The 138,401-nt window shown below is 45.3% G+C and overlaps 7 protein-coding genes, 1 non-coding gene and 3 pseudogenes across 22 annotated transcripts in view; 6 read left to right on the forward strand and 5 right to left on the reverse strand.

The window, feature by feature from the left end:
* RNASE10 (ribonuclease A family member 10 (inactive)) overlaps nucleotides 1–1,694 on the reverse strand; it is a 1,814-nt gene extending 120 nt beyond the window's left edge. Inside the window, exons 1-2 of the mRNA XM_053594955.1 lie at nucleotides 1,507–1,694; nucleotides 1–1,172 (exon numbers count right to left, since the gene is read on the reverse strand). The exon at nucleotides 1–1,172 is cut by the window's left edge and continues 120 nt beyond it. Of these exons, the coding sequence (XP_053450930.1) occupies nucleotides 517–1,167 (651 nt within the window). The 5' untranslated portion in view covers nucleotides 1,168–1,172; nucleotides 1,507–1,694 and the 3' untranslated portion in view covers nucleotides 1–516. The remainder of the gene's footprint in view (nucleotides 1,173–1,506) is intronic.
* A 29,498-nt stretch (nucleotides 1,695–31,192) lies between these two features.
* LOC128589136 (iron-sulfur cluster assembly 1 homolog, mitochondrial-like) lies at nucleotides 31,193–31,861 on the reverse strand (annotated as a pseudogene).
* Nucleotides 31,862–33,823: 1,962 nt separating this feature from the next.
* PNP (purine nucleoside phosphorylase) lies at nucleotides 33,824–42,216 on the reverse strand. Of its 2 annotated transcripts, none has more exons than XM_053594928.1 (6): nucleotides 42,105–42,216; nucleotides 38,705–38,874; nucleotides 35,652–35,755; nucleotides 35,292–35,467; nucleotides 34,990–35,180; nucleotides 33,824–34,500 (listed from the first exon to the last, which is right to left on the reverse strand). In XM_053594928.1, the coding sequence occupies exons 1-6, from the start codon at nucleotides 42,113–42,115 to the stop codon at nucleotides 34,283–34,285; spliced, it is 870 nt and encodes a 289-aa protein (XP_053450903.1). In that variant the 5' UTR covers nucleotides 42,116–42,216; the 3' UTR covers nucleotides 33,824–34,282. The 2 variants fall into 2 exon arrangements, with proteins under 2 accessions (XP_053450903.1, XP_053450901.1); XM_053594926.1 differs by lacking the exon at nucleotides 42,105–42,216 and adding an exon at nucleotides 41,851–42,082.
* Nucleotides 42,217–49,516: 7,300 nt separating this feature from the next.
* PIP4P1 (phosphatidylinositol-4,5-bisphosphate 4-phosphatase 1) lies at nucleotides 49,517–54,595 on the forward strand. 2 transcript variants are annotated; one of them, XM_053596169.1, is made up of 7 exons: nucleotides 49,517–50,143; nucleotides 50,461–50,651; nucleotides 51,037–51,143; nucleotides 52,507–52,612; nucleotides 52,776–52,828; nucleotides 52,918–53,008; nucleotides 53,766–54,595. In XM_053596169.1, exons 1-7 carry the CDS (start codon nucleotides 49,981–49,983, stop codon nucleotides 53,907–53,909), a joined length of 855 nt encoding a protein of 284 aa, XP_053452144.1. In that variant the 5' UTR covers nucleotides 49,517–49,980; the 3' UTR covers nucleotides 53,910–54,595. The 2 variants fall into 2 exon arrangements, with proteins under 2 accessions (XP_053452144.1, XP_053452145.1); XM_053596170.1 differs by having other exon boundaries at nucleotides 49,518–50,122.
* A 90-nt stretch (nucleotides 54,596–54,685) lies between these two features.
* On the reverse strand, nucleotides 54,686–57,716 carry APEX1 (apurinic/apyrimidinic endodeoxyribonuclease 1). Of its 2 annotated transcripts, none has more exons than XM_053596167.1 (5): nucleotides 57,599–57,716; nucleotides 56,822–56,937; nucleotides 56,439–56,626; nucleotides 55,561–55,753; nucleotides 54,686–55,464 (listed from the first exon to the last, which is right to left on the reverse strand). In XM_053596167.1, the coding sequence occupies exons 2-5, from the start codon at nucleotides 56,877–56,879 to the stop codon at nucleotides 54,947–54,949; spliced, it is 957 nt and encodes a 318-aa protein (XP_053452142.1). In that variant the 5' UTR covers nucleotides 56,880–56,937; nucleotides 57,599–57,716; the 3' UTR covers nucleotides 54,686–54,946. The 2 variants fall into 2 exon arrangements, with proteins under 2 accessions (XP_053452142.1, XP_053452141.1); XM_053596166.1 differs by lacking the exon at nucleotides 57,599–57,716 and adding an exon at nucleotides 57,208–57,442.
* An 18-nt stretch (nucleotides 57,717–57,734) lies between these two features.
* On the forward strand, nucleotides 57,735–75,420 carry OSGEP (O-sialoglycoprotein endopeptidase). Its single transcript, XM_053596168.1, has 11 exons — nucleotides 57,735–57,940; nucleotides 65,104–65,223; nucleotides 65,362–65,537; nucleotides 70,601–70,696; nucleotides 70,855–70,904; nucleotides 71,056–71,134; nucleotides 73,666–73,731; nucleotides 73,852–73,942; nucleotides 74,197–74,272; nucleotides 74,373–74,471; nucleotides 74,629–75,420. The coding sequence occupies exons 1-11, from the start codon at nucleotides 57,826–57,828 to the stop codon at nucleotides 74,666–74,668; spliced, it is 1,008 nt and encodes a 335-aa protein (XP_053452143.1). The 5' UTR covers nucleotides 57,735–57,825; the 3' UTR covers nucleotides 74,669–75,420.
* LOC128589221 (glucose-induced degradation protein 8 homolog) lies at nucleotides 57,950–65,224 on the forward strand (annotated as a pseudogene).
* Nucleotides 66,122–69,815, reverse strand: LOC128589222 (FAU ubiquitin-like and ribosomal protein S30; annotated as a pseudogene).
* Nucleotides 74,376–87,724, forward strand: KLHL33 (kelch like family member 33). Of its 5 annotated transcripts, none has more exons than XM_053596164.1 (5): nucleotides 74,376–74,471; nucleotides 78,404–79,183; nucleotides 83,667–84,591; nucleotides 84,716–84,883; nucleotides 85,269–87,724. In XM_053596164.1, exons 2-5 carry the CDS (start codon nucleotides 78,424–78,426, stop codon nucleotides 85,819–85,821), a joined length of 2,406 nt encoding a protein of 801 aa, XP_053452139.1. In that variant the 5' UTR covers nucleotides 74,376–74,471; nucleotides 78,404–78,423; the 3' UTR covers nucleotides 85,822–87,724. The 5 variants fall into 5 exon arrangements, with proteins under 5 accessions (XP_053452139.1, XP_053452138.1, XP_053452140.1 ...); XM_053596163.1 differs by lacking the exon at nucleotides 74,376–74,471 and adding an exon at nucleotides 75,567–78,177; XM_053596165.1 differs by lacking the exon at nucleotides 74,376–74,471 and having other exon boundaries at nucleotides 78,193–79,183; nucleotides 83,667–84,289; nucleotides 84,551–84,591.
* Nucleotides 87,725–99,217: 11,493 nt separating this feature from the next.
* TEP1 (telomerase associated protein 1) overlaps nucleotides 99,218–138,401 on the forward strand; it is a 56,148-nt gene continuing 16,964 nt past the window's right edge. For 3 of the 8 annotated variants that reach the window (XM_053596171.1, XM_053596174.1, XM_053596177.1), the window contains exons 1-26: nucleotides 99,221–99,717; nucleotides 103,325–103,744; nucleotides 105,093–105,281; nucleotides 105,961–106,095; nucleotides 107,577–107,738; nucleotides 108,258–108,419; nucleotides 108,686–108,757; nucleotides 119,634–119,758; nucleotides 119,978–120,135; nucleotides 124,956–125,065; nucleotides 125,896–125,986; nucleotides 126,175–126,364; nucleotides 128,901–129,069; nucleotides 130,779–130,937; nucleotides 131,113–131,190; nucleotides 132,451–132,581; nucleotides 132,867–132,926; nucleotides 134,458–134,616; nucleotides 135,621–135,797; nucleotides 135,958–136,078; nucleotides 136,630–136,754; nucleotides 137,015–137,128; nucleotides 137,223–137,340; nucleotides 137,764–137,958; nucleotides 138,074–138,249; nucleotides 138,347–138,401. The exon at nucleotides 138,347–138,401 is cut by the window's right edge and continues 102 nt beyond it. In XM_053596171.1, the coding sequence (XP_053452146.1) occupies nucleotides 103,349–103,744; nucleotides 105,093–105,281; nucleotides 105,961–106,095; nucleotides 107,577–107,738; nucleotides 108,258–108,419; nucleotides 108,686–108,757; nucleotides 119,634–119,758; nucleotides 119,978–120,135; nucleotides 124,956–125,065; nucleotides 125,896–125,986; nucleotides 126,175–126,364; nucleotides 128,901–129,069; nucleotides 130,779–130,937; nucleotides 131,113–131,190; nucleotides 132,451–132,581; nucleotides 132,867–132,926; nucleotides 134,458–134,616; nucleotides 135,621–135,797; nucleotides 135,958–136,078; nucleotides 136,630–136,754; nucleotides 137,015–137,128; nucleotides 137,223–137,340; nucleotides 137,764–137,958; nucleotides 138,074–138,249; nucleotides 138,347–138,401 (3,627 nt within the window). In that variant the 5' untranslated portion in view covers nucleotides 99,221–99,717; nucleotides 103,325–103,348. Of the gene's footprint in view, nucleotides 99,718–99,737; nucleotides 99,880–103,324; nucleotides 103,745–105,092; nucleotides 105,282–105,960; nucleotides 106,096–107,576; nucleotides 107,739–108,257; nucleotides 108,420–108,685; nucleotides 108,758–119,633; nucleotides 119,759–119,977; nucleotides 120,136–124,955; nucleotides 125,066–125,895; nucleotides 125,987–126,174; nucleotides 126,365–128,900; nucleotides 129,070–130,778; nucleotides 130,938–131,112; nucleotides 131,191–132,450; nucleotides 132,582–132,866; nucleotides 132,927–134,457; nucleotides 134,617–135,620; nucleotides 135,798–135,957; nucleotides 136,079–136,629; nucleotides 136,755–137,014; nucleotides 137,129–137,222; nucleotides 137,341–137,763; nucleotides 137,959–138,073; nucleotides 138,250–138,346 lie in introns of those variants that run through there. The other 5 variants (XM_053596178.1, XM_053596175.1, XM_053596173.1 and 2 more) reach the window with 5 other exon arrangements.
* On the forward strand, nucleotides 123,429–123,530 carry LOC128589416 (U6 spliceosomal RNA). Its single transcript, XR_008381000.1, has one exon. It is a non-coding gene; the product is annotated as a U6 spliceosomal RNA (small nuclear RNA).

A 138,401-nucleotide genomic window follows, 5' to 3' on the forward strand; every position in this document is an offset into this window, starting at 1 on the left:
AGATGCTACGCTTTTCCAGGCTCAGGAACTGACCCACACAATTCTCCAGATGCAGTCACAAAATTGCTTTAATTGCATCCACAGAAGAGAAGTGAAGTTGTGCAAAGCCCAAGAGTCTCATGTTACTGCTGTACAGGCTCAGGGTGGAAATCACGGAAAGACATAGACAAAGGATGCATTAAACTCTTCCAGTCCATACCCAGGTGACCAGGACCACAGTAGGCGCTAGGGCAGCTCTTCACTGATTCCTTTCCAGGCCAGGGAATGGGAGGGGATGTAGGGATCATCACCCTATCCTGCCATCTCTAATCCCAGGAACAAAAGGCAAGTTGGGTGATCCCCATAGGACAAAGGAGAATTCTATTTTCAAGAGAAAAATGACAAAGAATAGCCCATCCTCTCTTCTCAGAACTTTCCCTGCAGAATACCTAAGAGGAGGAAAGCAACATGAAAAAGAAAAAGTAGAAAAGGAAGAGGACGAGGAGAAAGTGAAGAGAAAAAAGAGGATAAATTGTTTCATTGTCCAGTTGCTGACTGGATCTTCATGTCATTACAACTTATAACAATGAACTTTTCCATAATGATAGTTAGGTAATTGCAGTTCGGGGCGATTTGGCCTGGTTTGGACAACTTACAGAATGTCAAATCAAAAGGACGAGAGCTTTTGTGACATTTCCTCCCCTTGAGCATACAGGGAACCACAGGGCTGTTGCAGACAGCTTTGACTGTTTGGGGATCCTCGTGGATGAAAGTATACTCATTTACGCAGCTCTGATTGTGCTCTTTCATCTTGTGTGCCATCAAGGCATTGCACTCCCTCGCTGTCAGGTCAAGCATAAGATAGTCTTTGTCGCTCTGAGAGAGAGAGTCAGCTCTGAGCAGCTCGTTTCCACCAACCTCATCTTCACCAAGGACGGTCTCTTCTGGCCAGTCAGGTGGCACCACTGCTTTGTTGCTAAGCACCAGGGTTTCCATTGTTTGAGTACCCTCTCCCTTCTCAGTCGCCTCAGCTTTGTCCTGTGAGTCACTGGACCAAAACTCGTTCAGCGGCTGATCACTGTCCTCTAGGACTGCTGCAGCCATATGAAGCCCCAGGCCCAGGCCCACCCCCAGACCCAGCAGCAGCAGCAGCAGCATGAAAAAGATCTGCACCAGATTCAGCTTCATTATGCCTGAGAGAGAAGAGGGAAAGAAAAGAACACAACTTAGAGATGAAACTGGCTCCAACAGAGATCGTAGGCTCCCTAAACCCTGCAGCACTGGTCTGTGGGGTCTCCTCTGCCTCCTACACATTATTCCATCCTCTTCAGGGCAGTGATTCTTTTCTTTTCCTATTTATCTTGTGTAATAACTAAGGTACAGCTCTTGAGCAGGTTGATGAGCAGGGCAAGCAGTTCCAAAGTGGCTTACATATGCAGAATCAGTAAGGGAAGTTCATGGCCCTTAAAAAAGAGAGAGAACTTCCCCTGTTGTTCCCTAGGCCACCAAAATACCTCTACGACTTACCTACCAACCTAAGTAGCTTCAAAGATACTTGAGTCCTACCGTTTCCCAAATTCTTCCCTCCCAGGGTTTCCCTTTCTGCCAGCAGTTCTCTGCTGCTGGCCCGCAGAAAAAAGTGGTTGTCTCCTGGCGGTGCTCTTAAACACAGACTTACTTCCTAAACCCACACTCCCACTTTCACTCCCCCCACCCAGCACTGAATAAATTCATTTAGCCATTTCTCCCACAAACACTTTGAAGTAAGGCTATTTGGGCACTGAGACAAATCCAAACACCTATGACAGGAAATGTCTCCAGCCTGGGAAAATGCAAGCAGTTTGATTTCATCCATCAGTTCCACTTCTGAGTTACGCCCACTATCCTGTGGTTTCTAGCAAGCAGCCTGACTTTGTGCATGAATTTCAAATCTGGTCATTTTCTTCTTTTTTCCACAAGTACTTCCTTTGACCCTTTCCTGTAATTTCTAGAATGTCAAAATCTTTGCCCTTTGTTTGGGTCATATATCTCCAACATGCTTATTTTGCTTTTAACATTTTATGACTGTGTCATGATGCCCACACTTACCTATACATTTACCTGGCCCTCAACTCTCTAATCCCTCTTTCCCTCTCCCAGCCAATAACCACATTCTCAAAAGAATATCCAGATTTTGCAAATCAAATCATTTAGTTCAAGATGAAAGATTATCCAAAGCAGGATGGCACCTGTGGCTCAGTGGGTACGGTGCTGGTCCCATATACTGAGGGTGTGGGTTTGAACCCGGCCCCAGGCAAATTGCAACAAAAAAATATCTGGGCGTTCAGCGGCGCCTGTGGCTCAAAGGAGTAGGGCACCAGCCCCATATGCCGGAGGTGGTGGGTTCAAACCCAGCCCCGGCCAAAAAAAAAAAAAAAAAAATAGCCGGGTGTTGTGGTGTTGAGTCTGAGGCAAGAGAATTGCCTAAGCCCAGGAGTTGGAAGTTGCAGTGAGTTGTAATGCCATGGCCCTCTATGGGCGATAAAGTGAGACTCTGGGCAATCAAGGGCGATAAAGTGAGACTCTGTCTCAAAAAAAAAAAATTATCCAAAGCAGCACTATTGATACAGGGTTCCACTCCTCAGAGCAGGACAGGGACCTACCCATTTTCTAGGACTGGGTGAGCTCAGAAATCAGTTTCATCATGACATAATATTTTTTTAAAACACTCTGGAGATTATTAATACACTATAAAAATTTCTGCCCTTTAGAAGGATGTTTTCCTTAGTCATTTGAGCAGGAGTTTTCAAATGGTCTGGGAGCCACTTCTGTGGTCTACAAAGTCTGCTAGGCTGACTATTTGCAGTGCTCAGATACATAATTTGCAATCACCACAACTAACCAGTATCGAGCACTGAATGCATTTTACCCTCACAATTTGCTTGTACTGTCCCTCTTTAGCATCATTCATCCTGGTGAGGTCTAGTCACAATGTGAAGAGGAAATCAAGAATCTTCTGCTGAGCCCAGTAGCAGTCTAGGGTCAGTAAGGATACATACATTCAACTACGGACATGACCTGCTTCTTTATACTTGGAGTGTTTTCTAGAGATCATTGAAAATTAACGTTGATAAAATATAAAGAAAGAAACTCAGTCTGTGGTTTAAGTATAACCTTTAGAGACTCTTTGAGACTTTGTCGCCCTTGGTAGAGTGCCATAGCCTCATTGCTCATAGCAACCTCTAACTTTTGGGCTCAAGCGATTCTCTTGCTTCAGCCTCCCAAGTAGCTGGGACTACAGGTACCACAATGCTCAGCTAGTTTTAGAGATGGGGTCTCGCTCTAGCTCAGGCTGGTCTCAAACTCGGGAGCTCAGGCAATCCACCCATCTCTGCATATTCGCGGGACAGTGATAGGTGGATGAACCCTCTTCGTTTGCTGTGAGCTATGACAGCACTCTACCAAGGTTGACAAAGTGAGATTCTGTGTTACAAATAAATAAATTAATTAAATAAGTAAATGAAAAAACTGTAGCCTAGAAAATGAAAAAACAAAAAGAAAAAAGCTGTCCAGTCTAGGGCCAGGTGCAGTGGCTCACGCCTGTAATCCCAGCACTTTGGGTGGCCGAGCTGGGTGGAAAACGGGCTCGGCATCCATAGCACAGTGGTTACAGTGCCAGCCACATACACTGAGGCTGGCAGGTTCGAACGTGTCTAGGGGCAGCTAACCAACAATGACAACTTCAACAACAACAACAACAAAAAATAGCCAGGCATTGTAGCAGGCGTCTATAGTCCCAGCTACTTGGGAGGCAGAGGCAAGAGACTCACTTAAGGCCAAGAGTTTGAGGTTGCTGTGAGCTGTGACACCACGGCACTCTACCTAGGGTGACATAGTGAGACGCTGTCTCAATAAAAAAAAAGAAAAAAGAAATATAAGGAAAACAACATAGAAAATTTTAACTTTATCTGATAAGAAGTAACATCAAAGTAGTCTCCTTTCTGACAATGCAAAATGTTGAAGGACAGAAAGGTGATTTTCATTTTAACAAAATATCTAAGTTAATCAAAGAAAACATCATAGGATTAAAATAACCTTTACCAATATCACAACACCTATTGTCTATGTGTGACTCTCTCCTTAGAGTCTCCAGAGACAAACGTCCTCACAATCATGTGGAAACTTTAGCTAGATAATCAGGGGCAGAATGGGGGTAGAAAGAATGTGAGCTAAGCCAACTAGGGCAGCTGTACTGCCTTAGCTTAGTTTCTCGGACTCCATCTTGCAGACTGGCTTCATTTTCCTACTCTTGTTATTACATTTCATATCTATGAAATCGTATTTATTTATTTATTTTTTGAGACAGAGCCTCAAGCTGTCACCCTGGGTAGAGTGCTGTGGCATCACAGCTCATAGCAACCTCCAACCCCTGGGCTCAAGTGATTCTCCTGCCTCCACCTCCCAAGCAGCTGGGACCACAGGCGCCCATCACAACACCCAGCTATTTTTTGGTTGCAGCCATCATTGTTGTTTGGCAGGCCTGGGGTGGATTCGAACCCACCAGCTCAGGTGTATGTGGCTGGCACCTTAGCCACTTGAGCCACAGGTGCTGAGCCATATAAAATTATTTTTAAATAGAAATAATTACTATGATTTATTGCTTTTGTCTGGCAGGAATGGGTTTAAAGTTACACTGGGAACTACAGGCAGCACAAAAAACAAGGGGCACACTGAATACAACAATAAGGATGTCTAAAATAGGGCGGCACCTGTGGCTCAGTGAGTAGGGCACCAGCCCCATATACCGAGGGTGGCAGGTTCGAACCTGGTCCCAGCCAAACTGCAACAAAAAATAGCCAGGCATTGTGGTGGGCACCTGTAGTCCCAGCTACTTGGGAGGTGATTCTAAGCCCAAGAGCTGGAGGTTGCTGTAAGCTGTGACGCCACGGCACTCTACCGAGGGCAACAAAGTAAGACTGTCTCTTAAAAAAAAAAAAAGATGTCTAAAAATAACATGCTTTCTATCCTGACAACTAAAGTTTTTAACCATTGTCTGTGCACAGCTCTGCAGTCCACTGGTCGGGCTCAGGTTCATGAGGCTTGATGTGGGAAGGATGTAGTCCAGCCAACTTGATGGGCATAGGGGTGGTGAGCAGGACATTCCAGGTGCCAGCCCACTTTCCCTGGAGTAGTTTATCAGGTCCTTCCCTCCACATCCTGAGGAGAACCTGGTCACCAGCTGGAACACGGGTAGGTTTCACAAAGCAGGACGAGAGGTCTCTCTTTAAGGAATTCACAGTGTGCGGAAGCGTAGCTCAGGAGGTGGCAGGACATGACATGCCATGACAAAAATCAAAGGTCATCTGCTGGAGGTCTTGTAAAAGTTCTTGGGTTGCGGGTCCAAGGCTGATTGAGTAATTTCCTGGATGGGTTCGTTACTGGAATGTAGGATCTGGACGATATGTCGAAAACTACTCCAGGATAAAGAAACAAACAGAGGACTGTATAGACTTCCCCAGTGCAGTCAACAGGAAATCCAGCACTGCCTGTTTATCTAGGAGTGCCTGAGCTAGAGAGTTAAGCATTTTTGTTGAGGCCTAAGGCTTTTGAATTTTCTTCTTTATCAGTCTTAGAGTTGGAGACAAATTTCTAATCATATCTCTTTTGGCATATAGCCTGTAGATTGGGACTAGTGTTTCTAACAAAGTTTTATAACGTTATTTCTGTGGCAGCCAACCCAAAATATGTTTTTAAAAATGTATTTTGGTATAAGTATTTCTAATTTATTTTAGTCTTTAATATGTAAAAACATTTCACATATTAAACCCTAATATGTTACCTCACATATTAAACCCTAATATGTTACCTTAGTAGTAAGAAACAGAAAAGAAGAAAAAAATAAATTACAGTAAATTTGACTACTGTATACAATTCTATATCTTTTGGCTAGTCTCTCAGTCCTGTGAACAGAGCAGTTTAGTTAAACAGCTATGTCTTATTCTATGACCCAGCATTGCAGACAAGGGTAGAAGTTTACAACTATGTTATAAACATAGTTTATATATTTAAAAAAATTTTTTTTGAAACAGTCTCACTAGGTCACCCTCAGTAGAGTACCATGGCATCACAGCTCACTGTAACCTCAAACTCTTGGGCTTAAGCGATTCTCTTGCCTCAGCCTCCCAAGTAGCTGGTACTACACGTGCCCACCACAACACTGGCTATTTTTTTTGTTGTTGCAGTTGTCATTGTTGTTTTAGATGGATTCGAACCCACCAGCCTTGGTGTATGTGGCCAATGCCCTACTCACTGAGCTACAGGCACCGCCCATATAGTTTTTATTTTTGAATCACATTTTTCTCCCTAGTTTCCTACTTCATTAAAGACAAATCACAGCAAGATTAATTTATTTGCCAAAATAAACCATGCTCTCAGTATACTTGGCCTGATTATTTGATAAAGTGTATTAAGAATAATTATTAACTATATAGGCTTTTATTTCTTTTAAAATTGGCTTTGCTGGAACTTTTTCATAAGGAATCTCAGGTTAGACTTAAAAGCCTCTTGAGTCAAACTAAGGATTCATCTGAGCCATTAGATACCCATATGCACTGAACATATTCCTCTTTTTTTCAAGTTCCCAAAGTTACTTGGGGTTCCTGGACCTGTCAGAAAGTGACACTCTTTATTCACCAGATCAGGAAATGTTATTTATGAGGTATGTGGCCAGTTTTTCCAATGGCTTTCTATTGGCCTTATAAAGTCAACCTTAATTCCTTAACACAGCCTGGATGCCTCTGAAAATATGTTATTCTGGTCAAAGGCTTGGTAAAATATCCAGGGTCTTTCATTGTGCTGTATAGAAGAAAACAAATTCTCATTGAACTTATGCAAAGATCTATATTGCCATAAATTAAGAATACTTAAGTGAGCTGTGACGCCACAGCACTCTACCCAGGGCAACAGCTTGAGACTCTGTCTCAAAAAAACAAACAAAAAAACAAAAAAAGCTTTTCAAATTCTGGAGAAATCAAGTAGAGAAAAAAATTAATATTTGAAATTTTATTTACAAATACATACATTGCTGCAGGCTATAAATAGCTGACACGATGGAAAAGAGTTTGTTTTATTTTTTCTTTTAAAGACAAGAGTCTCACTTTGTCACCCTTGATAGAGTGCTGTGGCATCACAGCTCACAGCAACCTCCAGCTCTTGGGCTTAGATAGTCTCTTAACTCAGACTCCCAAGTAGATGGGACTACAGGTGCCCTCCTCAACGCCTGGCTATTTTTTGTTGTTGTTGCGGTTGTCATTGTTGTTTAGGTGGCCCTGGGCTGGGTTAGAACCCACCAGCCTCAGTGCATGTGGCCGGTGCTGTAACCACTATGCTACAGGAGGCATGCCAGGAAAAGAGTTTTTTTAACTTCTGGAAAACAGAACACAGAAGAATCAGCAATGTTTTAATCAAAAAGTCATAAAAATCAGCTCTGTCCCTTGTAATTAATTTCTGTTCTTTTTGAGGTTAAGTTAGTAATACTCATGGAGATGTCAGCTTTTTAAATTAAAATCCTAGAAGTTTGTTTCTAGTTATAATCGCTAAAGTTTTTAGAAATTTGTATTTGAGAGAACCTGTCAGCCTTTCCATTACTTTCCTTGAAGGACAAACTTTGGACTTACTCAATTAAAAAAAAATACTTTCTGAGAGGAATCAAAATAAAATAATTGTCTAAAATATCTATGGTAAAAGACACAATTCACAAAGTTAGTTGTTTTGTGGTGTACAGAAATTTAACATAATAACCACAATTAGTTATGGTTATCTTAGTATACGATAACGTATACTAAGACATATCATTATTTTACAATATTGTAACATATATATAAACAAAATCCAAAACAGGATCACAGATCATAAACACCATTTTATATTCAACAATGTTTCCAATAGTTTTTTTGTTTGTTTGTTTGTCTTTTAGAGACAGAGTCTCACTTTGTTGCCCTCGGTAGAGTGCCGTGGCTTCACAGCTCACAGCAACCTCCAGCTCTTGTGCTTGGGTGATTCTCTTGCCTCAGCCTCCCGAGTACCAGGACTACAGGCGTCTGTTTATTTTTTTGTTGCAGTTTGTCTGGGGTCAGGTTCGAACCCACCACCCTCGGTATATGGGGCTATCCTCTAATAGTTTAATACATCAAATAAGCCTAATATGCTTCTTTCAGACTATCGGTGGTCCTAATATTTTTTCTTTTTTTTTTTTGAGACAGAGTCTCACTATGTTACCCTTGGTAGAGTGCTGTGGCGTCACAGCTCACAGCAACCTCAAACTCTTGGTTTCAAATAATTCTCTTGCCTCAGCCTCCCAAATAGCCTGGACTACAGGTTCCCACCACGACGTCTGGCTATTTTGTTATTACAGTTCTCATCGTTTAGCTGGCCTGAGCTAGGTGGCTGGTGCCGTAACCACTGTGCCACTGGCACCAAGCCAGTGGTCCTCATATTTGAAAAGCTAATTTGGGGTGGCGCCTGTGGCTCAGTGAGTACAGCGCTGGCCCCATATACCAAAGGTGGCAGGTTCAAACCTGCCCTGGCCAAACTGCAACAAACAACAACAAAAAAAAATAGCCTGGCTTTGTGGTGGGTGCCTGTAGTCCCAACTACTTGGGAGGCTGAGGGAAGAGAATCGCCTAAGCCCAAGAGCTGGAGTGTGCTGTGAGCTGTGATGCCACAGTACTCTACCAAGGGCAATGAAGTGAAACTCTGTCTCTAAAAAAAAAAAAAAAAATGCTAATTTGATGTCAAAGAGACCAAATTTAGAATTTTGATTTCAGAAGTCTTGCCAAATATCAAAGGCTTAAAACATTTGTTCAAGTAGGATCAAAAGTCAAAAGATTCTAAAAGCAATGCAATACAGGTAGGTTATATGGGTATAAACCTTAACCCTTTTAAAATTTAGTTTTTTCTAATTAGCCAAAACCCTAATATAGGCAAACCAGAGATTATCTTGATAAGGTATAAAATCTTTGCTTCTTTTAGACCAGTTACTGAAAAGGTGAAAAAAAAAAAAGGTCATAGAATTTCATCAAGAGTGGATTAATATTTCAAGAAAACTTTGTTGTTTTAACCAAATTTCATAAATTATACCTAACTGGATCACATTTAAATTCCTTTATAAATTCCCTCTCATGAGTTCTATTCAACCTGCATAGACAACCTACAAACATGTTAAAAGCCTCTTCTTTTGTCCTTACGTTCCCTTTTCTTACATAACCACTCATTCCATTTTAGGACAAAAGCTTACCACACAAGATCCTTTCTTATGCAATACTATTTTCCTTTCAGTTTAGCCTTCCTCACTCAAAACACTTTTCATAAAACAAGATCACAGTTTATTTTAAAGTTAGTCATTCACTTAAACAAAGTGATAATTAGAAGATTTTAAAAGGCAAAGATCTTATTTTTTTGACAGAGAGAAGAGTCAGTTTCCAAATAATCACAAACAAAAAAAGTATTGCATCTTTCAAGTGACTCGGACATTTTATGATTATCTTTCTAACTTAACATACTGTTAAGGTTTTAAGTTATTGAGAAACTTTTTGAAACCACAACATTGGCACCATCCCTGAGGTCTTCCCTGGTCCTCTTAAGTCTCACATGGCCACCTGGCATCAAAAATGGCTGCAAAGAGAGGCAGCGCCTGTGGCTCAAAGGAGTAGGGTGCCGGCCCCATATGCTGGAGGTGGTGGGTTCAAACCCAGACCCCACCAAAAACTGCAAAAAAAAAAAAAAATGGCTGCAAAGAAATGAAATGAAATAAAATAAAAAGGCTGCAAAGGACAAGACCTATCTGTGTCCTTAATTCATTCACTAGATGCAAAGACAGAAAACAGGATAACTGGAGGATTCGATTTCACCTGGAATAGCCAGGGGAGAGAGCTGGAGCAGGGGAGGAGGGGCCATGTGAGCTAGACTGTACCTTATAGCTGCTAGCTTAAACATGGAGAACATGTCCCTAGGCCTCACCATAGCCACCATTCTAACCTCAAAATTCAGAGGCTCAAAATTAAGAACATAAGCTCACAGTTAAATTCAGCAAAGTTTAGAAATACAGTTTTATAATCTTTAAACATTTGAACTTTAGTAACAGTTTTAAAACTAGTTTTATTTGTCAAAGATTACCAAAGTCATGTGAACCAAAAAACATTTTAGTTTTTTTCTGTCTTCCTGATAAAATATTTGATTCAGCACTTACTTTTTCCTCTTTCTTTAAGCCAATTAATTAGAGCTCCTTTGCACATTTTGGTAGTGAAATATCACAGGAATAATTATATATAAAGACATAGGCTCTGGCTCGGCACCTGTGGCTCAAGCAGCTAAGACACCAGCCACATACACCTGAGCTGGTGGGTTCAAATCCAGCCCGGGCACACAAAACAACAATGATGGCTGCAACCAAAAAATAGCCAGGCGTTGTGGCGGGCACCTGTAATCCCAGCTACTTGGGAGGCAGAAGCAGGAGAATCACTTGAGCCCAGGAGTTGGAGGTTGCTGTGAGCTGTGATGCCACAGCACTCTACCCAGGGTGACAGCTTGAGGCTCTGTCTCAAAAAAAAAAAAAAAAGACACAGGCTCTGCACCCGTGCTCAGTGATTAGGGAACTGGCCACATGCACCAAGGCTGGTGGGTTCAAACCCAGCCCAGGCCAACTAAAACAACAACAACAACAACAACAAAATAGCTGGGCATTGTGGCGGGTGCCTATAGTTCCAGCTACGTGGGATACTGAGGAAAGAGAATCGCTTAAGCCCAAGAGTTTGAGGTTGCTGTGAGCTGTGACACCAGAGCACTCTACAAAGGGCGACATAGTGAGACTCTGTCTCAAAAAATAAGACATACAAACAGACATACAGAAAGAAGCAGAATTTATGTATGTCAGCTTTTAAACATGTATTTTTTACTCAGACTACTAATCTTTTAATTACCTAATTTATCTTAGCAGTTGACCTAGGTTTTAGTTACTATTTTGTGTTTTTTTTCTGTTAACCATTTCTACGTCCTGTAAATTAGATATATAGGGCGTACATAAAGTTCAAGTGCAATTTAAAATAGTTGTAACTTTGTAAACGCACACAAACTGTATGTGCACCCTGTATAACATAGATCAGAAGTTAAAATATAGTTTTAATGCTTACACAATATGGCCCGAGACATTAGCTAGTGCTCACTCTACTCTCTCTAACAGGGAAGCAGCGGACTACAGAGACTGAACTGTACCTGCCTCTATTTCCAACAGACTCACGTTCAACTTTTGCTCACAAAAAGAAGCTGGGAAATTTTCCACCCAAACTTAAGTATTTTAATAAGACTTGTTATTTAAAAAAATGTAACATCATCAGGCATCATGGCTCATGGCTTCTAGCACTCTGGGAGGCTCAAGCAGTTGGATGGCTTGAGCTCATGAATTTAAGACAAGCCTCAGCAAGAATGAGATCCCATCTCTACCAAAAATGAAAAACTGAGGCAGGAGGATCACTTGAGTCCAAAAGTTTGAGGTTGCTGTGAGCTATGATGCCATGGTATTCTACCAACGATGACAAAGTGAGACTCTGTGCTTCAAAAAAAATGTAATATCATTATAACAATTCATGAACTCATTTATCAACTATTTCTCTCTGGAGTCTAGATGGTGCATAGGCCAGGCCATGTTACAAAAAATTTCATCTCTGGGCGGTGCTTGTGGCTCAATGGGCCCCATATACCAAGGGTGGTGGGTTTGAACCAGTCCCAGTCAGCTAAAACAGCAATGACAGCTGCAACAACAACAACAACAAAAAGGCCAGGCATTGTGGCGGGTGCCTGTAGTTCCCAGCTACTCGGGAGGCTAAGGCAAGACAATCACTTATGCCCAAAAGTTGGAGGTTGTGGTGAGCTGTGACACAACAGCACTCTACTGAGGGCAACAAAGTGAAACTTTGTCTCAAACAAAAGGGGGGGTGGAGCAGTACCTGTGGCTCAGTGAGTAGGGTGCTGGCCCCATATAACGAGGGTGGCAGGTTTGAACCTGGCCCCAGCCAAACTGCAACAAAAAGTAGCTGGGCGTTGTGGAGGGTGCCTGTAGTCCCAGCTACTACTCCATTAAGCCACAGGCACCGCCCAGCAACTCAGTGTTTTGTTTTTGTTTTTTTGAGACATAGTCTCAAGCTATCGCCCTGGGTAGAATGCATCACAGCTCACAGCAACCTCAAACTCTTGGGCTTAAGCAATTCTCTTGCCTCAGTATCCCAAGTAGCTGGAACCACAGGTGCTCGCCACAATGCCCAGTTTTTCTTTTTTCTTTTTTTTTTTGCAGTTTTTGGCCGGGGCTGTGTTTGAACCCGCCACCTCCGGCATATGGGGCTGGTGCCCTATTCTGCTGAACCACAGGCACCGCCCCACAATGCCCAGTTTTTTTGTTGTTGTTGCAGTTGTCATTGTTGTTTTAGCTGGCCCAGGCAGGATTCGAACCCGCCAGCCTAGGTGTATGTGGCCGGCGCCCTAACACTGAGCTACGGGCGCTGCCCAGCAACTCAGGTTTAGGGATCCTCTAGGCCAACAGGGGGCTCAATCAGTCAGTTCCTGGAGGGGGGCTTAAGATTTTATTTTAGTTAACAACATAAAATCTGTACAGAAATAAGATGGCAATTTTTGTTTTTAGTTTAGTTTAGTTTAGTTTTGTTGAGACAGAGTCTCACTCTGTCACCCTGGGTAGAGTGCCATGGTGTCATAGCTCAGAGCAACCTCAAACTCAGGGTTCCAGAGATCCTCTTGCCTTAGCCAGGAGTAGCTGGAACTGCAGGCACCTGCCACAGTGCCTTGCTAGTTTTAGAAACAGGGTCTGGCTTTTGCTCAGGCTGGCCTCCAACTTCTGAGCTCAGGTGATCTGCCTGCCTCAGCCTCCAGAGTGCTAGGATTACAGAGATGAGCCATCACATCTGACCTTGTTCATTTTTCATAAGTGACTTCATATGATCCTCACAACTTCTCCCCTAGGTAAGAAGGTCTAGAATTATTTCTCTTATCTTACAAAATTGAGGCCACATGGATAGCGGGTGAAAAACAGGAAGGACACCCTGATCTGCTGACTTCCACCCATTGTTTCTCCCTTTAGATCCTGATAAGGCGTTCCAGACAAAGTTATTTCCTCATGGATCTGGAGAACAGTTGGTTATCAGTGATGCCAGAAATAAGTTTATAATAGAGACTTTCAATTATTATTAAGGGTCACAACTCACATTTGTGAAATGAACTTATAAAAACCTGCTCCCAATCCATAGAATGCAAACTTTCTTGCTTCTGTCTGCTCTTTTATTTTTATTTTACTTATTTATTTATTTATTTATTTATTTTTACGGAGACAGAGTTTCACTTTGTCACCCTCGGTAGAGTGCCGTTGGGTCATAGCTTGCAGCAACCTCAAACTCTTGGGCTCAGGTGATTCACTTGCCTCAGCCTCCCAAGTAGCTAGGACTGCAGGCATCCACCACAATGCCTGGCTAGTTTTTTTTGTTTAGCAGGCCTGGGCTGGGTTTGAACCCACCAGCCCCAGTGCATGTGGCTGGCCCCCTAACCACTGAGTTACGGGCGCCGCCTGTTCTTTTATTCTTCAAATCATTTTACCCCTCTGTAATCTACCCCACTATAGTTCCTTTGGCTGAGACTTTTATCTGCTCAGGCCCTGAATAGTCATGGGCTCATTTGATGGACTCCGGGGGAGTTATCACACCATGTCTTGTTCTTTCTAATTGAGTGGTTTTTGTAGCTTCTGTAATCACGGAGGAGTTTGCTAATAACATATGAACCACGAAACAGCCCACAGCCACCCCATTCTGGAGCAATAAGAACTTTCAGAACCAACAAAATCTACACAAAGAGCTCCCCAAAATCACATCTAACCTATGAATCCCTTTTGCCAAGAAGTTCTTTGTCTTCTCACAGCCCACACCTCTACAAGGAAAGAGGCTGGCTGGATGACATTCTGGGTTGCAACCTCTATAAAAATTATGTTCAAACTTTTTTTGTTTTTTTTTTTGAGACTGAGCCTCGCTGTGTCTCCTTTGGTAGAGTGTCGTGGCATCAGAGCTCACAGCAACCTCAAACTCTCAGGCTTAAGCAATTCTCTTGCCTCAGCTTCCCTAGTAGCTGAGACTACAGGCACCTGCCACAGCGCCCTGCTATTTTTTGGTTGCAGTTGTCATTGTTGTTTTAGCTGGCCTGGGCTGGTTTTGAACTCATCGGCCTCAGTGTGTATGGCTGGCACCGTAACTATCGTGCTACGGGCGCCGAGCCAGGCAAACATTTTTTTTTTTGTTATTGTTTGTTTTTTTATTAAATCCATAGCTGTGATTAATGCAATCATGGGACACCATACACTGGTCAATTCCTTGTTTTGTTATTTTTCTGAATGATTCTTTTGTTTTCAGTTTCATTGATCTCTGATTTAATTTTGGATATTTCTTTTTTTCTGCTGGGTTTAGGCTTAGAATGTTCTTCCTTTTCCAAATCCATAAGATGGCTTGTGAGTTTGTTGATGCGCTCTCTTTCTGTTTTTTGGATGTAGGCATCTAAAACGATAAATTTTCCTCTCAAGACTGCTTTTGATATATCCCACAGGTTTTGGTAGCTTGTGTCTTCATTGTTGTTATGCTCAAGGAAGTTAATAATTTCCTCTTTTATTTCTTCCTGCACCCAACTGTCATTCAGCACAAGGTTGTTTAATTTCCATGCCTTTGTGGGGGGGTTGAACGTTTTTGCTGGAGTTGAGTTCCACCTTTAATGCCTTGTGGTCCATTAAAAGTCCATAGCTGAGCTCACAGGCAGGGTGCAAGGTTTACTGGCATCTAAAACAGCTGAGATGCAACCATTGCAGGCCACGTGGGGCTAATAATATTCCAGGCAAACATTTTTATCAATCAGTGTAAGTAACCTTTACTGCATTCTTTGAAATAGACTTAATCATTATCTTTAGAGATATTTTCTCTAAAAATTTTTGGAAATATGGCTGGATAGAGTGGCTCACAGCTATAATCCTAACACTCTGAGAGCCCAAGCCAGGTAGATTGCTTCAGCTCATGAGTTTGAAACTAGCCTGAGCAAGAATGAGACCTTGTCTCTAAAAAAAAAAAAAAAAAAAAAAAATAGCTGGGCATAGTTGTGGGTACTATAGTCCCAGCTACTAGGGAGGCTGAGGCAAGAGAATCACCTGAGCCCAAGAGTTAGAGGTTGCTATAAGCTATGATGCCACAGGACTCGATGTATGGTGACAAAGTGAGATTCTGTCTCAAAAAGTAAATAAATAAAATAAAATAAAATAGGGGTGGCGCCTATGGCTCAAAGGAGTAGGGCGCTGGCCCCATATACCGGAGGTGGCAGGTTCAAACCTGGCCCTGGCCAAAAAAAAAAAAAAAACTTAAAAAATAATAATAAAATAAATGGCTTTACTATCTGGTTTTGTGTGCTAAAGAAATAACCACATTTCTGGCTGGGCGCAGTGGCTCAGGCCTGTAATCTTAGCACTTTGGGAGGCTGATGCAGGAGGATTGCCTGAGCTCAGGAGTTTGAGACCAGCCCAAGCAAGAGAAAGACCCCATCTCTACTGAAAATAGAAAAACTAGCCAGGCATTGTGGTGGGTACATGTAGTCCTGGAGTCTGAGGCAGGAGGATCACCTGTCCAGGAGTTTGAGGATGCTGTAAGCTATGGCAACAGGGCAGTCTACCAAGAGTGACAAAGTAAGACTCTGTCTCAAAAATAAATAAATGAATAAATAAATAGATAGATAAATGTCAATATTAATTTTCTTATGAAAACTTCCAGAAAGAAATTCATTGTGTTGCCTTGCCAATAGTATTGAGAGGGAGAGGGTCTGCAAGAAAGGAATGGAGGACAGTCCAGTGACAATGTAAGACTTTAACAGAGAAGAAAAAAAGAATGGAGACTGACCAAGAGTCAGCTCAGTTCCCACACAGTTGCAAAAGTCTTTTCTTAGCCTCATCAGTATAGCTGGAATGGAGAAGTGAGCCGATCATACTGCCTGGGCCTCTTCTCTAGTTCCCGTCAGCATTAGGAGAGCATGTGGGTAATGTTTCCCAGACACTCTGTCCTTAAAGCACTCCAGGAGACTGGGAAGAGGGGCTGCTGGTTTCTGACCTGTGTTTCTAACACAGCACACTTCTGCCAGAGTTATGAGAATTCCTTTCTCACAGTATATGGCTCTGTATTTACAAAGAAAACTTAAAGACACCTGTAGGGCCAGTTAAAACTCCTGCTCCCCCTATAGAAATAATCAGGCCAAACTATTAGAATTGCTACTTTACTTTTTTCCTTTCCCGCCAAACTCAGTTTCTTATCCTATCTCTCTTCTTGTTCCTTTTGCCTAGCACAGTGTCTGGAATAAAGAAAGTATTCAAAAGTATTTATTAGATGAATTAATATCAGGTTATGAGATAGCATTTGCACCTGATTCTAACCAGAGGCTGTGATGGAGTGCTGGGGGCGCAGGGTGAGAGGCTGAACTCAGTGAGGCTTGGTTTCCTCTGCCCAACCTCCAACTGCAGCACAGGGCAGAGAGAATCCATTAAAAAACATACCCATGTTCCAGCAATAAACAAATAAAAATAATAAAATTGAGAGGTTTAGGAATAGAGTCCGGGCCAGGGTCCATAAGAAGAGGACAGTCCAGGGAATAATAATAGGCTTTATTTTAAAGGAGCAGAGCACAGTCTAACCAGAAGTCAGTCCCCATCAGAGTTTCAAGGGATTTTTATTTAGTGTAGTTGGAATCTGGGAGGGGGTCATGAGAGACCAGAGAAGTGTCTGCAGAAGGTGTTAATCTTGCACATGGGCCTTATCTATCTCTACTGACAGCCAGGACGGGTAGGAGATTCTGATATTTCCCAGGAAAACCAGCCTTGAAGCATTCCAAAAGGGTGGGAAGGAGGTTGCTGTGACCATGCCGTTTGCTCCCTGACCTGCTTTTTATCACTATACTCCTGTCAGGGTCATGAGGAGTGAGGATTTACAGGATTGGGGGAAGGAGGTTGCTATAATCATGCGATTTGGTTTCTGGCCTACTTTCTTTCCCTACCTGTCTCCCAAATAGCTGTATGTTTGTCAGGGGCCATGAGGATATCTTCCCCACAAAGGTAGGGAGATGAGATGAAACAATATGGCAAAATGTTGATCATAGTTGAAGTTGCATGTGATAGGCAATGGGGGATTAATAGACTCTTCTCAGTGCCATGGCTCACACCTATAATCCTAGCACTCTGGGAGGCCGCAGCAGGTGGATTGCCTGAGCTCAGGAATTCAAGACCAGCCTGAACAAGAGTGAGACCACATCTCTAAAAATACTCAGGCAATTGTGGCCGATGCCTGTAATCCCAGCTACTTGGGAGGCTGAGGCAAGAAAATGGCTAAAACCCCAGAGTTTGAGGTTGCTGTGAGCTGTGCTGCCATGGCACTCTACCGAGGGTGAGATAGCAAGACTGTGTCTCAAAAAAAAACAAAAAGAAAAAATACATGTGAAATAAATTCAGTATTTTAATAAAGTTTTAAAAAAAGAAAAGAAGGCCTTAAAGGAGAAAGAAATTGAAAAAAGGAAGTCCAATGGCATTGTGAAGAAGGGAATGATGAATGAGTGAGTTCAGGCAGTCTTGATTCATTATGAATTTTTGCACCCAGTAGTTTGAAACACTCCCTGCCCCACTGATTTCCTCTGATTCCCTCTTCTCTTTTGGGAAAAAATCTGGAAAACATTAGTGGTTTCAAGGAAGAGTGAGCCCAGAGAAGGGAAGTGTTCACGTGGCTCTGGTCAGCTCTGAGTGTTGGGAAGTCAGCCTCACTGCATACACTGGCTCTATAGTGGAGTCCTATTAGGTCTGAGAAGCAGGCCAGATCTTGCCATGAGTAGAGATGGGAATGGAATGCTCTAAGAGCTGAAAAGAAGGCAGGCCAGGGGTGTATATGTACATGCATAGAATCAGTGGGGTATGTAGGATAAGATTTAGAAATAAACGAACAGGCCAATATCAAGTTCTGAAATAGCATCAACCATACGAGATCTCCCTAAAAAGAAAAGCCCAGGGCCAGATGGCTTCACGTCAGAATTCTACCAAACCTTTAAAGAGGAACTAGTACCTATATTACTCAACCTGTGCCTTTTCATTTTTTAACAATGTCTTTTGAGGAGTAAAAGTTTTAAAATTTAAAAAAAAAAAAAAAGATTTAGAAATAAACATATCCTACAATCAAGCACACAAAGTGAGCTCAATGTGAGTTTAAAATGACTTGCTTTTCTGGGAGAGGCACCAGGAAGGTGGGAAGCCCTGAGTTCTCTACGTGTTGTCCCCTATCCACGAGAGTGATAGTCACTCTGTCCTTGAGAGAGAGGAAGTGGGGGGGAGAGAATGGACGTTGCTCATTTGCAATGGGTTACAAATGCTCCTTCAGGTCATCTTCTGATCTCCATGGTTGCACACAATGTCAGCCTGGTTGGTAAACACAAAATTAAAATCATCTGCGTGGGCTGATTGTGGTAACATGCCAGTAATGCCTGTAATCTTAGCACTTTGGGAGGCCAAAGTGGGAAGATTGCTTGAGCTCAGGAGTTAGAGACCAGCCTGAGGAAGAGTAAGACCCTGTCTCTACAAAAAAGTAGAAAAATTAGCTAGGTATGGTGGTAGTCATCAATAATCCCAGCTACTTGGAAGGCTCAGGCAAAAGGATTGCTTAAGCCCAGGAGTTTGAGGTTGCAGTGAGCTATGATTATACCCTTGAAATTTAGCTATAATGACTTAAGATTCCTGAAGTTTCTTCCCATCATACACCAAGAAAATTCTTTCTCACAAGCTGGTCACACCATGTAAGATTCCACTGTTTTCTTTGTTGCCAACACTGGGCCCAAACTCCAGGGCTCAAGCAATCTTCCTGCCTCAGCCTGTCAAGTAGCTGGGAATACAGGCACACACCCCTGCATCCAGATCAAGATTCCACAACTTGAGGCTTGGCGCCTGTAGCTCAGTCATTAGGGCACCACGGGTTCAAACCTGGCCCAGGCCTGCTAAACGACAATGACAACTACAACAAAAAAATAGCCAGGTGTTATGGCAGGCGCCTGTAATTCCAGCTACTTGGGAGACTAAGGCAAGAGAATCACTTAAGCCCAAGAGTTTGAGGTTGCTGTGAGCTGTGATGCCATAGCACTCTACTAAGGGCAACATAGTGAGACTCTGTCTCAAAAAAAAAAAAAAAAAGATTCCACCACTTGAGATATTACATTAATATTCATCTTCGTCTCTCACTTGTTTTTTTCTTTTGTTTTAAATTAAATTACCCCTGAAAGCATTGACATATTATGCTTGTGAATTGCCATTAGTCAATCTCAATTTAGTATGATTTAACAGAATTGTTGTCCCCAGGAAATGAAAAAAGATAATAGCTAGCATTTATAAAGTGCTGATTAGCCAGGCACAGTGGCTCACACCTGTAATCCCAGCAATTTGGGAGGCCGAGGCAGGTAGATTGCTTGAGCTCACAGGTTCCAGACCAGCCTGAGCAAGAGTGAGAAGCCGTCTCTAAAAGTAGCTGGGAGTTGTGGTGAGCACCTGTAGTCTTACCTACTTGGGAAGCAGAGGCAAGAGAATTGCTTGAGCCCAAGAGTTTGAGGTTGATGTGAGCTATAACGCCATGGCACTCTACTGAGAGCAACAAAGTGAGACTCTGTAAGAAAGAAAGAAGGAAGGAAGGGAGGGAGGGAAGGAAAGAAAAGAAAGAGAGAGAGAGGGGGAAAGGAAGAAAGGAAGGAAGGAAGGAGCTGATTAAATGCCAGGAAATTATGTTAATCATGTTATATTATCTCATCTAATCCTAACACTGTGTGGTAATTGGTGCTATATCCTCATTTTATTAATGCGGAAACAGACCATTAAGAACTGTAAGAAAAACTCCCAACATCATACAACTAGTGAATGACAGAGTCAGCATTTGAACTCAGTTCCAATGTCGACAGTATAACAATGGCGTCCAGGAAGACCAGGGGGCCACCCAGAAAGGGTTTCAGGAAATAGAGACTGCACAATTACTCTAGGCACGTTGGGTCCTAAACCCAAATCAGTGCAGACTTGATTTTGTCTAAGTTCTTTAGTTTTATGAGATTGACTCATATCAGTCAATCCCCAAATACAACAATGAACAAGAGCTACAGTGAAAAATATATGCAGTAAGAAATAAACCTGTGCCACACATTCTGTCTGTGACTCAAGTGGGAAAACAAATCATGAAGAGATGTTTGATGTTTGCTTAGCAAACAGCAGAGGTTTGTAGTGCCATGTTTTTTTTTCAGGCCATGATGAGTTTGGTAACACATTTGATTGAAATTAAGAACTGAACTGGTTCACAGTATTAAAGAACATTCTGTTTTAAAAAAAAGGGGGGGTGCTGAGCATGATGGCTCATGCCTGTAATCCTAGCACTCTTGGGAGGCTAAGGTGGGTGGATTGCCTGAGCTCACAGGTTCTAGACCAGCCTGAGCCAGAGCAAGATCTTGTCTCTAAAAATAGCTGGGAGTTATGGCGGGTGCCTGTAGTCCTAGCTATGTGGGAGGCTGAGGCAAGAGAATCACTTAAGCCCAAAAGTTTGAGGTTGCTGTGAGCTATGACGCCTTAGCACTGTACTGAGGGCAACAAAGTGAGACTCTGTCAAAAAAAAGAAAGAAAGAAAGAACTGATCTAGTGTCTTACTCCTGAACAGTGTTAGTTGGTTTACTAGAAAGCAAGTCTCAAAAGAAACGAGAAAAAAAAAAAAAAAAAAGAAATCAAGTCTCAAAATTTACATTTTCCTTTTCTAATTTCTAAGCTCTCCATCTCCTTCCTAAAATATATTAGCATACTTGCTGGTTGGTATTCTTTTATACTCTGACTTGTTCCAAGATGCAATTAAAGCCAGCTTTCAAAACTGTCTACAATAAATAATACTACAAACCAATTTAGATAAGAAAAAAGAAGCAGGGGCTCGGTGCCTGTAGCTCAGCAGCTAGGGCACCAGCCACATACACCAGTTCGAATCCAGCCCGGGCCTGCCAAACAACAATGACAACTAAAACCAAAAAATAGACACGCATTGTGGTTGGCGCCTGTAGTCCCAGCTACCTGGGAGGCTGAGGCAAGAGACTTGCTTAAGCCAGGAGTTGGAGGTTGCTGTGAGCTGTGATGCCATGGCACTCTACCCAGGGCGACAGCTTGAGGATCTGTCTCAAAAAAAAAAAAAAAAAAAGAAAAGAAAAAGAAAGAGGAAAAAGAAGCAGGATTCAACCTGACAGATTATGCTTTGTTTGCGTGGAAGCTAAGATTGCTTGATTTCTCAAAACCTGCACCCCAGATCTGAAGCTTGTATATTCTTTTTTTTTTGCAGTTTTTTGGCCGGGGCTGGGTTTGAACCCACCACCTCTGGCATATGGGGCCAGTGCCCTACTCCTTCGAGTCACAGGCGCCGCCCTGAAGCTTGTATATTCTTAGCCCTCTCGTTGATAGGAGTTTAGATGGTTTAATTTTACAAATGGTGGCTATTGTTTATCAAATGCTGATGTGACCTAATTTAATTCTCTGATGGTACCAATAATTTCAAGTTTTGAAGCAATTTTGCTATTATACTTATGAATCACAACTTCATTTCCCCATTTGTATTAATAAAAATAAATAAATAAACACTTATCAAAATCGTTTTTGATAAGAATGAGATGATCACATGGGTTGGACATTTAAATAAATTTAATTTTAATTAGCTTTAGTATGAGGCTAGGGTGTAGCCTTAGGGTAATGTGTGGTTTCCATTAATATGTCTGAAATGTTAAAATTAGCTGGACATGGGTGGCACCTGTGGCTCAAGGAGTAAGCGCCAGCCCCATATATAGGAGGTGGTGGGTTCAAACCCGGCCCTGGGCAAAAACTACAAAAAAAAAAGAAAGAAAAGAAAGAAAATTAGCTGGACAGACTTTCATTTTTATATTTTGACACCTAAGAACAATCTTAGTGGACAACCAAAATCATTACCCCCCCCCAAAAAAATAAAACCTGAGTCAAGAAGGTAGGCTGGGTGTGGTGGCTCATATCTGTAATCCCAGCACTCTGGGAGGCAGAGGCAGGTGGATTGCTTTGAGCTCAGGAGTTTGAGATCAGCCTGAGCAAGAGCAAGACCCCATCTATTAAAATAGAAATACTAGCCGGATGTAATGGCAGGTGCCTGTAGTCCCAGCTACTACGGAGGCTGAGGCAAGAGGATCACTAGAGCCCAGGAGTTTGAGGTTGCTATGAGCTATCATGCTATGAAACTCTACCCAGGGCCACCAAGTCAAAAAAAAAAAATAAATAAAGGGAGGAAAGGGAAAGAGGAAGGCAAGGAAGGTGAGGAGAAGGGAGGAGGGAGGGGAGGGGGTGAGGAGGCGGAGGGGAGGAGAACGGTAAGGAAGGGAAGGGAAAGGAAAGGGCTTGGCACCTGTGGCTCAGCGGCTAGAGCACCAGCCACATACACAGGGGCTGGCAGGTTCCAACCCTCCCTGGTCTGCCAAAAAACAATGACAACTACAACAAAAAAAGATAGCCCCAGTTACTTGGGAGGCTGAGGCAAGAGAATCGCTTCAGTCCAGGAGTTTGAGGTTTCTGTGAGCTGTGACGCCATAGCACTCTACCGAGGGTGACATCACAAGGCTCTGTCTCAAAAAAAAAGGAAAGAAAGAAGGTAGACACATATGCCCCTCAATTTATAAATCAGATCCTTTTCTCTACTCAAAAAATTATCCCACAGGAAGAACAGCTAAGTTAAAATTTCAGGATGGGGGCCCTGCATGATGGCTCACGCCTATAATCCTAGCACTCTGGGAGGCCAAGGTGGATGGATTACCTGAGCTCACAGGTTCCAAACCAACCTTAGCCAGAGCAACCAGACCTGGTCTGTAAAAATAGCTGGCATTGTGGCAGCACCTGTAGTCTCAGCTACTTGGGAAGCTGAGGCAAGAGAATTTGCCTAAGCACAAGAGCTGGAGGCTGCTGTGAGCTGTGATGCCAAGGCACTCTACCGAGGGCAACAAAATGAAACTCTGTCTCCAAAATAAACAAATAAATAAATAAACAAATAAACAAAATAAAAAATAAAATAAAATTTCAGGATGTAAGGGCTTGCTGTCATAAAAACTGTGTCTACTTCTCTGGACACGTAATGATGATAGTCAAGGCAACTAGTGGTCCAAGGAGCAGAGGCCTTTTCCATATGAAGCCCAAATACCCTGCCTGGTAAGGCACCCAATCAACAAGCCAGCCCTGTAGGCCTGATGCTCCTGCAGGGCAGCTCACAGAGCCAAGGAAAGGACTACTCTCCCAGGAGAAACTTTGCCTTTTCTGAACTTCCTTGAAATCTGAGACCAAGTTCAGTTGGCTCGGCAGACATTGGTACAGAAGTTAGCCTAGAGCAGTGCCCAGTAAAGTTTGGTGAAGGACAGAGGGAAGGAAGGGAAGGAAATAGGACGAAAGCAGGGAGCCCTGAGCAAGGAGTGGAGGAGCGCAGCTAAGATGTGCTCAGGTGGGCGGCGCCGGTAGCTCAGTCGGTAGGGCGCCGGCCACATACACTGAGGCTGGCGGTTCAAACCCAGCCCAGGCCTGCTAAAACAACAATGACAACTGCAACAACAACAAAAAAGATGTGCTCAAGTGGCCTCCGGGTGGTCTGGTCTGGTCTGCTGTGCGCGGAGTCTCTCCGCTTTTCCCAGGGCTGCTGGCACCTGTGGCTGGGCGGGGCTGTGGGGCAGCCAGCGGCACCTCCTGGAGGCGGGGCCCAGGTGGGCTTGGAGAGACTGTCTCCCCGTCCTGGGTGCCCTCTGCAGGTCCGAGAGCAGGGAGGGCATTGCCTGTAGTGACTGTACGGGGGTCCCATCCTCTTTGCCTAATCCATGCTTGACGCCGGAGCTCACCGGGAACCGTGTGCCCGGGCAATTGGCACTCGGAATACGGAGTTGGCTCTGAGGGAGTATGAAAGGATTCCTTTTGGAAGCAGGAACTTTAAAACAATGTTGCATCTGCAACGCTGCTTAGGATTTCATATGCTCTCGGGAGGGACAATGACTTTCTGTTTCTCTGAACAAAGTGGTAAACCCAGTCCTAAGCTCAGTTATGATAATTGCTCCACACCTTAAAACTTTTCTGCTGACATTATAAAAACCTTTAGATAGAAATGTTTACAAAACCAGAGCACATTCTTTTCCCAGCTGAGCATAAAAGTCTTTTGAAGGCTCAGTATTACTATCAAAATTAATTAAATTCTGTTTTAGAGGCTCAGCGCTTATAACTTAGGAGCTAGGGCGCCAGCCACATACACAGGAGCTGGCGGGTTGGAATCCAGTCCGGGCCTGCCAAACAACAATGACAACTACAAAAAAAAAAAAAGTAGCTGGGCTTTGTGGTGGACATCTGTAGTCTCAGTTACTTAGGAGGCTGAGGCAAGAGAATCACTGAAGCCCAAGAGTTTGAGGTTGCTGTCAGCTGTGATGCCATGACACTCTACCAAGAGCAGCAAAGTGAGACTCTGTCTCAAAAATAAATAAATAAATAAATAAATTCTGTTTTAGAGATGTTTAGATCCCTTTGCAATACAAACAGTGACACTCAGGTTTGGCTTTTATTTTTTAAATTGCTTTCTAAAAGTCTTGTCTAATTTCACTTCTTTTTTTTCTGGTTCTAATAAACTTTAAAGGTTCTTAATTGGTTGCTAGCCTGGCCTAGGAAAGCAAGTAATCTAAGGAGCATAGCAGTGCATTGGTTTCTATACCATCCCAGGCTTATCAGCTCCAGGAAAGGCATATTTCTGGGTTTTACTGCAAATTTAATCAGTAATCTAATTTAACAAGCCTTCCAGTTGGTCCTAATGAAACTGAGTGCTAACCTGTGAGACTTATTGGCATAGTGATAAAGAACAGATAATGGAATTCGAATGAGGTGATGTATTTCCTGGATGTGGAGCCTTGGACCAGGTACAGGGCCGAGGTATTTCATGTGAAAATGCAGAAAGAGTGTTTAATGCTAGCATACATACTATATGTTCAAAGATAAGATGATATTAAGGAACTTGTTAGAACTGCATAAAATAACTATATAGGTTCTTCTAAAAAGGATTTTTTTCTGGGGGGCATATATGTGTAAGTTGTAGTGCATAAAATGGATATTGTGACCTCTGCTTAGAGGGCATCTTGTTTGTTTACTGCTGGATCCTAGATTCTATATAGTCAGGATATTCAGTTGAAAGTTATAGCAATATGTACTGAGACCGTTGTGATTGTGTTTGTAGTACTTTTAAGAATAGCATCAGTAATTGTGTTAAATTGTTTGGCCTTCTGATCTCTTCAGCTTACTCTTTTGACCCAGACTTTGCTAAAGATCAGAGGCGAACACTAGTTTTAGAGTTGAGAGGTATTGCAAACAAAAGCTAAGACTGAAGATGTTTTGTCCTTATATTTATTTCCCATAAACCATACAGCTCCATGATAGCAAAGGTGGCCTCATATCTACTCTTCATACCTCTATTTTCTGGAAGGGTAACAGAAATGCCTTTAACCTCTCTTTTTTTTTCAGATGTGGTATTTTTTTCATGCATTGTGTTCTTACAACTTTTTCTTTCCCTTTTCAAGGGACCACCATAGGAGTGTTACCAGCCATTGTTAACATGAATGGCTATTTCATTTGGAGCATTGCTGGTCAGGCCCTAACAGAGCCAGATGAACCTATATGCTAACATCTGAAAATTATTTATTCACTTCCAAAGCCTACTGCCATAGACAAGTTGGGGAACTAGACTCCATAACACTGGTCAAAAGCCCAGGCACTCTGTGCACCCAAAAATACTAACTATAAATTTAATCTAAAATAAAAAGACTTTAAAAACAGAACCATTTTAAAATGGGAAGATTTTTTTTTTTTTTTGGCCTGGGCCAGCTTTGAATCCACCACCTCCAGTATATGGGGCCGGTGCCCTACTCCTTTGAGCCACAGGCACCGCCCAAGAAATCTATTTAAAGATGAGCTTAGGGGAAAGGAAGAGGCTTTGGTTCCTCTTGGAGATGCCCTTTGGCAAGCTCCTAGGTTCCCACGCTCTTGGAGAGTCTTTTACTTATCTCCCCCGGTAGACACATGCTTTGGTCTTCCTGGCCAGATATACAATTGAGATTCTACCCTCAAAGATGAGTGCTAGAAGCCAGTGCGGTGGCTCACACCTGTAATCCTTGTACTCTGGGAGTCTGAAGCTGGTGAATTGCTTGAGCTCAGGAGTTTCAAGACCAGATTGAGCAAGAGCAAGATGCCATCTCTAAAAATAGCTGGGTGTTGTGGCATGTGCCTGTAGTCCCTGCTATCCAGGAGGCTGAAGCAAGAGAATCGCATGAGCCCAAGAGTTTGAGGTTGCTGTAAGCTATGATGCCAGGGCACTCTACCAAAGGCAACAAAGTGAAATTTTGTAGCAAAAATAAATAAATAAATAAAGCTAGAGAAATAAGAAAATGGAAAGCATATACAATTCATAGTAAAAGACATACACAGATCTTAATGAATTAATACTGATCTTAGATGAGATTATGAAATGTGTTATATAAGAGAATGCCCTTACTCTTAGAGAAATGTGATGATGTATTCAAAGTGGACCAACAGGATGTCTGCAACTTATTTTCAGATGACTTGGGGAAAAAATGTGTGTGTAGCAAACCATTAACTCTTGATGGACTGGTGAAAAGTACACTAATATTTGTTACATGATCCTTCCAACTTTTCTATAAGCTTAAAGATTTTCCAAGTAAAACACTGGAGACAAATGAAGATTTTAAAAATGGCTGGGCGGCACCTGTGGCTCAGTCGGTAAGGTGCTGGCCACATATACCGAGGGTGGCAGGTTCAAACCCGGCCCTGGCTGAACTGCAACCAAAAAATAGCTGGGCATTGTGGTGGGCGCCTGTAGTCCCAGCTACTCGGGAGGCTGAGGCAAGAGAATCGCTTAAGCCCAGGAGTTGGAGGTTGCTGTGAGCTGTGTGATGCCATGGCACTCTACCGAGGGCCATAAAGTGAGACTCTGTCTCTACAAAAAAAAATAAAAAAATAAATATAAAAATGGCTAGACTGGGCACAGTAGCTCACACCTAGAATCCTAGCACTCTGGGAGGCTGAGGCAGATAGATTGCCTGAGCTCAGGAGTTCAAGATCAGCTTGAGCAAGAGCAAGACCCCAAAATAGCCAGGTGTTGTAGTGGGTCCCGGTAGTCCCAGCTACCCAGGAGGCTGAGGCAAGAGAATCACTTGAGCCCAAGAGTTTGAGGTTGCTATAAGCTATGATGCATGGCACTTTAGCCTGGGTGACAGAGTGAGACTCTGTCTCAAAAAAAAGTCTCCAAATATATAAAATCCATAGTAAGCCCACCAAACTGATAACAATGTTTATCCTGCTGAGGGGATAATGGGTTTTTCTTGTTTTTTTGTTTTACTGTCCAATTGTTCCACACTCATATGTGTTGCTTTTGTTCTCTTACAATATTTTTTAAAATGTAAAACAGGCTGGGCAAGGTGACTCAATCCTGTAATCCTAGCACTTTTAGAGGCCAAGATAGGAGGAACACTTGAAGTCAGGAATTCAAGTCCAGCCTAAGCAAGAGAAAGACCCCATCTCTACTAAAAACAGAAATATTAGCAGGAGAATCACTTGAACCCAGGAGTTTGAGGTTTATTGTCAGCTAAGCTGAGGCCTTGGTACTCCAGAGTAAGAGTCTATTTAAAATATAAAATAAAATAAAGTAAAATAGTAAAATTAAATTAAAATAAATGTAAAACATATATATGTGTATATATATATATTTATATATATATATATATATAGAGAGAGAGAGAGAGAGAGTGTTCATGAGTATATGAGGACTGTCCAGAAAGTATCCAGCCATATATGCATCTCTTTTTCACATTGCTATTTCCTGGACAGCCTGTGTGGCTATAGCAAAGACTCTTCTCCTAGCCCCTCTGGTTGCCTCTCACTGCACAGAACCTCCTGCTGCTCCCAAAGCCCACCTAAGCAGTTCTACAAGCCACATTTCTCAACACGTTTTTCCACACCTACCACTAGCCTCAGAAGCACTTTCCTCATAAACTATTGGCTACACAAAATACACCCTATTACTTCTCTTAAACTGCTTTCTTGGAACAAATTACTTTCTTCACCACTGAGTGCCCTTGGGGCAGGGCTTCAACTCACAAACAACTCCTCCAGAGTTCTTGGTAACCCTACTCCACCCATGCTCTCTGAGTCATTGCCTCTGTCCTCTGAGACTGGCCTGGCAGCAGGATGAATTCCTGCCGGTATGAGGCTGAATATTTCTCAATTGCTAAACCAAAACTTTGCCCTTTCACTAACTGTTGAAGCAGAATTATTTCCACTCATGTCTGGGGTCAGGCACTGTCTCGGCACTAGATCCCCAACTCCTCAGATCCCACACTGCATAGGGTCAAGCAGAAATGGACATGTGTGGATACGTAATTACTGTAATTTGAAAGTATAGTGTAATATCCCACTCTCCTTCTATATAATGGAGAACTGTACCATTGATAGTCAGGCTTTTGCAAACAAATCCTAATGGTTCAGATTTTTTCTTTTTTTTTTTTTGAGATAGAGTCTCACTATGCTGCCTTCAGTAGAGTGCTGTGGCATCATAGCTCACAGCAACCTCAAACTGTTGGGCTCAAGCTATCCTCTTGCCTCAGCCTTCCAAGTAGTGGAGACTACAGGCACCTGCCACAATACCCGGCTATGTTTTACAGAAGGGGTCTCACTCCTGCTCAAGCTGCTCTGGAACTCCTGAGCTCAAGCAATCCACCTGCCTTGGCCTCCCAGAGTGCTAGGATTATAGGTGTGAGCCACTGCGCCCAGCTCAGATTTACTTTCCTTAACTTTGTGCTGTACCCTCTTGCTCTCCTAAGGTAATACATTCAGTTTTGACTGGATTGGTTGACACTTGTAAATTGAAGACACTTGATAAATATAATGTGGTATCTCCATACAATGGGATATTATTTGGCCATTAAAAAGAAGGAAATCAGTCCCAGAAGCCCAATTCCATTCATACAAAAGTACAAAATAACTAAATCTAAAAAGCAGAAAGTAGATTAGTGGTTGTTTGGGACTAGGGCAGGGGAGCAAATAAGGTTTTCCCTGAAGTGATGAAATGATCTAAAATTGACTGTTGTGATAATTGCACTTATCTACTAAGAAACTGAAGACATTTTGTCTTCATACAAGTAATTGTGAATTTAGGAAATCCACTTACTATTTCTAAAAAGTTAAAAATGTTTCTGGAGACAGGCAGCACCTATGGCTCAGTGGGTAGGGTGCCAGTCCCATATACCGAGGGTGGCGGGTTCAAACCCAGCCCCAGCCAAATTGCAACAAAAAAATAGCCCGGTGTTGTGGCAGGTGCCTATAGTTTCAGCTACTTGGGAGGCTGAGGCAAGGGAATTGTCTAAGCCCAGAAGTTGGAGGTTGCTGTGAGCTGTGACGCCACGGCACTCTACCCAGGGTGATATAGTAAGACTCTGTCTCAAAAAAAAAAAAAAAGTATTGAGCAGAAAATATTGGGCAGAAAAAAAAAAAGAAAAAGCTAAAAATGTCCTTAAATAATCTACTCAAGGAAAAAAAATTCTATGCAAGTAACTCCAGGGCATGTTTTTCAGATGGCACCATTCCAGTTTGTGGTCAATCTGACCAACAGGCAGATGGAGGTAGAAAAGTCAAGCATCAAATACAGCATTCCTCTAACCAATTACCTTCTGCTTGCCTTATAAACCAGTTGTGACAATTACCCATGAACATCTCCAGTACTTTCCATAGCTCTATGTGTTAGCTTATCTTAATGTGAAAGCTTTTTCCTCAAGACTAAGTTCAGTTTACTATGAAACTAACCAACCCAATCCTCACTGTACAATCAGTTCCTCCTTCAGGCTCCAATATGTGACTTGTACCTATTTCTTTCTTTCTTTTTTTTTAGAGATAGAGTCTCACTTTGTCGCCCTTGGTAGAGTGCTATGGTGTCCCAGCTCACAGCAACCTCCAGTTCTTGGGCTTAGGCCATTCTCTTGCCTCAGTCTCCCGAGTAGCTGTGACCACAGGCGCCCTCTACAATGGCCAGCTATTTTTTGTTGCAGTTTGGCCCAGGCTGGGTTTGAACCTGCCACCCTCAGTATATGGGGCCAGCGCCCTACTCACTGAGCCACAAGCGCTGCCCAGACTTGTACCTATTTTTATACTAGCTTTTTCCCAACAGTGACTTTACAAATGTTATCTTTTGTGTGTGTGTGTGTGTGTGTAGAGACCGAGTCTCACTTTATGGCCCTCGGTAGAGTGCCGTGGCTTCACACAGCTCACAGCAACCTCCAACTCCTGGGCCTAAGCGATTCTCTTGCCTCAGCCTCCCGAGTAGCTGGGACTACAGGCGCCCGCCACAACACCCAGCTATTTTTTGGTTGCAGTTCAGCCAGGGCCGGGTTTGAACCCGCCACCCTCGGTTTATGTGGCCGGCGCCTTACCGACTGAGCCACAGGTGCCGCCCTACAAATGTTATCTTAAGATTATAGGGCACACTGGCTTGGCACCCATAGTACAGTGGTTATGGCACCAGCCACATACACCAAATGTGGCAGGTTCAAAACTTGGCTGGGGCCAGCTAAACTGGAACAACAACAAAAAAATAGCCGGGCGTTGTGGCAGGCACTTGTAGTTCTAGCTAGTCGGGAGGCTGAGGCAAGAGAATTGTTTAAGCCCAAGAGTTCCAGGTTGCTGTGAGCTGTGACACCATGGCACTCTACCCAGTGTGACATAGTAAGACTCTGTCTCAAAAAAAAAAAGAGAGAGAGTTCTTCTGTTCTTTCCCCCTTCCAGAAGCTCTAGTGCTTTTCTGTATTCCTTTCTAACTTTTAATAAAAGTCCTATCTTACCACTAAAAAAAAAAAGAAGAAAGAAAAGATTATAGGGCACATAAGGTCCATTTATATATATATATTTTTTTTTTTTCATTTTCAAAATTCATCACTTTATTTTCCTTACAAGCCAGCCACACATTAAGCAGGTGACAGTCACATGATTTCTTCGGTGAGCCCCAAGGCATCCATGAGTGTTGCTGGAGCTCATAGCCAAAGGAGTCCTGAGGTTTCAGATATTAAAGCTTTCCCCACAGCCACAAGTTCCTTTGATGTTTGGGTTATTAAACACAAACTCACTGGATAATTTGTCTTCCACATAGTCCATTTCTGTTACTAGAAGTGTTAGCTGTGCTTTCTTTTCAATGAATACCACTCCGTCTTGACCAACTTCTTCATCAGAATCTCCTTTTTTTTTTTGTATAAGAGTGTAAGAAAGGCCATTACACCTTCTGGTTCAGACACTGACTTTCACGCCTACGTGTTCAGGCTTATTTTTTTTTTTTGTAGAGACAGAGTCTCACTTTATGGCCCTCGGTAGAGTGCCGTGGCCTCACACAGCTCACAGCAACCTCCAACTCCTGGGCTTAAGCAATTCTCTTGCCTCAGCCTTCCGAGTAGCTGGGACTACAGGAGCCCGCCACAACGCCTGGCTATTTTTTGGTTGCAGTTTTTGGCCGGGGCTGGGTTTGAACCCGCCACCCTCGGTATATGGGGCCGGCGCCTTACTGACTGAGCCACAGGTGCCGCCCCGTTCAGGCTTATTTTTAAGAAGTTGTTTTATTTTGTTCACTGCTTAAAGTGTCAGGGTGAAGGCGGCCCAGGTGGGCTGCAGCTTCCCCTTGCTCACAGCCCGGACAGTGGCCCTGACTAAGGAAGCCAACATCTTCGCCACCCCGGTGCCCGGTTGCCTTGGGCCAGAGCTCGGCAACCTCAACCTCTCTCCATGGACACGGCTGGTGCATTCATATATATATATATATATATTTTTTGAGACAGAGTCTCACTATGTCACCCTCGGTAGAGTGCCGCGGTGTCACAGCTCACAGCAACCTCGAACTCTTGGGCTTAAGCGATTCTCTTGCCTCAGTCTCCCGAGTAGCTGATATTATAGGTATATTATATAGTTTTTTTTTGTTGCAGTTGTCAATGTTGTTTAGTTGGCTCAGGCTGGGTTCGAATGGGCCAGCCTGGGTGTATGTGGCTGGCACCCTACCCACTGAGCCATGGGCGCCACCCATTTTTATATTCTTGACTTAGCATTTTCTTAGCTTAGAGTGTTATACAAAGAGATGTTCAATAACTTGATGAAAGAGAAATGTCTGTAAGCCAATGCATTAGATGAACAAGTTATAGTTGTGTATATCTGAAGGCTGCATGATACTTCTCTCTAAACCTGCTCTCAGAGACAAATAGCAGATGCTAGCAGAGAGGGTTTTAGTGGTGGGTGGAGGTAGAAAGAAGAGCTACTTTTACTTTGTGTTAAGCTCAGCAAAGGATGATCTGAAAGAGTTCTCAAAAGTTGCCTCTTCCAGTAAGGCACCCATAGCTCAGTGGGTAGGGCACTGGCCACATACACCCAGGATGGCCGGTTCGAACCAAACCCAGCCCCAGCCTGCTAAATGACAAGTGCAATAAAAAACATCTGGGTGTTGTGGTGGGTGCCTGTAGTCCCAGCTACTTGGGAGGCTGAGGCAAGAGAATCGCTTGAGCCCAAGAGTTTGAGGTTGCTGTGAGCTATGACACCACAGCACTCTACCAAAGGCAACATAGTGAGACTGTCTCAAAAAAACCAAGTTGCTTCTTCCATAATATGCCATTAACAACTGAAATGTCATCACTATTAGGTGATTGTCTTTTCTCAAAAGGTGCACAGGCCTGGAAGAATAGTATGGTTTTCAAACATTTCAGCTAGCTGAATGCAAGTTGATAAGTGAAGATAATAATTCAGAGAGTCAACAGAGGTTCTGACCAAGCAAAGTAAAGAGAAAGACTAGGGCCCAGAGAGGAAGTAGCAGGAGGTATGGAGAGAAGCCAAGAGCCATGGTGGCTCACACCTGTAAACCTAGCATTTTAGGAGGCTGAGGTGGGTGGATTGCTTGGGCTCAGGTGTTTGAGACCAGCCTGAGCCAAGAGCAAGCCCCCTGTCTCCACTAAAATAGAGAAACCAGGTGGATATTGTGGTGGGCACTTGCATGTAGTTCTAGCTATTTGGCAGGCTTAGGCAAGAGGATCTCTTAAGCCCAAGAGTTTGAGATTGCTGTTAAGCTATGACATCACCATGGCACTCTACCTGCTGCATAGTGAGACTCCGTCTCAAAAAAATAAGAGAGAAGGCAAGTATGAATCAACTTCACAGGTTTGCCTGGGGCTGGCAGGAATCTCTTCAGCGGTGGGATGGCTGGCAGCAGAGAAAGGGGTATTTGCCACTACTGTCAGAATGCAATGAAGAACAGTATAGCTGCATAAATTAGAAGAGTAGAAAAGAGAAGAAAAACAAGAAATTTTATTAAAGCCTTCATAAGTAAGTGGCAACTAAGGCACTGAGATTAGTGAACTAATTCAGATATTCATGAGAGAACAGATGGGGTGGGAGTGGTGAAAACAACTAGAGGACGAGAGAGGGAGGCATGCCCAGAGGGAAGTGGCTATGGAGTGCCAGAAATGAACCTTTCCGCTCACTGTGTGTAACACCTTTCCCCATCTTGCTCTTTCTTCATCCTTTGTTGCACTCATACCACCTCGTCTCAATTCCCAGCAACTTGTCTGAGAAGCAGAAGTTACACTGACATGTGGGTTTACACTCCTATCATTTTTGGTCTGTGCCTCATCCTCACCACAAATTACACACACAAAATGTAGAAATTATTTAATCTTTCCATTTATTCTCAAAACATTATGGCGTTTAATGAAGTACAAAAGGCATGGTGCTGGTCCTTGGTTGGTCTCTAGCACTTTAGGTGAGGCAGAACGGAGCCTGAAGGAATGTGAAAGTATTACGGGAAAACATCAGTAGCAGCCAACTGTGCAGAATCTGAAGGGCCCAAGTCAAATCCTGGGCATATCCACAGAAGTGTGGTAGGGCATGAGCTCCAGCTATTGGGGAAGGAAAGGGGTGGAACTGCTTTGAGAAGACAACTGAGCAAAAGACCTGGCAGCAGAAGGGTCTGGTGGGAGAAAGTAAGGGAGGTGAAGGATAGGAATCACTAGCTCCTTTCTGCTACTACGTGAGGGCACAGGCTCGTGACCCCAGTAGGGGGACAAAGCAGGTAGCAGCTACTTGGATCTCATATATGGGAGATGCCAGAAGACTCAGGGCTGGTCAACAGGCACTGCCATGGAGTGGAATACTGCCGACAAGTGTGGTGACAAACTTTTCCAATTTCTGTGCGGCCTGTTTCCCAGCCTCTAATACTTCCTCATGATTGGCCTTCTCCAGACTTTCATAATCTGTAACAACCTTGTTAGTGATGAGGGAAAAGCCGAAGACTCGAAGTCCACAGTGCCGAGCAACAATCACTTCCGGAACTGTGCTCATGCCTGATTGGGAGAAAGAGGGAAACCAACTGTTAAGATTCTTAAATGACTCTTTTTCTGGCCCGTTAGCCTCACCTCCATCCATAACGTCCCTGAGACCTTAATATCTCAACCATTTCTTATAATGACTCATGTAATGCTTTAGGTCTATACTTATTTGTGATAAATTTGAAGTCAGTTCCAATGATGTAGTTCCACCTTCCAGCCAGAACAGAAGGTGGCTGTGGTTAGAAACAGTCATCAAATCATGGATAGGTTATTGCCACTGCAGCTGTTAATTAAGCCTTGGTACTCAGTGAGGAGATCTGATGCTACAACACACCAAACATTATCACTTTGCCTTCCTAGAAGTCAATTTAATTCACGCTTCTCTTGAATCAAACCTTCTCTCAATCTAGTTAGGTCTATTCCTTCCTGTTTAACTAGATCTCACCCATCCCTATTTTACTAGATCTCCCACTCTTCAAGCCTCCAGCCAATGCCCCTTCTTACCAACAGCATCCGCCCCCAGCTTTTGCAGCAGACGACACTCTGCTATAGTTTCAAAGTTGGGGCCTGTCAACATCACATAGGTGCCTTCCTGCAGTGCTCGCTCCTCTCCCATTTGTTTCCAGGTAATGAGAGCCTTCTCCCTCATGGTCCGGTCATAGGCATCAGACATGGCAGGGAAACGAACCCCAAACCTAGGGCATAGGTTGGATTTTCTCAGATAAATGGGATTAAAAACACTCTCCCAACTCTTATACAAATCTTTAAACCCTAATCATCTAGAAACAATGCAGCAAGATACATACCTTTCATCATTTGGTCCTATGAGTGGGTTCTGACCACAGAAACCAGGTAGGTTGATGTGATCACGAATCAGCATGATATCTCCAACCTCAAACTTGGGGTTGAGCCCTCCAGCGGCATTGGTAACCACCAGGGTGTCCACACCTATAAGCTGGAAAACCCTTATTGGGAATGTCACCTGAGAAGCAAAACATCAGAAAAAAGTGTATGCAAAATCTCATCACTCACCTACACAGATATGTATAATATATATAATGAAAGAAGAGGAAGGAAGATACCAAAAATCTACCTAGTCCAGACAGCTAGTAATAGTTGTCTCCCCTTTCTTCCAGACCCAACCAGGCTTCTATCCCTGGACTTGCCTTCCAGAGTGGGTACCCTTCGTATGCATGGAACCTGCCCTGCATCATCACACAGACTTTGCTATTCAGGATCCCAAACACCAGCCGACCGGCATGACCTGGCACTGCATACAAAAAAAAGAGAAATGGGATTACGTTTTTAGGTTACACATATCCATTTAGCATCTAGTGAACCACTCGCTATGCTCAACACATGAGAGTATAATTAAGTAAAAGAAGGCATTATTATCTGTTTTCAGAAAGTTTAAGTCTGATGGGAAAGACAGACTTTATTTTATTCATTTATTATTATTATTGTTATTATTTTTTGTTGTTGTTGTTGCAGTTTTTGGCCGGAGCTGGGTTTGAACGCTACCTCCAGCATATGGGGCTAGCGCCCTACTCTTCTGAGCCACAGGCATTGCCCCTTTATTCATTTATTTTTGAGACAGTCTCACTTTCTTGCCCCAGTAGAGTGCCGTGGCATTATAGCTCACAGCAACCTCAAACTCTTGGGCTCAAGCAATCCTCCAGCCTCCCAAGTAGCTGGGACTACAGGTGCCTGCCACAACATCTGGCTATTTTTTTAGAGATGGGGTCTCCATCTTGCTCAGGATGGTTTCCAACTCCTGAGCTCAGGCAAGGCAGTCCACCTGCTTCAGCTTCCCAGAATGCTAGGATTAAAGGTGTGAGCCACCCTGCCTTTAATCATAATTATACAACCTGAGATTAGAGTTATGGGGCTAAGGATATCCGAAGTGAACATACATAGGAAAAAAGAAAGACTTTCTAAAGAAATTTCAAATGAATAAAAGCCATACTGCAAGAGAATAAAAGTGAATGAAAAAGTAGATAATAGAGTGCCAGGTAAAGTGGCCCATGCCTGTAATCCTAGCACTTTGGGAAGCCAACCAAGGCAGGAAGATAGTTTGAGGCCAGGAGTTCAAGATCAGCCTGAACAAGAGCAAGACTCCATCTCTGAAAAGAATTAAAAAATTAGCCAGGCGGGCATGGTGGTTCATGCCTTAGAACCAATCTTAGCACTCTGGGAGGCTGAGGTGGATGGACTGCCTGAGCTCATGTTCAAGACCAGCTGAACAAGAGCAAGACCTCATCTCTAAAAAATAACTGGGCATGGTGGTGAGCACCTGTAGTCCCAGCTACCTGGGAGGCTGAGGCTAGAGAATTGCGTAAGCCCAAGAGTATGAGGTTGCTGTGAGCTCTGATGCCATGGCACTCTACCAAGGGTGACAAAGTGAGCCTTTGTTCTCAAAAAAAAAAATTTAACTGGGCATGATCACATGTGCCTATAGTCCCAGTACTTGGGAAGCTGAGGTAGGAGGATCGCTTGAACCCAGGAGATTGATATTGCTGTGAGCAGGCTGATGCCACAGCACTCTAGCCTGGGCAAGAGTGTTGAGATTCTGCCTCCTCCCCCAATAAATAAATAAGCCAAGGTAAGTTAGTTATTTGTGAAACTAAGCAAACCAAATAAACTACTCTTATCCCTTACTTGACCTTATTTCACCTGGCCCGCTTTAAGTCTTGCTTTAAAGTTTTCTAGCTGCTGTTGGGATACCAGATATGCTATCTTCGACACCCCCTAACTCCATCATGCATAAGGAACATCTGCCCTTTTCCTCTTCCAAAGAGTCAGTGTAAATCAGGTCTTGCATTCATGTACAGTTGTTCCTCTATATCTTTGGGGATTGGTTCTAAGATTCCCCCCCTTCCAAAATCCTTAGAGGCTTAAGTCTCTTATATGAAATGGCAGAGTATTTGCATTTAATCTATGCACACCCTACCATATACTTTAAGTTATTTCTAGATTACTTATAATACCTAACACAATGTACATGCTATGTGAAATTATTACACTTTTGTTTTGTTTTTTGAGATAGAGTTTCACTATGTCACCCTTGGTAGTGTGCTATGGCATCACAGCTCACAGCAACTTCAAACTCTTGGGCTCAAGTGATTCTCTTGCCTCAGTCTCCCAAGTAGCTGAGACTACAGGTGCCCACCACAACACCTGGCTATTTTTTGGTTGTAGTTATCAATGTTATTTGGCAGGCCCAGGCTGGGTTCAAACCGTCAGCTCTGGTGTATGTGGCTGGCACCTTACCCACTCAAGTTACCGGCACTGAGCCTTCCCAAGTATTTTTGATTCATGGTTTGTCAATTTGACAGATGTGAAACCTCAGACACAGAGAACCAATCATATTATCTTTGTATGCACCAGCAAGAAAATGAGTCTGTATGTTTATTTGTTGCTGTGTCTTATCTCAAGACTGGAGGGGAAGGCCCAGGCACTGTGGCCCACACCTGTAAGCCTAGTACTCAGAGAGGCTGAGGCAGGTGGATTGCCTGAGCTCTGGAGATCCAGATCAGCCTGAGCCAGAGTGAGACCCCCATCTCTAAAAATAGCAGGGCATTGTGGCAGGCGCCTATAGTCCCACCTACTTGGGAGGCTGAGGCAAGAGAATCGCTAGAACCCAAGAGTTTGAGGTTGCTGTGAGCTATAATGCCACAGCACTCTCCAGGGGCAACAAAGTGAAAGACTCTGTCTCACAAAAAAACAAACAAACAAACAAACAAACAAAAAAAGACTGGAGGGAAATGATGGGAAGACAATGACAGAGGAGTCTTGACTTTGTCCTGGGAGGTTACAGACACTGCTTTTTCCATTTAAACTGTGGGCTGGAGGCAATTTGAGGTGTGTGTGCTGTGTATGTGTCTGTGATGATTGTGTATAGAAGGAGGCACATGCTGGTGAGAGGTATATACTGGAGGTGTTGCAGATCTTTATGGAGCTTAGCCAGTAAAACACAGGAAACATGTCATCATGGTCCCACTGACACACACATGCCTTGTCTATTAGGAGATTTTTGCTAGAGGAAATCTTTCCATCATTCTGATTCATGATGGCCTTTTTTTTCCTCTTATGCAACATGTCTTCAGTCAAACACTAGGTCCAGGTACAGAAACATTTGCCTCCCTGGTTGGGTTCCCAGAAACTCATCAATATCCCTCAGTCCCATCTCCCACCTCCCAATTTCCATCCCCACTAGTACCTGTACTTAAGGGAAAATTGGGTATCTCGCTGTAGTCAAAGAACTGGGGCTGAGTTAATTTATCAGCCAGACCTCCTAATCCAGAACCACAGATCACTGCCACTTTAGGTCGGTATTTGGTATGGGACAGAAGCCATTCTGCAGTGTTCTGATAATCTTCGTATTTGGGTCTAGGAGAAAAAAGGAAAACCAAAATGAATTCTGCTCCAAGGGCAACACAGACAAATGACCTTGAATACAAAAAGTCTGGCAGTTATACTGAGGCAGTAGGGGATAGAAAGTGGCACAGTCGGAATGCCACAATATGCTCACCCACCCACTCAGTTACCCCTCTGAATTAGCCCACTGAAAATCTGACATGAAACTCCCTGCACTTGAGAGCCTGGCAAAAGTTTATGAAGCCTAGGTCTCCACTAACAGCCTCAATTCCAATGTTGCTGGCACTGGCCGATTTAATACCCCTCCTTATGACAAAGATTTAGAGAGGAAGAGATCACCTTTTAGAGATCACCTTTTACAGACAGCTGCAATGAAATAACCATATCAAAGTGAGTATAAGGGCTGAGCTCGTCCAAAGAGGAAGGCCAGAGGGAGTATTAAAAATTAGATTAAGGCTTTCCCTTATTTATTTATTCTTTTTTTTTTTTTTTGGTAGAGACAGAGTCTCACTTTATCGCCCTCGGTAGAGTGCTGTGGTGTCACACAGCTCACAGCAACCTCCAACTCCTGGGCGATTCTCTTGCCTCAGCCTCCCAAGTAGCTGGGAGTACAGCCGCCTGCCACAATGCCCAGCTAGTTTTTTGTTGCAGTTAGGCAGCAGCCTGGTTTGAACACACCACCCTCGGTTTATGGGACCAGCACCCTACTCACTGAACCACAGACTTTCCTGAAGGCTGTGATAACCTAATAGAATCATTGTTAGTAACCCTCCTTATCTATGCCCTAAGGCAATGGTTCTCAAGAGACCCACAGGAACTGTATTAAAGGCTCAGGGCATTAGGAAGGTTGAAAACCACTGCCCTATGGGCACTCAAAATGTAATCAAGACCAACTAACTTACTAGGCCTGGTGGCTTACACTCGTAATCCCAGCACTTTGGGAGGTTAAAGCCAGTGGATTGTTTGAGCTCAGGAATTCCAGACTAGCTTGAGCAAGAGCGAGCCCTCATCCCCCCCTACTAAAAATAGAAAAACTAGTCATGCATTGTGGCTCCTGCCTGTAGTCTCAGCTACTAGAGAGGCTGAGGCAAGAGAATCGCTTGAGCCCAAGAGTTTGAGGTTGCTGTGAGCTATGATGCCACTGCACTCTACCTGGGGCAAGAAAGTGAGATTCTATCTCAGAAAGGGGGGTGGGGGGTGGCAGAGATAAACTAAGTTTCCTTTCTAACTCTCATCCCTTCAGGTCCTTCCTCAGACAAAGACTAAGGACTAAATTTTTTGATTGACAAAAAAAGCAATGGAACATTCCTAGTAGATATCTATGTGCCATTTTCTTGACTCTCCCGGATCCTTAGTTCTGGAATGCCCAGGCAAACACAGAATCAAAAGGACTAATTCAAGACCAGAGCTACTGCACAAAAAAGCAGACCCAATCCAGGACTGACTGCACAAATTCTCCGCAGAAGCTTGATAAAATATAGATTCTGGTTCCCACGCCTACAGTTTAATAATTCTGGGGGGAGGCCCCAGAATCTGTTTTCATGAAAGTGCCTCATATAATTCTAATACAAAGCTATCTTTAGGAATTTCTGATCTAGAGGGAACCAGAACTCAATCTGGATTTTGAAAGTAGTTCGGTGGTGTATCCAGAGAGGAGACCAGGAGAAATTCAGGCCAAGTTTAATGATAGAGACCCACCTGGGCAAAGATGGTGGCTTAGGGCAGTTGGGGGCTTGCTTTTTACACTAGGCGTAGGGGAGGAAGAGTCCACAAGTTGCAGGAAGGTCTTGGGGGGTTAGGGTCTTTGTCAGGCAGAGCTCTTCGGGGGTGGTGGGGGACAGGTGGGTCTTTTGTTGTAAGAGAGGAGGAGGGGTAAGGGTTTAGACCACTAACAGATTCTAGTTCCAATTCTGTCTTTTTGGGCAAGAAATTTGCGCTTAAAATTCTTTCCTGGGGTATAAAGCCCATCTACTTTGTAAGCTCAGCTTGAAATGATTTTAAAAATTGTTAACTAGTTCCAAAGACCTACGGCCCTCTTACACAGGGTACTTGAACCTTTGCTCTTCAGAACATAAAGACATAAAGAATATGTCTACATAAAGAATCTCTACACTAGCAAGAATCAACTTAGACCTTTCCTCATAGTTCTAAATCCAATTCTTTCACACATATCTGGGGACACCAAAGATTGCCTTCAACTGTGGAATTGAAATGTAACAGAGTAGAGTGCTGTGGAGTCACACAGCTCACAGCAACCTCCAACTCCTGGGGCTTTACTAAACAACTTTACTAAACAAACCTCCAAAGGAAATTTTTTTCTTTAGAAACAAAATCTGGGAAACCAGACCTGACTCCACAACCCAACAAGCTACTCTCAGGAAAGCAGCTGAGGGATGGGTGAGTGGTTGGGGGCAAAAAAAGTTAATCATATGGCAACCCCAAGACATGCATGAGTGTAATGTGAAGATGTGACCACCCAGTCTAGCCACAGCTCATGCGACTTACTCCATTGGCTATCAACACCCCAGGAACACCCTGGATCCCTGGGCATCAAAATGCAGCTGTGATCCCTAATGCTGGTCATCTGCACTGGGAATTCCAGGACCAAAGAAGAGATAAGGGTTTTCATCAGTGTGGGATGGCGGAGGAGTGGGCAGGGGTCTGTTGCTCAGTTTTATGAATAAGGATTTCCTTTTCTCCATGTGGACTCTATTCTCAACTGTTTAATCAGACTTCCAATTTGGAGGGAAGAAGGGAGGAACGGAGCTGGCAAGGAAGGTAAGCGATCTTTCCTCTAGAACTTTGGACTTGGGCACCAAAAGTACCTCGCGGTTTTACCTAGACCCTAGAATGGGAATTTGCGCAGAGCATATGAGGTGAGACCTCTTCTTGGCCTACAGCGGGAGATATGCTTCCCTCTCCACTGCACCCCTAACGCACACAGAGAGACACACGATGGCTCCCTTTAACGGAGTAGACCACACTAACCGGTCCCCTTCCTGTTCTGGTGGCGCCGCCCCGGCGAGAGTCCTCAGCGGGTTCCTGTTCGCGTTGGCAGTCGTACTACTCTGCCGCCTTTCCCCCGACATCAGGCTCTGTGCCAGGCCTCTCTGCATCAACATAGCACGCGCTCCCTCCCCTGACACTCTCCGGGCCCAAAGTGCCAGGTTCCCAAGTCTCATGGCCACCACTTCTCCTCTCCAAGGGCCTCCAGGGGTTCCTGGGCGTGGCGTCTGCCTTACCGGTTCTCCATGGTCCAGCTGACGCCCTCTGAACGAGCCTGCCCTCTGCTGCTCTGATACGCACGACCAACTGAGCTGCACCCAGGACTAGTCTGCACAGTTAGCGGCTCTGCCTGAGCTGGTTTATATCCCCAGCCCGGGAGTTCCTAGCCAATGGTTGACTGCTACGTAGACAGGCCTCGTTTCCGTGGTAACACACTTTTTTTTTTTTTTTTTTACCTTGTGTATTTCAGACTGGAATGGTAACACTCTCTTAATCACCCGAGGCTGGGAGTAAACTTAAGAGTTCTCCCCAGCCTTGGACACTCGCTCCTTCGGGGACAGCCAGCATTTCATCTCTGCATCCATTCGGGTACGCAGGGTCCGGATTCCCAGCAACCAGTCCTACTCCGGAAGAGGGCGAGAAGCCAAGAGGAGAGCTTCTCCCCAACCACCCACAGGCAGCCTCATACCCTGGCTGTGTCAATAGCAAACTGTGAGAGATTCAAAAGGAGAAAATGTCGAACTTTAGATCTTGCAACCCCGATTAAAAATGAAGTTAGTTTACGTCTCAATTGCTTCCTGGCCAAAGCAACAGCGCTGAGTTTGAAGTATAGTGGTTTGGAGAGCACATCCAGGTCCAGATGGGGAGAAGAAAAGGTTCTAGGGCAACAATTCCTGGATCCTCAGAGAAAGGATGGGGATGGGCATAGTGGGTGGGGACACAGATAATATCTTAGTTACGCAGTATTGGATCCAAGAAGCTCAGATAACTAAAAAAAGGACTCCTCCCAAATGAAAACTCCTGTAACAGACTAAACAATATGATGTCTTTGAAGAATTCAGCTATTTCTTCTCCCCACTTTTTTTTTTTTGAGACAGAGTCTCAGTATGTCACTCTTAGGTGCTGTCGCGTCACAGCTCACAGCAACCTCAGACTCTTGGGCTTAAGTGATTCTCTTGCCTCAGCTTCCCAGGTAGCTGGGACTACAGGCGTCCACCATAACACCCGGCTATTTTTTTTGTTGCATTTGTCTTCGTTGTTTAGCTGGCCCCCGCCGGGTTCGAACCCGCCAGCCGGCGCCCTACCCACTGACCTATGGGCACCACCCTTTGAGGCAGAGTCTTACTCTGCAGCTCAGGCTAGGTTACCGTGGCCTCAGCCTAGCTTAGAGCCACCTCAAACTCCTGGGTTGAAGTCATCCTCCTGCCTCAGCCTTCTAAGTAGCTAGACTGCAGGCGCCCTCCGCACCAATGCTTAGCTAATTTTTCTACTTTTAGTAGAGATGGGGGTCCCGCTCTTGCTCGGACTGGTCTTAAACACCTGAGCTCAAGTGATCCTTCAGCCCTGGCCTCCCAGAGTGCTGGGATTACAGGCATGAGCTTACTGTTATTGCTATCCTTATTCATCCAGTAATTTCAGTAAAGGTTACAACAAGGTGATCTAAAAGTAAAGTTTCACTTTATTAATGAGACTATGAAGATCTGAAATATTGACAGTATTATATTAAATAATGGGATAAGATCAACGGTATAAGTGAAAATTAGCTCAAGGAAATATCTATCAATATTTGATTGCTAAAAGGATTTTTTTAATGCCCTAAGTCTATTCCAGTTTACACAAAGCTAAGATTAGAACATTATACCTAAGGAAGTCAAACCCAATCAACTAATTATAATGGGCTCTGTCTAAAGTAAGTGTAAAAGATGATCTGCAATATACCTAAAAAGAAAAAAAAAATTGGTCAGGGTGACATAACTATCAGACTTGAGTTTGTATTCCCTGGTCTTTGGTTCCAGAGCTGAAGAATGGGTTCGGGTGTCAAGTACAAGAGGGATCAAATGGAGCGATCTAGGCAGGCAAGTTACACAAGCAGAATTTACTGAAAGTGAAAGAAATCTTACAAAGCTAACGTGCGCCTCAGACAGGAATGGCTGTGCTCTGCAAGCGAAGGAGACTGAACATAAAGAAGTTTCCCTTTTTATGTTGTTCCCTTTTTATGTTCCCTTATGCTAAACTGAGGGTAGAATATTCATGATCTTTCTGAGATAGAGGTGGAGACGTTTCGGAATTGGGGTCTCTCTTTTGTTACCTTATAGGGTAATGTCCAGAGGCTGTCGTGGTTTTTGTAAACGGTAATGGCGGCGCGAGTGCATGTGATTTTTATTATGTTAATGAGGAAAGTTTACTTAAAGGCATGACAAGTTTAGTTCTGCGCATGCTCCTGGCCGTGGAAAGTCGGTTAACCCCATGTTACTGGTACTGTGGTTTTTTTCTCTATTTTTTTTTTTTTTTTGAAACAGAGTCTCAGGCTGTCGCCCTGGGTAGAGTGTCCTGGCGTCACGGCTCACAGCAACCTCAAATTCTTGGACTTAAGCGATTCTCTTGCCTCAGCCTCCCAAGTAGCTGGGACTACAGGTGTGCACCACACGCCTGGCTGTTTTTGTTTTCTTTTGTTTTGTTCTGTTTTGGTTTTTGGTTGTCATTGTTGTTTTAGCTGGCCCAGCCCGGGTTCGAACCGCCAGGGTCCATGTATGTGGCCGGCGCCCTACCCACTGAGCTACAAGCACCACCTTTTTCTCTATTCTTACTGGTCACAATCCACCTCCCTCTACATCCCCTTACTGTTGCCCCCTGTCCTGTCACCTGCATGCCCTTAGGCCTACCTAACAATAATATTTATTTATTTATAGATGGAGTCTCACTCTGTCGCCCTGGGTAGAGTGCCCTGGAATCAGCATAACTCACAGCAACTTTAAACTCTTGGACTTGATCAGTCCTCTTGCCTCCTCCCCTGAGGAGCTTAAACTAGAGGCATGAGCCACTATACCCTGGCTGGTGTTTCCATTTTTAGTAGAGACAGGGTCTCACTCTTGCTCAGGCTGGTCTCCAACTCCTGAGCTCAAGCAATCCATCAGCCTCCAAGAGTGGTAGGATTTACAGGCATGCGCCACTGCACCTGGCCCCTAACAATAAACTTTAGAACTTTAATGGGCTTGGCACCTGTAGCACAGTGGTTACCATGCCAGCCACATACACCGAGGGTGGCTGGTTTGAACCCGGCCTGGGCCAGCTAAACAACAATGACAACTGCAACAAAAAAATAGCCAGGTGTTGTGGTAGGCACCTGTAGTCCCAGCTACTTGGGAGGCTGAGGCAAGAGAATAGCTTAAGCCCAAGAATTTGAGGTTGCTCTGATCTGTGATGCCACAGCACTCTGCCCTGGGCCACTCAGTGAGACTCTGTCTCAAAATAAATAAATAAATAAATAAATAAAAAAGGATCACTTTCATTTCTTTTTCTAAGAATGAGACTTCCATCTACGTATCACTCAGTGATAGTAAGAATAAAGCAGAGATAAAGGACTGGCCTAACACCCTCAATTCTAAAGACTTTGGCTCCTAGAGTAGGAGGCTTGTTCTTCCCCAAAGGAAAGGAAAATGAACTAGGGCCCAGAAGGGCATGGAATACAAAGGAGCAAAGGCCCCATGAAATTAACATAAATTAATCCCTTAAACCACACCCTACCCTGTCCCATCCAATCCCCTATATTACCCTTAATCTTTATTAACTCACTCTGCATATTACTAAAAACATTCTTTGCCCTGAGATAGTAGTTTACTACCTGCATGAAACACAATACAAAATCTCAGGAGAGAGGAGAAAATAAATAGGGTATGTGGAATATGTGAAAAAAGAGAAATCAAATTGGGATAGTTTGGGTCATAGAAGCTACACAGATGTTTTCCACCCTATATTTGCCCATGCACATAGTATACTAGTTACCACTTGGTTGGTTGAAAAGAATGCTTCTAAATCTTTTTTTTTTTCAAGACAAGTCTCAATTTGTCACCCTCGGTAGAGTGCTGTGGCGTCATAGCTTACAGCTACCTCAAACTCTTGGGCTCAAGAGATCCTCTTGCCTCAGACTCCCAAGTAGCTGAGTTTGCAGGCATCTGCCACAACACCTGGCTATTTTTTAGAGACAGGGTCTCACTCTTGCTCAGGTTGGTCTCCAACTCCTGAATTCAGGTGATACACCTGCCTCAGCCTACCAGTGAGGTAGGATAGGAAACCCACCCGAAACCCCTTACCCTTGCTTGAAAGAAGGAAGTTAAGTAGCTAAAATAAAAATTAAGGAACAAGAGTAGCCGCCCGTGTGGCACTGCAATTATTGCCTGACCCATTGTTCAAAGTAAAATTGTTTTCTTACCCAGACTTGTGATCTGTGACTGATGATCTGTGCCTGCTGTAACTGTAAGTGCTGTAATGTTTTTTGCTTCTGTAAAAAACCAATGACAAAAGTCGGTTGCTTGCTTGCTGGCTGGACTACACGTAACCACTGATAGTATAGATAATTTACCCTATATAATAAACCCTTCCCTTCTCATGGCCTGTGCTATTCCCTCTGTATCCATAAGGAAGCAGTAGGTTGGCCAACCTAATAAAGACTCCTAAAATTGGTTTTAATAAATTGATGTCTCTCATGGTCCTTTAAAATATCACACTCTGGGTGGCGCCTGTGGCTCAGTGAGTAGGGCGCTGGCCCCATGTGCCGAGGGTGGCGGGTTCAAACCCAGCCCCGGCCAAACTGCAATCAAAAAATAGCCGGGCATTGTGGTGGGCGCCTGTAGTCCCAGCTACTCGGGAGGCTGAGGCAAGAGAATTGCTTAAGCCCAGGAGTTGGAGGTTGCTGTGAGCTGTGTGAGGCCACGGCACTCTACTGAGGGCCATAAAGTGAGACTCTGTCTCTACAAAAAAAAAAATAAATAAAATATCACACTCTGTAACACCAGAGTTCTAGGATTACAGTCGTGAGCCACTGTGCTTGGCCTTCCAAATTTTTTAGTTACTTTCCTTATATCCTCCTCTTAAACTGGATTGTGTCCCCTGATATTTTTCTTCTTCTTTTTTTTTTTTTTTTTTTAGAGACAGAGTCTCACTTTATCGCCCTTGGTAGAGTGCCGTAACATCATAGCTCACAGCAACCTCCTACACTTGGGCTTAAGCAATTCTCTTGCCTCAGCCTTCCGATTAGCTGGGACTACAGGCGCCTGCCACAACACCTGGCTATATTTTTGTTGCAATTTGGCCAGGGTCGGGTTCAAACGCCCCACCCTCCATATATGGGGACTTTTTTTTTTTTGAGATGGAGTCTCAATTTGTCACCCCTGTAGGGTGCTGTGGCATCGTAACTCACAGCAACCTCAAACTCTTGAGCTCAAGTGATTCTCTTACCTCAGCCTCCCAAGTACCTGAGACTACAGGTGCCCCACAACGCCCAACTATTTTTTTTTTAAGCAGGCCCAGGCAGGGTTTGAACCCCCAGCTCCAGTGCATGTGGCCAGTGCCCTAACCACTGAACCATGGGGGCCCAGCCTCCCCTGATATTCTTATGATGAATCCTTAATCCCCAATGTGATTATATTTGGAAATAATGCCTTTAAAGAAGCAACTAAGATTAAATAAGGTCATAAAAATGGGGCCACAATCCAATAGGACTGGTGTTCTTGTTAAGAAGAAGACATGGGCTCAGCACCCATAGCACAGTGGTTCCAGCACCACCACATACACCGAAGTTGGCGGGTTCCAACCTAGCACGGGCCACCTAACTAACAATGACAACTGCAACAAAAAATAGCCAGGTATTGTGCCAGGCATCTGTAGTCCCAGCTGCTTGGGAGGCTGAGGCAGGAGAATTGCTTGAGCCCAAGAATTTGAGGTTGCTGTGAACTGTGACCCCACAGCACTTTACTGAGGGTGGGATGGTGAGATTCTGTCTGGGGAGGGGGAGAGGAAGACATGGGAAGGAAGTATGGAGAATCCTCAAACAACTCAAATTAGACATCACATTTGATCTTACACCATTACTAGGCATCCACCCAGAAGAAAAAAAATCCTTCTATCATAAGGACATCTGCACTAGACTGTTTACTGCAGCTCAGTTACAATCGCCAAAAATGTGGAAACGAACTAAATGTCCACCAACCCAGGAATGGATTAACAAACTGTGGTATATGTATACCATGGAATACTACTCAGCCATTAAAAAGATGGAGAATTTACGGCAGTGCCTGTGGCTTAGTGAGTAGAGAGCCAGTTCAAGCCCAGCCACGGCCAAACTGCAAAAAAAAAGAAAAATGGCTGGGCGTTCTGGCGGGTACCTGTAGTCCCAGCCACTGGGGAGGCTGAGGCAAGAGAATCACCTAAGCCCAAGAGCTGGAGGTTGCTGTGAGCTGTGACGCCACCTCACTCTACGGTAGAGCAACAAAGTGAGACTCTGTCTCAAAAAAAAAGAAAAAAAAAATAGGGCGGCACCTGTGGCTCAAAGGAGTAGGATGCCGGCCCCATATGCCGGAGGTGGTGAGTTCAAACCCAGCCCCGGCCAAAAACTACAAAAAAAAAAGATGGAGACTTTACATCTTTTTTTTTTTTTGTAGAGACAGAGTCTCACTGTACCGCCCTCGGGTAGAGTGCCGTGGCGTCACACGGCACACAGCAACCTCTAACTCTTGGGCTTACGCGATTCTCTTGCCTCAGCCTCCCGAGTAGCTGGGACTACGAGACTTTACATCTTTTGTATTAACCTGGGTGGAAATGGAACACATTCTTCTTAGTAAATCATCACAAGAACGGAGATATGAAGGCAGTAGACGATCTAATACATAGTGGGGGGGGTAGGGGAATGAGGAATTGGGGAGAGGAAAGGAGAGAAGGGAATGGGGAGTCACGGTGTATGGCACACCTCTTGGGGATGGGACACAATTACAAGTGGGACTATACCTAACAAATGCAAACTGTGTAATTGTACCCTCAATTAATACCAAACAATAAAAAAAATAGAAGCGGAAGAGAAACCAGGGAAGCGTGCCCAGAGAAGGTGGGCATAGGCAAGCCAAGAAAAGAAACCAACTCTTCTGACAGCTTCATGAACATCCAGCCTTCAGAACTGTGAGAAAATAAATGTTTGCGTTTAAACCATTCTGTCTACGGTATTTTGACATGGGATAAGTCTGTAGGGACAGCTTGCAGGAGAACCCAGCGAGAAAGGCTGGGGCGATAATCTTCACTTTTTAATCCATTTTCTCCTTACATACTATTACCCCTCTTAAAGATATTTCTTTTTTTTTATTTTTATTAAACCATAGTTGTGTACATTAGTATGATCGTGGGGCACCATACACTTGGTTCATAGATCGTTTGACACATTTTCATCACATTCTTAAAGATATTTCTTCGAGTGGCTAATACTGTCACTCCTCCCACTGCTCAGACAGCGCAAGCTCCCTCCCCTTTAAATACTGAAGCCACGCCCCTCTCTTCGGCGCTAAGTTCCGGCCAATAAAGTTGCCTCTCAAGGATCACAGGACTAGGGAAAGGAAGTGAGTAGCCAACGGGAAACCACTTATAACGCAAAGCCGGAAACAAGTCTTTCAGTGGTGTCTGTGGGCCCGTGAGGAGCACAGCAAAAAAGGCTATTCGGCTTCTCGGATCACCTGATCAGTGAGCGGAAGCGGCCTAGCCCCACCTCCTGGTCTGGAGGTAGCGCGATGGGCCACGCTTCCAATGGCTCGCAGAACCTCTAGTCACGTGCAGGTTTTGCAAGTCCAGCGGCATCTGGCAGATCAAGTGGCAGTTGACGTTTGTGTGACGCTCCCCAATGGAAAAGGAGAGCTGCCTTCACCGGACCAAGAATTGGTTTCACATCCGCGAATAGCATGGGGGAGGCGGAGATGCCGTATCACACGCTGCGGGACGGAACGGGGCGGGGCAGGCCACTGCTTGCGGAGTGAGCTGGGCGCGCGGCGCGCAGGCGCCCTGGACACCCGGTAGCGGCGGTGGCGGCGGCGGAGGGAGCTGGATCGCTGACCCGAGAGGGAGGAGGTGGTAGCAGCTATGGCGGCGGATGGAGAGCGCTCCCCGCTGCTGTCTGAGCCCATTGACGGTGGCGCCGGCGGCAACGGTTTAGTGGGGCCAGGCGGGAGTGGGGCTGGGCCCGGGGGAGGCCTGACCCCTACCGCACCACCGTACGGAGCCGGTAAACATGCCCCGCCCCAGGGTAAGCCGGGGCGGGTCCGAGGTGCTCCTGAGGGTACTCTGAGAAGGGGGAGGGCGGGACTGAGGGCGGAGGCGGGGCCCCAGCTCCAGGTGTCAGGCTATAGCACCTGTAACAGGGTAAGGCTACCTTCGCTTCGCTATCGCGACCGAGCCTGGAAACTGAAGGAGGTTCTGAGGAAGCCGATGGAAGCGGCGATTAAGAAAAGCTCTCCCAAGTTTGGTCAGAAGTGCTGAAGATCAGAGGGTTCTCTACCCCGGTGAAGCATTATTGGGGTTTGGCTCTAAGCGAGCACAACCCTTCTTTTAACTGCTCTACAGCATTTCCTCCGTTCCCCGAGGGGCATCCAGCCGTGTTGCCTGGGGAGGATCCACCTCCCTACTCACCTTTGACCAGCCCAGACAGTGGAAGTGCCCCTATGATCACCTGCCGAGTCTGCCAGTCTCTCATCAACGTGGAAGGCAAGATGCATCAGCATGTAGTCAAATGTGGTGTCTGCAATGAAGCCACTGTGAGTTATATGTATCTATGAAATGGGCCCTTTGAGTCTTTCTGGTCTCTTGAGTCTAGACCCTAACCTTCAGGCGCTGGCTCCATACTCTTGATGAAACCCAGGTTTCGGTTCCTGGAGTCTCAAACAGCCACTTCCTCAGAAGCCACGTTCAAAGCTCATGTCCAAAGCTCAGAAACCAAAGCTTGTATTCACTATCCCTCACCTTCTTACCTATCCTGGATACTTAAGTCTAGTCTTCTCTTTCAGATCCCATAATACAGGTCTGTCTTTCATTTCTCTCTCCTGGACCATATCTCTGGTCTCTCCTCAGAAGTGTTTTTGGAGGGGAATGGAAGGGATTGGAGTTAGAGGTTTGGTTGCTGATGTCCCTGTTATTCTCTAGCCAATCAAGAATGCACCCCCAGGGAAAAAATATGTTCGATGCCCCTGTAACTGTCTTCTTATCTGCAAAGTGACTTCCCAGCGGATTGCCTGCCCTCGGCCCTACTGGTAAGAGGCATAAGGTGGGGAAGGGTATAAGAGGGGAAGTTTGGAGAGCCAAAAAAGGATGAGTGTTTATAGAAAATGTAAAGATGATACAGCTCAGTATTTATCTATGAGAAAAAGCTATGGAGCATTGTGTCTCTAGAATGTTTGCCATCTTTCTCATTTTTCAATTAATAGATTGGGATAAAATGGTGACTTTTAGGAGAATGGGGAGCCTTGCGAACTGGGTGAATTATTTTGAGGTCAGGGAAATTAGGGACCTAAATTTTTTAATTGTATTTATTTATTTATTTATATTTTGAGACAGAGTCTCAAGCTGTTGCCCTGGGTAGAGTGCTATGACATCATAGCTCACAGCAAACTCCAGCTCTTGGGCTCAAGTGATCCTCTTGCCACAATTTTTCTATTTTTAGTAGAGACAGAGTCTCACTTTTGCTCAGGCTGGTCTCAAACTATCTACCTGCCTCGGCCTTCCAGAGTGCTAGGATTATAGGCGTGAGCCTCTACTCCTGGCCTAGGGACCTAAATTTTAGGCAGTACTCTTTCTCAGAGTTTCTCTGGGGTAGAATTGGGAGACAAATATCTAAAATGTACAGGATATGGCTCAGTGCCCATAGCTTAGCAGTCAGGGCACCAGCTACATACACCGGGAAAGGTATGAACTCTGCCTGGACCTGCCAAACAACAATGACAACTACAACAACAAAAAAATAGCCAGGCGTGGTGATGGATGCCTGTAGTCCCAGCTACTTGGGAGGCTGAGGCAAGAGAATGCCTTAAGTCCAAGAGTTTGAGGTTGCTGTGAGCTGTGACACCACTGCACTCTACTGAAGGAGACACAGTAAGACTCTGTCTCAAAATAAAATAAAATGTACAGGATAGAAGAACTGAGTGAGGGATGTAAAGGAGAGACAGTATGGAAATCCTTAGGATTAAAAGCTTTTCAAAAGGGTGGTGGCTATGGCTCAAAGAGTAGGGCGCCAGCCCCATATACTGGGGGTTTCAGGTTCAAGCCTTGCCCTGGCCAAAACTGCCAAAAAAAAAAAAGTTTTTTTTTTGTTTGGGCGGAGCCACGGGCGCCAAAAAAAGCTTTTCAAAGATAGTCTTTTTTTTTTTTTTTTTGAGACAGAGTCTCACTTTATCGCCCTCAGTAGAGTGCTGTGGCATCACAGCTCACAGCAACCTCTAACTCTTGGGCTTAGGCGATTCTCTTGCCTCAGCCTCCCGAGTAGCTGGGACTCCAGGTGCCCACCACACTTGGAGTTTGGCCGGGGCTGGATTCAAACCCATCACCCTCCATATATGGGGCTGGCAACCTACACACTGCCACGGACACTGCCCAAGATAGTCTTTTTTTTCTATACAGCAAAAGAATCATCAACCTGGGGCCTGTGCATCCAGGACCTCTGAGTCCAGAACCGCAACCTGTGGGTGTCAGGGTCATCTGTGGCCATTGCAAGAATACTTTTCTGGTGAGGAAAGATATTGGGTAGCTATGGAGAGGGGTGGATCCAGGGGTAATTAATTATATTTCTTTTAGCAGTGATAATGACTCTGTCCTATGGGAGCACATTCCCTGCCCCTAGGTTCTGACTGAGGAGGACCCTGCTTCTGTTACTTTTTCTTTTCCCATAGTGGACAGAGTTCACAGACCGCACCTTGGCACGTTGCCCTCACTGCAGGAAAGTGTAAGTGATTAGGAATTCCACTGGTAATTGGGCGATGTATGGAATAAAAACCAGAGGGCCATCACATCATATTTATTTCCTCCCCACAGGTCATCTATTGGGCGCAGATACCCACGAAAGAGATGTATCTGCTGCTTCTTGCTTGGTTTGCTCTTAGCAGTCACTGCCACTGGCCTTGCTGTGAGTACCCTTGTCCTAGCTACTTTCTTTTTTTTTTTTTTTTTGGAGACAGTTTCATTATGTCACCTTCGGTAGATGCTGTGACATCACAGCTCACAGCAACCTCCAACTCTTGGCTTCAGCAATTCTCTTGCCTCAGCCTCCCAAGTAGCTGAGACTACAGGTGCCTGCCACAACGCCCAGCTATTTTTTGTTGTAGTTGTCGTTGTTTAGCGGGCCTGTGCTAGGTTTGAACTCGCCAGCCTCAGTGCATGAGGCTGGCACCATAACCACTGCTACAGGCACCGGAGCCAATCCTAGGTGCTTTCATTCTTCAGCTTCATCTCACAGGCTGATTTGGGAAATGGCTGCCCTAAAAAAAAGTGAAAGAAACTAGGTACAGGGTGTTTTTTTTTTTAATAGCATTTATGTTAGGAAGGGTGTTTGTTTTAAGCTGAAGTTAAAAGCAGGTGGGGAAAAAGCCATCTTTTCTCTGTAGGATAAGGACAAGACAATGAAGTGGCCTAATTTAAGAGTTGCTATTAGGAAGCCAAGCTCGGTTGTCAGATACTACGAAAAACTGACAGATGTTTTTCTGCTATAGTATAAATACGTTCCTGCCTAGGGGCATGGAGCTAAAGAACCTGACCTTTAAGAAAGTCCTCCAAAGTGGCTACATGTAGATAAGGGATTGAAGGTCGAGTTCTGTATTACTGTTCCTAGGCTTCTAGGAAGTAATGGGAGATGAACAGTAACCTTTTCCTTTCCTCCCCATCAGTTTGGTACATGGAAGCATGCACGGCGGTATGGAGGCATCTATGCAGCCTGGGCATTTGTCATTCTGTTGGCTGTGCTCTGTTTGGGCCGGGCTCTCTATTGGGCCTGTATGAAGGTCAGCCACCCTGTCCAGAACTTCTCCTGAGCCTGATAACCCACAGACTGTGTCTGACCCCTCCCTGGTGGGGACAGTGACACTACTAAGGGAGCTGGGGTAAAAGGCTCCCTGAGCTTCAATAAAGAAGCCAAGCAGCTGCCTTCCTTTTCCCTGGGGAGAGGTAAGAAGGAACCAGGCCCTCAGTTAGGTTTGGAGGGGTAGATAAGACCACTGCTGACCATCTGCTTTCCTCCAAGGGTCGCTGCTTAGGGTGAAGTAGGCAAATGTTGCCCCTATACCTGGATTCTAAAGACGGTTCTAGCCATGTCCTTCCTATATGCTCCCTGAGAGCCATTCCTGTCCCTTACACATTCCAGGGCAGGGCAGCCCTGGGGGTTCCCCTCCCTCTTGTGCACCATTAGGACTTTGCTGCTGCTATTGCACTTCACCAGGGGCTGGCTCTGGCCTCAGTACCCTCAAGTCTCCTCTCCCCACATTCTGTGTCCTGTGGGGGTGGGGTCAGCCGCTGCTCTGTACAGAACCACAGGAACTGATATGTATATAACTATTTAATGTGGGGTATGTCCCCCTGGTCCTGTATTTCCCTTAATTCCTCCTTCCAACTTTGCTTACCCCCCAGTTGCAGTATCAAACTGGGCTGGGTGGGGTTTCTCTGTTTGGGGGGAGGTTAGGGACTGATCCTGTGCTTGTAAATAAATAAGGTCTTGACTCTACCCATTTCCAATTGTTAACTTGTATGTATGAAAAGATGAGGAAGGGGACTTACTGCCCCACAAAGGGGTAAAACACAAAAACAGCAAGGCTGAAACTATGGCTTTTTATTTTCATGTGGATAGCCCGACAGAAGTAGGAATAATCAGTAGCCTTTGTTCAATGTTATTTAAAAAAAAGAAAGAAAAAACCCACAAAACAGAAACCAAATTTTGGGCTTAAAAGAAACCTAAGTCTGTCACAGGATCCTGGTTGGAAGATACATTATTTTTATGGATGAGAAACAGTGCTAGAGAGTGAAGAAGGAATGATAGTTTGGCAGACCTATTTCCCAAAGTGATCTGGAGGAGGTATCACAGTGCTAGATATAGGGTGATGGGACAGTGATCACTCCCCAGGGCCTTGGAACGGATCTTGCTGTCACACAATGCTGGTAACAGAGAGTGGGACAACAAAAAGTAGTCAAGACGCCAACCAACATTCTTGGCTCGAGCATTCATCATGTAAGTCCAAAAGGTATAGGCATAGGCTGTGTTGGGGTAGAGGTGCCGAAAGCTGTCAGCCAGTGGCACAGCTTGCAGCAATTCCCCAAAGCCTTGGCGCTCTTGTGGGGTGAAGCCAGCATTCTTTTTGTTTCCCTTGGGGTTGCGAAGGTCAATTTCTTCATGAGCCACATTGAGATCTCCACACAGCACAAGGGGCTTTTGGGAAGTCAAGCCCTTCAAGAACTTGCGGAAGGCTTCATCCCAGCGCTGCCTGTACTCCAGTCGCACCAGCCCACGGCCTGCATTAGGTACATAGGCTGTTACCAGCACAAACTTGTCAAACTCAGCCACAATCACTCGTCCTTCCTGATCATGTTCTTCCTCACCTATAGAAATGATGAAACAATCAACATTAAAAAATGTAAGAGATGGGAAAACAATCAAAAATTGTATTAGCAATAGGTTTCGAAGAATGGTCTCACCAATGCCATAAGAAACTTTGAGTGGGCACTGGCGGGAAAGTAGGCCCACACCACTGTACCCTTCCTTGTCTGAAGGAGCTGACCAGTACTGATGGGATAGTCCAGGCAGCTCTTGAAGTTCAGTGGGTAGTTTGTTCTCAGAACATTTGGTCTCTTGGAGGCACAGGATATCTGGGGCTTCTTCCTTTACCCACTATGAATGAAAAGAAAGGGAGGATAAGTATTATCAATCCAGCAGAACATTTATTCAACATTATGTGCTAAGTACTAGAAACAAACAAACAAAAAAATATATATATATATACACCATCCCTGTGCGTAAGTTCAGCAGTCAAGCAGCACAGTATTTAGACAATTTCAAACTATGTAACTGACAATAGGGAGAGGTTAAGAAAAAAGCCTTACATGATACAGTAAGGAAATTGTGTTTTTTATTTTTATTTATTTTTTGCAGTTTTAGCCAGGGCTGGGTTCGAAACCACCACCTCCAGCATATGGGACTGGTGCCCTTCTCCTTTGAGCCACAGGTGCTGCCCTGGAAATTGTGTTTTTCTATAGCCAGTTAAGATTTTTTTGTAGTTACTAGAATGGAAGACATGCTGTAGACAAAACCGAGGAAGTCCAGTAAAGAAGTTTTTCCAAAATTCTGGAGAGAAAAGGACATTAAGACAACAGCAATAAAATGAGAGGAATAGAAATTTAGGGAATCCAACTGGCAAGAATTGGGGAAGCCCCACTTGTACCTCCTCTTGGACAAAACTACAGGAGAGAAGTAAAAGTTAACACCCTGAAGACTAAAATGAGGAAACATGATTACACCCCAAGATCATTCCATACTAACAAAAGAGTGTCTCTTCCCCTCCTTGAATTCTACTCACATCTAATCCTTTCTTCTTAATCCAGGCCCGAAGCCCATCCACATTCCAAGAGCAAATCTTGAGCGTGGCAGACTTGCCACTGGGTGAGTTTTTCTTATCTGGTGGGTCCTCATATAGGACAGGGCCCTCTCCTGCTGCTTCTTTTTCGTTTTTCTTTGCTCCCGTCTTACTCTTCTTGGGCTCTGGCTCTATAAAATAATACATAGTGATAAAAGCTGACGGTTTTCAAGCTCAATCAGTTTACTATAGACATAAGAAGAGCCTGCACTTACCGCGACTTCTCCATAAATTCCCGCAAAAGTTTGTTGCTCCGTACTTACCAGTCATCGAATTAGAAACACCCAACGCAGCTTGTAGGGAAGGGACTCATTTTAATCTCTTACCCGTCTTGGGGTCTTCCCCATCTTCTGCCACCGCTCCCTTTTTCCCACGCTTCGGCATCCCTGCCCTTGAACACCTATACCACGTTGCCCACCGAAGCAGTATTTTATCACTTCGCCTACAAACACGAAGAAATCATGAAACCACCTGGGAAGAAAACTCCTCCCCGACCCAGGTCCCGCCTTTCAAAGCATGTTATCTCTGAATCTTTCACGCGCCTCTGCGCACCATAGGCCCGCGAAACCACATAACTAATTTCATAGTGCCTTTCGCCCTACTCGCAAGATCCGCCGTCCGACCAATGGAGGACCTTAAGTAGGAGTCTCGACTCAGGCTTGCCGGTCAGCCAGCCAGCGAAGCCCCTGCAGAACAGCAATATTGTACTTACCCTATTCGGATCTCAGCCCGGATCCTCCTTATGCAAGCACAAAGAATGCAGCACACTGTGCCCCCACGTGGGTGCCTAGTGTGGTCACGTGAGTCTGGATATATGTCACGTGACCAAAGAATGTAGGTGATTGGTCTATATGGTACCACGTGACAGAAACTCGGCCTTCCCCGCTTTACCTCTCCCGCGTACTTAAGGCCCCAACCCTCCATTCTCGGGCTGTTCATCGTTGTGCCAGATTCTCTGCTTGTTTTAGGACCCGAGCAAAGATCGTGGCGCTGTGGAAGAGGGGAAGAGCAACTACTGGAGAAGGTTAAGCTGGGCGACGGAGAGATGGGGAACTAGGTAGGAATTGAAGACGCAAAGGCCAGCTCAGCGTCCTGGCACTTACGAAGACAGGTCCTTGAAGGGGCCTTGACTGGTCGCGGTGACAGCGCTGGCGCTCCAACCGCGGGAGTTGTGGAGCGTCCCCCCCGGGTGCAGTGTGCTTTCTGGCACCTGCGGGCTCGTTCTCTTCCTCTGCGCTCGGGAATCCGGAGCCCAGCGCGGACTAGCGAAGACTTCCGTAGCTCCGTAAGTTACTGGGAGTCCTGTGGGTATTTTTTCCTGGGCTCCGTCATGCCGGCGGTGCTAGGTTTTGAAGGCAGCGCCAACAAGATTGGTGTGGGAGTGGTGCGAGATGGCAAGGTGCTAGCGAACCCGCGGCGAACTTACGTCACACCTCCGGGCACAGGTGAGTGAACAAGAGACTTTAGGCGCGCTTGCCTGCACGGTGTCTCCCGTCAGCGTAAACATTAGTCAAGTGGAGTCTGGGGCGCATTGGCCCCTCCTACAGCTTTTGATTTTTGTCTCATTGAAGTTATGTGTCGATGCTAACGTTACAAGGCTGATGGCTAGTCTTTTGGGTTCGTTCACCTCTTATCGAGCTCATTTTATGTGCTAAGCATTCAAAGATAGATGTTATAGGCCGGGCGCGGTGGCTCATGCCTGTAATCCTAACACTCTGAGAGGCCGAAGCGGGGTGGCTGAGCAAGAGTAAGACACAAACACACACCCTCTGTTAAAAAAAGAAAAATGATTCACTACAGTGAATTTACACATTCACTGGTGTAAATGTTTTTGCTAATGTCCCAGAAAGGAATTTCATGACCCGCATTTCACTGATCAATAATGACAAGTTTATTGAATGTAAGTGGACAGGCTTAGGAAAGGCTTGTGTAGACGCAAAAGCATGATCTCAGAAAAGAGCGGCAGGCTCTAGAGGACTGACTGTGCCGAACCTAGAGCAGTTGCTGTTTTTATTTTTGAAGTCAAAGAAGGCTGGGCAGTCAGTGTTCCTCTTATTCATCTAATGGGGAAGTCACTTTGTATCTGTGCAAGCTGGGAAATTAATAGCTTTTTTTCCCTCCTCAGTTCTATTTGTTCAAGGGCTGTTTATGTTCAAGCTAGTTGACTTTTCCCTTCCCTCCTCCTTTGCTCATACCCAAGTGTCTACCTACTTTAAAAGTCAGTCCTGGCTCCTCGCCTATGCTCGGTGGTTAGGGCACCGGCCACATACACCGGGGCTGGTGGGTTTGAATCTGGACCGGACCTGCCAAACATCAATGACAATTACAACAACAACAAAAAGATAGACAGGCGTTGTGGTGGGTGCCTGTACTCCCAGGTACTAGGGAGGCTGAGGCAAGAGAATCTCTTAAGCCCAACAGTTTGAGGTTACTGTGATCTGTGATGCCACCGCACTCTCTCTCTCTCTCTCAAAAAAAAAAGTCCAATCCTGTAGTTCCAGCTACTCGGGAGGTTAAGATGGGAGGACACCTTGAGCCCATGGGTTTAAGGCTGCAGTGAGCTATGATGACACCACTGTATTTTTTAGCTCAGGCAATAGAGCGAGTCTCTGTCTCAAAAAAAGAGAAGAGATTTGAGAGGGGAAAGACTGTCAGGTTAGTTGTCAGACTAGCTGGCTTTGGGATATTTATGTTTGATACTTACGTTCTGGGCATCTTTTCCTTAATCTTTTTTGTTATTTTTTTGAGATGGTGGCACAATTTCTTTTATTTTATTTATTTATTTATTTTTTTGAGACAGTCTTACTATTATCACCCTCAGTAGAGGGCCATGGTGTCACAGCTCACAGCAACCTCAAACTCTTTTGGGCTTAAGCGATTCTCTTGCCTCAGCCTCCCAAGTAGCTGGGACTGTAGTCCGCCACAACACCAAGCTATTTTGTTTTTGTTGCCGTTGTCTTTGATGTTTAGCTAGCCGCGGCTGGGTTGGAACCACCACCTTTGGTGCATGTGGTCAGCACGGTAACCACTGTGCCATGAGCCCCCGACAGTGGCACAATCTTAACTCACTGTAGCCTTGAATTCCTGGGCTCTCGTGATCTTTCTACTAGCTCCTAAGTAGCTAGGACTACGGGCTTGTACTACCATGCTTGCCTAATAAAAAAAAATTTTTTTTTTTTTTTGTTTTGAGACAGTCTCACACTTTGCCCAGGCTAGAGTGCCATGGCATCAGCTTAGCTCACAGCAACTCCTGGGTTCAAATGATCTTTCTGCCTCTGGTTCCCAAGTAGCTGGAACTACAAGTGCCTACCACAATACCTGGCTACTTTTTTTCTAATTTTTTTAGTAGAGATAGGGTCTCACCCTTCCTCAAGCTAGTCTCAAACTTTTGAGCTTAACGGATCTAACTGCTGTAGTGTCCCAGAGTGCCAGGATTAAAGGCATGAGCCACAGTGCCCAGCATAATTTTTTAATTTTTTTTTTTTTTTTTTTGCAGTTTCTGGCCGGGGCTGGGTTTGAACATGCCACCTCTGGCATATGGGGCCAGCGCCCTACCCATTTGAGCCACAAGTGCTGCCCTAACTTTTTAAATTTTGTATATGGGCAGATGGAGTCTCACTGTGTTGCCCACTCTGAAACTCTTGGCTTCAAGTGATCCTCCTGCCCAGGTCTCCTGAAATGCTGGGATTATATGTGTGAGCCACCATACATAGACTGTTCCTTACTCTTAAAATGGGAATTACTATATCATTGGGGTTTTTTCATTTTATTTCTTTTTTTCTTTTAAAAATGCTTTTTTTGGGATCCACACAGTAAGATGGCTGCTGCGGGCCCAGGTGGCTGGGCCGAGCATCTCATCGGCGGCCTGGCTGGGCTACTTCAGCAGCCCCAGATTGCACCCCACCCACAAGGACAGATCCAGTTGGGCTGACCCTGTGGGGTGCTGAGGGTCAAGGTCTGAAACATTCTGAATTCTAAAGCACATCTGTCTGCCCAAGGGTTTGGAATCTGTATGCCATAGTTCCTTTGTTCATGCTACTGCTGAATGAACATTTAGAAATAAATCAGAATGAGTTATGTAGAAAAACCTGATGAAATCACAAAAGATGAGTGGATGGTGAAGCTTAATAACTTGCACGTCCAGAGAACAGACATGAATTGTCTCATCATGAACTAACTGGTCACAGAAGGTTTTAAGGAAGCAGCAGAGAAGTTTCAAATGGAATCTGGGATTGAACCCAGCGTGGATCTAGAAATACTTGATGAGAGGATCAAGATCCAGGAGATGATACCGAAAGGTTAGATCCAGGAGGCCATTGCGCTGATCAACAGCCTCCACCCAGAACTCTTGGACACAAACTGGTACCTTTACTTCCATTTGCAGCAACAGCATTTGAATGAGCTGATCCACTAACGTGAGACAGAGGCAACACTGGAGTTTGCACAAAGGCAGCTGGAGGAACATGACGAGGAGAGCAGGGAGTGCCTAAAGGAGATAGAACACATGCTGTCCCTGCCGGCCTTCCACAGCTCTGAGGAGTTGCCCTTCAGAGACCTCCTCCACATGACGCAGAGGCAGAAGGTGTGGAGTGAAGTGAATCAAGCTGTCCTAGATTATGAAAATCGAGAGTCAACACCCAAGCTGGCAAAATTACTATAACTACTTTGGGCTCAGAATGAGCTTGACCAGAAGAAAGTAAAATATCCCAAAATGACAAGACCTTAGCAAGGGTATAATCAAGGAGCCCTGTTTGAGCCTGTGTGGTGGCCCCACACAGGACTCTCTGGCTCCATCTGCAACCACATTTTTACCACAGTAGAGTACTCTTTTTTCCCTCTTGTACTTTTTTGGACCCAGCATCTTTTTTAAAGGGAAAAAATGGCCTTTTTAAGCTTGGAAACACCGTGGTACATTCGCAAGCATCTGACAGGCAGCCATTCGCCTTTCCAGTGCTCTTGGTACCTTTGGCAGCTGAAGGGTTTGGTTTGCGTGGAGCACTGTGCTGTTGGGGCATTGCTTAGACTCCAGCCTCCTGTTCAAAATGCGTGAAGGAGCAGGTCATGGCCTTGCTTTCTTTGGGCTGTAGGCAGACACTATGTCATCCCCTTCTCCTGAGCCTTGTCAGTCTGCTTCTACAAATTTTCACTACCCTTGGTTTTTTGTTTTTCATAGGAAAGAATATATAAATTTGTAAATCTTTTTTTTGAGACCCAGGTCACCCTTGGTAGAGTGCCATGGTATCACATCTCACAACAACCTCAAACTCTTGTGTTTAAGTGATTCTCTTGCCTCAGCCTCCCAAGTAGCTGGGACTACAGGTGCCCGCCACAGTGCCCAGAAGTGTGTGAAAGTATTGCATTTGATTTGTTTTTCCTCTTTGGTCTGGGTTGTGGACTTTTGGGGAAATGTGTGAGGGGTGGGGCTATGTGATTTTTAATTTTTTAAGTATACATTTGGTGCTGTGCATGGTGAGAGACTCCTTCACAGTGGATCAGAGACCTTTTCTCTGGTAGGCAATTTTGTTGAAAATAAAGGTTTCTCCTTGATTTCAAGAATGACCAAATTACTATAAAAAGGGTTCATCACCTCAAGTGACCTTTTGGTTTTGGTACTTTGTCCTGTGATAATGGCAGTGGCATCCTTTCTTCAACCTGTAGCTAGAAAGATGCCTTGGCTCTGTCTGTGTTCTGGGGGACAGCCGTCCCTCCACTGGCAGGGTTTCTTGGGAGCATGAGGCTGTTGGCAGAGGATGGAACTTTGAGAGCAGAGTGGTTTCTCTTGTGTTGTCTGCCTCCTCTGCAGGTGTCCCACTTCTGTTTGCTCACAGCCATGTTCCTTGTCCTGGTGGTAGGAGGCACTGGCTCAGTGTGGTGTGGGGTTTATGCAAGTCAGTGCAGTCAGCAGGGAGCGTGTGGTACGTAGCTCGGTGAGATGTGTTTGGATCTTTTGCAGTGGGCTGGCAGGTGCAGCAGTGCTGAGAGCAGGTTTTGTGTGAGGCACAGAATTGCTGACCCCTGCGTGAGGCCTATGGGGAGGTAGCAGGCCCACTGCATCTCCCACTGCTGGCGGCTGAGGTGGGGAGCTGCTGTACTTACTGAGTAGCAAGGGACAGCTACTGGCCAGGCCAGACTGGGGTGAGGCCATCCTCCTCTCACTCTTGTGCCCCTTGAAGGTTAGTCACCCAGGTCTGCGGCTCTGTCCTTCCAGCTAGAGAAGTGTCCTCCTCCTTACTGAGGCCTGGTACGGTTCAGTGGGAGGTACTTCTGGCAGGGTTTCCTTTCCCTAGATGCCCTCTGAGTTAGTGAGAGACACAGAGGTAAACTGCTACAGTCCTTGTTGTGAAATCACTCTGGCCTCAGGCTGCCCCTTTGGTTTTGTGAGGATCGAGTGCTGGGAGATGGCCCATCCTGAGCCCTTGGAATGGTATGTCTGAGTCCTGCTGTCACTGCACGCATCTTCAGCATTATTTTGTCTGAGGTTTGAAGAGAAAAATAGAGGGAAAGGGAGTTTTAATTTTTAGGTAATTAATAGGTTAAACATAGCTGATGCTAGATGAAAAATATTAGGAGATAGAAATAAAACCACATTTTTTGAACATCACCAGATAATTCAGCATATTCCTACTTTTATTACTAGTGTATAGAAGATCATTTATACGCACAATTAATATGTAATTAATTTGACATATTCTCAAGGTTAGCAGGTATGAGATGGGTAGTGACGGGACGCCTTGTTTTCAGGGGCTGTCGGTGCACTAAGTGTTAGGTGGTTGTGACACAGGGTGTTGGTGTTTCATTCGCTGGTTCAGGCAGTGAGTAGCTTGATAAGCCAATGCTGAAACCCAGCGCAGGGTAGACGCTGTGAGACTGGAGACTTCAGGTGCTCTTGTTTACTTTGCCTGTGTTTGAGAGGCTGTACTTATTTCTCCCGGGATCTCAGTAAGTGGACGTCTTCTGAGGAAGTGCCTTGCATACTTTTCCTGTTTGACACCTGTTTGCAGTCTTGTTTTTGCAGCAAGCAAACAAAATTAAGCCACTTCAGGATAATGAATGTTCAGTATAATTTGGTTTTTCTACTTTGTCTCATTTTGTATGTCATTGTTGTGTTTATAAGATGTGGTTATGTTTTTACAGAGTTTTATTTCCTTTTACACTTTCTGGTGGAAAGTGCCTTGAAATAAAATCTGAGAATATTTCGATTATAAATAAATAAATAAATAAATAATGCTTTTGTATCATTGAATTTTGAGGATTAAAGTTCAAGTAAATTAAAGTAAATTAATTAAATTAAGTAACTTTTAATTAATATTATTTAAAAGTTATTATATCTTGTTAACTGTCCCCATAAAACACTTGCATATGTAGGAGGGGGCAACTAACTTGAGCATGTACCTGGAAAGCTTCCCTGGAATATGGATTACTACTCCCACTCCCCTTCACCTCATGGGTGGGGAAAGGAACCAGAGACAAGCTGGGGAGCTATTGGCTCAGCACCCATAGCATGGTGGTTATGGTGCCAGCCATATAGACCAAGGCTGGCGGGTTCAAACTCGGCCTGGGCCTGCTAAACAACGACAATTGCAAAAAAAAAAAAATACATAGCTGGGCACTGTGGCAGGCTGAGGCCAGAGAATCACTTAAGCTCAAGAGTTTGAAGTTGCTGTGAGCTATGACTCCATGGCACTCTTATCAAGAGCAACATAGTGAGACTGTGTCTCAAAAAAGATGGGGGGTGGCACCATATACCAACAGTGGCAGGTTCGAACCTGGCCCTGGCCAAATTGCAACAAAAAAAATAGCTGGGCATTCTGGTGAGCGCCTATAGTCCCAGCTACTCAGGAGATTGAGGCAAGAGAATCACCTAAGCCTAAGAGCTGGAGGTTGCTGTGAGCTGTGACACCACAACTCTCTACCGAGGGTAACAAAATGAGACTCTGTCTCTAAAAAAAAAAGGGAATACTTACTACTTTTTTTGTTTTTTGGAGGGTTTTTTTGAGACCGAGTCTCACTTTTGTTGCCCTTGCGTCACAGCTCACAGCAACCTCAAACTTTTGGGCTAAAGTGATTCTCTTGCCTCAGCCTCCCAAGTAGCTGGGACTATAGGCACCCACCACAATGCCCAACTATTTTTTGGTTGCAGTTGTCATTGTTGTTGTAGCAGGCCCAGGCTGGGCTTGAACCTGCCAGACTCTGTGTATATGGCCAGCACCCTACTCACTGAGCTATGGGCGCCGAGCCTACTTTTTTTACTTTTCTTGAGACAGAATCTTACCCTATTGCCCTGGGTAGAGTGCCTCAAACTCTTGGGCTCAAGCAGTCCTCTTGCCTCAGCCTCACAAATAGCTGGGATGTGCCACCAAGTCTGCCTCGTTTTTCTATTTTTAATAAAGATGGGGGTCTCACTCTTGCTCAGGCTAGTCTCAAACTCCTGAGGTCAAGCAATCCACCCGCCTCTGCCTCCCAGAGTGTTAGGATTACAGGAGTGAGCCATTGTGCCTGGTTGATACTTAATACATTATTAAAACTGCTTTTGCTTTTTTTTTTTAATCCTCTACCCACCTTCAACATAGAAAAACCCTATCATCTCTGACCTGTATCCATTTCCTAGGATTCCTTCCAGGTGATACTGCCAGGCACCACCGAGCTGTTGTCCTAGACCTGCTACAGGAAGCACTAACAGAGGCTGGATTAACTTCCCAGGATGTTGATTGCATTGCCTATACCAAAGGTACGGCTGGGAGACTGGTCAACAAGGAAGGGATGTACCTGGAGCCTGGCTATGTCAAAACAGCTTATACTCCTCTACTTTCCCCACCTGTTTTTTTCCTGATCTCTAGAATTTATACTCTCATTTCTATCCTCCTAGGACCTGGCATGGGTGCCCCACTGGCTTCTGTGGCTGTTGTGGCCCGTACTGTGGCCCAACTGTGGAATAAACCATTGCTAGGTGTAAACCACTGCATAGGCCACATTGAGATGGGTCGTCTCATCACCGGAGCCATCAGCCCCACTGTGTTGTATGTCAGTGGAGGGAATACTCAGGTATTTAGGATACTCCATTCCATCTTAATTAATTTCTGAGGCACTGAGCCAGCAACTTGCTTGTTGTACTTGAGAGTTTCAGGAACTGCAAGAACAAATTATCTGAACCTAAAATATCATATATAAGAAAACCCATGGAGTTTGTAACATTGCAGATTTTGGCAGGATGATTAGGATATTAGGTGACTTTGATATATGTGGTTATAAAGATTAAGAATTTCCAATGTGGGGCAGCGCCTGTGGCTCAAGGAGTAGGGTGCCGGTCCCATATGCCGGAGGTGGTGGGTTCAAACCCAGCCCCGGCCAAAAAAAAAAAAAAAAAGAATTTCAAATGTGGCTTAGTGCCTGTGGCTCAAGCGGCTAAGGCGCCCGCCACATAGACCTGAGCTGGCGGGTTCAAATCCAGCCCGAGCCTGCCAAACAACAATGACGGCTGCAACCAAAAAATAACCCGGTGTTGTGGCGGACACCTGTAGTCCCAGCTACTTGGGAGACGGAGGCAGGAAAATTGCTTGAGCCCAGGAGTTGGAGGTTGCTGTGAGCTGTGATGCCAGGGCAACAGCTTGAGGCTCTGTCTCAAAAAAAAAGAAGGTCTTTACCTAACAAATGTGATGTGTGTAACCTGGTTTCTTGTACCCTCAATGAATCCCCAACAGTGAATTAAAAAAAATAAATTCCAAAGTAGAAAAGGAAAGAATGGTAAGGATTGAAGCCTTCAAAATTATAAAAGATCTTTCACTATTTTGAAGCTTATTTTTTTCTATAAGTCTTAGCAATTAAAACTAGAGGGCACTACCTGATATATTGTTTTAGGGTAACTACATGTTTTATTTTTAAATTACTGAGGATAAATATCTAGATTTTATTCTAAGAGTGTAGAAATATGAATAAACTGAAAGAATATTTTATAAATGAAAAAAAAGAATATTTTATAAATGGTAGAATATACCGGTGAAGCTAAAGTGTGGATAGCTTACATGACCTTTTAAGGTTGGGATTCCATTGTTTGTCCATGGAACACCTGATAGGATTACTATTACTATTATTACTATTTTAATTTATGACCAGTTATTTTAGTCAGACTTGAATTATCATTGACAATATCTGAAAAACACTTTACTTTTTTTTTTTTGAGACAGTCTCAAGCTTTTGCCCTGGGTAGAGTGCCGTGTGTCATTGCTCACAGCAACCTCTAACTCTTGGACTAAAGCAATCCTTTTGCTTCAGTTTTTTATTTTTAGTAGAGATGGGGTCTTGCTTTTCCTCAGGCTGGTTTCGAACTCATGAGCTCAAGCACTCCACCTGCCTGGCCTTCCAGAGTGGCATGAGCCACTGTGCCCGGCCTTAAAAACACTCTTTTTTTTGAGACAGAGCCTCAAGCTGTTGCCCTGGGTAGAGTGCCGTGGCATCATGGCTCACAGCAACCTCAAACTCTTGGGCTCAAGTGATCCTCCTGCCTCCGCCTCCCAAGTAGCTGGGACTGCAGGTGCCCGCCACAACGCCTGGCTATTTTTTGGTTGCAGCTGTCATTGTCTGGCGGGCCCAGGCTGGATTTGAACCCTCCAGCTCAGGCGTATGTGGCTGGCACCTTAGCCGCTTGAACCACAGGCGCTGAGCCTAAAAACAAACTTTTAAGAGTTTTATTATACTGGTTAATAAAATAATCATACTCAGATAAACTATAGACTATACTAAAGTAAGGTAAAAGTTGTGACTAGTAATTCATTTCTAGCTGTGTTCAGTCTACATATTTAATACCTGTTGTACAGAAGGCCTGATAGGGTTATTATTAGAAATAGTTCATTATTGTCCCCAGCTCATGAAAGGGTTGTGTTTTAATACTTCAGTTTTGTTTTTTATTAAACTGAAATAAGTGGCTTTTTTTCATTAGAGAAAGCCAGCATTACAAAGAACTTAAGAGTTGGTATTGGGACCCTTCTTACCCCCCTCCCCCAGACAGAGTCTCATTATGTCACCCTCAGTAAAGTACCGTGGCATCACCACTCACAGCAACATCAAACTCTTATGCTTAAGCAGTTCTCTTGCCTCAGCCTCCCAAGTAGCTTGGCGCCTGTCACAACGCCCAGCTATTTTTTAGATGCAGTTGTCATTGCTGTTTAGCAGGCCCAGGCCGCGTTCAAACCCACTAGCCTCCGTGTATGTGGCTGGTGCCCTAACCACTGAGCTACGGGCATCAAGCCGGGGCCTTTCTTCTTGCCAAAGGTGGGAACAATATTGACAAAGCCTGATAGTATTGCATCCACCTCTTGGCCTGGCCTGTCTTCTCCTGTTTGGCTACCTTAACAGTCTGACCTCTCACTATTCCCTGCCCAGGCCAGTGAACCATGGACTTTACCTCCTACTTCTAGAGTTGTCAGAGCCTTAGTCCCACGCTGGCCCAGGATAGCCTCATCTTCTAGGGACGTGCCTGCTAGGAGCATGACTTAATCTTCCAGGGCAATGCCCTCCAGAGAGGCTACGTGAGCCTTTTATCTGGGCAACTGTCTCTTGGCTGGTCACCTCACGGGTATGTAGCTCCTAGGCACCAACAGAGAGCTGCATGTTGGCAAATGTGGAAGGCAGGGCCTGCCAGGGAGTTTGGATTGGGGGCTAGATCAGAGTCACAGAGCAGCTCCTGTTCCTCGATTTCTCCCGTACGCTCTGATCTTGCGGCCAACACACTTCCAGCCCTCTGAATCTATTTGCTGTTGTCCAAGCCTTACCTCCATTGCCTTTAAAACTAAGTTTTGTGAAATTGTTATTAAAAATGCATGCCTTCCCATGAAAATAACATGGGAACTTCAAGTAGCTGGTTGAGGCCTGAAGGGTAATATGCATAGTTAGAGACTTGGGTTTTAGAAAACTGCAACTATAAGGCTGGGAGCAGTGGCTCACTCCTGTAATCCTAGCACTCTGGGAAGCTAAGGCAGGTGTATCACCTGAGCTCACAGGTTCAAGGCCAGCCTGAGCAAGAGTGAGACCCCATCTCTAAAAATAGCTGAGTGTTGTGGCGGGCGCCTGTAGTCCCAGCTACTCGGGAGGCTGAGGCAAGAGAATCACTTGAGCCCAACAGTTTGAGGTTCCTGTGAACTGTGACACCATGGGACTCTACCCAGAGCAACAAAGTAAAACTGTGTCTCAGAAAAAAAAAAAGAAAGAAAAGAAAACAGCAACTATAATAGTTGATTAAGAGGAACAGTGACCAGGCGCAGTGGCTCATGCCTATAATCCCAGCACTTGGGAGGCCAACATGGTTGGATTGCCTAAGCTCATGAGTTCAAGACTAACCTGAACAAGAGCAAGACCCGATTTCTAAAAAATAGTTGGGCGCTGTGGCAGGCACCTGTAGTTCTAGCTACCTGGGAGGCTGCGGCAAAAGAGTTACGTGAACCCAAGAGTTTGAGGTTTCTGTGAGCTAAGATGCCACGGTACTGTACCAAGGGTGACCAAGTGAGACTCTGTCTCTTTAAAAAAAGAGAGAGAAGGGCGGCGCCTGTGGCTCAGTGAGTAGGGCGCCGGCCCCATATGCCGAGGGTGGCGGGTTCAAACCCAGCCCCGGTCAAACTGCAACAACAACAAAAAATAGCCGGGCGTTGTGGCGGGCGCCTGTAGTCCCAGCTACTCCGGAGGCTGAGGCAGGAGAATCGCTTGGGCCCAGGAGTTGGAGGTTGCTGTGAGCCGTGTGATGCCACGGCACTCTACCCGAGGGCGGTACAGTGAGACTCTGTCTCTACAAAAAAAGAAAAAAGAGAGAGAGAGAAGCAGTGGTAGAGTTTTCTATTCCTCTTCCTTTTTGCTGTTTTCTTAAGTGTAAAAAACAGGGATGGCAATTGGGTGGAGAAGAGTAGATAACAGAAGTAGAAATAGGATTTTCTTCTTCCCCTTTTGTCACCAGCTTTTTCAAAGCAGAGTAAGATCCACATTAGAAAGGAAGGAAATTCCTAACAGCAACAGGAAGGGAAAGGGACTCTTATAGTCCTTATGAAGCCTCTAGTGTCAGAAGTATAGAATATACGTGTCAGTAGGTAACAGATATTCTCTGTGCTAAAAGTTGGTTATGTGAAGAATGGGCTTAAGTGGATTCCCATTGCTGAGTTGTGTGGATGATTAATCTGACCCCATGAGATTGAGTGAGTTCTTTATTTCTACCTAGGATAATCTAGAAGGACTGTTATTCTTTGCTTCCAGGAAGGAAAGCCTGATCTCTAGTCCACACTGTCAAGACTACCTCTAAGAGTTATATCAAGAATCTCTCAGGAGGCACCTGTGGCTCAGTGGGTAGGGCACTGGCCCCATATACCGAGGGTGGCGGGTTCAAACCCAGCCCTGGCCAAACTACAACAAAAAAATAGCTGGGCATCACGGTGGGCGCCTGTTGTCCCAGCTACTTGGGAGGCTGAGGCAAGAGAATCGCCTAAGCCCAGGAGTTTGAGGTTGCTGTGAGCAGTGTGATGCCACGGCACTCTACTAAGGGCGATAAAGTGAAACTTTGTCTCTACAAAAAAAAAAAAAAATCTCTCTCTGGGTGGCGCCTGTGGCTCAGTGGGTAGGATGCCGGCCCCATATACCAACCCCATATATTTTGTCAATTTTCAAACCTGGCCCCGACCACTGCAACAAAAAAATAGCTGAGCGTTCTGGCCGGCACCTGTAGTACCAGCTACTCAGGAGGCTGAGGCAAGAGAATCGCCTAAGCCCAGGAGTTGGAGGTTGCTGTGAGCTGTGACGCCATGGGACTCTACCAAGGGTGATAAAGTGAAACTCTGTCCCTAAAAAAAAAAGAATCTCTGAGCTAGAAAAATGTATTTGAGGTAATACATTTTGCTTTTGCTTCTGCCCTGATCTATATTATCTTTCGTAGATTAGGAATTAGGTCTGGGAATCCTCAAGGTATATGAATTTCTTCTAATATAAGAGCTATACAAAACTGCCCATTGGGAAAGCCCTTTTTTCCATTTCTTATTGGAAGCTCTGATTGCCATGTTCCTTTGCTTTGTTCTCCCCAAAGCCAAATAATCCTCTTTACAGACTTGAGGTTTCATGGACATCCTCATCACCCTTAGGTGATTGCATACTCAGAACATCGTTACCGCATCTTTGGGGAAACCATTGATATTGCTGTGGGTAATTGTCTGGATCGTTTTGCCCGAGTGCTGAAGGTAAGCCACTGTAGCCCGGCTACTGAGAGCATTAGATGTGGGTAAATTTCTGGGAAGCCCTGGAAGTGGAGGCAGGGAGTAGTAAATAAGCTTAGGCTTTCTATATATTTGATTTATCTTCTTCTATTCACTTCTATATTATTTTTTTTTTCTACTAGATTTCCAATGACCCAAGTCCAGGCTACAACATTGAACAGATGGCAAAGCGGTAAGGGGACATAAGGTGGAAGGAGGTTGGCATTTTGGGCTTTAGGGATTTCCCCATATACGTATATATTAACAAGATATGGGAGGGGCTTTGGATGGTGAGCAGTCAGCTGACTATATGCTTAGTGCCTTATACACTCATTCCCACTTAGAGGCAAGAAGCTAGTTGAGTTGCCATACACTGTAAAAGGGATGGACGTCTCATTCTCAGGCATCCTGTCTTTCATCGAGGTGAGTATTGACATGAGTGTGAGAGAGGTGAGACGGGCATTTTCATGCCTTTTTTTTTTTTGTAGAGATGTGGTCTTGTTGTGTTGTCCAGCCTGGTCTCAAATGCCTTATCTCAAGTGATCTTCCTATCCCCTTGGCCTCCTGAAGTGCTGGCATTACAGGCATGGGCCAATTTCATGCCCAGCCAATTTCATGCCTTTTTTTTTTTTTGGTTAGAGACAGAGTCTCATTTTATTCCCTCTGTAGAGTGCTATGGCATCACAGCTCACAGCAACCTCCAGCTCCTGGGCTTAAGTGATTCTCTTGCCTCAGCCTCCCAAGTAGCTGGGCCTACAGGTGCCCGCCACAGTGCCTGACTATTTTTTTTTTTTTTTTTTGTAGAGACAGAGTCTCACTGTACCGCCCTCGGGTAGAGTGCTGTGGCGTCACACGGCTCACAGCAACCTCTAACTCTTGGGCTTACGCGATTCTCTTGCCTCAGCCTCCCAAGCAGCTGGGACTACAGGCGCCCGCCACAACACCCGGCTATTTTTTGGTTGCAGTTTGGCCGGGGCTGGGTTTGAACCCGCCACCCTCGGCATATGGGGCTGGCGCCCTACTCACTGAGCCACAGGCGCCGCCCCAAGTGCCTGACTATTTTTTTGTTGCAGTTTGGCTGGGGTCAGGTTTGAACCCACCACTCTCAGTACATGGGCCTCACTCACTGAGCCACAGGCACTACCCAATTTCATGCTTTTTTTAATGAGGCATTATCTTTTTTTCCTCACTGTTGTATTTCTTTTTTCTTTTTTTCTTTTTTGAGACAGAGTCTCATTATGTCGCCCTCGATAGAGTGCTGTGGCATTGTAGCTCACAGCAACCTCAAACTCTTGGGTTTAAGTGATAGTCTTGCCCTAGCCTCCCAAGTAACTGAGACTACAGGTGCCCACCACAATGCCGGGCTAATTTTTTGTTGTTGTTGTAGTTGTCATTGTTTAGCAGGCCCAGGCCGGGTTCGAACCTGCCAGCCCCAGTGTTTGGCCAGCGCCCTAGCCACTGAGCTAAAGGCACCAAGCCACCGTTATATTTCATTTTTTTTTTTTTGCAGTTTTTGGCCGGGGCTGAGTTTGAACCCGCCACCTCCGGCATATGGGGCCAGTGCCCTACTCCTTTGAGCCACAGGCACCGCCCTATATTTCTTGCATATAGCATAATATTGGCCCATATCAGATGCTGAATAAATTTATCAGATATTTACTGAACATCTTCTGTGTGCCTGGCATTGTTCTGCTAGGCAGTAGGGATGCAACATGGGGCAAAACAAAAACCCCTGCCTCTACAGAGCTTAGGAGATTCTAATGAGGGGGAGACATATAAAAAAGATAGTGTTTCATATGATGATAAGTGCAATGGCAGACAGTTATGCAGGGAAAGTAATGGAGCTGGAGATGCTAGGACAAACATTCAAGAAATAATTATCACAAAAATGGAGAAGCGTGGCTCAGTGCCTATAGCTCAGTGATTAGGGCACCAGCCACATGTACTGGGGCTGGTGGGTTTGAACTCGGCCCAGGCCTGCTAACCAGCAATGACAACAACAATAAAAAATTAGCCAGGTGTTGTGGCGGGCACCTGTGGTCCTGGCTGCTTGGCAGGCTGAGGTAGGAAAATTGCTTAAGCCCAGGAGTTTGAGGTTGCTGTGAGCTGTGATGCCATGATACTCTACTGAGGATGACATAATGAGACTCTGTCTCTAAATAAATAAATAAAAGAATGGAGAAGCAAGAATCCAATGTAGTCAATTTCGATAAGAGGACAATTGATGACCAAGAACATGGTGTAGGATGGGGGAACGGAGAGAGGGAAGAGGGTCCGGGGATCACAGTGTTTGGCACACCTCTTAGGGGAGAAACACAGAGGGACTTTGCCTGACAAATGCAATTAGTGTAACCTGGTTCTTTGTACCCTGAATGAATCCCCAACAATAAAAAAAAAAAAAAAAAGAACTGGGCGGCGCCTGTGGCTCAGTTGGTAAGGCGCCGGCCCCATGTGCTGAGGGTGGCGGATTCAAACCCGGCCCCGGCCAAACTGCAACCAAAAAAAAAAATAGCCGGGCATTGTGGCGGGCGCCTGTAGTCCCAGCTACTCTGGAGGCTGAGGCAAGAGAATCGCTTAAGCCCAGGAGTTGGAGGTTGCTGTGAGCTGTGTGAGGCCACGGCACACTACTGAGGGCCATAAAAGAACTAATTATTGATTCTTTTTTTTTTTTTTTTTTTTTTTTGTGGTTTTTGGCCAGGGCTGGGTTTGAACCCGCCACCTCTGGCATATGGGACCAGTGCCCTACTCCTTGAGCCACAGGCGCCGCCCTAATTATTGATTCTTAAATGAACACTGCCCATTCTATACTTTGATGCCGGTGAAGGAACATGTGTGGTACAGAGTGTGCTGGTAAGATGAATTGTAGTGAAACATGGAAATCTTCCAAGTCTATTAATTTTTGCTCTCATATAATCCTCAAAGCACTATTTCTTGTGTTTTTCCTTACATCATAGGATATAGCCCAGCGGATGCTCGCCACAGGGGAGTGTACTCCTGAGGATCTGTGTTTCTCCCTGCAGGTAATGAAGTAAAAACCTGGGACAGGAAGTTGGGGCTGGAGAAGGTTTTACATATATATAGTAGAGCAGAACTAAGCTGGGGTGCCCCTCTAATATTTGCACCTTGTCTGTCCCCCACAGGAAACTGTGTTTGCAATGCTGGTAGAGATCACAGAGCGAGCCATGGCGCACTGTGGCTCCCAGGAGGCCCTCATTGTGGGAGGTGTGGGGTGTAGGTATCATTGAACGGTATTCTTCCTTCCTATTCTTGGCACTGTGCATCATCTTTGCCAAATCCACTTTGTACTAAACAATCACTAAGGATTTGAGGGGGGTTATTAGGTTTTTTTCTTGTCCTGTGTTCCCTAATCCTTACCTCCTGACTTTCACTTCAATGTCTTAAATAAGTACGTATGTCATGTACTGCTGGACAATGAAAAAAAGATGGCTAAAATTAAGCTAACTCTACCTCATACCTCTTTGTAGGTAATATAAGGCTACAGGAGATGATGGAGACAATGTGCCAGGAACGGGGAGCCCGGCTTTTTGCCACGGATGAAAGGTAAAAATCCTTTATGTTTCTTGATATCCTTTATACTTTGCCCATTATTGTGACTTTTACACCCTTGGATCCCAGATTTCATATCTCTTTTCCATCCCAGATTCTGCATTGACAATGGAGCCATGATAGCCCAGGCCGGCTGGGAGATGTTTCAGGCTGGACACAGGACCCCCCTCAGTGATTCTGGTATCACACAGAGGTGAGTGATATCACCCACTCTTTTGAGGGGAGTAGATAGAATTACATGGGAGGTAGGCAAAAATCAGTGGGGCAGACAGTCCAGGAGCATGAGGGGAGAGAAGAATGGAAGATGATAGGGGATAGCCCTCCACCATGCTTTTTCTGTTTTTCCACAGGTATCGGACAGATGAAGTAGAAGTGACCTGGAGGGACTAACAAGATTAACAATATTTAGTTCCCTAAGTGGATGGAGCCCAAGAACCCTGGGCTAAATCTGTGTCCTGATGTGGAAGTCCTAGCAAAGATATAGACTCCAAGAAAGGCTTGAGGTCCCTTTTGGAAACCCAAGATGACTCAGCAATAAAATATTTTTGGTTTTGTATTTTGGTAATTGGATCGTGTTGGACCAGGATAGAGTGGGCGTTGAGTAAGTTCTTGATGTGAATGGGTAAGGAGACAGAGGACAGGGCAGCACCCTGGCTGACCATTTAGGTAACTTTGGAGACTGCTGCTCAGGAGCCAAGAATGAGAGGAAATGTAACTTCTCCTTAACAATTGTATTACACAAGTAATATTTTAGTATCAGGCCGTATCCTAACTGCTTTGTATTCATCATCTCATTTAAATTATTTGAAGTAGGTACTCAGGACTTCTTTCAAAATACCCTGGAGATAGATCTGATTATAATTCAAGAATAAAACTGCTGGGCAACGCCTGTGGCTCAGTGAGTAGGGCACCAGCCCCAAATACCGAGGGTGGTGGGTTTGAACCCAGCCCAGCCAAGCTGCAACAAAAAAATAGCCGGGTGTTGTGGCGGGCGCCTGTAGTCCCAGCTACTCGGGAGACTGAGGCAGGAGAATCGCCTAAGCCCAGGAGTTGGAGGTTGCTGTGAGCTGTGACATCACAGCACTCTACTGAGGGCAACAAAATGAAACTCTGTCTCTAAAAAAAAAAAAAAAAAAGAATAAAACTGCCCCTCCTCCATACACTTTGACCTGTGTATACTTTTGGCAGGTTTATGGGGGTGCCCTAGCCACACATTCCTCCCTGCCACAACTACCAGAACTAATCTCATTATGCCCTTTATCTTGTTGATAACAATCACAAGAAGTCCTGAACTACTAACTCATCTTTTATGCTCTAATAACCACTTACCTCTTCCCCATTCTTTTGTCCCCACCTATCTGCTCCTTCCAATCCCCCTACTATGCTCTCTGAAACTAATAGGCTGTCATTTGCCAAATTCTCTGTCCTCGGCTTTTTTTCTTGCTGAGACATGGTTTCTTGTGAGGACTCTGCTTTTCCTACCACTTTGTAGTGGTGGTGTTTCTCGTGCCCATTGTACCACGGAGGTGGTATAGTTGTCCTCATTTTTACTCACAATATTTCCAGGTGATTCTCCCTCATCCCTAATTTATCTCATCTTTGGAACTCTACCTCACTGACACCACTCTTGTCATAAATCTTCTTTGGGTTTGTTTTGTTTGAGACAAGGTCTTATTCTATTGCCTTGGCTAGAGTTCAGTGGCATTATCATAGCTGTCTCTGCAATCTCCAACTCCCTGGCTCAAGCGATCCTCTCACCTCAGCCTCCCAATAAATGAGACTGTAACCATGTAACTCCAGGCCTGGCTAAATTTTGTTCTTTGATTTTGTAGAGATGAGGTCTTGCTATTACCCAAACAATCTTTCCACCTCAGCCTCACTGGGATTACAGTGTGAGCCATTGCATCCAGCTTCCATAATCTCTTAACTTCTCACAGTTCAGTCCTTCAGTTGTTCTGTTTAAACATTCATTTGCAGTGACTTCATCCACTGTTACACATTAAAACCATTTTGTGCTGGACACGGTGGCTCATGCATATAATCCTAGCACTCTGGGAGGCTAAGGCAGGAGCCTTGTTTGAGCTCAGGAGTTTGAGACCAGCTTGAGCAAGAGTGGGAACCTGTTTCCACAGTAATAGAAAAATTAGCCACAAAAAATCAAAAAAATAAAAAGAATAGGGCGGCGCCTATGGCTCAAGGAGTAGGGCGCCGGTCCTATATGCCAGAGGTGGCGGGTTCAAACCTAGCCCCGGCCAAAAAAAATAAATAAATAAAGAAGAAAGAAAAATTAGCCATGTAACTGTAGTCCCAGCTTCTTGGGAGGCTGAGGCAGGAGAATTGCTTGAGCCCAGGAGTTTGAGGTTTTGAGGTTGCTATGAGCTATAATGATGCCATCATCAGAGTGGAACTGTCTCCCCCTGAAAAAGACATTTCGATATTTGATATTGGTGACTCCTACTTTTATATTTCCAACTTAGACTTCTGCCCGTTAGCATCTCCACTTAGATGCTTAATAGGGATCTCAAATTTAACATACTCAAAATTGAACTTAAGCTTTCCCCAACTTAAGTCTTTTTCCTGTTAATGACAAGTCCATCCTTTTTCATACCAAAGCACCTTGATAATATCTTTGACACTTTTCTTTCATCTCTTTCAATTCATCAGATCCCTTTGGCTTTACCTTTAAAATATTCCAGAATCTCATTTCTCCTCACTTACTTTGCTGCCACCTTATACCAAGTCAGATGTATAAATCTGCAGTATCTTTTTTTTTTATTAATGTTATTTTTTTATTGAGACAGAGTCTTAATTTGTCACTCTTGGTAGAATGCTGTGGTGTCATATCTCACAAAAACCTCAAACTTTTGGGCTCAAGCGATTCTCTTGCCTCAGCCTCTCTAGTAGCTGGGGCTACAGGTGCCAGCCACAGCTCCTGGCTATTTTTTTGTTGCTTATCAGGCCCGGGCCAGGTTCAAACCCACAAGCCCTGAAGCATGTGGCTGGCCAGCACCACACCTAGAAGGACAGTCATGGTTGCCACTCAGATTCATGTTTGGCAGCCACACCCTGTGGTCCTGGAAGGGCAGAATAAAGAGGTCACAAAGTATTTACTGGCTGATTTGATCCTTCTATGTGATTTTTAAAATGATTTGCCTGGTCTGAACAATTAGAACTTCCAGGGTTAGACTTTCCAGGGTCAGCAGACTTGAGAGAGGAGCACGAAAAGGAAAAGGGTAGGCATTACCTGAAGTAGGGTAAAGGTCTCTGCAAAGCCCACTGTGTGCATAGCCACAGCTATGATGTTAGCAAAGGCCAAAATGAACCCTGTGGAAATACCAAGCTCTGGACCCAGGCTACGTGAGATAAGGAAATTTTTGCCACCTGAGAGGAAAAAAAAAAGAGGAACTGATGTGTGGTCCCAGCAATTCCTGACAGGACTGGGGACCCTTAAGGATCATAAGGTTACCACAGACTAACCAGCCATTAGTGGAGATGGCTGAGATAGATAAACGAGTGCTAGTAGTGACTGAGGCTGAGAGCAGGATAATGAGCCATGTGAGCCCTGGGATGGGAAGGAAGTGCATTCATTCATGCTGCACCCTAGCATGAGAATGGTGGGTCTGGCCTAGCTCACTCCACCCAATCCCCTCATCCTCCTTGGTTTCTGAATTTGCCTAGCTCAGCACCCAGGGGTGACCTGCAGGTGGAAGGGTGGGCTGTTAATCCAGGACGGGGCTCAGAGGATTGGGTGTTGGAATCCTGGCACCACAAGCCAGCACCTAGCCAGCACTGGCTATAATTAGCCTACTAGGATGAGGAGCAAGTTCCCTCTGCCACTCCGCCCCAAGCAGAGGGAGCCTCAAGTGAGAGGGCCCACAGAATACTGGTGTCTCCTGAGGGTGACTAAAAAGCATGGGGGCAAGACGGGAGGAGTATGGCTGGGTTACTGGATCTTTATACATGCTCCTTGCATGCTTTGCTGCTCTTCATGAACCCCATAGTTGCAGGACATAGCCAAGGGGTTGGGGAAGGAGCTGGAGCACGGGAAGGTTTGATATTACATGGGCTGGAGACATGGTTCCTCTGGCCTCTCTGGGTCCAGCTCTTGCCTCTGCTCACCTGCAGCTATCCAGCAAACCCGGGCTATGAGCGTCTCGGACACTGCACAGTTTTCCTCCGGCCTGGAGAGTGTCTCTCTTCAGGTCCAGAAGGACTGCCTTGGACTCCCTTTGCCCGCTCCGAGAACCCCCTGCTGGCCTCCCTCCCCCGATGAGGATCCCGGTTTGCCCTCCTTTCCTCTCGAAGAGCCTGGCCCCAGGCCCTTGATGCCAGGGAACCTTCCATCTCCAGCCTCGTCCTTAGAGGAAGAAGAGGATGAGGACGATGAAGACGCGGTGGAGGCACTGCGCAGTGAGGAGCATACGAGCCAGTTTTTCGCCGAGGCACAGCGGCTGCGGGAGCAGAAGTTGCTGCTAGACGAAGAGGTGTCAGTCGCCGGGCAGGTATATGGGGTGCATCGCGTGATCCTGGCGGCGGTCAGCAGCCTCTTCCGGGAAAGGCTGCTGGGCCGCGGAGGGTCGCGGATCCCTTTCAGCCTCGATGTGGCCCCGCGGGGCTGGGAGGCCATGCTGACCTTTGCCTACGAGGGGGTGCTGGGCCCCGCCCCGCTGGGCGATGTGCTGGCTGCATCCGAGGTACTAGGAGCGCCCCGGATGAAAGCCGCTGCCCTGCGGAGACGCGCGGAAGCTGAAAACGCTGGGGAAGATGAAAAGAAGCCCAGCCAGGCAGAGGAGCTGCGGGAGAACCTGCGGGGCATTGAGTTCTTGTACCGGGAAGGCGTCGGCTGTGATCTGAAGCTGGAAGCAGGCAGCTGCCAGTTGCGGGGTGAGGGCCTGTGGGACGCAGGTGCATATGCTACCGGAATGATGCGTACAAGCAGCAGGTGGTTTTTGATCCCCACTGTAGTGGTTTTGATCCCAGCTGCAGTCAGAATTTCCCTGGCGTGGCCTTTGGTGCCTCTTCTGCATTGCTGAAAGCTGGGCATGCGCAGTTGAGTTGTTTTGGTAGGCTCTTTGACAGATTTAAACTGACCCTCCATGCTCTGGCTTTTCCTGTGTCCACAAACAAGGAATTTCTAGCCAGCTGGCTAGAACTAAATGGCAGTAGAACAGGCAGAATATGATTGACTGAAACAAGGATTAACCAAAGGCCGTTCTGGGGATCCTATTCAGGAGACAGCGAAAGCTGGAGGAACATGGTGGAAAACTGTGTGTCCTTTTACCTAAGCATGCTTGACACTGTGGCAGATTTATGGGTCCTTCGGTTAATGACCAAGATCTGGTACTCTTTTGCCAGAATCTTAAGGCTACCTGGCCTTGGCACTTGGAACCTAACTCTGCTCATCATGGGTAAAGCTAAGTAGGGTTGAATAAATTGAGTATTATTCAGATTCTATTAACATTTAGCGAGCTACTGGGTGCCAGGGATTTTTACACATAAGGTCTCTTAATTCTCATGGAAAGCTAGTGAAGTCGATATCATCATCTCTAAGTGTAAATAAGGAACATTAAGCTATGAGATGTCTAGTGAGAACCAAGATAGAAGCCCATAGTCAGTGGTCCAGTCTGCTTTCTATTCCATTGTATTACAACACCCTAGGACCTTGAAAATGGACTGGGAATGTGGACACATAAAAGTTTAAAGTTACAAGGGATTAGTTTAGAGATTATGTAGTTCAGTTCTTACACATTACTGATGAAGAAATCAGGACCAAGACACATCCAAAATCATATAGCTACTGCCCATTAGAGGAATGACTGGGAACCAAAGTGCAACTGGGACTCCTAGAAGAAAAAACGACTCCAGAAGTCTTTATTTTCAGTTCAGAAAGTACCAGATAAAGGGTACTTTTATTTTGTTTTATTTTATTGAGACGGGGTCTCACTCTGTGCCCTGGGTTGAGTGCCATAGCGTCATCATAGGTCACAGCAACCTCAAATTCCTGGGCTCAACCTCCTAAGTAGCTGGGACTACAGGTACCAGACACAACAACTGGCTAGTAGTTTCCTATTTTTAGTGGAGATGGGATCTTGCTCTTGGTCAGGCTTGTCTGGAACTCCTGAGCTTAACCAATCCATCTGCCTCAGCCTCCCACAGTGCAGGATTACAGGCATGAGCTACTGTGCCCAGCCTTGAAGGGTGGATTTATTTATTTATTTAACTTTTTCCTTTTGAGACAGAGTCTCACTTTGTTGCCCTCGGTAGAGTGCTGTGACATCACAGCTCACAGTAACCTCAAACTCTTGAGCTCAAGCGATTCTCTTGTCTCAGCCTCCCAGATAGCTAAGACTACAGGCACCCACCACAATGCCCAGCTATTTTTAGAGGTAGGGCTGGTCTCAAATTCGTGAGCTCTGGCAATCTACCTGCCTCAGCTTTGAAGGGTAGATTTAAATTTTCATACTTAACAAAATTTGCACTGGGTGTCAGGAACAGTGACTCATGCCTGTAATCCTAACACTCTCAGAGGCAGAGGCAGGTGGATTGCTGGAGTTCAGGAGTTCGAGACTAGCCTGAGCAAGAGCGAGACTCTCTCTCTACTGAAAACTATAAAAATTAGCCGGGAATTGTGGGTGCCTATAGTCCCAGGTACTTGGGAGGCTGAGGCAAGAGGATCATTTGAGCCCAAGAGTTTGAAGTTGTGGTCAACTATGATGCCATGACACTCTATCCAATGTGGCAGAATGAGACTCTGTTTCAAAAAAAAAAAATTCTCACTAGGGTTTGAAATTTAAACATTTATGTCACTGATTTTATTTCCTTAAAAACATTCCAACCTACCCCACCCCCCAAAAAAAATTCCAACTTAGGCCAAGTGTAGTGGCTCACTACTATAATCCTAGCACTCTGGGAGGCCAAGGTGGGTGGATTACCTGAGCTCATGGGTTCAAGACCAGCCTGAGCAAGATCGAGACCCCCATCTCTAAAAAATAACTGGGTGTTGGGCAGTACCTGTGGCTTAGTGAGTAGGGTGCCGGCCCCTTATACAGGGGTGGTGGGTTCAAACCCAGCCCTGGCCAAACTGCAACAAAAAATAGCCAGACATTGTGGCGGGAGGCTGAGGCAAGAGAACTGCCTAAGCCCAAAAGGTGGAGGTTGCTATGAGCTGTGACACCACGGCACTCTACCAAGGGTGACAAAGTGAGACTCTGTCTCTAGAAAAAGATAAAATAAAATAAAACAAAATAAATAACCAGGCATTGTGGCAGGCACCTATAGTCCCAGCTATTTGGGCGGCTGAGGCAAGAGAATTGCTTGAGTGTCAGAGTTTGAGATTGCTGTGAGATATGATGCCACAGCACTCTACCAAGGGTGGCAAAGTGAGATTCTGTCTCAAAAAAAAAAAAAAAATCCAACTTAATGTTTGGAAACCCTAAAATCCTAGGGGATAGTGATGAGTAAGAGATGAATACAAGTGGTTATAAGCCCTTTCACCGTTGACTCTGAGCTATAGGTTGATTGATGATATGGAAACTAAGATGGGTTAGCTTGTTTCCAGGAATGTAGATTTTCTCAGACAATACATATTTGAAAAGATGTCACTGGTATTTACTACTTGAGAAGTATCATGCCACTACCTACTGCATAGGACATTATAAAACCATATCAACATCACTTGCCCCTTAAGAGAGGGAAATGTGGGCGGCGCCTGTGGCTCAGTCAGTAAGGCGCCAGCCCCATATGCCGAGGGTGGCGGGTTCGAACCCGGCCCCCCATATGCCGAGGGTGGCGGGTTCGAACCCGGCCCCGGCTGAACTGCAACCAAAAAATAGCTGGGCGTTGTGGCCGGCACCTGTAGTCCCTGCTACTCGGGAGGCTGAGGCAAGAGAACCGCTTAAGCCCAGGAGTTGGAGGTTGCTGTGAGCTGTGTGAGGCCACGACACTCTACCGAGGGCCATAAAGTGAGACTCTGTCTCTACAAAAAAAAAAAAAAAAAAAGAGGGAAATGTAACGTAATTGGTCAAAGCAGCATGGAGTTCATAAACTTCCCTTGGAGCTTGGTCCCTTTTGTGACCTGAAAACACTTCTAGCAGCATTCACTCCACCCCACTCCATCCCCAGGTCTGCCTGCCTGCCTGTTTGCCTTCCTTCCTTCCTTCCTTCCCTCCTATCCTTTCTTCCTTCTTTTCTTTCTTTCTTCCTTGTTTTTTTTTTTTTTTTTGAGACAGGGTTTCTTTCTGTCACCCAGGCTGGAGTATAGTGGCCTGATCATAGCTCACTGCAGCCTTAACTCCCAGGCTCAAGAAATCCTCCCACATCAGCCTCCCAAGTAGCTTGGATTATAGAAGCGTGCTATGCTCTGCTAATTTTTCTTATTTTTTTGTAGCAATCTTCTCACCTCAACATTCCAAAGTGCTGGGATTACAGGCATGAGAGACTGTGACTGGTTTCCTGGTAAAACTTAGGCAAGATGGGTGGCGCCTGTGGCTTAGTGAGTAGGGCGCTGGCCCCATATAACAAGGGTGGCAGGTTCAAAGCCAGCCCCACCAAACTGCAACAAAAAAATACCCGGGCATTGTGGCGGGCGCCTGTAGTCCCAGCTATTCGGGAGGCTGATGCAAGAGAATCACCTAAGCCCAAGAGCTGGAGGTTGCTGTGAGCTGTGAGGCCATGGCCCTCTACCAAGGGTGACAAAATGATACCTTGTCTCAAAAAAAAAAAAAGAAAGAACATTATTCTGTGTACAATATAGACAGACCTATATCAGTTGCCCACTGTTTTTTTCAGTTTATTTTGTGACCCTCTTAGCAAATGCTATCTTCTTTACTTGATAGATAATATTCTTTTTCTAAATGACCTGGCCAAGCCTCAGCACCTGAAGCTCAGTGAGTAGGGCGCCAGCCACATACACCAAGACTAGAGGGTTTGAGCCCAACCTGGACTTGCTAAACAACAGTAATAATTCCAGCCAAAAAATAGCTGGGCATTGTGGCGAGCACCTGTAGTCGCAGCTACTTGGGAGGCTGAGGCAAGAGAATTGCTTAAGCCGAGGAGTTTGAGGTTGCTGTGAGACTCTGTCTCAGAAAAAAAAAAAAAAAGAATTGTTTATCAAAGTGTCAAAGTGTTAGTTAGGTCACTAACATGAGGACCACACAGGTGCTTGAAAATTCATAGGGTCTCTGTTGAGAGCTACTGAATCAGAATCTTTGGGGTGGGTCTCTGAAACCTGCATTTGAACAAGTACCCCATGGTACTCCATTGCGTACCACAGTTTGACCTGTATCTTTGGGTAGTTTGGAGGGCCATAGTTGGTATTACCAAGTTGGGATAGTGCCTAGCAGTCATGCAACACTTTGAATCCTCTTTTGCTTTTTCCCTCTTTCTGCAGTGCATCGAGCAGCCCTGGCCTGTGGCAGTGAGTTCTTTGGGGCCATGCTTCTAAGTGGGATGAGAGAATCCCAGGGCACAGAGGTGTCTCTGCATACCATGTCTACCCAGGACCTGCGACTCCTCGTCTCTTTTGCCTACTCTGGGGTTGTGCGGGCAAGGTGGCCAGGACTACTGAGAGCTGCCCAGGCTGCCCTGCAGTACCAGAGCTCTTCCTGCCTGGATTTGTGTCAGAAAGCCTTGGCAAGGGGCCTCAATCCTGCCCGTTGCCTGGCCCTATTTCCCATGGCTGAAGTCCCAGGGTTGGAGCGGCTCTGGAACAAAGCACGTCACTATCTCCTTACCCACCTGCCCGCTGTGGCTTTGTGCCCCACTTTCCCTTTTTTACCAGTTGCCTGCCTGGCTGAATTGCTGGATAGTGATGAGCTCTACGTGCAGGAGGAGTTTGAGGCCTTTGTGGCTGCACGGAGTTGGCTAGATGCTAACCCTGAGACCCAGGAGTCAGATGCCAAGGCCCTGCTGCAATGTGTCCGCTTTGGCCGAATGTCCACCAGGGAGCTGCGGAGGGTGCGGGCAGCTGGGCTTCCCCCATCTCTGTCTCCAGACCTGCTGCACCAGCTGATGGTAAAGGCTGATGTTCCAGGCCCAGAGAGGCGGAGGGAGCCTGACCAGGCACTGGTGGTGATTGGTGGGGATGGGATAAGATCAGACATGGCCCTGAGACAACCATCCCGAGGAGTGTGGTGGGCTCGGGCCTTCCGCTGTGGCATGGGACTGGTACGAACTGTGGAATGGGGGCGGTTGCCTGCCCTGCCTGCCCCAGGGCGCTTCCGGCATGGGGCTGCAAGTGTGGCAGGAAGTGAACTCTATGTGTGTGGGGGACAGGATTTCTACAGCAACTCTAACACCCTGGCCTCAACTCTCAGGTATGAGCCTCTAAGAGTGGACAGGGTGTGGCAGGCCCCAAGGTGGGCAGGTGGGAGAAATTGCTGAATGTTGTCCCACAGATTCTCAGAGTCACTCTTCCCTCTTTTTACCCACTGGGTCCAGGTGGGATCCAAGTCAAGAGGACTGGGAAGAGATGGCACCTTTGCACCAGGCTCGGAGCTTGTTCCCCCTGGTAGTGCTAGATGGACAACTTTATGCCCTGGGTGGAAGAGACAATGGTGTTGCCCTCAACTCTGTGGAGACCTATAACCCTGAGCTCAATGTCTGGAGGTGAGCAGGCAAAGGGGCATCAGGGAGAGACTAAGACACTTGGAATAGAAGGAGAGGTGAGACCAGTGCAGTGGCTCACACCTGTAATCCTAGCATTTTGGGAGGCTGAGGCAGGCAGTTGAGGCCAGGAGGCTGAGACCAAACTAAACAACATAGTGACACCTCATTTCTACAAAAAGTTAAAAATTTAGCTGGTGTGATGGTACATTCTTATAGTCCTAGTTACTGGGACAGCTGAGGAAGGAGGATAACTTGAACCTGGAAGTTTGAGGTTGTAGCAGTGAGCTACATTGATGCCACTACACTCCGGCCTGCCTTTTCTCAAAAAAAAAAAAAGGAGAGTTGAAGATGCCAGTGCCTGATCTTGTGTCCTGTTCTCCTTTAGGCCAGCACCTGCACTTCCAGCACCGTGCTTTGCCCACGCAGCTGCCGTTTTGGAGGGCCGGTTGTATATGAGTGGAGGCTGTAGTGGAACTGGCCAATACCTGGCCTCATTGCTACACTATGACCCTAAACTTGAGAAGCCAGGGACACTTCTGAGCCCTATGGGGGTCCCTCGGGCTGCCCATGTCATGGCTGCTCTGGGTGGGCAATTGTATGTGGCAGGTGGGCTAGGTGAGACTGGGGACCTGCTGAGCTTTGAGACCTATGAACCAAAGACTGATAGCTGGACTCAGCTGGCACCCCTGCCCTCCCCTCATGTGGGAGCTGCAGGTGCTGTGCTGCAGGGGGAGTTCCTGGTGCTGGGGGGTTACAGTCACCAGACTTATGCCCTCTCCCACCTTGTCCATGCCTATTGTCCTGGCCTGGGCCGATGGCTTTGTCTGGGGACTCTGCCAAGGCCTCGGGCTGAGATGCCTGCCTGCCTGCTGACACTTCCCACTGTGCAATGTGTAGCTTTGGGTACCACCCTGCACCAAACCAAACCTGCTAGGTGAAGGAGGAGCAGCAATGTATGGTGAGGAGGAAGGGATAAGAAATATAAAAGAGAGAAGAGAGATTATAAGAGGAGGGAGAAAAGGCTTCATTCTTGATAGTATTTTATTCTCTAACAGTGCTTTACAGCTTATAACTGCTTTTGTATATATGATCTCCATTGAGGAAATGGTGGTTCCAGAACTCTTGGGGAAAGGGAGGCACTGGATACCTGGGTAAGGAGAGGACACCCAGGAGCAACTCCACAGCTTGAGGACTGTTGACAGGGAAAGCTCATCTGGTTTAGAAGAATCATGAAACTCCACAAGCCAAAGCATAGAGGCCATGAGAGGACAATTGGAAAAGTGATTCTGACCCATGGATCAAAGAAAAAATGTGGAAATACCATCCATGAAAGAGTCTGAGGAGTATGGGAGGAAGGACTGTAACTTGCTCAGCCCTTCTCCTTCCCAGTACCTGCTCCTTTCTACTCCCCAAATCCTGGGATATCTAAATCCTTTCAACAATATTCTCTCTCAGGTAACTTTGTAGGCCCCGCCTAGCATTTCCCCAGCCCAAACACCTCAGGCTGCCCCTGAGAAAGTCTTGGTTTCCACCCAGTTGTGGACAACATGGGGGTCCTGAGGGCCTGCTAGGGCAATGAGGCAGCAGTGATGTGTGGGGGAAGGTGAGGAGAGCAGAGGCCAACGAGGGAGGGGCCCACAGTGGACAAAAGATGAAACGAAGTTTGAGGGGATGGAGCAGAAGTCAGAAAGCTATCTGGCTTCTTTCCTTCCCTTTGGGCAAACTGAGTGATCAGGAATGAAAACGGGATGGTTGTGGCTTGAGGCCCCAAGTCATGAGAGGAAGTGACAGAGAGGCAGAGAAGACCCAGACAAGTCATTTCTCCCTTTCAGTCCATTTCCCTCAGAGTTTTTTAAAAATAAATTTTACTTTTTCTTGGCCAGGGAAGATTGTCAGATGCTTCCTCTTTCTGCCTTCCTCCATTTTGTTTCCCCATCCCCGTTCTTTTCTTTCTCTTCTCCTTTCTCCTTCGTACAGTTATTAATTACCTACCATGTGCCAGGCACTCAGGTGGTAGCAAGCATGCAAAGGTCCTGATGAGCAGACAGACTGGGAAACAAATTCAAGTTTTACAGTGGACTTGTAGGTATGGACAAAGTCGTCTTGAGAGCCCAGAGGATGGAATAGTGAACTCTGCCCTGGAAGACTTATGTTAAGAAAGGTGTGCTTGGAACTGGATCTTGAAGGCTGCCCAGAAAGTCACCAGTTAGATAGAGCAGGGGGGATGCATTTCAGACAGAAAGAAAGACACGAGTGGAACATGCTGTGCCCTGTTTCTCAGTAGGAAAGAAGTCAGTATCAGAGGTTCTACAGAGAATTCTGCTGCTCTTGCCACCTACCCTCTTCTCTCGAGCCTTTCTGAAGATGATGGCTTTCATTTAACAATTGTATATTCCCTCCATAGCGCCCCTAAATCTTTTCTGTCTGGTATTTCCATTTCTGCCCCCTCAGCAGCTCAGGGAAAAGAAGGGTCAGTTCTTTGTGCAGGTCAATTATCTGTTACCATCCTCTCTTAAGATTGTCATGCTCCTAAGTGAGATAATGTAGCCTCTTTTCTTCATTCTGGCCTCAGAAGTACTTGACATGTTTATTTATTTTTTTGAGATTTCATTATTTTACCAAGATTTTTTTTTCTATTGTCTCTATTTAAGATAGACCAGGAATATAATTGAAAATGAGGTGGGGTAAGTAGGACATATAAGAAAAAAGAGAAGAAAGAATGAAGAGGAAAAGGGAGAAGGATATTCAAGATGAAAAACCATAAAGCTTGGGTGAACTTATGTAAACATTTTCTTTGTGATTTGTACCTAAAGACAGGAATAAATAAAAGTTTCACATTGATTCAATCATTCTTATCTGAGTTTCTCTACTAAAAAAAAGCATTCAAAATAAAATTCTCTGTAATCTGGCTTTTTGCTCCACCACACTACTGAAACCACCTCCTTCCATTGTTACCATGATCTACTTCTTACCAAATCTAATAATCTGTGGCCAACCCATTCTCTTTCATCTTTCTGCAGGAACTGACTGGCTTGAAAACTAGCTCTTACCCTAAAAGTTTGTCCTCTCCTGGCTCCCAATGTAGCACGCTCTCCTGGATGGGCCTTCTCTTATTTCTCCAATCCACAGGGTGGCAGTAAACCAGATCAGAGCTTCTAAGGGAGAGGGCTCTATCCCTAGTGGAGCTGCAAAGCAAGTGTCCAGCGATATATGGATGGCATGGTTAGTTGCAGAAGTTTCTGATTTTCTTTTCTTTTTTTTTTTTTGGTGGTTTTTGGCCAGGGCTGGGTTTGAACCTGCCACCTCCGGCATATAAGACCAGCGCCCTACACCTTGAGCCACAGGCGCCACCAAAGTTTCTGATTTTCATTATTTAGTTTTTAAATGGAGGGTAGGGTGAGGAGAGGGGAGGAACAATTTCTAATTTGAAGCAGGACCCTAGTCAGCAATCCATTCTTCAGTGAGAGGAGACTAGATGTAGACAACATCTTGGGGCCCTAGCCAAGCAGACTGAGATTTAGGGTAGTATTTCAACCCCAGAGAGGAAGTGGAGTAAGAATCAGGAGTTGGAACAGAAACCATTCATACAGACTGCACAACCATGTTGGAGATGTGGAAAGGATAGTTTGAGGACTGCTCAGAGGCCCAAGTTTCTTATCTTTGGTAAACCAGATGATGAACCGAGCTGTTAGGCTGGGCATGGTGGCTCACGCCTGCAATTCTAGCACTCTGGGTGGTCGAGGGGGGTGGATGGCTTGGGCTCAGGAGATTGAGACCAGCCTGAGCAAGAGCGAGACCCCATCTCTAAAAATATCCAGGAGTTGTGGATGCCTGTAGTCTCAGCTACTCAGGACACTTTACAGAGTGATAAAGTGAGATGCTGTCTCAGAAAAAGAAAGAAAGAAAGAAAGAACCAAGGTGTTTTAGATGCTTCCTGCCGGCTCCTCCCCTTTCCTTAACCTCCTTTGTTCATGAGGGTGGAATTATTAATATCTGTCTCATCTCTTCAAGATTGATTCAGGTACTGGATAGGATTGGACATGTAGGTTAATGTTTAGTAGCAATAAGAGTGTGTGAGTCTACACAACCTCTGTCTCCTAATCCTGATTCTGGGTTGTGCATGTGCTTTGTTTACTTTGCTTTGTGCTTCCTGATACAGAGCTTCCCTCTCTTGTATCTGCAGCCTTGATGATTCACCTGGATTCTAGTGATTTTTTTCAGCAGCTTTCACGTCCATGTAGAGGTACCACCATCATTAGTACAGATGCATCATGCTTTATTGGCACTATCATTTCCCCCATTTCCTAAATGTGAAGTTTTGGAATCAGTTTAAATTTATTCTTATCTTTTTTCTTCACTTGACTCATAGTTTTATTTACTGAATAAAAATGGAATTAGCTTCTTCTCCCAATCTTTTCTCTGTTGAATATACTATAGATATTATGCTTTAGATACTAGGATTGATAGAAAAAGGATTGTTTTGGCTCGGTACCTATAGCTCAAGTGGCTAGAGCGCCAGCCACATACACCAGACCTGGCGGGTTCAAATCCAACCCAGCCCGCCAAACAACAATGACATCTACATCTTAAAAATAGCCAGGCATTGTGGTGGACGCCTGTAGTCCCAGCTACTTGGGAGGCCCACGGCACTCTACCCAGGGTGACAGCTTGAGACTCTGTCTCAAAAAAAAAAAGAAAGGAAAATGATAGTTTAAAAAAAAAATAGAAGGGCATAAGTCACATGAAAATCTGACTTGCTGAGAAAGCAAGCATCTTAGCAAGACACACTCCAGGCTGTAGCAGCAGCAACATCTAACCAAAAGAATGAAAAACTGGCAGGTATGGTGGTGCATGCCCATAGACCCAACTACCTGGGAAGTTGAGGTGGGAGGACTGCTTAAGCCCAAGGGTTTGAGTCCACTCTGGGCAACACAGTGAGACCTTCATCTCAAAATAAGAAAAGAAATAGCCAGGTGAGGTGGCTCATACCTGTAATCCCAGCACTTGGGATGCAGAGGCAGATGGACTGCCTGAGTGCTGGAACAGTGTGAGCCAGAGCGAGACCTCGGCTCTAAAAATAGTCAGGTGTTGTGGTGGGCGCCTGTAGTCCAGCTACTTGGGAGGCTGAGACAAGAGAATTGATTAAGCCCAGGAGTTTGAGGTTGCTGTGGGCTATGATGCCATGGCACTGTACCAAGGATGACAAAGTGAGACCCTGTCTCCAAAAAAAAAAAAAAGAAAGAAAAGAAACAAAGAAAACTACACAAGGGCGGCACCTGTGGCTCAGTGAGTAGGGCGCCGGCCCCATATGCCGAGGGTGGCGGGTTCAAACCCAGCCCCGGCCAAACTGCAACAAAAAAATAGCCGGGCGTTGTGGCGGGTGCCTGTAGTCCCAGCTACTCGGGAGGCTGAGGCAGGAGAATCACCTAAGCCCAGGAGTTGGAGGTTGCTGTGAGCCGTGTGACGCCACGGCACTCTACCGAGGGCAATAAAATGAAACTCTGTCTCTACAAAAAAAAAATAATAATAAAAAAAAAAGAAAACTGCACAAATTGTTTAACAGAATTATGGAATGAATTTATACAGTGTAGGAAATAAAGTGGTACATAGTTTAGGTAATGAAAAGGAAGGTTTTTCATGAGAGTAGTCTCTCATATACAGAAGGACCAAAAGGCTGGTTAGGACAGACATCACAGAGTAGGTCAATAGCCATGACAGTCATAATTACTCTTTTAGGATCATAGTATGTATTCCAAATCCAGGCTAGCCTCTAGGATCAAATCCAAGGTGGAAAAGTGTGAATTTATCACAGCGCCTGGTAAAATGATCACCAAAACATGGTATGTGAGTATATACAGACACATACATACATATGTATATATCATTAGTGGTGAGATTATACTGTTTTTTCCCTCTGAGAGACAGATGTTCATGATATTATTACAATAGCTGATTTGTAATAATCTGCATCTCCTATTAGGATAATGAAAAAATATATAACTTTAGGCCAGGCACGGTGGCTCATGCCTGTAATCCTAGCACTTTGGGATGCCGAAGCAGGTGGATCACTTGAGCTCATGAGCTCGAGACCAGCCTGAGCAAGTGCGAGACTCTATCTCAAAAAAATAGCAGGGTAGGGCGACGCCTGTGGTTTAGTTGGTAAGGCGCTGGCCCCATATACCGAGGTTGGCGGGTTCAAACCCAGCCCCAGCTGAACTACAACCAAAAAATAGCCGGGCGTTGTGGTGGATGCCTGTAGTCCCAGCTACTCGGGAGGCTGAGGCAGGAGAACAGCTTAAGCCCAGGAGTTGGAGGTTGCTGTGAGCTGTGTGATGCCATGGCACTCTACCGAGGGCCATAAAGTGAGACTCTGTCTCTACAAAAAAAAAAAAAAAATGGCAGGGTGTTATGGTGGGTGCCTATACTCCCAGCTACTTGGGAGGCTGAGGTAAGAAGATCTCTTAAGCCCAAGAGTTTGAGGCTGCTGTGAGCTATAATGCCATGGCTCTCTACTGAGGGTGACGAAGTGAGACTCTGCCTCAAAAAAAAAATATATATATATTTTATAATATAATAATATATATTATATTATATAAGTATAATATATACCTATAATAATATACAAATATATAATATATACTTATAATAATATAAAGTATAATCTCACCACTAATATATAAGTATATATACATATATATAGCCTTGAAAGCATACTGAGTTAGAATCAGTAACTTTAGTTCAAGTCTAAATTCAATTGCTGCCTTAGTAATCATGAGTAAGTTTGTTAATCAGCTTGAATTCCAGGGTCTTAACCCACAAAATAAGCATAATAACTTAATACTATAAATGCCACTGTGTTACTGTACTTCATGAGTCCCAGAGCTTGGGGTAGTCCTAAGGACCTCTAGGGACATTTGGAAAAGCGTGCCTTAGTAGTCTGTAAATCAAATTCCCAGGCTGTAAGTTCAGAAAGCTAAATGATGCCAAATGAGTACAGTCCCCTGAGACCATGAAGGCCATACAGAGGGTTACTCTACTGTAGCCTGATGTTGCAGGTTCATCTGGACTCCAATTGAGGCCAAGACACCTAGGGGGCTAGAGGTCCTCTCACTATATAGCAGTTTGACTTATCGTCAAATAAGCAATCTGAGCCTTCATGCATACTTTTTAGACAAACCCTCAACTCTCTTGACAGACTAAGAACTGCTTATTTTAGATTATAGCTAATATTGTTTGTGCTTGTGCCAGGAATTATGCTAAGTGCTTTATGTACATTATCTCATTTGAATGCCAATACAATCCGTAAAAATGGGTGCTCTTATTATTCCCATTTTATAGATGAGAAAACTGAAGCCTAGAGGATTTAAGTAACTCACCCAAAGTCACACAGTATGTAAGTATTGAGCATATATTTAAACTGGTAAAAGTTTAGATACTTCTAGTATTTCAGAGCCTGCTTTCTTTAACATGCCACCTCCTTAGTATAGATTCATATCCACCGAGTGGCCGGCTTTATCCATAAAACTCATACTTGGGACTCTACAAGTGGGAGCAATTAATAGGTATAAGTGCCACTGGAGGCTTAGCGACATGGCCTTGAGGAATCTAACATCCAATTGCTATCAAATAACTAGCTGTGAATTTCAAAGAAGCTCAGCCAGAACAAGGGGTAATATGTTCTTCTTTCCATCAGTTTGTTTTATTTGTTACAATATTGATTGTAACAGGGATTTTTGGAAGAATAATACAGGATGTGAGACTTTTCTTTCTTTTTTTGAGACAGAGTCTTACTCTGTTCCCTGGGTAGGGTGTCATGGCATCATCATAGTTCATAGTAACCTCCAACTCCTGGGCTCAAGTGATCCTCCTGCCTCAGTTGTTTTTTTTTTTTTTTTTTTTTTTTTGTAGAAACAGAGTTTCACTTTATGGCCCTGGATAGAGTGCCATGGCATTACACAGCTCACAGCAACCTCCAACTCCTGGACTTAAGCGATTCTCTTGCCTCAGCCTCCCAAGTAGCTGGGACTACAGGCGCCCGCCACAACACCCGGCTATTTTTTTGTTGCAGTTTGGCCGGGGCCGGGTTTGAACCCGCCACCCTCTGTATGTGGGGCCGGCACCTTACCGACTGAGCCACAGGTGCCGCCCTCTGCCTCAGTTTTTCTATTTTTAATAGAGATAGTGTCTTGCTCTTGCTCAGGCTGATCTCCATCTCCTGAACCCAAGCAATCCACCCATCTCATCCTCCCAGTACACCGGCCCAGACTTTTCAAATGGAGAACATTGTCTGGCCTTTATGCCAGATCAGCATCATCTGATCTTATTGCAGACTCAAGGACTCGTCTCTGGCCCTATTCAGGGTTTTTGAGCCTAGGTCACACTGCTAATCAGTAGCAGAGGAAGATTTAAATACAGATCTGCTGGGCCAAGCAAAGAGGCATGTGTTGTGAGACCCTGTCTCAGAAATACAAAATTAAGTGGTTTATGCCTGTAGCACTCTGGGCAGCTGAGGCAGGAGGACTGCTTGAGGTCAGGAGCTCAAGACCAGCCTGAGCAAGATTGAGATCTCATCTCCACTAAAAATAGATAAACTAGCTGGGTGTTATGGACTGCTAGTCACTAGCATGGAACTCCTCTTCTCAGGCATTCCCAGAGGACAGTGCTAAGGGATTATCTGATTGTAATATATGTTGTCTAGTCCCTGCCAGATAAACCAGGGGGCCTCTCTTTCTCTGTAGATTTCCTAACAGCTAAAGTAGCAATGCCAGTCTCTCACTATCTAAATGGCTACACAATTCCACCAGGTCTTGCAGCAGCCTCCAGAGCGTACTTCAGAAACAGAATTCAGGTGCTGGGACTAGAGCTCTGATAATGAGGTAATGAAAGTGGCTGGAGTGCCTGGCCAGAGCAATTTCTGTAGTTAATTTGGAGAAGTTTGTGTTAGTGACTGCAAATATTGCCACTTAAAATAGCCTCTTACTAAGTCTATTCCAAAATGTTTGTTGGCTCGGCACCTGTAGCTCAAGTGGCTAAGGTGCCAGTCGCATACACCAGAGCTGGAGAGTACGAATCCAGCCCAGGCCCACCCAACAACAATGACAACTGCAACCAAAACATAGCTAGGCGTTGTGGCGGGCACCTGTAATCCCAGCTACTCTGGAGGTGGAGGCAGGGGAATCACCTGAGCCCAGGAGTTGGAGGTTGCTATGAGCTGTGATGCCACAGCACTCTACCCAGGGCGACAGCTTGAGGCTCTATCTCAAAAAAAAAAAAATGTGTTTGTTAACTGCAACAACAAAAAAAAATAGCCAGGCATTGTGGTAGGCACCTGTAGTCCCAGCTACTTGGGAAGTTAAGGGAAGAGAATCACTTAAGTCCAGGAGTTTGAGGTTGCTGTGACCTGTGACGCCACGGCACTCTACCGAGGGCGATAAACACCCTGTCTCTAAAAAACAACAACAACAAAAAAGTGTTTGTTAATACAGATATAAGGGACCAAGTGCATCAGCTCATGCCTGTAATCTTAACACACTGGGAGTGAGAGGCAGGAGGATCTCTTGAGTTCATGAGTTTGAGACCATCCTGAGCAAGAGTTAGAGTCTACTAAAAATAGTAAAAAAAAATAGCCAGCCTTAAGTCAATTGTCTGTAGTCTCAACTACTAGGGAGGCTGAGGCAGGAAGATCTCTTAAACCCAGGAGTTTGAGGTTGCTGTGAGGTTGCCAGGCTGAGGCCATGGCACTCTAGCCTGGGCAACAGAGTGAGACTCTGCCTCAAAAAAAAAAAAAGGGGGTGGTGCCTGTGGCTCAAGGAGTAGGGCGCCAGCCCCATATACCAGAGGTGGTGGGTTCAAACCCAGCCCTGGCCAAAACTGCAAAAAAAAAAAAAAAGGTTTAACGGGAAGGATGCCTAAAAATTTGCAGGCCTGGTATACTGGTTATCTACTGCTGCCTAAAACTTAGTGACTTAGAACAACAACCATTTTATTATATCTCACAATTTTACTTGTCATTGGTTTCACTAAACTTAGGCAGAATTTGATTCAGCTCAATGATTCTTCTGTTCCATGTGTCATTGATGATAGTCTGGTAGTCGAAGGGCTGGTCTGGAGGGTTCAAGACAACTTCTTTCACATGTCTGGTGCCCTGGTGGGGGATGGCCAGAAAGCTGAGCTGAGACTGTTTTTTTTTGTAGAGACAGAGTCTCACTGTACCGCCCTCGGGTAGAGTGCCCTGGCGTCACACAGCTCACAGCAACCTCTAACTCTTGGGCTTATGCGATTCTCTTGCCTCAGCCTCCCGAGCAGCTGGGACTACAGGCGCCCGCCACAACGCCCGGCTATTTTTTTGTTGCAGTTTGGCTAGGCCTGGGTTTGAACCCACCACCCTCAGCATATGGGGCCGGCGCCCTACTCACTGAGCCACAGGCGCCGCCCTGAGCTGAGGCTGTTAATGTAGCACCTATATGTATTCTCTTCAGTGTGGCAGTCACAGGGTACTTGCACTAATTTGGCAGGTCAGGGCTTCCCAAGGGAGACTATTCAAGAGTCCTGGGTGAAAGGTGACTTTGACTGAGGTCTATAAGTTCCAGAAGGCAACTTCTGCCACATTATATTGGTCCAGCAAGTCACTAGGTCAGCCCAGATTCAGACTCTGCTTCTCAAGGGGAAGAGAAGCAAATTTAGGTCACAAATTCTGGTAAGAAAGCCTAGTCAGTGGGGAATATCCTCTGAAGAAAAGGAAGATGTTGGTAAAGGTCAACAGATAAAACCAAAAATGCAGGGTTATTCTGAGTCAGAGGAGTCTGAAGGCACCAAGGCTCCTGTAGTCCGCTAATTGGCTTCTGCTTCTTCAGATGGCCTAGAAGGGCTTGTCTGGGGTACTAAGCTCTACCCCATAAGTGCAGGCTTGTCTTTATCTCAGTTTGTGTGATGGTTTCAAGGTATGGTGGTTAAACAGAAATACATACTGTGAATCTTGTAAAGGACTATAGAAATGATCCCTGAAAGTACAGTCTTTATACTGTGAGTCTAAACATAATTATTCACAAAGGAAAAAAAAATCAGGTAAAACCAAAGTTTTCTCCACTGTATTGGTTTAACTCCCTTCCAACCTTCTTATCAGAGGCCTGCCCTTCCCAGTTCAAAGTCCATCTCCTGCAGGCAGTTGCTGGAGATCCTTGTCCCCACCCTATTACCCTATAGTTTGTTCCTGGGTCTTTGTGACTTCTGTATGTTTCTGTCTCTATGTACCATGGCGTCTTGACAAGAAGGCATGTTTTGTACATTCTATCCAAGTATTAGCACTATCCTGTGCCCTTAACAGGTGTCTAGCAGGCTCGGTACCTGTAGCTCAAGCGGCTAGGGTGCCGGCCACATACACCGGAGCTGGCGGGTTGGAATCCAGTCTGGGCCCACCAAACAACAATGACAAATACAACAGCAGGCACCCGTAGTCCCAGCTACTTGGGAGGCTGAGGTGAGAGAATTGCTTAAGCCCAAGAGTTGGAGGTTGCTATGAACTATGACGCCATGGTGCTCTACCCAGGGCAACAGCTTGAGACTTTGTCTCAAAAAAAAAAAAAAAAAAAAAATTAGGTGTCTAGCAGATATTTGTTGAATCAAAGTGGAGGAAAATGAGTGTGCACTAAGACTGACCAGAAGTGAGCATTTTAATAGGTGATAGGGTCCTTCCCAAACAAGAATGGAAATGAGGAGGTAACAGTCCTATGGAACCTAAATTGACCAGACCATCTGTGTGGTCTCAGCCCTACCCTAGCTAATTCCATCTTATTCTCACTATATGTACTCTCAATAGACAATCTCATGGCCTCTGCCCAGATTCATCTCATACTCAGCTAAGAAGATCTTATGACCTCCGCCCAGATGATTCCCTTGAGATACCTCCTGTGGCGCAAAGAACAAGAAATATTCCCTGACCCACCCAACAACTGGCTGAGGAGGAGAATCACTTAAGCCCAGGTGTCTGAGGTTGCTGTGAGCTATGACTCCACAGCACTCTACCAAGAGCAACAAAGTGAGACTCTGTCTCAAAAATAAAATAAAATAAAATAAAAGATTGTGGGGCTCGGTGCCTATAGCACAGTGGTTATGGCGCCAACCACATGCAATGAGGCTGGTGGTTTGAACCCGGTCCAGGCCAGCTAAACAATAGTGGCAACTGCAACAACAACAAAAATAGCTGGGTGTTGTGGCAGGTTCCTGTGGTCCCAGCTACTTGGGAGGCTGAGGCAAGAGAATTGCTTAAGCCCAAGAGTTTGAGGTTACTGTGAGCTGTGATGCCATGGCACTTTACTGAGGGTGACATAGTGAGACTCTGTCTCAAAAAAAATAAATAAAATAAAAGATTGTTCTTTAGTGGGGGGGGCTGAGATTCCGCGTTTCTAACAAGGTGATGCTGATTAGCAATACTGTGGGGCAGAGGTTCCCAAACTTGTCGTCATATTAGTATCACTGTGCTGCTGCAACAAAATACCCATATACATTTCTATTATAAATAAATAACTATTATAAATAATTCTGGAAGCTGGGATGTCTGAGGTCAAGGTGAAGATCAAGGCCTGGCATTTGGTGTCTGTCGAGGGCCTTCTTGCCACTTCCTCATGTGGCAGAAGATGAAAGGGCAAAAAAGGGGGTGATAGATGGTTCCCTTTGGCCCTTTTATAAGGTTACTAATCCCATTCATGAGGGCACCCCGCATCTTTTTCTTTCTTTCTTTTTTGAGACAGAGTCTCACTTCGTCACCCTTGGTAGTGCCATGGCATCACAGCTCACAGCAACCTCAGTCCTAGGCTTCAGCGATTCTCTTGCCTCAGCCTCCCAAGTAGCTGGGATTATAGGCCCCTGCCACAATGCCTGGCTATTTTTAAAGCCAAGGTCTCGCTCTGGCTCAGGCTGGTCTTGAACCTGGGAGCTCAGGCAATCCACCCTCCTCGGCCTCCCAAGTGTTGGGATAACAGGCGTGAGCCACCGTGCATGGCCCTCTCCTAATACTATCATTTTGTAGATAGTTTCAACATATAAATTTGGGGTGTGAACTAAAATAAAATTCTAAGCCCTCTGCTGACCAAACAAACTCCCTCTTGGCCAAGAGGACCCGAGAGAAACCTTAAAACTGAGTTCCCATCTGTAACAGCTGGGAAGTCAGATGTGCCTCATTATGCTCCCTCCTTCTATTGCTAATAGCAGTCTGGCTTTCTTTCTTATGAGCTAAATAGAAACGAATCTCTTGGTCCAGTCTTCCCTTTCTGTGTTTTTAGCACTACAACTGACTAGCATTCTTTCCTGATAAGAGACCACCAACCTGGGAGTGGTTTTAACTTGTCTTATGGAGTATACACTGTCAGGGTTTTCACTTCACCTTTTGATATCAGAGAATTAAAAATTCCACCCTTTGGGCAACGCCCGTAGCTCAGTGGGTAGGACGCCAGCCACATATACCAAGGCTGGAGGGTTCAAACCTGGCCCAGGCCAGCTAAAACAACGATGACAACTGCAAGAAAAAAAAATAGCTGTGGGCAGCACCTGTGGGCGCCAGCCCCACCAGAGGTGGTAGGTTCAAACCTAGCTCTGGCCAAAAAAAAGAAAAACTGCAACAGAAAAAAGCTGAGCATTGTGGCGGGTGCCTGTAGTCCCAGCTACTTGGGAGGCTTAGGCAAGAAAATCGCTTACGCCCAAGAGTTTGAGGTTGCTGTGAGCTGTGATGCCACAGCACTCTAATCAGGGAGTCTGCTTGAGACTCTGTCTCAAAAAAAAAAAAAAAATTCCACCTTCTGGCAGGGCATGGTGGCTCTCACCTATAGGCTGAGGTGGGAGGATCCCTTGAGCTCAGGAGTTAGGAGTTAAGAGTAAGACACCCATCTCTACTAAAAATAGAAAAATTGGCTGGGCCTGGTGTGTAGGGGGGTGACTGTAGTCTTAGCTACTTGGGAGGCTGTGGCAGGAGGATCCCTTGAACCTAGGAGTTTGAGGTTGGAGCGAGCTATGATAATGCCATTGCACTCAATTTTGTTTTTTTGAGACAAATTCTCTGTCAAAGAAAAAAAAGATTTTTTTTTTTTTTTTTGAGACAGAGTATCACTTTGTTGCCCCTAGTAGAGTGCTCTGGCATCACAGCTCACAGCAATCTCAAACTCCTGGGCTCAAGAGATTCTCATGCTCAGCCTCCCAAGTAGTTGGGACTACAAGTGCCCGGCCGCAAGAAAGGAGGAGGCCAGTCCAGGAACAAGGAAAAGACTTTAATAGAGGGGAAAAGCCAGGTATCAGCTGAGCCCACATACAGTTGCAAAAAACTTTTATTAGTTTTACCGGTGTAGGTGGAATGGGGCAGTGAGCCACACAAGTGCTCCCGGGTCTCACCTAGTTTGGGTCAGGATTCTGGGTATCCTTAAGGTCAGGATGGGGGTAGGGTGTTTCCAGGAACTCTGGCCTTGAGGCACTCCAGGAGTCTGGGGAAGAGGAGTGCTGGTTTCTGACCTGATTTTCTAAAATGGCTGCACACCTGTCAGGTTCCTGAGAATTCCTTTCCCACAGCTTGCGGACGTCTCCAGGCCTTCGCACTGCCGACCCGACACCTCCTTTCCGCGCTGCTCTCCAGCCACCCCGCATCCTGCGCGCACTGGCCGGGCCCGACCCGCGAGGCTCCGCGGGCGCGCAGTCTCCTCCCCGCTCCAGGAGGCTCCTCCTCCGGCTTCCACCCTCACCCCTGGCGAGCCCAGAGCCGGGCTCCTGCTTCCTGCTTCCTTGAACCTGGAGGCTCCTCGTCTAGCAGCCGGCTTCTCCGGTCCCCAGCCGTTCTGAGGAAGGTCCGAGCGCAGGTAGAACTTGCCCCGGCCCCGGGCTGGGGCGCTGGGCTCGGCAGCTGTGAGCCGGGGGGGAAAGGCCCCGCGGAGACTCGGTAGGAGCGCCAGCCGGGCGGGGGGCGCCTCTGCCCCACCTCTCCAGGCCACTCCGGCAGGGCCGATGCGTGTGCAAGGGAGGTGAGAGAGAAGGAGAAAAGATGGAGGGAAAGAGGGGAGGAGATAGGGGGAGACAGAAAGAGAAAGGAGAAGAGAGACCTACTGAGAGTCAGCCCCTCTTACTTCTCTGCCCTGGGTGCTCACTGGAAGAAGAGAGTAGCCACCAGCAAACTGTAATGTGAGCAGTGTGATAATAAGAGAGAACCAGTGTGTGCTTAGTATGCTGGACTATCACACAACCACGTTAATGTGCTAACACAGGTCTCCAGGATAGTACTAAGTGAGGAATAGCCAAACTATGAGTCTGTCTCGCAGGGGTCCTCAAACTACGGCCTGCGGGCCACATGAGGCGGTGTGATTGTATTTGTTCCCGTTTTGTTTTTTTACTTCAAAATAAGATATGTGCAGTGTGCATGGGAATTTGTTCATAGTTTTTTTCTTTTAAACTATAGTCCGGCCCTCCAATGGTCTGAGGGACAGTGAACTGGACCCCTGTTTAAAAAGTTTGAGGACTCCTGGAAGAAAGCAAAAGCAGTGGTGGTGGGGGAGACACATGCATATTTGTATATGCATAGAGAGTGCCTGAAACTGTTAGCATAAAACTGTTAGCAATGGTTATCTCTAGAGAAGGGCAAAACAATTTAACTGCCCTTATTTTTCTGTCAATTTTATTTATTTATTGTTTATTTATTTATGTATTTTTTGAGACAAAAGTCTTACTTTGTTACCCTGGTAGAGTGCTATGGCATCACAGCTCACAGCAACGTCAAACCCTTGGGCGCAAGCGATTCTCTTGTCTCAGCCTCCTGAGTAGTTGGGACTACAGGCACCCACCTCAGTGCTGGGCTAGTTTCTTTTCTTTCTTTTTTTTTTTTTTTTTCTTTGAGACAGAGTCTCAAGCTGTCGCCCTGGGTACCTCCAAGTCTTGGGCTCAAGCCATCCTCTTGCCTTGGTTTTTCTATTTTAGTAGAGATGGGGTCTTGTTTTTGCTAAGGCTGGTATCCAGCTTCTAACCTCAGCGATCCTCCTGCTTTGTCCTCTAAAAGTGCTAGGAGTATAGGCAGGAACCACCTGGCCCAGCACAGATGGAGATTCTTTTATTTTTTTTATTTTTTTTTTTTTTTATGATTTTTGGCCGGGGCTGGGTTTGAACCCGCCACCTCCGGCATATGGGACTGGCGCCCTACTCACTGAGCCACAGGCGCCGCCCCAGATGGAGATTCTTAATCTGCAGTTTATGGAGATCCTGTAGGTTCCATGAATAGGCTCCATGGACTCCCTGAAAACTAGACTGGGGGCTGGGTGTCAACAAAGGCTCCTTGGAGGAATTGACTATGAAACTGAGGCCTCAGAATGAGAGGAAAGTAGAGCTTAGCCTTGTAAAGGAAGGTTGGAGGAGGGGTGGTGTTAGTTGAAGGTGGAGTGTTCATGAGTATTGCTTGTGCAAAGGTCCACAGTTAAGAGATACCTTGGCGATTCCTAAGCTGAAAAGAATTTGTATGGTTGAAGCTTAGAGTGCTAAGAATTAGATTGGTTTATCAATACGGCAGGTGATCAGAAGCCAGGTTGTGTGTGATTCTGGGAATAAAGGGGAATAAGACAAAGGAGCTCTTCCCTTCAGGGAGTTTTATTTTAACAAAGAGAAATAGGCAAATCAACAAGATGATTTTTTTATTTTGGTAAAGATAGTGGCTCACCACTGTAATCCTAGCACTCTGGGAGGCCAAGGCAGGTGGATTGCTTGAGCTCAGGAGTTCGACACCACCCTGAGCAAGAGTGAGACTGAGTTTCTACTAAAAATAGAAAAACTAGTCAGGGGAGGCTGAGGCAAGAGGATTGCTCAAGCCCAGGATTTTGAGGTTGCTATGAGCTATGATGCCTTGACACTTTACCCAGGGCCACAAAGTGAGACTCTATCTCAAAAAAAAAAAAAAAAAAAAGAAAGATAATAAATAGGATCCTATAGTAAATGATGGCTGTGTTAAATATTGGGGTTATATCTCCTTGGATCTACATACAGTGTGTCTACACATGGATTTGAGGGTTTCGACAATGGAGGAATGGAGAGAACTGGATAGATTTGAGAGACATTGAGGGAGTAGAATGCATAGGATTTGGGAGTTTAGTGGATAATAACAAATAAGAATAGCTCTTATTTTTTTTTCTCACACACTTCCCACTTCATGGAATAGCTTCTATTTATTGAATATTTACTAATTTCCAGGCAGTGTTCCAAGTACTTAATATATTTTTTTCTAACTCTATATGGTAGGCATTTTTCTTAATTATATAGATGAGAAAATCATGCATGCACAGGGAATTTAAGTAACTTGCCCAAGATCCCAAGGTGGAGGAGCTAAGATTCAAATTCAAGTGTATTGGCGGTGCCTATGGCTCAGTGAGTAGGGCGCCGGCCACATATACTGAGGGTGGCAGGTTCAAACCTGGCCCTGGCTAAACTGCAACAAAAAAATAGCTGGGTGTTGTGGTGGGCACCAGTAGTTCCAGCTACTTGGGAGGCTGAGGCAAGAGAATCACATAAACCCAAGAGCTGGAGGTTGCTGTGAGTTGTGACGCCCCTGCACTCTACTGAGGGTGACAAAGTGACCTGTCTCTAAAAAAAAAAAAAAACAAATTCAAGTGTATCTCACTGTAAACTCCTATGTTGAGGAATAGATCTATGGAGTTGTTAACATGGAAATGTCATTTGGAGCCACAGAATAGGAGAGTCCACCCCAGGAGAGTATCTAAAAGGATTAGAATAGAACTGCAAGGAACATCAATTTTAAGGAATGGCAGAGAAAGAATCCCCAAGAAGATATAGCCAGAATAGTTATAAGGACATAGCATCATGGAAGCCAAAGGAAGAGAGTGCTCAGTGAGAGAGTAATCAACAATGTCACATTGTACGTAAGGGGTGAAATAAGATAAAGGCTAAGACGTGTCTATTCATTGTAGTAACAAGAAGTTATGTTGTTCACAGTGCTGAGTTGTGAAGGGAGAGGCATTTATAGATGTCAGATAGAGACGTGAACTGGTGGGGACAGAATTCCATTGAGTTGCTTGAAGAGTGAGTAGGGAACAAGGAAGTTGAGGTAGTGAGCATAAAGAACTTGATCAAAATGTTTGTTTTTCTGGAGCCAAAAATCCAGAGTCTGGATTATATGTGAGGCCCTTCCACTAAGTAGGGATCACAAGCATAGCCTTGGAGGACCACCCTTTATCCCTTCGTGAAAAGACACATCCTTCCCTTTCTTTCTAGCCATTCCCTTTTTTTTTTTTTTTTTTTTAATATCCCTGTTCTTAAGCCTCTGCCTTACCTTTTCCTTACCCCTCTCCCTTAGAATACTCCCTGGATGAGCCAGTCCAGTGAAAAACAATTTTGGTGGTTTTCTACCAGGAGTGTTATAGGAAAGATACGCTCCCAGTGCAGTCAGGTGCTCATCGTCTGTCTCTCTCTTTCTAGGCATATGCTAGTTGAGTTTCAGCCATGGAGAAGAAACTCCATGGGCATGTGTCTGCCCACTCAGACATCCTCTCCTTGGAGAACCGGTGCCTGGCCATGCTTCCTGACCTGAAGACCATGGAGAAACCACATGGACATGCGTCTACCCACCCAAAAATCCTCTCCTTGGAGAACCAGTGCCTGGCCATGCTTCCTGACCTGAAGACCATGGGGAAAACACATGGGCATGCCTCTGCCCACTCAGACATTCTCTCCTTAGAGAATCGGTGCCTGGCAACCCTCTCCAGTCTAAAGAGCACCATGTCTGCCAGCCCCTTGCTCCAGTGCCTCCAGATATCTCACAGGACACAAGCTGATTTGTATAACCTGAATAGCTCAAAATCTACCTCTGCTACAGAGACAGTTCAGGTAGCAACTTTGGTAATAGCTCTAGGCACTCATCTTCACTCCAGTTTTATCTCTTGTTATAATCATAGCTTTCTTGCTTCAGTTTCCCTCTGTGCTGTTTTGGGTCTGGATATCTTCATTCCTTAGACATATTCTGAGGTGCCCTTTTACCCCAGAGCCATCTTCATGAGCCTTATTATTCTTATTATGTATCTAGTTTAGAGATTCTGGACAATAGATCACAATCAGTTCCTGTCTTTAGAAAGCCTCCCCTCTGGACAGTCAGCATGACAGTGCTATAGCAGAGTCAATCAGGTGCCTCTGAGATCAGATCTGAGACACATCTGCTGAGTAATTTTCCAGTGGCTATATCTGGGTCTATCCCAAGGCCCACTTCAGTCATACATAAGCATAAGCACATTGAGTATATAGTTCAGAATCAGTAGACAAACATACATTGCTTCTGTATATACCTGTGTTTTGGGCTGAAGGAAAAGGCTAATCTGAACCCTATGCAACCTTGGACAGTTTCTTGATCTTATAGAGCCTTAATTTCCTCATCTTTAAAATTAAGTCAGTTGGTAGCGCCTGTAGCTCAGTGGGTAGGGTGCCGGCCACATACACCGAGGCCAGCTAAAACAACAATGACACCTGCAAAAACAATAACGAAAATATCTGGGCATTGTGGTGGGTGCCTGTAGTCTCAGCTACTTGGGAGGCTGAAGCAAGAGAGTTGCTTAAGCCCAAGAGTTTGGGGTAACTGTGACCTATGACCCCATGGCACTCTACCCAGAGTGGCAGCTTGAGACTCTGTCTCAAATAAATAAATAAAAATAAATCAAATAAAATAAAGCCAGTGAAAATCTGCCTCACAGGGTGTTGTCAGGATCACAGCTACTGCTGTCTTACATTTATTTAGGACTTTCTAATTTACATAGTCATAAATACATTATCCTATTTAGTTTAGCATTGGCCCTGTAAGGTAGGTGGCAGTGAATGAGGAGACTAGTTCAGAGTGGGCCAAGGTTGCTGGGGACCTGGCTCTTTTTCTTCTGACCCCCAAAACATGCTAATAGCACCCTAAGAGGGGTATGAGGAGCCCCATGCTCCCAGGCTGTGACTCAATAAGAGGTGAAAGTAGGAGCAGTAGAGGGGCTAATGGAGCAGCTGGGTAAAGGCTCAGAGGGTTGAGCAGGGAAAGGTGATGTGTGAGAGCATGAAGTCAGGGATGGAAGGTCAGTGCTGGGTTGTGAAGGAAGAGGAATGTGTAGGTGCTGGAAAGAGATGTGGACTCTTCCTATCCCCGGGAGCCTCCTTCAGATCTGTCTGTGTTTGAGGGCTGTGAATATGTGCTTTGATTCATAACTGCCACTATCCCCAGGGTCGTTGGTCCTGTTCAGAAGAGAAGCAAAAGCCAGAAGACAAGGAAAGGGCAGAGGCCCCAATGCCTTTTTATGTTCTGAGCTTGGGAGAGGAGGAGGAGGATGTGGAGGAGTTGGCCCTGGAGCTCACATCTGGAGTCTCTGAATCTCGTCCTGAGCTTGCTGACCACATCCTTAAGGAAAAGAAGGTGAAAGTTCCAGAGTTGTGAAATGATTGATAGAGGTGGGGCGGAGGCTGGGAATGGGGTATCTGAATAAAGTTTCTTCCCCGATGGAAAGGGAAGGAGGGGACACAACCCAGCACTTATTCCTCACTTCCCAATCCCCTTTTCTGACCTCTCGTTGGACCCTAAATCTGGGATCCATTCTCTCCGTCCTTGATTTTGTAAGGTGTTCTGCGCGGATTTTTTTGTTTTCTTTTTTTTTTTTTTTGTAGAGACAGAGTTTCACTTTATTGTCCTCGGTAGAGTGCCGTGGCGTCACACAGCTCACAGCAACCTCCAACTCCTGGGCTTAGGTGATTCTCCTGCCTCAGCCTCCCGAGTAGCTGGGACTACAGGCGCCCGCCACAATGCCCGGCTATTTTTTTGTTGCAGTTTGGCCGGGGCTGGGTTTGAACCGGCCACCCTCCGTATATGGGGCTGGCGCCCTGCTCACTGAACCATAGGCGCCTCCCTCTTTTTTAAGAGATGGGGTCTTGCTCTTGCTTAGGCTAGTCTCAGACTCCTCAGCTCAAGGGATCCTCCTACCTCAGCCTCCCAGAGTGCTAAGATTACAGGCAGGAGCCCCTGCATCTGGCCTGCATGGATGTTTTTATTGGTCCTTTATTACCTATCTTCTTTCTCCTCACTCTTTCTCAATCCCCAGATGGCTCTTATGAGCTTGCTGTGCTCTACTCTGGCCACAAAGGTAAACATGAAAAATGCAGCTGACCCCACTGGTGCTGCCATCCTTGAAGTCTGTAGTGAACTTGCCCCCTTGGAGCCTGAGTTTATCCTCAAGGTATTATGGTGCAGAGGAGGGAATGAGAGTGGGCAGCTGGGAGCTTGGGAATGTGGCCATGGTGTGTGAGAAGCTTCACTTAGGGAAGATCTCTGGATGGGACTGAGGCCTAGTCCCTGAACTTCTGTGAAGGATGGGGAAAGAGTATACTAGGATTGGTTTGTTTGTAAGTGCCCAGCTAAGTGCACAATGCTAGGCCTCCAGAGTCACTCAGATATAATGAAATATGGATCTGTTTTTTAAGGAGCTTATAGTGTTATTAGGGAAGCAAAATACTTTCACAGATGTATAAATATAACTGGAATAGTAAATAGTGTTTCTCAAACAGAGAAGGGGACTAAAATGTTTTCTGTGAGAAGATAACAGATTTAATCAAAGATTGAAATCTGGGTAAATGTTTTTTTTTTTTTTTAGAGACAGAGTCTCTTTTGTGACCCTCGGTAGAGTGCTGTGGCTTCACAGCTCACAACAACCTCCAACTCCTGGGCTCGCTCCTTAGGCAATTCTTTTGCCTCAGCCTCCTGAGTAGCTGGGACTACAGGCACTCACTACAATGCCCAGCTATTTTTTGTTGCAGTTTGGCCGGGGCTGGGTTTGAACCCACCACCCTTGGTATATGGGGCTGGTGCCCTACTCACTGAGCCACAGGGATCACCCTAAACCTGGGTAAATTTTTTTTTTTTTTGGCCGGGGCTGCGTTTGAACCCACCACCTCCAGCATATGGGGCTGGCGCCTTACTCCGTTGAGCCACAGGTGCCACCCCAACCTGGGTAAATTTTCTTTTTTTTTTTTGCAGTTTTTGGCCAAGGCTGGTTTTGAACCTGCCACCTCCAGCATATGGGGCCGGCGCCCTACCCCTTTGAGCCACAGGTGCCGCCCCAACCTGGGTAAATTTTAATAGACACTGATGCAGATCTTTCAAAGAGGGCAAGGGCCTTGTTGGCTTGGAAGGCAATCAGCGGACTCAGTAGAAGACATGTTGGAAAGGCAGATAAGGGGTAGGGTGTGGAGAACTTGCACTGCCAAGTCAAGAGTTTTGGGCTCTGCGGCGGCGCCTGTGGCTCAGCGAGTAGGGCGCCGGCCCCACATGCCGAGGGTGGTGGGTTCAAACCCAGCCCCGGTCAAACTGCAACAACAAAAAAAAAACAGCCGGGCGTTGTGGCGGGCGCCTGTAGTCCCAGCTACTAGGGAGGCTGAGGCAAGAGAATCGCGGAAGCCCAGGAGTTAGAGGTTGCTGTGAGCCGTGTGAGGCCACGGCACTCTACCCGAGGGCGGTACAGTGAGACTCTGTCTCTACAAAAAAAAAAAAAAAAAAAAAAAAAGAGTTTTGGGCTCTGTATTTGCAGGCACTATGGAAGGCTCAGGAAAAGTTTTATGCAGGTAGATGTAATTGGTGAGTTTAACATATGAAGCTGTAGGAGAAATTGGTGAGTTTGACATATGAAGCTGAGATGCCAACTCTCCCCACCTTGTGCCCTAGGCATCTTTGTACTCCAGGCAGCAGCTGAATGTCCGTGATGTGGCCAATAAAGTCTTGGCCATTGCTGCCTTCTTGCCGGTCTGCCGCCCCCACCTGCGTCGGTACTTCTGTGCCATTGTCCAGTTGCCTTCTGATTGGATCCAGGTAGCTGAGTTCTACCAGGTATGAGTTTCTCTGTACTTTGGCCTTCTCTTAGTTCCCTCTCCTGTGCTCACTGTATCTCTGGAGTGAATACTCAGACAGTTTGACCTCCCCTCAGTGTGAGTCTCATTCTGGCACCCTGAGTAGGGTACCGTGGTGTCATAGCTCACAGCAATCTCAAGCTCTTAGCCTCAAGTGATTGTTTTGCCTCAGTTTTTCTATTTATAGTAGAAACAGGGTCTTGCTATTGCTCAGGCTGGTCTTGAACTCCTGAGCTCAAGCAATCCACCCACCTGGGCCTCCTAGAGTGCTAGGATTACTTGTGAGCCACTGTGCCTGGCCTGGACCTCATGTTTCTAATGAAGAAAACAAGAATCAGAGAAGTCTGCTGACTTCCCTAGTACCACAGAACTTGAGATATTACAGCTGGGGCTAGGAACTTGCTCCCTATTCTTTGACCTCTTGTAGCTTCATGAAGTTGTTTTGTTCTGGAGACTTTGCTCAGGTCTTGTTTCTGATGACCTTCTTTCTCTCTGACAGAGCCTGGCTGAAGGAGGTGAGAACAAGCTGGTGCCCCTGCCTGCCTGCCTCCGTGCTGCCATGACTGACAAATTTGCCCAGTTTGATGAGTATCAGCTGGCTAAGTACAACCCTCGGAAGCACCGGGCCAAGAGACGTCCCTGCCCGCCCCCCCGCATTCCAGTCAGTCCCTGCCTCAGGCCTCCTCATTCACAGCCCAGACCCCTTGTCTCTGGGAAGGGAAGGATGAAGGAACATGCTGACCCTGGGGTGGGAACCCTCTACCAAGGAAAAAAGGAGTGAGAGAAATGCAGAGGAGCAGCATAGAGCTCCAGGACAGAGAGAGCAGGGCTGGCCTCTCTCCTAGCTGGCTCCCTTTTTGGTAGAGAGGGTCTTCCCAAGAACAACTTCCATTTCCCTTTTCAAAACTATTTCTCCTGTCTCTGCAGAAGATGGGATATCAATTCTCTGAGAAATATTTTCCAAAGCAACTTTGGTTTCTTAAAGAAGAACAGATAAAGGTGAGTCCTTGTTTCTGGGATTGTATATGTGCATGTACAATCTTTTTTGGACTAATATTTAGAAACAAAATTCCATTAGATTTAGAAATACTGAGTGTGGTAGGCACATGCCAATTTCCTGCCTAGGGCGTCTCAGCCATGATAGTGGGGACAGGTTCTGGGAGTGTTGGGAAAGTTTGTGTTTTATCCCCCATCAGTCTCCTTTACTGACAGGTGACATGTTCAGTTCAATAAGAGAGTTAAAAACATTATGAAATATCTGCCTTCCACAGGAAGTTTTATTTTTATTTTTTATCTGGTGAGAAGGCTTTTTTTTATTGTTAAATCATAGCTGTGTACATTAGTGCAATAAAGGGGTACAATGTGCTGGTTTCATATACAATCTGAAATATTCTCATCAAACTGTTCAATGTAGCCTTCATGGCATTTTCTTAGTTATTATATGTAGACATTTGTATTCTGCCTTTAGTAAGTTTCGCCTGTACCCATTCTAAGATGCACCGTAGGTGTGGCCCAACCCATTACCCTCCCTCTACCCTAACCTCCCCCATCCTTTTCCCTTCCTTGGCCCTTTCCTCATAATCTTGTGCTATAGTTGGGTTATAGCCTTCATGTGAAAGCTATAATTTAGCTTCATAGTAGGGCTGAGTACATTGGATACTTTTTCTTCCATTCCTGAGATACTTTGCTAAGAAGAATATGTTCCAGGGAGGCGCCTGTGGCTTACTGAGTAGGGCGCCGGCCCCGTATACCAAGGGTGGTGGGTTCAAGCCCAGCCCCGGCCAAACTGCAACAAAAAAATAGCCGGGCATTGTGGCTGGCGCCTGTAGTCCCAGCTGCTCGGGAGGCTGAGGCAAGAGAATCGCGTAAGCCCAAGAGCTGGAGGTTGCTGTGACCTGTGTGATGTCATGGCACTCTACCGAGGGTGGTACACTGAGACTCTGTCTCTACAAAAAAAATAAAAAAAGGAATATGTTCCAGCTCCATCCATGTAAACATGAAAGAGGTAAAGTCTCCATCTTTCTTTAAGACTGCATAATATGCCATGGTATACATGTACCACAATTTGCTAGTCCATTCGTGGGTCCATGGGCATTTGGGCTTCTTCCATGACTTAGCAATTATGAATTGGGCTTCAGTAAACATTCTGGTACAGATGTCTTTGTTGTATTGTCATTTTTGGTCTTCTGGGTATAAACCTAGTAAAGGAATTATAGGATCGAATGGCAGGTCTATTTTTTTTTTTTTTTTTTTGGCCGGGGTTGGGTTTGAACCTGCCACCTCCAGCATGTGGGACTGGCGCCCTACTCCTTGAGCCACAGGTGCCACCCCAAGGCAGGTCTATTTTTAAGTCTAAGTATTCTCCAAACATCGTTCCAGAAGGAACATATTACTGTGCATTCCCACCAGCAGTGTAGAAGTGTGCCCTTTTCTCCACATCCACGCCAACGTCTCTGGTTTTGGGATTTTGTTATGTGGGCTACTCTTTCTGGGGTTAGGTGATATCTCAAAGTAGTTTTGATTTGCATTTCTCTGATGATTAAGGATGATGAGCTTTTTTTCATATGTTTGTAGATTGTGCGTCTGTCTTCTTTAAAGAAGTTTCTCTTCAAGTCCCTTGCCCACCCTGAGATGGGATCACGTGTTCTTTTCTTGCTAATACGTTTGAGTTCTCTGTGGATTCTGGTTATTAGACCTTTATTGGAGGTATAACCTGCAAATATTTTCTCCCATTCTGAGGGCTATCTGCTTGCTTTACTTACTGTGTTCTTGGCTGTGCAGAAGCTTTTTAGTTTGATCAGGTATCAGTAGTGTATTTTTTTTTTTTTTTTTTTTTTCTTGAGACAGAGCCTCAAGCTGTTGCCCTGGGTAGAGTGCCATGGCGTCATAGCTTACAGCAACCTCAAACTACTGGGCTCAAGCGAGTCTCCTGTCTCCGCCTCCCAAGTAGCTGGGACTACAGGCATCCGCCACAACGCCCGGCTATTTTTTGGTTGCAGCCATCATTGTTGTTTGGTGGGCCCGGGCTGGATTTGAACCCGCCAGCTCAGGTGTATGTGGCTGGCACTTTAGCCACTTGAGCCACAGGCGCCAAGCCACCAGTAGTGTATTTTTGATACTGCTTCAATTGCCTGGGGAGTCCTCCTCATAAAATATTCACCCAGGCTGATTCCTTCAAGAGTTTTCCCTGCACTTTCTTCAAGTATTTTATAGTTTTATGTCTTAAGTTTAAATCTTTTATCCAGTGAGAGTCTATCTTAGTTAATGGTGAAAGTTGTGGGTCCAGTTTCAATCTTCTACAGGTTTGTCAGCCAGTTCACCCAGCACCATTTATTAAATAGGGAATCTTTTCCCCACTGAATGTTTTTAATTGGCTTGCCAAAGATCAAATAACGGTAAGTAGCTGGATTCATCTCTTGGTTCTCTATTCTGTTCCAGACATCGACTTCTCTGTTTTTGTGCCAATACCATGCTGTTTTGATCACTATCGATTTATAGTACAGTCCCAGGTCTGGTAGCATGATTCCTCCTGCTGTGTTTTTATTGCTGAGTAATGTCTTGGCTATTCGAGGTTTTTTTTGATTCCATATAAAACGAAGTATTATTTTTTCAAGATCTTTAAAATATGACAATGGAGCTTTAATAGGAATTGCATTAAAATTATATATTCCTTTGGGTAGTATAGACTTGTTTTTTTTTTTTTTAGAGACAGAGTCTCACTTTATGGCCCTCGTAGAGTGCCGTGGCCTCACACAGTTCACAGCAACCTCCAACTCCTGGGCTTAAACAATTCACTTTCCTCAGCCTCCCGAGTAGCTGGACTACAGGCGCCCGCCACAACGCCCAGCTATTTTTTGGTTGCAGTTTGGCCGGGGCCGGGTTTGAACCCACCACCCTCGGTATATGGGGCCGGTGCCTTACCCACTGAGCCACAGGTGCCGCCCGGGTAGTATAGACATTTAAGAATGTTGATTCTTCCCGGCCATGAGCGTGGTATGTTTTTTCCATTTGTTAACATCTTCAGCTATTTCTTTTCTTAAAGTTTCATAGTTCTCTTTATAGAGATCTTTCACGTCCTTTGTTAGGTATACTCCCAAATATTTCATCTTCTTTGGCACTGCTGTGAAAGGAATAGAGTCCTTGACTGTTTTTTCGGCTTAGTTATTGTTGGTATATATAAAGCCTACAGATTTATGGGTGTTGATTGTGTAGCCTGAGACATTGCTGTATTCCTTGATCACTTCTAAAAGTTTTGTAGTAGAATCCCTAGTGTTTCCCTAATCGCAATGGCTAAAACTTCCATTACAATGTTAAATAGCAATGGAGATAATGGGCAACCTTGCCTGGTTCCTGATCTAAGTGGAATTGATTTTAATTTAACTCCATTCAATACGATATTGGCTGTGGGTTTGCTGTAGAAGGCCTCTATTAGTTTAAGAAATGTCCCTTCCTATACCAATTTTCTTTAATGTTCTTATCATGATGGGATGCTGGATATTATCAAAAGCTTTTTCTGCATCAATTGAAAGAATCATATGGCCTTATTTTTTACTTTGTTTATGTGCTGAATTACATTTATAGATTTATGTATATTGTTTTTTTTTCTTTTTTTTTATTAAATCATAGCTGTGTACATTAGTGCAATCGAGGGATACAATGTGCTGGTTTCATGTACAATCTGAAATATTCTCATCAAACTGTTCAATGTAGCCTACGTGGCATTTTCTTAGTTATTGTATGTAGACATTTGTATTCTGCCTTTAGTAAGTTTCACCTGTACCATTCTAAGATGCACTGTAGGTGTGGCCCCACCCATTACCTTCCCTCCACCCTAATCTTCCCCCTCTCTTCCCCTTCCTTGGCCCTTTCCCCATAGTCTTGTGCTATAGTTGGGTTATAGCCTTCATGTGAAAGCTATAATTTAGCTTCATAGTAGGGCTGAGTACATTGGATACTTTTTCTTCCATTCCTGATATACTTTGCTAAGAAGAATATGTTCCAGCTCCATCCATGTAAACATGAAAGAGGTAAAGTCTCCATCTTTCTTTAAGGCTGCATAACATTCCATGGTATACATGTACCACAATTTGCTAGTCCATTCGTGGGTCAATGGGCACTTGGGCTTCTTCCATGACTTAGCAATTATGAATTGGGCTGCCTTGCGACCCTGGGATAAATCCCACTTGGTCGTGGTGTATAATTTTTTTGATGTGTTGTTGGATTCTGTTTGTTAGGATCTTATTGAGTATTTTAGCATCAATATTCATTAGTGATATTGGTCTATAATTTTCTTTTCTTTTTGGGTCTTTTCCTGGTTTGGGGATCAAGGTGATGTTTGCTTCGTAGAATGTGTTGGGTAATATTCCTTCTTTTTCTATATTTTGGAAGAGGTTTAGTAATATAGGTACTAGTTCTTCCTTAAAGGTTTGGTAGAATTCTGACGTAAAGCCATCTGGTTCTGGGCTTTTCTTTTTAGGGAGATTTTGTATAGTTGATGCTATTTCAGAACTTGATATAAGCCTGTTCAACATTTCCACTTCATTCTGGCTAAGTCTTAGTAGGTAGCGTACTTCCAGGTGTTGGTTGATTTCTTTCATATTTTCATATTTTTGAGAGTAGAGTTTCTTATAGTATTCATTAAGGATTTTTTGAATTTCTGAGGGATCTGTTGTTATATCATTGTTACCGTTTCTGATTGATGAAATTAGAGCTTTTACTCTTTTTTTCCTGGTTAGGTTGGCCAAAGGTTTATCTATTTTCTTGATCTTTTCAAAAAACCAACTTTTGGATTTATTGATCTGTTATATAATTCTTTTGTTTTCAATTTCATTAAATTCTGCTCTGATTTTGGTTATTTCTTTTCTTCTGCTGGGTTTGGGGTTGGAGTGTTCGTCCTTCTCCAGTTGCTTGAGATGTCCCATTAAGTTATTAACTTCCTCTCTTTCCGTTTCCTTGAGGAAGGCTTGCAGTGCTATAAATTTCCCTCTTAGGACTGCCTTTGCAGTATCCCAGAGGTTCTGGTAATTCATGTCTTGATTGTTGTTAAGTTCCAAAAATTTGGTGATTTCCTTCTTAATCTCATCTATAACCCATCTATCCTTAAGCATAAGGTTGTTTAGCTTCCATGTTTTTTATGGGTATGCAGGTTCCTGTTGTTATTGAGTTCAACTTTTATTCCATGATGGTCTGAGAAGATGCAAGGAATAATTTCTGTTTTTTTAAATTTGGTGAGGTTACATTTGTGGCCTAGGATGTGGTCGATTTTGGAGTATGTTCCGTGGGCTGACGAGAAGAATGTGTATTCAGTTTTGTTGGGATGAAATGGTCTGTAGATGTCTGTTAAGTCCAGATGTCGAATGGTTAAGTTTAAATCTAAAATTTCTTTGCTTAGCTTCTTTGTGGAGGATCTATCCAGCATTGCTAAAGGGGCGTTAAAATCTCCAACTACTATGGAACTGGAAGAAATCAAGTTGGTCATGTCTGTTAGAGTCTCTCTTATAAATTGAGATGCGTTGTGTTTGGGTGCATAAATATTAATAATTGCAATCTCATCATATTGAGTATTACCTTTAACAAATATAAAGTGTCCATCCTTATCCTTCCTTATTTTGGTTGGTTTCAAGCCTATTGCATCTGCGAGTAGGATTGCAATGCCTGCTTTTTTTTGCTGTCCATTTGCCTGGAATATAGATGACCATCCCTTCACCTTGAGTCTATATTTGTCTTTTAATGTAAGATGCGATTCTTGTATGCAGCAGATATCTGGCTTGAGTTTTTGTATCCAGTCAGCCAACCTGTGCCTCTTTAGAGAACAATTTAAACCATTCACATTGAGAATATTGATAAGCCTTTCGAGAGTCTGGTGGACAATTTTTAATCCTTTTGTGACTGTGGAAGTTGGAATTTGATCAAAATTTTCTGGGTGGGTTTACTTTTGTAGTGGAGGATTACCCTGGTCTTTATGGAGGATAGGTCTGAGAATATCCTGCAGAGCTGGTCTAGTTATGGCAAATTTCTTCAACATGTGAATGTCATTGAAGTATATAATTTCTCCGTCGTAAATGAAACTCAGTTTAGCTGGCTACAGGATCCTGGGTTGAAAGTTATTTTGTTTTAGGAGATTAAAAGTCGATGACCATCCTCTTCTAACTTGGAAGGTTTCAGCAGAGAGATCTGCAGTTATTCTAATATTCTTGCCCTTGTAGGTGATGGTTTTCTTTTGTCTGGCTGCTTTCAGAATTTTCTCCTTCATATTAACTTTAGTGAAATTGATTATGATGTGTCTGGGGGATGTCTTATTTGGGTTGAGTCGTGCTGGAGTTCTGAAACAGTCTGCTATCTGAATTTCAGGATCTCTTGGCATGTCTTGAAAGTTCTCCTTCATAATCTCATGGAGAAGAGACTCTGTGACTTGTGAAGCCACTCCGTTGCTTTCGGGGATCCCTATAAGACAAATACTGGTTTTCTTGGAATTATCCCCGAGTTCTCTGAGAGAGTGATCTGTTTTTGCCCTCCATTTCTCTTCCTCTTTGAGAGTTTGGGAGTGTTTGAAAGCTTTTTCTTCAATGTCAGAAATCCTTTCTTCTGCTTGGTCCATTCTGTTAGTGAGGGATTCTACTGTGTTTCTCAGATCTTTGAGGGCTGCAACTTCTTGTCTCAATGTGTCAAAATCTTTGGTCATTTGGTCTTTGAATTCGTTGAATTCTTGAGATATCTTTTGGGTTACTGCTTGGAATTCTAATTCAATCTTATTTGCTATCCAGATTCTGAATTTGATTTCTGACATCTCAGCTATTTGTTTGTGCATGGGATCTTGTGCTGTGTCTGCTCCATTGATCTTGGGGAGTTGATCTACTCTGATTATTGATATTGCCAGAGTTTTTCTGTTGATTTCGCCTCATGATTGTTTTTCACTGTTGCCTCTGGCCGTCTTCAGAGTTGGGGAGGTGTCTTTCCAAGATTAGACCCCAGCGGGATCACTCTATTGTTGCTGGATCTTTGTAGGAAGTGACCCTGTGTACTTCCTCTGGGGCTGCCCAGCCAGGGAGTTCTGGTTGTGGGAGCAGCTCCGGAGTGTGACACACCCGGATCCAGCAACAGGGCGGGAGGTGGTGAGCATAGTTCTGTGAGTGCCTGATGCCCAGTGACTTTGGCACAGTGATCCTAAGGCTCCAGCAGTCTCTGGACAGGAGAAGGGCTCTGCGCAAAGGCAGGGAAGGCTCCGGAGGGCACGCAGCTACCAGAGTCCCTGGCCAGACGAGTGGGCTGGTGTGGAGGCAGAGAGGGTACAGGAGGGAGGATGCAGGGTTGCACGGCTCCTGCAGTTCCTGGTCAGGGCATGTGGAGGCCCGGTGGGCGCGGGTTGCAGCGCAGCTCTTTTTTTTTTTTTTTGTAGAGACAGAGTCTCACTGTACCGCCCTCAGGTAGAGTGCCGTGGCGTCACACGGCTCACAGCAACCTCTAACTCTTGGGCTTACGCGATTCTCTTGCCTCAGCCTCCCGAGCAGCTGGGACTACAAGTGCCTGCCACAACGCCCAGCTATTTTTTTGTTGCAGTTTCACCGGGGCTGGGTTTGAACCTGCCACCCTCGGCATATGGGGCCGGCGCCCTACTCACTGAGCCATAGGCACTGCCCCGCGGCCCAGCTCTTATGGAGGTCCAGGTGGCGCCAAGCCCAGGAGTTTGAGGTTGCTATGAGCTGTGATGCCACGGCACTCTACCCAGGGCAACAGTCTGAGGCTCCAATGTGCCAAAACCGGTCTCACTCTGCCCCTGAGTGTTATGGCTGTTAGGCAGCTCAGTCCCCGCCTTTAGGCTGCTCAGTCACTAGGTTACTAGCTCCCGCCTGATCCTTGTTCTGCAACCCTAAGGGCGGAGCTTGCCAGGGCAGTTCTCTCACAATGGCTCCCTGCGGCCCACAGCCGAGCACTATTAGCTCCGTCCGGCTCAGTGGCTCAGTCTGGGGCCCTAGACAATGCCCAAAGTTCTCCCCACTCCTGCTCAAGCTCTCTCCAAGGCAGTTCAACTGAGTGCCAAGTCCACAAACACCAAAACAGTTTTTAGGTAAGGCCTTTCCGATTTGCAGTCTCACTGCTACTTGTACTTACGGCTGCCGGCGGGATTAGGTCAATCAGACACATGCAACCACTTGCCAGTTTTCCACTGTTTTTGTCCTCCTCTTGGGGTCCAGATGTTCCTTGGTGACTCCCTGTATCCTCAAAGGGATGATTGTAGGCAGATCCCACCAGCCAGAGATACCTGGAGTCTTATCTCCCCAGACTCACAGTGTCCAGTTGCAGGAAAGCTGTTACTCGGCCGCCATCTTGCTCTTGCTTTTTATTTATTTATTTATTTTTTTTTTTTTTTGAGACATAGTCCTGCTCTGTCACCCTGGGTAGAGTGAAATGGCATCACAGCTCACAGCGACTCCAAACTCCTGGGCCTGAGCAATCCTCCTGCGTCAGCCTCCTGAGTAGCTAAGACTATAGGCACCTGGTACACACCCAGCTAATTTTTCTATTTTTAGTAGAGACAGGGTCTCACTCTTGCTCTGGCTGGTCTCGAACTCCTGAACTCAGGAAGTTTTATTTTTATTTTATTTTATTTTATTTATTTTTTTGAGACAGAGTCTCACTCTGACGCCCTCAGTACAGTGCCATGGCATCATAGCTCACAGCAACCTCAAACTCTTGGGCTTAAGGGATTCTCTTGCTCAGCCTCCGAAGTAGCTGGGACTATAGGTGCCTGCCACAGTGCCTACTTTTTGGTTATAGTTGTCATTGTTGTTTGGCAGGCCTGGTCTGGATTCGAACCCCCCAGCTTCGGTGTTTGTGGCTGGCACCGTAGTCGCTGAGCTGTAGGCGTTGAGCCTTTTTTTTTTTTTTTTTGAGACAGAGTCTTATTCTGTTACCCTGGTTAGAGTGCTGTAGCATCACAGCTCACAGCAACCTCAAATTCTTGAGCTCATGAGATGCTCTTGCCTCAGTCTTCTGAATAGCTGAGACTATAGTTACCTCCAGACAACCTGGCTATCACAAACCAAACAAAATCTTTTTACTTTAATGACAAAGCATTGCATTGTACTTAGCAATTAAGAGCATAGAATCTGGACTCAAATCACTTGAGTTTGAGTCTTACCTCTACTTCTTACTGGTTATAAGACCTTGGTAAAGCCAGGCATAGTAGCTTACACCTGTAATCCTAGCACTCTGGGAGGCCGAAGTGGGTGGATCCCTTGAGCTCAAGGGTTCAAAACCAGCCTGAACAAGTGCGAGACCTCATCTGTACTAAAAATAGAAAAAAAAAATTGTGTAGCATATGGCAGGTGTTTGTAGTCCCAGCTACTGGGGAGGAGGAGGCAGGAGGATCTCTTGAACCCAGGAATTTGAAGTTGTTGTGAGCAGGGCTGACACCATGGCATTTTAGCCTGGGCAACGGAGTGAGACTCTGTCTCAAAAAAAAGGGGGCCTTGGTCAAATAATGTAACATCTCTTGCCTCGGTTTCTTCATATAAAAAATGGGAATGATAGCAGAACCTACATTATTGGTTTGTTGTGAAGGTTAATTCACAGTTACTATATTTAAAGTATTTTTAGCAATACCTGGCACTAAATAAGTGTTAGCTATCACCAACATAATTATTTATTTATTTGGTAGAGATAAGTTGGCCAGTCTGGAGTGCAGTAGCACAATCATTGTTCACCACAATCTCGAACCCCTGGCCTCAAGTGATCCTCCCAACTCAGCCTTCCAAAGTGTTAGGATTACATACTGGTGTGATCCACTGTGCCTAACCCATAATCATTACTAAAACAGATTATTGGGAAATTATATATTAGCATTAGAAAAAACACATTCTTGGGTGGCACCTGTGGCTCAGTGGGTAGGGCACTGGCCCATATACTGAGGGTGGTGGGTTCAAACCCAGCTCGGCCAGCTAAAACAGTGGCAACTATACCAAAAAATAGCTGGATGTTGTGGCGGGTGCCTGTAGTCCCAGCTACTCAGGAGGCTGAGGCAAGAGAATCGCTTAAGCCCAAGAGTTGGAGGTTGCTGTGAGCTGTGATGCCCCTGCACTCTACTGAGGGTGACAAAATGAGACTCTGTCTCTAAAAAAGAAAAAAAAAAAGAAAGAAAGAAAAAACACATTCTCAGTTGATCAGCTGGTCTTATCTCTTTGTCCTATTACCTAAACTTAGCTTTTCTAGCATAGATTCTGAAAGCCAAGTTCTTTTAGTTTTTAAATTCCTCACAGCTTGCATTCTGCTGATGCCTCCATTTCCCTGGCTAGAGTCTCAGTGATTTAGTTAAGAACTGCTTTTCCCTTTCCCTCCACAGCTATCTTGTTTTTCATAAGCCAGCCATCCCACAGTAACCACTGATCATTCAGTCTTGTGTGAATGAAACAGCGACTCCAAGGAGCTGCTTCCTGCTTGTCATGGGAACTCTTTTTTTTTTTTTTTTTTTTAGAGACAGAATCTCATTTTGTTGCCCTTGGTAGAGTGCTGCGACATCACAGCTCACAGCAACCTCCAGCTCTTGGGCTTAGACGATTCTCTTGCCTCAACTTCCCGAGTAGGTGGGACTATAGGCGCCTGCCACAGCACCCAGCTAGCTATTTTTTTGTTGTAGTTTGGTTGGCCCACGTTCGAACCCACCACCTTTGGTATATGGGGCCAGCGCCCTACTCACTGAGCCACAGGTGTCGCCCATCAGAACTCTTATTGCTGGAGATGTGTGCCTTCTGTTCCTGCTCTTTGCCCAAATTTATTTTGAAGAAAGCAATTACCTCATAGGTATAAGATGGTCTTAGATTCTAAGTGTCCATGGTCATGGATGAAATGACTCCTGTGGGACTTGGGCATGTTTTCACAGTTTGAGGAAGCCTACAATGCATTGCCAAAGAGAACGAATCAGCCAAGGTTCACCCTGAAGAAATTGGTACAACGATTGCATATCTGTGAGCCTGCTCAGCATGTTCAAGCCCTTTTGGGCTGCAGGTGAGAAACTCCACACACCCTGAGCATGTACTCCACCAAGGTAACCCTTTGACTTTTTAACATCTGTGGCCTCATCCTGGTAGTTCTCAACCTCAGCAAAGAGTTTGGGCAGACATGGCCTGGGAGCATGACTAAGTGGCTTAGACGGATTTACGTTTCTTTTTCTAAGTTATTTTCTTGCTAGCTTTAAAATGATAGGCTCTTTCTTCTCTGTCCCAGATATCCCTCCAACCTGCAGCTTTTTTCCCGAAGTCGCCTACCTGGGCCATGGGATTCCAGTAGAGCTGGGAAGCGGATGAAACTTCCTAGGCCAGAGACCTGGGAGCGGGAACTGAGCCTGCGGGGGAACAAAGCTTCTGTCTGGGAGGAACTCATTGGTAGAGTGGCCTTGACTATCATGATCCCTTCTATTCTTTCCCTCCCTATTTATGCCTCTACACTTTAGACCCTGACTAGAAGATTTGTATTGCATGACACAGTTGTTCTTTTACCTGGTAGTTGTATCACTGAAAATGATTGGATTTGTTCTGTCTTCCATTGACCACATGAAAGTGCATGGTGATGCTTACTTTGAGCAATATTGGCATCATAGATTATTATTCCAGATGTGGTTAGGTGATATACAAGTATTTATCAACATATGACAAAAGTGGTACCTTCTCTGTCACTGCACTTATAACAATATCTGTGTAACTCATTCCAAACAACGTAGGACCAGAATATGGCATATTGGAATCCCTACAGAAATTCATATTTAGAACGTGGAAGTTTTAAGTAATGGGCTCATCCTAATAAAGAAAAACAATTCAAATTGGGGATAACCAAGTTACTATCAATCTTTAATTTCTCTCTGTTTTTTGTTAGTTTATTTTTTAACTATAGAAGCCTATTTCTGGGGTGGTGCCTATGGCTCAAAGGAGTGGGGCGTCAGCCCCATATACTGGAGGTGGCAGGTTCAAACTCAGCCTGGCCAATAAGTGCAAAAAAGAAAAGAAAAAAAAGAAGCAGCCTCATTCTGTTTTCACATATACGTACTTTATTTCTATTTTGTTTCCTTCTTCTTTTGTCTTTGAAAAAAATTTTTTTTTGAGGCAGAGTCTCACTGTCACCTTTAGTAGAGTGCTGTGGCATCATAGCTCACAGCAACCTCAAATTCTCGGGCTTAAGTGATTCTCTTGCCTCAGCCTCTCAAGTAGCTGGGACTACAGGTGCCAGCACAACGCCCAGCTATTTTTTGGTTGTAGTTGTCATTGTTTTTTGGCGAGCCCAGGCTGGGTTCAAAACTGCCAGCTCCAGTGTATGTGGCTGACGCTGTAGCCGCTGAGCTATAAGCACTGAGCCCCATCTTTGAAAGTTTAAAGTCAATTTCATTCTGTTCAAAAACATCTAACTTTAGACCTTTTGACTGAGTTTTGCAGACTTCGTATTTGGAGGTTCAGAATCCCAGATTATCTTCTACTATATTTCTGTGGGTGCTGAGCACTATGGATTATGCTCAGGGAAGCCTGGGTTGGTCAGCTGCTTATCATTCCTCTGACTTTGTCTTCACTCCTGGCAGATATATTAGAATCACATGGATGTGGGTGGATTGCTTGAGCTCAGAGGTTCGAGTCCAGGCTGAGCTAGTTTTTTCTATTTTTAGTTTTTTAGTTTTTGTTTTTTTGAGACAGTGTCTCAGTTTGTCGCCCTTGGTAGAGTGCTTGGCGTCATAGCTCACAGCAACCTCAAACTCCTAGGCTTAAGTGATTCTCTTTGAGTTAGCCTCCCAAGTAGGTAGGGCTAACGCACCCACCATGGCACCAGGCTATTTTTTTTTTTTTTTTTTTTGTAGAGACAGAATCTCACTGTACCGCCCTTAGTAGAGTGCCATGACGTCACACAGTTCACAGCAACCTCCAGCTCTTGGGCTTACGCGATTCTCTTGCCTCAGCCTCCCGAGCAGCTGGGACTACAGGTGCCCGCCACAGCATCCGGCTATTTTTTTGTTGCAGTTTGGTCGGGGCTGGCTTTGAACCCACCACCCTCGGCATATGGGGCTGGTGCCCTACTCACTGAGCCACAGGCGCCGCCCGGCACCAGGCTATTTTTAGAGACAAGGTCTCGCTGTTGCTCAGGCTGGTCTCAAACTCCTGAGCTCAAGCAATCCACCTTCCTCTGCCTCCCAGAGTGCTAGGATTACAGGGATAAGCCACTGCATCCAGCCTATAGGTATTTAAATGCGTTATATAACTTATATATATTATAAAATTATATAAATTGTAAATATAAATATATAATATGATATATTTATTTTTAATTTCAGGTTATAATATATATTTTATATAGTATAAAATTATGTATATAAAAGTATGTACATATACTAATAATGCACTTTAGGAAGTACATAAAATATAAATATATAAATATAGATATAAATAGAAGGAAATATAAATATATGTATAAGTATAAACTATTAAAAAAATGAGATATTATGTAATTAAGTATATAGATCATTTTTGGAGACCATAGTTTTCATTAGTAACTTAAAAATTTGGGGGAATGAAATTGGCGAAAGCTGGGTAGCGCCTGTGGCTCAAAGGAGTAGGGCGCTGGCCCCATATACCGAAGGTGGCGGGTTCAAACCCAGCCCCAGCCAAAAACTGCCAAAAAATAAAAAAATAAAAGAAATTGGTGAAAGCTGCTCCACGCCCGTAGCACAGTGGTTACGGTGCTGGCCACATGCACCTAGGGTGGCAAGTTTGAAACCAACCTGGGCCTGCTAAACAACAATGACAACTGCAACAAAAAAATATCCAGGCGTTGTGGCCGGTGCCTGTAGTCCCAGCTACTTGGGAGGCTGAGGCAAGAGAATCGCTTGGGCCCAGGAGTTTGAGGTTGCTGTGAGTTGTGATGCCACGGTACTCTTCTCAGGGCGACAGCTTGAGACTCTGTCTCAAAAAAAAAAAAAAAAAATTGTAACATACAGTATTAACCAAACAAACCCTCTAAAATTGACATAAGGCTTAAAAAAATTATTACTAAGGAACTCTGGGCCAGGCTCAGTGATTCATGCCTATAATACTCACACTTTGTGAGGCCAAAGTGGGAGGATCATTTGAGACTAGCCTGAGCAATATAGTAAGAGCCTATCTATAAAATACAGAAAAATTATCTGAGTGTGGTGGTGTGCACCAGTAGTTTTTAGCTACTTGGGAGGCTGAAGCAGGAAGATCACTTGAGCCCAAGAGTTAGAGGTTGCAGTGAGATGTAATGATGCTCTAGCCAGGGCAACAGAGTAAGACTCTGACTCGGAAAAAAAAAAAAAACAAACAGAAACTATGTATTAAAGATAATACTACTATCACCACAAGGTGATGAGAAAGTGATAGTGCTTGGGGGCGGCGCCTGTGGCTCAGTCGGTAGGGCGCCGGCCCCATATACCGAGGGTGGCGGGTTCAGGCCCGGCCCCGGCCAAACTGCAACCAAAGAATGGCTGGGCGTTGTGGCGGGCACCTGTAGTCCCAGCTACTCGGGAGGCTGAGGCAGGAGAATCGCTTGAGCCCAGGAGTTGGAGGTTGCTGTGGGCTGTGTGAGGCCACGGCACTCTACCGAGGGCCATGGAGTGAGACTCTGTCTCTACAAAAAAAATAAATAAATAAAAAAAAAAAAAAAAAAAAAAAAGAAAGTGATAGTGCTTGCTTTGGCTGCACATGTACTAAAATTGAAAGGACACAGATTATCATGGCCCCTGCATAAGGATGACATACAAATTCATGAAGCATTTCATATTAAAAAAATAATAAAAATAAGTTTACAAAAAGAGAGTGACAGGCTGGGTATGGTGGCTCATGCCTGTCATCCTAGCACTCTGGGAGGCCAAGGTTTGAGACCCGCCGAGACAGAGTGAGACCCGGTCTCAAAAAAATAGCTGGGCATTGTGGCAGGTGCCTGTAGTCCCAGCTACTTCGGAGGCTGAAGCAAGAGAATTGCTTAAGCCTAAGAGTTGGAGGTTGCTGTGAGCTATGACACCACAGCATTCTACCAAGGGTGACAAAGTTAAACTCTCTCTCAAAAAAAATGGCTATTTGAAATATGGATCTATGGGCGGCGCCTGTGGCTCAGTGGGAGGGCGCCAGCCCCATATACTGAGGGTGGCAGGTTTGAACCCGACCCCAACCAAACTGCAACAAAAAATAGCTAGGCACAGACAGTGCCTGTGGCTCAAAAGAGTAGGGCATGAGCCCCATATATTGGAGCTGGTGGATTCAAACCTGGCCCTGGCCAAAAACTGCAAAAAATCAATAAATAAATAACGGGGCATTGTGGCGTGCGCCTTTAGTCCCAGCTACTCGGGAGGCTGAGGCAAGAGAATTGCCTAAGTCCAGGAGTTGGAGGTTGCTGTGAGCTGTGATGTCATAGCACTCTACCAAGAGCGACGAAATGAAACTCTGTCTAAAAAAAAAAAATGAAATATGGATTTACATTCATTATTGTAAATGGTAAACCTCACCTTAGATATACATGGTGCCTTGAAATATTAACTAATGCACGTACTACATGTATATAATTTTTAAATAAACTTACACCAGGAAATTTCCCTTTTAGCCATCTAAAAAGTTTAGAAACTTTTTCTCTAGAGTAGAGAATATATTTTGCCAGTTAAAACCACTCTCAGGGCTAGAGCCAAGAGACAAAGTGGTAACACAAGTTGTTTGCTGAGATAGTCATCCCATAAACAGTGTTGTATAATTTTGTTCTAAGTAGCAGGCCAACTTTGTTTTTATCTTCACAGAACTTTAAAACACTTGGAGTGTCAGTTCCCCACTTTATCCATCTTGAACTTGCTACATCATGGCCTCTGACCTTCTTGTTTTGGTCTCTAACCTCTGTCTCATCATCCCTCATTTGCTTTTTTTTTTTGAGACAGAGCCTTATTATGTCGCCCTCAGTAGAGTACTGTGGCATAATAGCTCACAGTTTAAACCTTGAACTCTTGGGCTTAAGCTATTCTCTTGCTTCAGCCTCCCAAGTAGCTGAGACTATAGGCACCCGCCATAACGCCTGGCTATTTTTTGGTTATAGTTGTCATTGTTGTTTGGCAGGCCCGGGCTAGGTTCAAAACTGCCAGCTCTGGTATGTGGCTGGCGCCCTAGCTGCTAAGCTACAGGCGCCGAGCCCCCTCATTTGCTTTTCTTACCCTATGCCTCACCTCCCATAGACAATGGGAAGCTTCCCTTCATGGCCATGCTTCGGAACCTGTGCAACCTGCTTCGAATTGGAATCAGTGCCCGCCACCATGAACTCATTCTCCAGAGGCTCCAGCATGCGGTATGTGTGAGGGCCAGATAGCCATGGAGCCCAGCAACTAGACACAGGTGTGGAGATGCCACGGCTGCTTTAGAGGCCAGGCTTTTTCAGGGGCCTAAGGAAGGTCATGGCCACTAAGCTGTTCCTACGTGGGTTGTAAATTGGTATGGAAACAGGTAGTTTGGGGGGCACATGTTTGGAGGTTCAGTCAGTCCTTGGAGAAATCATAGTAGACTATAACTCTCATTTTTATTTTCTGAGCCCAGAGATTTACTGGGAGGAGTAAAATTACTGTTCTGTAATTTAACTAACTTTAGAGTTTTGAAAGTTACAGGACTCCCTCTGTTACTTCCTCTTTTTTTTTTTTTTTTTTTTGAGACAGAGTCTCACTTTGTCACCTTTGGTAGAGTGCTGTGGCGTCACAGCTCACAGCAACCTTCAGCTCTTGGACTTAGGCAATTCTCTTGCCTCAGCTTCCCAAGTAGCTGGGACTATAGGCACCTGCCACAACACCTGGCTATTTTTTTTTTGTTGTTGCAGTTTGGCTGGGGCTGAGTTCGAACCCACCACTCTTGGTATATGGGGCCGGTACCCTACTCACTGAGCCACAGGTGCCACCCTACTTCCTCTTCTATTTCCTCTTTGTTATTCTTTACTTCTTCTCATACTCAAAATGACAACTTTCTTTTCTCTTCTTACTCCTCCTTTTCTATCTTTTCTCTAAATTTCATTTTGTCTTTCTTTCCCTTCCCGTGAAACTAATAGAGTGGTTACCTCATCATCCTGCTTCTATCTCTGAAGGCCCTCATACTCCCTAATTCTCTGCTCATGACCCCTCCCTTACTTTCCAGAAGTCGGTGATCCACAGTCGGCAGTTTCCATTCAGGTTCCTTAATGCCCATGATTCCATCAATAACCTTGAGGTTCAACTCAAAAATAAAGGTATTATCTCCCTTCTTCCACATCCTGTTTGCTTCTATGTCATAATAACTAAGGCAGCAGCATTGATATTTTCAGCCTCTTGCCTTATAGTCTCAGCATGTGGGGTGGGCAGAGGTTGGATATTTGCCTAAGCCAGGGTTTTGGGAATAGAAGCTAATTAACTTACATGTTTACTTGTCACCACACAGCATTGCCTTTTCCTTCTAATACACAACTGATGTTGCGGATAGTGACTAGAGTCCTAAAAAATTTGCGTGCCTCGGGGCATTTTGTTCCAAAGCATATTTACAGCACAAGTCGCCAGGTTCGGGCAGCAATGAAGATACCTGTGATGTTTGAGCATCTTAAGCGGGAGAAGTTGAAAATCCACAAGGCCAGGTATGTGTGTGCTCTCCAGGGGCTAAGTGTGGGCAGTAGGAGGCACCCTGGCATGGGTTGGAAGTCATCCAGGAACCCCAGCTGCTTTTCTTTTAAAGACATGCTTACCCATCATCCCAGTGGCTTGGACTTGCCTGGTTCTAATGATCTCTTACTTAGCAAAGCTTGTTTTTTTTTTTTGGCAGTTTTTGGCCGGGGCTGGGCTTGAACTTGCCACCTCCGGCATATGGGGCCAGCGCCCTACTCCTCTGAGCCACAGGCGCTGCCCGTAAAGCTTGTTTTTAACATTGTCCTATACTGAGATCATGAAACAAAATCTATTCTTGGGCCTCCACTCCACTATCTGTGATCGTTATATTGGTTTCTGTGGATTCCAAGAGTTAGTGTGGCATCTTCCTTTCTTTTCGTGCACACTGGTGTCCTTTCTGCTGTTGCTCTGGTTTGCAGTTTTCTTTTTCTTCTCTGTGACATCTGTTTTTTTCTCTCTCTTTTGATCCCTTTTTGTTCTTCCTTCTTCATTCTTCCCTCTTATTCCCCCTTCTTCGCTTCATCCCCTTCATCCTTCTCCTCCTCCTTCATCTCCCTCTTGCTCTTCTTCCTCCTCTTTCCTTCTCCCTCTTTCTCTCTGTTCCTTTTTTTGATACACTCAAAAAGATGGCTGTCATCATGCTGGCTCAAAGACAGACATACAGTTTGTTCTGTAGGTTTGGTCACAGCTCTTTGTACTTTTAAATGCTTCTTCAGTACCATATGTTAGTTTTTGTTTTTGTTTTTTTTTTTAGGGACAGAATCTCATTTTATTGCCCTGGGTAGAGTGTTGTGGCCTCATAGCTCACAGCAACCTCCAACTCCTGGGCTTAGGCGATTCTCTTGCCTCAGCCTCCCAAGTAGCTGGGACTACAGGCACCCACCACAATGCCCCGCTATTTTTTTGTTGCAGTTTGGCCAGGGCTGTGTTTGAACCCACCACCCTCGGTATATGAGGCTGGTGTCCTACCCACTGAGCCACAGGCACCACCCTGTATGTTAGTTTTCATTCAAAACAAATGCAGACTCGGCCAGATGCAGTGGCTCACGCTTATAATCCCAGCACTTTGGAAGGCTGAGGCAAGTGGATTGCCCTTAGCTCAGGAGTTCAAGACCAGCCTGAGCCAGAACAAGACCTCATCTCTACAAAATAAATAACTAAATAAGCTGGGTGTTGTGGCGGGTGCCTATAGTCCTAGCTACTGGGGAGGCTGAGGCAAGAGAATCGCTTAAGCCCAAGAGTTGGAGGTTGCTGTGAGTTATGATGCCATGGCACTCTACCTAGGGCCACAAAGTGAGACTCTGTCTCCACAAAAAAATAAATAAGGGCAGTGCCTGTGGCTCAAAGGAGTAGGGCACCGGCCCCATATGCTGGAGGTGGTAGGTTCAAACCCAGCCCCAGCCAAAAACTTCAATAAATAAATAAATAAAACAAATGCATTACTCATCTAACCTTCAAGTAGGACTCAGTAACCAGGAATCCCCTGACTCAGTGGCCGACAATAGGACCACTTAAGAATCAAGCCCAGGTCTCTTGGGTGCAGGACACAACTGTGAGAGGAACTCTAACCTAACAAATGCAAATATTGTAACCTAGTTGTTTTATACCCTTATATTAATCTGGAAAAAAAAAAAAAGTCAAGCCCAGGGCCCAGTCCAAACAGTATTCCTATACTGATCTATGTGGTAGCCACTAGCCACAGTGGCTATTTAGCACTTGAAAAGTGACTAATCTGAGTTGAGAGAAGCTAGATTTTGAAGGCAATCTGAAAAGAATGTAAAATATCTCGTTCATAATTTTTGTATTAGTTACATGCTGACATGAAGATATTTTATATGTTAGGTTAAAAAAGTAATATTAAATTACTCTCACCTGTTTCTTTTTACCTTTTTAAGTGTAGCTATTAAAAAATTTAAATTATATGTATAAATTAAATTTAATTGTATTTAGTGCTGTTCGATTACTAAATTCTCTAAATTAAAACAATTAATTTAAATATAAATTAATATAAAAATTTGTAGGCTCGGCGCCTATGGCTCAAGCAGCTAAAGCGCCAGCCACATACACCTGAGCTGGCGGGTTTGAATCCAGCCTGGGCCCGCCAAACAACAATGATGGCTGCAACCAAAAAATAGCCAGGCGTTGTGGTAGGCACCTGTAATCCCAGCTACTTGGGAGGCCGAGGCAGGAGAATCGCTTAAGCCCAGGAGTTGGAGGTTGCTGTGAGCTGTGATGCCACAGCACTCTACCCAGGGCGACAGCTTGAGGCTCTGTCTCAAAAAAAATAAATAAATAAAAATAAAAATTTGTAAATAGGGCTCAGCGCCTGTAGCTCAGCAGCACTAAATATAGCCACATACTCTGGAGCTGGCAGGTTCAAGCCTGGCCCGGGCCTGCCAAACAATGACAGCTACAACCAGCTTGAGTGGTAAGTTCTCATCTTTCCATCTGCCTCAAAGTGGCCATTAATCCCCTGGGTCCTGTGTCTTGTGTCTTTCCTGTCCACAGACAATGGAAATATGACAGTGAGATGCTGAACCGGTATCGGCAAGCCTTGGAGATAGCTGTGAATCTCTCTGTGAAGCACAGCCTGCCCCCACTGCCAGGCTGCACCCTCTTGGTCTATCTGACAGATGCCTGTGCAGACAGGCTCTGTCCCAAGAGCAACTCACAAGGGGTAGACACATGAAAAGTATTCCCTAAGGGGTTGGGGGATTGCTGGGGATCCTGAGAGGTATCCTGCTCCCAGATCTGGTTATCTGTGCCGAGGACTCAGGCTAAAATGAGTGATATGACTTTCTTCCAAGTATCAGCCCTTGGTTTGCTAGGGACAATTTCTTAGAAGGTGGTTTCAACCCTGTTTATGGAATATATATATATGTGTGTATTTTTTTTTTTTTATGAGACAGTCTCACTCAGTCGCCCTGGGCTTTAGTGCAGTGGCGTCATAGCTCACAGCAACCTCAAACCCTTGGGCTTAGGTTATTCTCTTGCCTCAGCCTCCCAAGTAACTAGGACTATAGGTGCCTACTATAACGCCTGGCTATTTTTTTTTTTTTGCAGTTTGTGGCCGGGGCTGGGTTTGAACCCACCACCTCCGGCATATGGGGCCGGCACCCTACCCCTTTGAGCCACAGGTGCCACCCACACCTGGCTATTTTTAAAGATGGGGTCTTGCTCTGGCTCAGGCTTGTCTCAAACTCCTGAGCTCAGGCAGTCTACCCACCTTGGCCTACCAGAGTGCTAGGATTATAGGCATGAGCCACCATGCCCAGCCTTTTTTTTTTTTGAGACAGAGTCTCACTTTCTTGCCCCTGGTAGAATGTCCTGGTGTCCTAGCTCACAACAACCTCAAACTCTTGGACTGAAGCAATCCCCTTTCCTTAGCCTTCAAAGTAGCTGGGACTACAGGCGCTTGCCACAGTGCCTGGCTATTTTTTTAGAGACAGGGTCTTGCTCTTGCTCAGACTGGTCTTGAATTCTGTGAGCTCAAGTAAGCTCAAATGATCCACCTGCCATGGCCTCCCAGAGTGCTGAGAGTACAGGTGTGAGCCACCATGCCTGGCCTTTTTTTTTGAGTTTCACTCTGTGCCCTGGGTAGAGTGCTATGGCATCCCAGCTCACAGCAACCTCAAACTCTTGGGCTCAGGCGATCCCTTTGCCTCAGTCTCCCAAGTAGCTGGGACTACAGGCACCTGCCACATGCCTGACTAGTTTTGTATTTTTTTTTTTTAGAGACAGAGTGCCATGGCATCACAGCTCACAGCAACCTCCAGCCCTTGGGCTTAGATGATTCTCTTGCCTCAGCCTCCTGAGTAGCTGGGACTACAGGCGCCCACCACAATGCCCAGCTATTTTTTTGCTGCAATTTGTCTGGGGCCCGGTTTGAAACCACCACCCTTAGGGTATGGGGCCGGCGCCCTACTTGCTAAGCCACAGGCACCACCCTAGTTTTCTATTTTTATTAGAGATGAGGTCTTGCTTTTTTGCTCAGGCTGGTTTCAAACTCCTGAGCTCAAGCAATCCACCCACCTCAGCCTCCCAGGGTGCTAGGATTACAGGCATGAGCCACTGTGGCTGGCCCTGTTTATGGATTATAAGTATAACATCTGACATTTGCCAGTACCCAGAATTCTCTAAATTTTCATTGTTAAAATATGTCTTACTGTCACCTTGCTATATCTCAGTGTTGAACTTGAGCAGGGATCCTGGCCATTCTCCACCCCCTGCTCAGTCAGCTGCTGAAGCTGACCCTCCTAACTGGGAGTTTTGTGCCCTTTCCCCTTCTTCCAAACCAATGGAGGTATTTTGCTTCTAGGACTGGGTGGGCAAGGGTGAATTCCAAAATAGGGAAGTTTTATTTTATGCTGATGTTTGTCCAATCAGCCCCCCCTGAACTATGTGCTGCTGTTGATTGGAATGATGATTGCAAGGGCAGAGCACTCAAATCTCTTGCTCTGCGGAAGAGGCACCTGGAAGAATATGGTACTTAAGGCAGAAGAAGGTATCCTGAAGACCGCCATCGAGCTCCAGGCTCAAGTTCAGGTCAGACACCTACCCTCACTGTTCAAAAATATATGAGGGACACAGGCCTGGGATCAGGTAAATATTTAGTAAAGGCGTGGATATACATACTTTTAAAGATTTCCCATGTATACTCTGATGTTTGTTGCTTATTGATCTCTCGTGCAACCGGGTAATATGAGTATTTTTCCTTCAGGAGTTGGTTGAAGAGGATGAGTGGCCCCTGTACACTTTTGGAAAATACCTGTTGTCTCTGGCTGTCCAAAGGGTTCCTGTGAGTATTGCCCAGTCCCTGAGAAACTCTCTCCCTCCCCACATTTTTCTCTATAACTAATATATCTCATTTCTTGACCCCTCGAAGCTGACCTTTTAAATTATATACAATATTCAGATCAGCTCCTTACCGGCTGCCAGCGCCTCTCCCCCCAGCCTCCTAGAGGTATGCTGGTAAATGTTTAAAAACTGACTGTCTGGAAAAATAAGTTTTGGTTAATAGCATTTGTGCTTATTTCTGTGGCGTAAACAGTCTTACTGTGGCTGATTTCAGGCTATCAACGTGGTAGATGTAAATGAGCTCAAGAGTAGATAACAGTAAAATGTAATAAAATAGTTAGGAAGTGGCTCGGCACCTGCAGCTCAAGTGGTTAGCATGCCAGCCACATACACCAGAGTTGGCGGGTTCGAATCCAGACCGGGCCCGCCAAACAACATTGACAACTACAACCAAAAAATAGCTGGGTGTTGTGGCGAGCTCCTGTAGTCCCAGCTACTCTGGAGGCTGAGGCAAGAGAATCACTTAAGCCCAAGAGTCGAAGGTTCCTGTGAGCTGTGACACCATAGCACTCTACCCAGGGCGACAGCTTGAGACTGTCTCAAAAAAAAAAAAAAAAAAATAGGAAGTGATGAGTTATAAGTATTTATTTATTACCTTTGTTTTACATATAGCTTATTTAATTTTAATAACAGCCATGTTTAACAACTGCTCACAAAATTCCTAAGAACTTAACAGTCAGTTCTTAGCCTGAGTGAACCAACTACAGTGAAGCACTGCCCCTCCCCCAGTCCCAATTTTGATGTGCACCCCCCAGCCTCCATCAGGGTGTAGTGGCTGCCCTCATTCTAAGTGCTGTCAGGAGAGACAGTTTCCCAGTCCTCTCAGAGTTCTCCTAGTCTTCAAGATCTCATCTCTCTCTCTCTTTTTTTTTTAGAGACAGAGTGTCACTTTAATCCCCTCAGTAGAGTGCCGTAGTGTCACAGCTCACAGCAACCTCCAACTCTTGGGCTTAGGCGATTCTCTTGCCTCATCCTCCCGAGTAGCTGGGGCTACAGGTGCCTGCCATGACGCCCAGCTATTTTTTGTTGCAGTTTGGCCGGGGCTGGGTTTGAACCCGCCACCCTCGGTATATGGGGCCAGTGCCCTAACCACTGAGCCACAAGCACTGCCTCAAGATCTCATCTCTTGATGTCCTGAGCTCTTTAGCACCTTTCATGTCCTTTTGTTTTTAGTTTCTGCACCTCCTCTTTCATCCTACAGGTGGACAGGGTCATCCTTTTTGGTGAAACAATGAATGAGAAAATGATAAATGTGGCCAAAGAACTTTTCTGGCAGCACGTTAATTCCAAATGCCTCTTTGTTGGTGTCCTCTTAAAGAGAGAAAGATACATGTAAGGATGCTTACACTCCCTGCCCAGTGCCTGAAGTTATAATCCATATTTCCTCTCTACCCCTAGCAAAGTGTGGGACATTACGGCTCACCAGGTGCTTCCCCAACTCCGATTTCTTGTGTCTGTTGCACTTCAGATGCTAGAACCTTCTCTGAGGTCTCTAGCCAGGCATACAACCCTATTAAAGGTGCAGAAGTGGATTTGTCCATTTTAGGGTTTAGCAGGCAGTGACTCTGTTCCAGGCATTGTTTCTGAGGGTTAGTGACTGCTTCTTCCCTTTGCTAGATCGCCAGATTCAAATCCCAATGACGTGACACTCTCAGGCTGTACTGATGGGATACTGAAGTGAGTACAGGATGGACACTGAAGGGGTTGGGGACTTTGTTAAAATATCTTTGGAATATCTGGTCTCTATTCGTTTTTTTTTTTTTTTTTTCTTATTTATTGTTGGGGATTCATTGATTCTTTTTTTTTTTTTTTTTTAAGCAAAATAGTTTATTCCTCTTTTACACCTGTCCAGGCATAGCAGCAGCACAATGCCAAAGGGACTCAGGCACTTTCTGTATTATCACACAATCATCCTCACGTACTTTAGAGCTCAAGATGGCTGCTTCAATTTCAACCATCTTTTTATCCAGCCAAGTTTGTGTTCTATCCTGTAACAAAGAGGAAAAGGGACATGGGAGATTGCACTGTTTTTTTTTTTAGACAGAGCCTCAAGCTGTCACCCTGGATAGAGTGCCATAGCATCACAGCTCACAGCAACCTCCAACTCCTGGGCTCAAGCGAGTCTCCTGTCTCCGCCTCCCAAGTAGCTGGGACTACAGGCGCCCGCCCCAACGCCTGGCTATTTTTTGGTTGCAGCTGTCATTGTTGTTTGGCGGGCCCGGGCTGGATTCAAACCCACTAGCTCAGGTGTGTGTGGCTGGCGCCTTAGCCGCTTGAGCCATAGGCACCAAGCCTGCACTGTTTGTTTTTAAGGGAACAACTCAAGAGTTGCTCACATCATGTGGCTTCTTTTTCATTTTTGATCCAGAGAAAATCACATATGATTTTCTATGCAAATTACAGAAGTCTTTTTATTTTATCTCTCCACCCTTAGCCTTCTCATTTACTTATTTTCTCTCCCGCCTTTTCCTTTGTCTGTCACCTTCCTAACTCCTTTTAGGAAGCCCTGTGCACATTCTTCCTTCTCCAGGGAACTTTTTTGGCTGGTAAAGAGCTGATAAATCACAGACTAGAATGGGTTTAATCTTTACACCTTAGTCTAGACCACCTGTCCATGGCCCAAGTCTTTGATCACCATGCACAGCAAGAGGGGCTAATGCTGGCTTTTTTTTTTTTTTTTTTTTTTTTGGCTGGGGCTAGGTTTGAACCCGCCACCTCCGGCATATGGGACTGGCGCCCTACTCCTTGAGCCACAGGCACCGCCCTAATGCTGGCTTTCTTCTCTTTATTTCTATGGTTCTGCAGCCTTGTTTATTTTAAGTCTGCTTATGTTCATCTTTTTTTTTTTGAGACAGAGTCTCACTTTGTCGCCCTCACTAGAGTTATGTGATGTCACAGCTCACAGCAACCTCCAGCTCTTGGGCTTAGGCGATTCTCTTGCCTCAGCCTCCTGCGTGGCTGGGACTACAGGCGCCCACCGCAACGCCTGGCTATTTCTTTGTTGCAGTTTGGCCAGGGCTGGGTTGGAACCCGCCCCCCTCAGTATATGGGGCTGGCGCCCTACTCACAGGCGCTGCCCATTTTCATCTTCTTAAGGGGTTTCGGTTAACTGGGTGACCTAACTTGGTCATATCTTTGTCCCCCCTGCCCTCTTGGATTCTGACCTTAGGTATTCTACTCTTATTTATTTTGTTGCTATTTATGTCAGGTTCATTGCAGAGCGTGGGGCCTCCCGTCTTCTGGAACATGTGAGTCAAATGGACAAAATATTCAAGATTCCACCACCTCCAGGAAAGATAGGGGTCTTGTCTCTCCGGCCACTGGAAGAAGATACTCCAAGCCCCTTGGCTCCTGTTTCCCAGCAAGGGTCAGCCTATATTTTTATGTCTTTGTGAATTAGAAGGGGCTACAGTCAAAATCTGGAGGAGCTCTGGGACTAAAACTCTGGCTTTTGAATCACTGCTTATTCTCTTCTCTAGGGTTTAATCTCTTCTTTCTAAGACAGAGGTCTCTCTAGCAAAAGAAGTTCTCAGATTGTGAACAAGCTCCTTTCTTTAGTGGGGAAAGGAAGTTAAAATGCAGGGAGGATAGCAAATACCTCAGCCATATAGCCAGGACTTATGAAGGTGGCTTAGGAGCACAGGTTCTGGCTTTTTCATCTGTCTTTGCCAAGTACCATGTTGATTCATGGACTAGTTGCTTAATTTCTTAAAGCTGTAATTTCTTTTTTTTTTTTTTTTTTTTGAGACAGAGTCTTAAGCTGTCACCCTGGGTAGAGTGCAGTGGCGTCACAGCTCACAGCAACCTCCAACTCTTGGGCTTAAGCGATTCTCTTGCCTCAGCCTCCCAAGTAGCTGGGACTACAGGTGCTCACCACAATGCCCAGCTATTTTTTTTTTTTTTTTTTTTTTGGTTGTAGTTGTCATTGTTGTTTGGAAGACCTGGGCTGGATTCGAACCTGCCAGCTCCTGTCTATGTGGCTAGTGCCCTAGCTGCTTAAGCTACAAGCACAGAGCCAAAACTGTAATTTCTTTTATTTTTATTTTTTTATTTTATTTTTTTTAACTGTAATTTCTTGATCAGTAAAATGGATCAAGAATGGATAATGCTTACCTCAAGCATTGTCATGAACGATAGTAAGTTCATAATAATGATTAGCTGAAAAAGGAAGAGTGCATGAGAAATGGTAAGTGGGGTTTAAATTCTAGGGCACTGTGGTTGAGACTATGACCGGATTATTGTCTGGAGGCCTATACAGCACCTGTGGGCCGTCTGTCATACCTGGCTCATTGTCAGTGTCGAAGGGTGATCATAGCAGTGACTGTGGATTGGATGGGAGAGCTGATCCCTAGCCTTCTACTTAAACTCCAGATGGCGCAGTATCCGGCTTTTTATTTCATCCACATTCCGAGATATGCACGGGGAGCGCGACCTGCTGCTGAGGTCCGTGCTGCCGGCACTGCAGGCCCGAGCGGCTCCCCACCGCATCAGTGTTCATGGCATCGACCTGCGCTGGGGCGTCACTGAGGAGGAGACCCGGAGGAACAGGTATGGGGGCCACAGAGAAGAGGGGCTGGGTCAGGGACCAGGCGCTTGAGTGCTGACAGTGAGGTGGGCAGGGTTGGGGCTGCAAGAGTGAATGAGGGTGAGAGCACTCTTAAAACATGCCCCCAGTGACTCTCCCATGTCCCTGTAACCATGCCTGCAGACAGCTGGAAGTATGCCTTGGGGAGGTGGAGAACTCACAGCTGTTTGTGGGGATCCTGGGCTCCCGTTATGGCTACGTTCCCCCCAGCTACAACCTTCCTGATCTTCCACACTTCAACTGGGTAAGGCAGATGAGGTCAGAGGACAGTGGGGGTAAGGAGAAGCCACAGTTTGTAAGGGACCTTGGGACTGTATACTAGCAGGTCCTTGAGACCTAAAGTGAAACACAGGCGGAAGATACTGTGTGGCCAAGTCTTAGGTAAGGAAATTCCTCTGAGAAATCCCTCTGAGGTTAGTAGGTAGGTCTGTTTTGGTATTGCCATAAGATGGATCTGGGTTCTGCTTTCCTTCTGTTATCTGCAGGTTGTATGGCTTTGTGGGAAGCAGCTTAATCTAACTTATCCTCAATTTGCCCATATATATTAAAGAGAAGCAATGACATCTATATCACAGTGTTATTATGAGAATTAAAAATCTGTAAAAGAGTGCTTAATACATGTCAAGTATTCTATAAATGTTGGCTATTAGTATATTTTATTGTTTGTGTCTGGAGGGAGCGAAGGAGGGAGGAACACAGCTAAGATGAAGGAGCACTGGGGTCCCTCCAGCAGGTCTGGAGGGAGAGGTCAGTGTGACCTAGGACTGAGCCTTATAGTGTTTGCCCTCACTGCAGGCCCAGCAGTACCCTTCAGGGCGCTCTGTGACGGAGATGGAGGTGATGCAGTTCCTGAATCGGGACCAACGCCTGCAGCCCTCTGCCCCAGCTCTGATCTACTTCCGGGATTCCAGCTTCCTCAGGTACTTTCTGTGGCCTCCAGAGTCAGGTCACCCTCCCCCTCAAAATCCAGGTAGACCCATTCTTTTTTCCCCAACGTTCAGAGTATATGAGGAGAACACTGTAAGAAAAAGGAGTCAGAGAGCGTGCCTTTGCAGCCTCAATTCAGCCTTGGAGCTGAAGTCAGGAGATCACTACTCTGTGTGCCCATGAACAATGTCCAGTTAGCGGAGGGAGGCTGAGGTCTGAGTTTAGCCCCACTTTTGGGTTCTTTGGTGGTCAGCTCTGTGCCAGATGCCTGGAAATCTGACTTTGTTTCTGAGTCTGAAGAGGCTGCACATCGGATCTCAGAACTGAAGAGCTACCTGAGCAGACAGAAAGAGATTACCTGCTGCAGGTGCGCTGGGGGACATAGAGGGTATTTGTCCGGAGAGATGTACTGGGGGGAGCCAGGCCTGCTCTGACTCTGCTTATGCTTGCTCTGCCCACAGATACCCCTGTGAGTGGGGTGGTGTAGCAGCTGGCCGACCCTATGTTGGGGGTCTGGAGGAGTTCGGGCAGCTTGTTCTTCAGGATGTGTGGAATATGATCCAGAAGTTTTACCTACAGGTCAGCAGGAGTGCGAATGGCCAGAGAAGGGGTGGTCTGGGTAGTCCTGGGGAGGAAATAACTTGGTGGGGGCTCTGAGAGTTTTAGGCCTAGGAGTTTCTGAGAAACATGGTAATATGAAAAGTCACTGTCCCAGGCGGCGCCTGTGGCTCAGTCCGTAAGGCACCGGCCCCATATACCGAGGGTGGCAGGTTCAAACCCGGCCCCAGCCGAACTGCAACAAAAAAAATAGCCGGGCATGGGTGGCAGGCGCCTGTAGTCCCAGCTACTCGGGAGGCTGAGGCAAGAGAATCGCTTAAGCCCAGGAGTTGGAGGTTGCTGTGAGCTGTGTGATGCCATGGCACTCTACCGAGGGCCATAAAGTGAAACTCTGTCTCTACAAAAAAAAAAAAAAAGAAAAGTCACTGTCCCATGTGCCCTTAGCCTGGGGCCCAGCTGGAGCAGCCAGTGTCCCTCCCAGATGATGACTTGGTCCAGGCCACCTTCCAGCAACTACAGAAGCCAGTGACTTCTGCCCGACCACGCCTTCTTCAGGACACAGTACAGCAGCTGGTGTTGCCCTGCGGGAGGCTGAGCCTCGTGACTGGGCAGTCAGGACAGGGCAAGACAGCTTTCCTGGTACCGAGTCACAGGGGTCTGGGCAAGAGGGTTGGGGGAGGAAGGATCATGTGGGCTAAGGAGGTAGGGCACACGGACCTCATGCATGTATAACATGTGACCATGTCCTCTGCAGGCGTCCCTTGTGTCAGCACTGCAGGTTCCTGATGGGGCCAAGGTGGCACCCTTAGTCTTCTTCCACTTTTCAGGGGCCCGCCCTGACCAGGGTCTTGCCCTCACCCTGCTCAGACGCCTCTGTACCTATCTGCATAGCCAGCTGAAAGAGCCAAGTACCCTCCCCAGCACCTACAGGTGTGTACCCGCTTGTGGCCTGGCCTTGCTGGTGCCCCATGGTACTGCCCCCCTTGGTGTTTCTCTCTCACTGACTCTGTCCTCCCTCCACATGCAGAGGCCTAGTATGGGAGCTGCAGCAGCAGTTGCTGCCCAGGTCTGCTCAGTGCCTG

Source organism: Nycticebus coucang, chromosome 6 (assembly GCF_027406575.1).
Source record: "Nycticebus coucang isolate mNycCou1 chromosome 6, mNycCou1.pri, whole genome shotgun sequence".
Lineage (NCBI taxonomy): Eukaryota > Metazoa > Chordata > Mammalia > Primates > Lorisidae > Nycticebus > Nycticebus coucang.

Bases quoted from the DNA above. Each gene is read 5' to 3' on its own strand.
- PNP (XM_053594926.1), bottom strand. From the start codon at position 42,044: ATGAGACTTGGGAACCTGGCACTTTGGGCCCGGAGAGTGTCAGGGGAG. The intron at 35,468-35,651 runs GCAAGTCCAGGG...TTTGCTTCTCAG, and splicing joins AAGGGTACCCACTCTGGAAG to GTGACATTCCCAATAAGGGT. The intron at 35,181-35,291 runs GTATGTATCTTG...CCTATGCCCTAG, and splicing joins ATAGGACCAAATGATGAAAG to GTTTGGGGTTCGTTTCCCTG.
- PIP4P1 (XM_053596169.1), top strand. From the start codon at position 49,981: ATGGCGGCGGATGGAGAGCGCTCCCCGCTGCTGTCTGAGCCCATTGAC. The intron at 50,144-50,460 runs GTAAGCCGGGGC...ACTGCTCTACAG, and splicing joins TAAACATGCCCCGCCCCAGG to CATTTCCTCCGTTCCCCGAG. The intron at 51,144-52,506 runs GTAAGAGGCATA...TTTTCTATACAG, and splicing joins GCCTGCCCTCGGCCCTACTG to CAAAAGAATCATCAACCTGG.
- APEX1 (XM_053596166.1), bottom strand. From the start codon at position 57,434: ATGAACAGCCCGAGAATGGAGGGTTGGGGCCTTAAGTACGCGGGAGAG. The intron at 56,938-57,207 runs GTAAGTACAATA...TCGTGTTTGTAG, and splicing joins CGGGCTGAGATCCGAATAGG to GCGAAGTGATAAAATACTGC. The intron at 55,465-55,560 runs GTGAGACCATTC...TCATTTCTATAG, and splicing joins CAAAGTTTCTTATGGCATTG to GTGAGGAAGAACATGATCAG.
- OSGEP (XM_053596168.1), top strand. From the start codon at position 57,826: ATGCCGGCGGTGCTAGGTTTTGAAGGCAGCGCCAACAAGATTGGTGTG. The intron at 70,697-70,854 runs GTAAGCCACTGT...TTTTTCTACTAG, and splicing joins GTTTTGCCCGAGTGCTGAAG to ATTTCCAATGACCCAAGTCC. The intron at 73,732-73,851 runs GTAATGAAGTAA...TGTCCCCCACAG, and splicing joins ATCTGTGTTTCTCCCTGCAG to GAAACTGTGTTTGCAATGCT.
- KLHL33 (XM_053596161.1), top strand. From the start codon at position 78,340: ATGGGCTGGAGACATGGTTCCTCTGGCCTCTCTGGGTCCAGCTCTTGC. The intron at 79,184-83,666 runs GTGCATATGCTA...CTCTTTCTGCAG, and splicing joins TGAGGGCCTGTGGGACGCAG to TGCATCGAGCAGCCCTGGCC. The intron at 84,592-84,715 runs GTATGAGCCTCT...CACTGGGTCCAG, and splicing joins ACCCTGGCCTCAACTCTCAG to GTGGGATCCAAGTCAAGAGG.